The following is a 107,279-nucleotide window of genomic DNA, read 5'->3' as shown; positions in this document are numbered from 1 at the left end:
TTGAGGTTGGTGGGTGGATGAATATGTATCTACCCCTGAGTCAGCAGCTGATTTTATTTTCATACGGAAGGCTCTGTTTTTACGCTCGACACATCCAGCAGCGAAAGAGGTGCCTTCTTGTCCCTTGTCTGTTCCCTTTAATTGTCTACATGGTTCCCCTCCTCTCCCACTGCCACCATCAGACTGCTACCTCCCAGTGGGAGAAGTTACATCTGACCTCCATGTCCCTGGTGACTTTACTGGGCCACAGAAGGCATTCAGTGAAGGCTTGTTTGGAGAGTGGATCCAGACCATTCAGGACGCATTTCCAATAACGCTGACCATTGGCATTGTGTGCTTAGTATGTGCCCAACCATATGCAGAGTCACTAGAATAGTAAAGTCACAGAAGGAAAGCACGCAAGGCAGAGCTGTGTCTTCAGCAGATGTTCCGTAGATACAGGATTGCATCTGCTCAGAAGAATACACCCAGAACCTTCAAGCCAGAACAGAAGGTCCCTGAGCCATCAGAAAGCTGTCGCAAGATCACACACTGATGCTCGCACATGCAAGACGTAGAGGAGTGTTCTCCAGGCCCTCACTCAGACTCAATTTCCTGCTAATTCATTCCACAAAATATTTAAAGATCTTCAATGTACCAGATGCTGTCCTAAGGGCTGGGGTTTCCAGCATGATTAAGATACAGTCTGTGCTTAGAAGGAGCTTGACCGAGAGCACAGAGGTGGGTGCCTAACCTGGAGGTCAGCAAAGGCAGGGAAGATCCCCTTTCTCTTCAGTTGCAAGATGTTCAGTTACCGGGTTTCCTGGTCCACAGCAGTCTAGAAGTGGTTACTTAGAAGGTGGGAGCAGAATTAGTCCCAACACTTCATTTGAAATCTACTCCACATTTCCGCAGATGATTTTGAGTAGAGTAACAGCTAGGGCTTTGGGGAGCCCATATCTATGGTCTATGCAAGGCAATCAGTGGACAAGGCAGAGACAACAAACCCATAAAGAGCTCATGAAACAGCTGGAGAGGCCAGGGCCAATTAGCATCGGGGTACATGGCCCATATATCCCAGGCAGGCCCTAGGTACGCAGCAATTAGCCTTAATCATCACAAAAAAATGGTCATTATATTTCGCATTTTTATGCTTCATATTATATGTAGACATATACCTTCTCTCTCTGTCTCTCTGGACATATATGAGAGTTGGGATTTTTTTAAGTTTTGGTACATAATCATCTCCCTAATTATGACTCATCTCCAGACAATTCGAGATAGTTGAAGAGATGAATGACCGCAAAACAGCTAGAGAACAATGCACACAGGAGTTGATTGTGTACTTCTCACAATAAGTGCTATGGGAGTTGAGAGAAGGGAGACATGAGTGTGGGCTCAGGCACCAGAAGGCTATGGAGTGAAAGGGACCCCTGTGGGGACAGCAACTGAGGTCATGCCAGTCTGTGTTTCCATCCTTCCTGCTGCCCAGTGGAGGGGCCCCCGGGAAATGGGAGGAAGGCACAGGTGTTTCTGTTTGTGCTGGAGTTGCGTTTGGACAGGGCTGACTCCCGAAAATGTGGATCTGGATACAATGTCGGAATGTGACCAGCCAGGAGAGCTAGGCAGCCATGGTGCAGAGGACTCTTCTGCCTCTCCCCTTCCTGCCCTAACCAGCTCAGCACCAAGCACATGGGCACTTTAAAAGCACAGGCCATGCTGGGAGACTCACTGTGCTACCCTCAACCCCTTCAGCGGGAGCAGCTCTGTAAAAAGTGCAAGTGTGACCTTCATTTTGCTTTGTGACTTAAAACCCTTCACCGTTATTCAGCTGCAGCTCAGCATGGTGGTTGGACTCAGGAGCCAGATGACCTGGGTTCAAATCGTGGCTGCACTACTCACAAGATATGTGACTTTGGGCAGGTCAGCTGGCCGCTCTGTGCCTCAGTTTCCCCATTTATAAAATGGGGATGATGGTAGTAAGAGTCCTACCCCGCAGGGTTGTTAGGAAGCTCCACGGAGGAAGGCTGGTGAGGAGCTCCCCCACTCCTCTCCTGTCTTCTCTCCTGGCTCCATTTCTTCTCTCTGCTTCAGCCTCTTCTGGGCTTTGCTCTGCTGCCATCTTCCCCTGGCTACCTGCTCATCTCTCAGGTCTTCAAGGAAATGGCACTTTCTCCATGGGGTGTTCTAGGGCTCTGAGCCCCTCTCAGCTAGGTGAGCTCCCCCATCCTGGATTCCCCAAGCAGGTAGTTACTTGATGTTTCTTCCCCTGGTCCACTTGTCCAATAGCTGAAGGTATCTCAGAGAGGGCATGCTACGTCCATGTGATTTGCCTGTGTAGCCCCAGTGCCTAGCAGAGTGCTTGGCAGATACGCTGGGTGCCAAGAAAGCAATGGCCAAATGCACGAATTCAGAAAGGATGGAAGGAGGAGTCATAGGCCAGTGCACAGTGCCCAAAGGACAGAGCTGAGGCTGCTGGTCAGGACAGCTTCAGGCTCTGGCCAGGCTCCAGCACACAGCTGGAGGCACCCGTGACTCTAGCTGGGAGGGGCTGGAAGATCCAGGCAGCCCCTGACCGCCCTCCTTCCCCTTAGTCATGTCCAGTTCTGTAAACAAATTCTCAACTGCACCAGAAGGCCTGACAGTTAAGAGAACCCAGTGAAGAAATCTTCTGCAGGGAGAGAAAAGAACCCTTTTGAATGTGATCAATCATGCTGATTTATTTGGATGATTTCTCTTCTGGATTTCCTTAAACCAGGGAAAACCCAGGTAAGATATTTGGGGCCCTCATTCATCTAGACAAAATACATAAAAGTTTGTTACATCAAAAGTCACCTCTGGAAAAAAAAAGGAGTTTTGCCAACCCACTCAGCTATTAATATGAGATGCTCTCTGCCTAGGGACAGCAATTGCTATAATTGATGCAAACGATCCCAGCCACACTCCCTGATCCTGGTTCTGAAACTCAGAGATGCAGCTGACCAGACTGATGTGGCCAGCCTCACTCTGAAGGATCCTGCAGCAGACAAGTTGCTGGAATGTGTTCAGACGGAATCCAGCTGCTACAACCGTCACACAAACTTCCTGAAATAGAGGACAAAAGGTAGCAACTTGTCGCTTCTTGAGCCAAGAGATTTAGAACATGAGACCAAATGAGAGAGATTAAAATAAAAAATGCAAGAAGTCAGTGAAATGAGGATTTAGCTCACCAGGCCAAAGCAGGCAGTCTTGGGTCTTTGCTGGACAGTTGTAGCTGCCATATAAGCTGTCCCTGCCGGGGCTGGGATCTGGAGGCTGATGCTGAAACCTCGGCCTGGAAATGATGCTGATGAAGCAGGGCTCTGACAGCCCCTGCACTCTCAGAGGTCTGGGCAGCACAGATGAAATTATCACTCCAAGATCCTCAAAGCAACCAGGAAAAAAGCACATCTAGGAACATTAGCTGAATTTTGTAGAACACTAGTAAGCACCTAGTAGATGCTCAGAAAATGCATATTTTCCTTCCCTTTCCTGAATTCCAGGGGCCTTGCTTGGTCTGTGTTAATTACTATATCAGAGTCCTTATTTGCAAGTGAAAGAAACCAACTCTAGTGGATTTGAATATAAGACTATTACTTCTTACTGATTGTGAGGAAGGCTGGTGAAGCAGGCTTATAGAATGAGCAGGCGCTGGGAGGGTGTGCAGCTAGAACCAATGGCCAAAATCACCCTGCAGACCTCTCCCAGGGAGATCCCTGTTGCTTCTGCCACTGAACAAAAGACATCAGACCATGCTGCACTGACTCCGTGGCACCAGGTCCTGGAACCTGGACGCCGACACGGTCCAGGACCCTCTACTCTCATTGAAATCCATGACACTAAGCCTTGCTGCTGCCCCACAAAGGAATTCTCCACAGTCCCTGCTGCTTTGGGTCATTCACTCCAGATTCAAAATCCTGGCTGTGGTGTCTGGCCAGGTCCGAGTCACGTGCCACGCCAAGGTTCAAGATAAGCTAGGGGGAGTAAGTATCTAGAATGTACACCTTTCAAAGTGAAAAGTGGGCTCCACTTCCCACTAAGGTTCATAAAGTGGGGAATTCTTCCAACAAAGGCAGGGGCTTCAGAGGCTGGGCAGCCTGAAAATAGCACATCCCCTGCAGTTATACTTGGGTTTCCAGTCTACGTGGCAGAAAAAAAAAAGCAAAAGCCATGCATGGACAGTGTGCAAAAGCTGGAGCCTGGGAAAAGCCTTAGCCTGGATCTCATCTTTCTCTCTCTGGAAAAGGTTGGGGGAGCTTTGCTGTCATTGATGTCCCTACCTGGAAGGCTTTTCCCTCCCCAGACTTGCCCTCCTCCGTGACCCACAAAGATCTCTCTCGTTGAAGTTGCGATTCTACCTCTAGATTGCATCACACTTTTTAGAAATGAATTACTTCGTTTATGTAGGTCTTGTCAAGCTCCCCCAGGATGAGGACAAAACTCGTATTCATTAAACAGTTCATAAACATTCACTGAGTGTCTCCTAGGCCTTGGGGAGACCTAGGGGACAAAGACATGGCCTGTGCCTTTGAGAAGAAGGTCACATCGGGTGCCAAGTGTGTGGAGGTGTGAAGGCTTTGCAGAGGAGGTGACTTATTTAAATGGGTCTTAAGATGTTCCCAGCCATTGGTAGAGGGAGAGGTGCATCCCAGAGAGAAGGAACAGCATGTACAGGGCAAGGAGTCATGAGAAGGTGTGGCGATTTTGGAACAGATTTGTTGGGATATGGTGTGCATGTGGGCAGCAGGCAAGGAGGTGGGAGGTGAGGTTGCTGCTGAAGATTGGGACCACATGGCTGGGCACGGTGGCTCACGCTTGTAATCCCAGCACTTTGGGAGGCCGAGGTGGGTGGATCACGACGTCAGGAGTTCGAGACCAGCCTGGCCAAGATGGTGAAACCCCATCTCTACTAAAAATACAAGAATTAGCCGGGCGCGGTCATGGGTGCCTGTAATCCCAGCTACTTGGAAGGCTGAGGCAGGAGAATCACTTGAACCCGGGAGGCGGAGGTTGCAGTGAGCTGAGATCGCGCCACTGCACTCCAACCTCGGCGACAGAGCGAGACTCCGTCTCAAACAAAACAAAACAAAAGATTGGGACCACATTCCTTTTACCCCAATCTTTAAAACCTGCTGAGTTTGTTTTTTTTTTTTAACCCATTGAGTTTTACATTTTGTTTTATTTTCTTATTTTTGTAGAGACAGAGGTCTTGCTATGTTGCCCAGGCTGGTCTCAAGCTCCTGGCCTCAAGCGATTCTCCTTCCTCAGCCTCCAAAAGTGCTGGGATTACAGGTGTGAGTCACTGCGCCTGGCCTGAAACCACATTCTTCGGACCCTTGAGTATCTCCCTGAGGAAAAGACATTGTATCCTGAGACCATTAGAAATTATCAGATACTTTTTAAATTGATTTTTTATTGTGATAAATATACATAACATAAAATTTACCATGTAAACCCTTTTTAAGTGTACAGTCCAGTGGCACTAAACACATTCAAAATGCTGTGCAGCCAGCACCACCATCCATCTCCAGAACTCTTTCATCTTGTAAAACTGAAACTGCACCCATTTAACACTAACCCCCGATGCTACCCTCCCCCTAGTTCCTGGCAACCGCCACCATCCTACTTTCTGTCTCTATCATCAATGCTTTGAAGCCCGAGGGGCACCTGATGGGATTTTTAAGAAAAGTCCCCCCAGCTACATTGTAAAGGATAGGTTGGAGGATTTGGGGTAGGAGACGGCTGCAGAGAACTTCAGAGGTGATGATGACAGTGGCAGTGGGGTGGGGGGTGTGTGCAGGAGGGTGGTGAGAGAGATTGCAGAGATATTGATTAGATGCGGAAGTCAAGAGGCATCCAAGGTCACTCCAAGGCAACTTTTTATTTTTATTTTTTTTATGTTTTTGAGACAGAGTCTCACTCTGTTGCCCAGGCTGGAGTGCAGTGGCGTGATCTGGGCTCACTGCCACCTCCGCCTCCTGGGTTCAAGCAATTCTCCTGCCTCAGCCTCCTGAGTAGCTGGGACTACAGGCACGTGCCACCATGCCCAGCAAATTTTTGTATTTTTAGTAGAGACAGGATTTCGACATCTTGGTCAGACTGGTTTTGAACTCCTGGCCTCAAGTGATCTGCCCGCCTTGGCCTCCCAAAATGCTGGGATTACAGATGTGAGCCACTGCACTCAGCCCGAGCCGTCTTTTTCTATTTTATTTTCACGAGGTTAACCCCCACAACCATTCTTGTGTGAGACAGAGAGGCGATTATGATCGTTCAGGAGTTTTACATAATCCTCTGATCCTATCAATTCATAAATATTTCAAAATTACAGCCTATTTAAATGGGGAAGGACATCCTCCCATATCATTCCCGTAAGCTGTGTGAGAGGACTTTAGGGCAAATTTGACCACTGCATGCTCTCATCCATTTTATAAAAGAGAAATCACTTACAAAAGTAGTTTATGGTCATGAAATGAGCAATGACAATTCAGAACAGATCCTGTGCTAAGAAAAATTATCTGAAGCTCGCATTCAAGACAGCTGACTAAACACGGGATCCGAAGTGATCAGAAGACCTGGGTTCCAGTCCCGTCGGCCACGAACTCGGTGACCCTGGGAGAGCGGCTTAACTTCTTTGCATCTCTGTTTCCTCTTTAGCACAGCGGTTGCTGTGAGGATTAAATGAGATGCTTTGTGTAAAGCCCTGCGCAGCGTGTGACCCACAGTGAGTGCTCAGTTCATAGTGGTTGCTGCTGTCTGTTACGATAACACTGATCATCATCATTATCTCCAAAGACTCATTCAGCCCTGACGCCCTGCACTTTGCAGTTGTTCTTTTTTTTTTTTTTTTTTTTTGAGATGGAGTCTCACTCTGTCCCCCAGGCTGGAGTGCAGTGGTGCAATCTCCGCTCACTGCAAGCTCCGCCTCCTGGGTTCATGCCATTCTCCTTCCTCAGGCTCCTGAGTAGCTGGGACTACAGGCAACTGCCACCATGCCCAGCTAATTTTTCGTATTTTTAGTAGAGACGGCTTTTCACTGTGTTAGCCAGGATGGTCTCAATCTCCTGACCTTGTGATCCACCTGCCTCTGCCTCCCAAAGTGTTGGGATTGCAGGCGTGAGCCACTGTGCCCAGCCTGGCCTGCGGTTGTTCTTGAGAGGGAGATGGAACTGTCCATTCCTGGTTGTTCTGAAGAGAGTGTCCCACCCTCCCTGCGGGGCCTCCCCTGTCCCTGTAGACTCAGCCTCAGCTTTTCTGGAGTGTGACATTTCCGCCAGCCTCATTCTCTTCCTTTCTCACTTCTCCCAACTTACTCTGGTCCCAAATCACCCTGCCTAGTCTTCCTTAGCAGCTGTGCGGTTTCCTTTTCTACCCCCGTCATGCCCAAATCTCCTCTGAATCTGGGCGCACCGGAGGTAGAGAAGGGGTGAGACCCTCTTCTCTCTCCTCTCTCAGGCCATAGACCTATCCCTGAAGCTCCTCTGCCCCCCCTCTGAGCCTCAGAGCCTTCCTTGCCACTCGGAGCTCCCCTTTGGGTGCCCTCTTGAAAGCTGTGTTCTGGGTACAGAATCTTGTCTACAGCCTCAGATAATGGGACTTTCCCTGTGGGAGGCCAGGCTGAGGGACACCACTGAGTTCTGAGGGGGCTGCTGGGCTGTCATTAGGTGCAGGGCTGACATCTGTATTTGAAACACAGAGTGGGCCAATGTGAAGTCTGTTGATTGAGAAGAGACACAGGTGCTAGAGTGAAGGTGCATGGATTGGAGGCATCTTGGAAACCCACACAATAGGAAACGGCTCTAGCCCGGACTGTTCCCACAGGGCTAGGCTCTCCCTACCCAAGAGAGAACCCATGTGTGTTTCTTCTTCGCAGTGTGTAGTTTAAAATCATTGGCTTTGTAGGCAACAATCCACAGGGCTGGGCACATACCCAATTGACTGATTGGTAAGAGAGTCAAATATTTGTTGATGGAGAAAGCTTCAAGGTGCGTTTAGAAATTGCTCATGAAGATAAACATCTATTTGGAAGTTACTTTGGTTGTGAGGCTTGAGATTTTATATCACCGTATATTTTTAGGGTCCTTTACATTTTTCAGTGTTGTTGAAAAGCAATTTATTGTTCACCATGTGCCATGGTAGTTCCCCAACTTGAAGGCAGAGACTGTGTTTCTCCCAGCACCTAACAGAGTGTTGAATGCATAGTAGATATTCAACAAATATTAATTTCAAGCATCTTTTGTAGCACAAATTATTCATTCTAGATCATTAACCTCAGAAATTCCAACTTAGTCACCTGCCAGGCCTAATTCCTCGTTTCAAGTAAGTGAGACACCGCTTGGGGCTGCCTGCCATCAGTGCATGCTGTATGTGTGTGTCTGCCTGGATTCCAGTGTGGCCAACTGATGATGATTGAAAAGTGAGTATCCAGCAGGCCTTGCAGGGACCAATGTCTCATCAGAGACCCTGTTCACACATGCTCTTCACTTGGTGACTGGTTTTACAGGTTTCTGATGACAGCAAATATTTGTCTGTATTTCCTGGTGCGGAATTCTAGGCTCCTGACAGCTTTTGTGAAAAAGCATAGGCAGGAAAACCATTGTGTACTCCAGAGTTCTTCGAAAGTGAGTTCATCGCTGGCCAGAGTTTCAAGTACAGAGTCATTCTCTTGGTTATCGCAGAAGTAACTGCGCTATAGTAACTGACCAACAAAAGTGCCTTCCAGTTCAAAGTCTTGTTTAGTCTCACTTTGAGCCCTCCGTCACTTGGGTTAGGGGCCTCCCTGTCATTGCTGGAAGGAACTTCAGGAAGCTTCTCTTCCAGGTCTTTACCTAAGGGCCGATGTGGACGGTGTATGCCCTGGACAGGTGTGTGGGTTGTGAACATACTGAAATAGGTGCTCCCATGAGTAAAGAGCTGCTGTCCTCAAGCATCGTGCATGCCCTCCTGTCGCTCCCATTCTTTCCTGGAACCCTATAAACTCTCCACACCCTGATCTAGCAATGAGAGGGTCAATGCCTGGCCCAGCCCTGGGGGTGGTGGGTGGGGGCCTCCAGCTCTGCTGCTGCTGGGACTCTGCCACGTTGGGTGGGAGGTGAGGTATTTTGACTGTCACTCCTGGCAGTGGGGTTCAGACTCAGTGCACTGGAGAGCTGCATTGATGGGTTCCCAGAGAGAAAAGCTGTGTGAGGATGTGCCTGCTTCAGGAGAGTGAAGTGCTGTTGGGGCTAATCCTGAGGAGGCTGAGAAACTCAACACATGGCACGTGAGTGGCGTTTGTGGCTCTACCTACAGAGAGCCTAGAGGTTCTGGGAGACATAAGTAGAAGGAGAGGCAGATGATGTCACTCCCGCATATGCACCCCTTCCATGGCTTTTCACCTGCCCAGGATAATTAAACCCCTTGGCGTGGCATCAGGCCCCCAGTCCTGGTCCTTGCCCGCCGCTCCACTTTCTCTGGCAGTCCCCCTGTTCACCAGCCCCTCTTCTGCCCTCCTCCCTCCCTGCATCATGCTCTTCCCTCTACCTGGAATATCCCACTCTTTGTTACTGACAAGGGTCTACTCATCCTTTAAGACCAAGGTTCTCGGCCGGGCACGGTGGCTCATGCCTGTAATCCCAGCACTTTGGGAGGCCGAGGCGGGCGGATCATGAGGTCAGGAGATCGAGATCATTCTGGCTAACACAGTGAAACCCCGTCTCTACTAAAATTACAAAAAATTAGCCAGGCATGGTGGTGGGCGCCTGTAGTCCCAGCTACTTGGGAGGCTGAGGCAGGAGAATGCCGTGAACCTGGGAGGCGGAGCTTGCAGTGAGCTGAGATGGCGCCACTGCACTCCAGCCTGGGCGACAGAGCGAGACTCCATCTCAAAAAAAAACAACAAAAAAAACCAAGGTTCTCCTCTTCTAAATTTTCTCCGACTCTTTTCCAAACAGCCCTGACCCTAGGGCCACCACTGCCCACCACTGTGCTTTTGCAAGGTTCAGGAGACACCCAGAGAAGAGGCGCGGCAGAGGCAGCCCACCAAGGGTGCAGGCTGTTCTTCAAGCTCCCTCCCCTGTTCAGCAAGGGCCAGGACAGGGCACCATCTGCACAGTATCTGCCCTCGCCCTGCCCCTTGCTCTCTCATTGCATGCTGGCACCTGGTGGACCTCAGCATTGCATTTCCTGCCCTCCCTTGCAACCATGCGTTTCCTTCTGTGCTTCCTCCCACTAGCCCATGAGCTCTCCCAAGGCAGGGGCTGTGACGTTGGTTTCTGTATCCCAAGTAGCTGTGATAAGTAATGTGGATCCCATGGTAAGCTGCCCACAGATGTTTTTTTTAAAGGAGAAAGAGAGCTAGAGGGGAGGAGAGGGAAGGGTGGAGGAGAACTCCCTATAATCTGTCTACTCCTCCGGCTCTCCTGGTCCTCTGGGGCAGTGCTGCTTTAATGGATAATGGCAGCAATGGAGGAAGAAGAGGAAGGGAGGGCTTGGTGTGTCCTGGCTGTAAAGAGGGCTCCTCACCAGGCTCTCGCCAGCGCCCAGCCCCCGTAGAGCCAGCCTCGTGTTTAGTTGCAGGGAGAACGTATCTCTGGGGAGTGTTTGGGGAAGGGATCTCCCGGATATAGGAAAGTCTGGATTCTTCAGGGGACCAAAGCCCCCCCAGATAGGATGTCCGGCACATCCTCGGGCCTTCTCAGAGGAATAAGGTGCTGTGAGGCATGTTAGAACCATACCCATCTTCCTGAGCATGGTCCCAGGCTGGGGCCACAATGAGGAACAAGGAGTCCCTGCCCTTGGGGAGTCCCAGTTCAGTGGGGATAAAAATCAATTACAGTACAATTCTGTACACACAGGGAAAAAAGTCTCCACAGTGCTGAGGCAGCCCCAGAGAAGAAGAGATCAATGCTGTTTGGGAATGGAAACTCACTCATAATGTGCAGGAAGGGAGGTCAGGAGTAAATGACACCTACCTTGGGTTTTAAAGAATGAATAAGGGTTAGGCAAGCCAGTGCAGGATGGAAGGGAATTTGAGGCAGGAGAAACGGCATATGCAAAGACATGAAAAGCAGTATGCGCAGGAAGATACAAACAGGGAGATAATGCTGGAAGCTTCAAGTACCAGGCAGGGAAAGTGAGAGATGGGGCAGAGGAGGTGGGTGGGAGTGACAACACAAAAAATGGTAAATGGAGCCCAGAGGGATCTAGAATTTACCTGTTACCTTCATTCAATTTACAATCACTTATTAAGCTCCTTCTATATGCGAGATATTTTTCTTCGAATTCTCCCAGCAATCCTTATTCCCCCTTGTCACTAAGGAATGGGCACACCTTGGACACCACATGTCATCTGGACCCACTTTATAGAAGGGGAAACTGCAGCTCAGACTAGGTAAATGTGGTATCTGAGAGCTCCCAGTTGGTTAATGGCAGAACCAAGACTTGAATCCAGATCTCTCAATTTCCCAGTCCTGGCTCTGGTTCCAGACCCTTGCACTATGTGGTAAAGCAGGCCCTTAAGAACTGAAACCATTTCTTATTTATTGAGACCTGAAGTGGTTTGTGAAATGATACTCAGGTCAAAGGAATCCAGGATCTCTTTTGTAGCTCTGAAAATCAAAGAGACTCATGATTTGGTAAAGAGACTTCCATCACATGTGCATAAGCAGAATTCTCTGCTTGAAAAAAAAGATGGGTTTGGGGGCTTGTAAGCACCTCCCTTTATGTTCCCGTGGTTGCCCACTTCTGAGGCTGGCTTGTCAGTTGCTCAATAGTGGTTCCAGTTTGCAAACGGTTCACCTTCAGGGTATTGATCCCTCTCTAGTTCTCTCATTGATGTCCCTGTCATTGAGTGAGCTGTTTCAGCAGTACTCCTGTTCTTTTTCAAAGTCACCCTCAGATGCCATTGATTCCATCAGCATTCTTTGCAAGCTGCGGCCTTATTGGTTTGCAAGGACAGCAAATATTGGGAGTTTGGAAACAGCATGCTCCTGGCTTTCCCGGGGAGGGCTGGGCCCTGCAACCAGGTGGGCTTTGCTGAGACAGGAATGAGTGGCAGAAAATGACTGATTGTCTCTGGGTTACAGCCTCAACCGCCAGGGATCCTTTGGCTTTTTGGGTGCAAGTCCTCCCTGCAGGACATATAGACTGCATCTTTCTGCCTCCCTACCCGACCCCGTACCCGCTGAGTGCCATCTTCATAACCGGGAGGCTGAGCTGGAAGTCAGCAGGCAACCCCTCTGGCCAGGCAGTGCAGGATGCGATGTTCCAAACCACACCCAGATCTGCACCCTGAGGCCCCTCATTGTGTGGGGTATTGGGCAATGCCCAGGTCTGGTGTCAGACAGGCAAGGTTCACACCTCAACGCTGCCATTTCTAGTTTTGTGACCTTGGGAAGGTTACCCGCTTTTCCTGAGCCTTTATTATTAAAAATTTATTATGAAATTTCATTTCAAAATGCACTAACGTGGTAGCCACTAAGCACACGTGGCTATTGAATGCTTGAAATGTGATGAATCTGTATTGAGATGTGCCGCGAGTATAACACACTTGGATTTCCTCCCTCCCCAGGTGCAACAGTGACCCGTGACGCAGTAGGGAGGGCTGTTTTCCATGCCCAGTGAGGCCTGCTCAGCTCCCATGAGGCCTTTATGGATGGCCTGCCTCCCAGCTGGTACCTGGTCCCGTCACAGTCCCAGGACTCTAGACCTCGAGGCAGCCAGGTGGGTGCTACAGATGGTGACCTCTCAGTGGCACAGCCTGGCACTGCAGCAGAATGCAGGGTTGGGGGCGGGGTGAAGAATGGAGTCTGGATTGTGCCAAAACAGGAGTTTCTATGTCTGGTCCTGCCACTGACTGCACCTGCATTGCTGCGTGACCTTGACAGCTACTCCTTCCACACCTGAACGTCCTCATCTGGAAACTGGACTTGCCTCCTAGGGTTCCTGCAAATATAAAATGAGCTAATGCCTTTGAGGGGTTTGGTATTGTCCTGGCACTTGGCAAACACATGATAAATATTAGCAATCACTTGCGAGGGGGTGTGGGGTTCGGGGGAGCTTTGCCCCTCCTCCCCCTCTCCAGGGCTGAGCAGCAGTGAAGAGCTTTCTGCATAAGAGAGAGCAAGAGAGATAAATAAACCCACATCTTCCTCTGAAAGAGGCTCCTGCTGGCTGGCTGCTCACCTGACCAAGTCTCCCTCCCAGCCTGTCTTCACTCTTTGGTCCACCCTCAAGGGAACCAGGTCACACAGCCTCAGCACTTCCTGCATGCCAGTCTCTAGCTGGTGACTTCCACTGGCTGAACCCCATAAGAAACTAGAGGGCGGCCGGGTGCCGTGGTTCATTCCTGTAATCCCAGCGCTTTGGGAGGCCAAGAGTTCAAGTCCAGCCTGGGCAACATGGTGAAACTCTGTCTCTACAAAAAATACAAAAATTAGCAGGGTGTGGTGGTGCTGAGCTTGGCAGGTGGAGGTTGCAGTGAGCTGAGATGGTGCCACTGCACTCCAGCCTGGGCAACAGAGTGAGACTCCGTCTCAAAAAAAAAAGGAAAAGAAAAAGAAAAAAGAAAAAAAAAGAAAAAGAAACCAAGGCCAGGCATGGTGGCTCACGCCTGTAATCCCAGCACTTTGGGAGGCCCAGGTGGGTGGATCATCTGAGGTCAGGAGTTCGAGACCAGCCTGGCCAACATGGTGAAACCCCATCTCTACTAAAAATACAAAAAGTAACTGGGCATGGTGGTGCACACCTGTAGTCCCAATTACTCGGGAAGCTGAGGCAGGTGAATCACTTGAACCTGGGAGATGGAGGTTGCAGTGAGCTGAGATCACACCACTGCGCTCCAGCCCAGGAGAGAGAGTGAGACTCCATCTCAAAAAAAAAAAAAGAAAGAAACTAGAGGGCAAGGGATGCATTGATGTAGCTGGTATGCCCCAGCCTCTCTGGGCATAGTGCAGGGTGAAGAAGGGTGGGGACAGCACTGGAGGGGCATAGCACCTGTCCTCTGATCCAGATGACAGAGAAAGAAGTCACAGTCTAGGGGTCAGAAAACCTGAGCCCTACCCCCAGGGTTTCCCCTGACTGATTGCTTGAATGTGGGCAAGCCCCTGGTCTGCTCTGAGCCTTCGTTTACCCATCTAGAAAATGACAAAGTTGGAGCAGTGACATCCAAGTTCCCTCCAAACCTAACACACTATCTTTTACTGACACTGCTGCAGATAAAGTAACAAGGCAAAACTATGTTTGCCATTAGCTCTCAGGGAAATGCAAATGAAACCTACAATGAGACACCACTTCACACCCACTAGGATGCATCAAAAGACAGCTGCATATCAAAAAGACAGATCATAATGTGTTGATGAGGATGTGGAGGCACTGGAGCCCTTGTGTGCCGCTGGTGGGAATGTTAACTGGGGCAGACACTTAACAGTGGCTGGAAAATTGTCTAGCAGTTCCTCAAAAGGCTAAACAGAGTTACCACATGACCCTGCCATTCCACCGCTGCATATATTTCCAAGAGAAATGAAAGCATATGTACACACAAAAACTTGCACACAAATGCTCATAGCAGCATCCATAATGCATTCCAGATAAACAAGATCGACAGGATGGAATGCTATTAGACAACAAAGGAAATAAAATACAACATGCATAAACCTTGAAGACATTATGCTACACGAAAAAAGTCAGTGGGCAAAGGGCTAATATCCAGAATCTACAAATAAACAAATTTACAAGAAAAAAATCAAACAACCCCATCAAAAAGTGGGCAAAGGATATAGGCAGACACTTCTCAAAAGAAGACATTTATGCAGCCAACAGACACATGAAAAAATGCTCATCATTACTGGCCATCAGAGAGGTGCAAGTCAAAACCACAATGAGATACCATCTCACACCAGTTAGAATGGCAAACATTAAAAAGTCAGGAAACAACAGGTGCTGGAGAGGATGTGGAGAAATAGGAACACTTTTACACTGTTGGTGGGACTGTAAACTAGTTCAACCATTGTGGAAGACAGTGTGGCGATTCCTCAAGGATCTAGAACTAGAAATACCATTTGACCCAGCCATCCCATTACTGGGCATATACCCAGAGGATTATAAATCATGCTGCTATAAAGACACATACACTTGTATGTTTATTGCGGCACTATTCACAATAGCAAAGACTTGGAACCAAACCAAATGTCCATCAATGATAGACTGGATTAAGAAAAAATGTGTCACATATACACCATGGAACACTATGCAGCCATAAAAAGGGGTGAGTTCATGTTCTTTGTAGGGACATGGATGAAGCTGGAAATCATCATCCTGACCAAACTGTCGCAAGGACAGAAAACCAAACACCGCATGTTCTCACTCATAGGTGGGAATTGAACAATGAGAACATTTGGACATGGTGGGGAACATCACACACTGGGGCCTGTTGTGGGGTTGGGGGAGCGGGGAGGGATAGTATTAGGAGATATACCTAATGTAAATAACGAGTTAATGGGTGCAGCACACCAACATGGCACGTGTATATATATGTAACAAACCTGCACATTGTGCACATGTACCCTAGAACTTAAAGTATAATCAAAAAAAAAAAAAAAGAAAAAAGTCAGTGGGAAAAGGCCACACATTGTATGTGTGACCTGCCTACTTCCCTCTCCCTGATGCTTCCTCTCTGGTTAGTTCCTCTCTTTGGGTTCTGGTCATTATTTTTTTCCCTTTGTCCCTCAGGACTAGGGGTGGTAACTGCTCCTTCTGTTTCTTACCCCAGGGAACTGCATCCATTACTGATTGCCATAAACATTTTCCTCCACTTCGTGAATAGTTCTTGATTAAACTTTCCTCCTGTTTCCCAACTTGTGCATCTGTATCTTGATGCAGTGCCTTACTCTCCACCCATCCATCCATCCATCCATCCACCCATCCATTCATTCATCCTTCCATCATCCATCCACCCATCCACCTATTCATCCATCCACTCATCCATCTATCCATCCATCCATCCATCCATCCACCCACCCATCCACCTATTCATCCATCCACTCATCCATCTATCCATCCATCTATCCAACCTCCCACCATGCATACCCCCATCCATCCATCTGCCCAATCACCCATCCACCTATTCATCCATTCACTCATCGACCTATCTATCCATCCATCCATCCATCCTTCCACCCTCCATCTAGTGCCCCATCCATCCATGCACCCATCCATTCACTCTTTCATTCAGGAGCACAGTGCAGAGTTCATTCTGGATGCTCAGTATATTCAGCAAACACTGAGTCCGTACTGCTCAGCAGGTGGCCAGTGCTAGGCCCTATGCCAGGAATATAGGTAATTAAACACAGCCTCTGTTCTCCAGAAGTTGGTGATACAGTCTAGGGATAAAAATAAAATATACATATCTCGTGTCCTGTCTAGTGAGCCAAAAAAAAAAGAAGGAAAAGAAAAGAAAAGAAAAGAAAAAGCCTTAGCAATTACTTAGCAAGATTAGCAATTACTTAGCAAGATTTGGAGACTTAGAGGGTACATTATGGGTTCTATTATTTTTAAGTTTTGAAGCAGTTTGGGAGCGTATGATGCTTCACCCTCCACAGGCTCCAAAAACCACCAAGAACTGAGCCTGCTATGAGCTGTCACTAGGTAGGGGCCTAGCCTACTATTCTTGTATATCTGGGGCCCAGCACATAGTAGGTGCTCTGGGAAGTCAGCAGAATTTAATGAACTCTGACTTGAAGACAAGGCTCTACAAAAACAGAGATGTAGGGAACAGTCTGTATTCAAAATGTTATAGTAACAAGCAGTCAGCCAAACTGCATGGTGGAAAGACTGCTCCGCCTCTCTCTCTTCTCCATCTCTATGGTGACTGTTAACGGAACTGGTCAAGGTCGAACATGGTCAACCAAGCAGCAATATCCCAGGGACTCCGGCAGCTGCAGCTTAGGTTTATACCACTGCTTGGAGGTCTTCTGTATTTCAGATTATGAATATTTGTGCATTATATGAGAGTCTTTTTTGTTATTGCACAAATATGATAAAGTCATTAAATACATTTTTAAGAAAGAAAAATAAACCATCCCTTTGCCATTGGCCTGATTGAATGTTTGCATTTCCCTTCCGGCCTCTGTCTATTTCCATATGCATTTCATCCTCCTCCGTGGTAACCACAGTGAACCTATAATTTTGTATTCTGCTTATAATGCCTTTTTAAAAAAGCATTGTTTTTTCATGGAGATTCCGTGCTTGGAGCCAATCTTTGTTGGCCCATCAGTTTTCCTCTTAGGAGCACGTGGTGGAAAAGACAATGGGAGATGCTTTCATTGCTTCTATTGGGTGTCTGTGAACTGCTTTGTTTCTACAGACTAAGGAGTTAGCGTAAGAACAGAACAGAACAGACTTTTCATACAGATTATTCGTATTGTTATCTCAATGGGGTGTTTTATTTGTATGGGAGGAAACCTCCCATATAAATCAAGTGGACACAGCATGGATGTTAGCCTGAACAACCAGGATTTTTATTCTGAGATAGTCACTAGCTGTGTGACCTTGGGCCGCTAACCTAAATCTCTGGTCGTCAGTTTCTATCTCTGAAAGTAAGAACAACATCTATGTACTAGGACTGGGGAGAGGAGAGAATGATGTGAGATAGAGATTGCGTTGTGTGTGTGTGACTCTATAGAACTATAGTTCTCTGAATGATACTGAGATTAACCTTGGGCAAGCCTCTCTGATCCTTTGCTTATATATACGTGAAATGAGAAGATAAAGGTCCCAGTGAGACTGAATGAGATCATGAGTACGAAAGTGTCCTATTAGTGAAAATGCACCTGGTCATCATTCCACTACATCTTCCTGTCTGTTTTCTCTTGGCCCTAGAAAGTGCTGTGGAAGCTTGGGGGTGAGTTCTGAAGTGCGTACACAACTGGAACCAGAGCAGCCACTGACTGCCTTGGGCCAGCAGCTTCTGGAGCCCAAACTTGGACCTCTGCATCCCTCCTGGGGCCCCAGCTCTAAGTACTGGGGTACGGTGCTGAATGGGGCGGGGAGGCTGTCAGCTTTCCTAGCTGCCTCTGTGTGCTGTGCTCTCTCCAGGGCCCAGTTCTCCAGGAGCAGGAGCAGGTATGCTGAGGACTCCATGAGAGCCAGCCTTCTGAATAGCAGCAAGTTTGTGGGGGCATCTGGGGACAGGGTCTGGGGCAGCCCAGTCCAGCCCAGGCAGGGGAGACGGCAACAGCAGCAACTCTGCTAGAAGTGACATGCAGATGTTGGCTGAAAGCCATCTACCCTCCCTCCTTCCTTTTCTTTCATCTTCCCTTTCTTTCCCGCTCTCCCTCCTGTCTTCTCTACTCCACTTTTCTCCTTTCTTCCACAGTGCTATGGCTGCCTACGTGATGCCAAGCACCATGCAGTATTAGCAGCCACAGGCTGCTTACCCGGAAAACTGGACTTCTGTGCTCACAGGCTTTAAGAGAGATGGGGACAGCCTGGACTGCATGCAGAGGGAGCCACTAGGGCTGCTGGGGAGGTTCGAGACACGTCACAGGGGTTACCTGAAGGACTGGGGCTATAGCTTGGAGGAGACTCTGAAAACTGTTATCAGATATTCGAAGAACTGTCCATTGAAAGAAGAACAAAAAAAATTTTTTCCCAGCCAGGCATGGTGGCTCACAACTGTAATCACAGAACTTTGGGAGGCTGAGGCGGGCAGATCAACTTGAGGCCAGGAGTTCGAGACCAGGCTGGCCAACATGGCGAAACCCCATCTCTACTGAAAATACAACAAATCAGCTGGGTGGGGTGGTGTGTGCCTGTAGTCCCAGCTTGGGAGGCTGAGGCCCAAGAATTGCTTGAGCCAGAGAGGTGGAGGTTGCAGTGAGCTGACAGCATGCCACTGCACTCCAGCCTGGGTGACAGAGCCAGACCCTGTCTCAAAAAAAAAATTTTTTTTTCTTTTTTTCTGTGAAACCCAAAAGGAACAATTAGGTAGAGAGTTTCAGCTCTGTATCTGAGTGTCCTTTCATAATCTGAATTGTCCCAGGGTGGAAGAGGCTTCCCTGGAAGGTGAGTTCCTTGTCACCAAAGACCCTCAAGGACAGCAGGGACCACTCGGTGGCCAGAATGCTGGAGAGGGGAACTCAAACTTTTGCTGCAGTGGGAGTGCGTCAGACTCGATGACTGTCAGACTCTGGTCTTCCTTCGATCTTTGAGCTGAGAGTGGAAGAAGATGAAGTGTGACTCAGCTATTCAACCACGCCACAACCCCAGGCATCTTTAGTTTTTGTTCTGATTTTTATCTTCAGTAGCTGACTGACTGGGCATGAGTAATTCCAACTCCCCGGGCCGGATGCACTTCACAGGCATGTTTCAGAATAAAATAGAACCTATGGCTCAAGCCCACCTTGACTGTGGTCACCAAAGATGCTTACCCTGACCCTGGGGTAAGAAATGAGCCCTTGGAGGGTCCTGGGTGTGCCCAGCCCCCACTGATGTGACTGGCAGCCACCACCACACTCTGCAGCCCCAGGCAGCGAAGCCTCCCCCTCCAAAGTTCTAGAGGGTTTTAAAAAATGTTTAAAGACATTTACAGCAAAACAAAATCAATTATCAAGTTTTGAGTCACCTCTCTTGCAAATAGAAACTTTTCTGTAAGAACTGCTTCTACTAGGCTGGGTGTGGTGGCTCATGCCTGTAATCCCAGCACTTTAGGAGGCTGAGGTGGGCAGATCATGAAGTCAGGAGTTCAAGACCAGCCTGGCCAACATAGTGAAATCCTGTGTCTGCTAAAAATATAAAAAATTAGCTGGTCGTGGTGGCGTGCGCTTATAGTCCCATCTACTCTGGAGGCTGAGGCAGGAGAATCGCTTGAACCCGGAGGCGGAGGTTGCAGTGGGCCGAGATTGCACCATTGCACTCCAGCCTGGGCGACAGTGTGAGACTCTGTCTCCAAAAAAAAAAAAAAAAAAAAAAAAAACAAAGAACAAGAAACAAAAGAACCGCTTCTACTGGGAAAGAAAACCAGAGAGAAAACCATTTATAGATTATCTCAGATTTACAAGTGAGAACCACAGGCCTGACCCCAGTTCACCTATGTCAGGGCTAAGTCTACACAGTCAACAGCCTCAGGATGCAGGGATGAGTCAGTGTGAAACAAAGACTCATCCCCCATCTAACAGAGCCCTTTCCCTGCTGTGCTCAGCCTGCACGGAATCTGCTTCTAGACAACCCAGACAGCCAGAAGCCAATGCATCTGACTGAGAGGAGTGGATAATAACTTCCCTTTTTAAAAACTTCCTTATTGGCTGCGCACAGTGGCTCACGCCTGTAATCCCAGCACTTCAGGAGGTCGAGATCGGCGGATAGACTTGAGGTTGGGAGTTTGAGACCATCCTGGCCAACATGGCGAAACCCCATCTCTGCTAAAAATACAAAAATTAGCTGAGTGTGGTGGTGCACGCCTGTAGTCCCAGCTACTTGGGGGTGCTGAGGCACGAAAATCACTTGAGCCTGGGAGGCAGAGGTTGCAGTGAGCCTAGAAGACAGAGCAAGACTCCATCTCAAAACAAAAACCAAATAAACAAAACACTTTTCTTATTGAGGGGTAGCACATCTGCCACCAAGCATGCTTCTGATGGTCCCTCTAGAAGTCTCTTCCCCGGTATCTGGATTTGAGTGGGGTGACAAAAAGGCAGAACATGACTGGAGCCTATCCTATGGCTTCTGTCCCCTAAGTCCCCAGAGCTCCTCTGGTGTCTGTCCTCTCTGAAGCTTGGTTCTTCAGCTTTTCCATTAGGACTGTGAGTTCTCTCACATCCGGAGGTCGCTTCTGTTGTTTACAATCAAAGAACCTTGACAAAGAGAAAGTGCCTACTTGGTCTCCTTAGCTCCAGGGCCAGTGTGTGGCCTGACACACAGTCAAGTTCAAAAATGTTTAACTAAGTTGAACTGTGATGACTCCCCCCCCTTTCAGTCTGGGGATCAAAGACAGAGTTGCCTGGGTGTCCTTGATGGAAGAAGCTCTTCCTGATCACTTTGGCTCGAACGGCACTTGCAGGAGAACCTGCTCAGTGCCCTTGGCCCCAGGCCAGGGGTACCACATGACTCTGTGCAAAGCTTTGCAGAAACTAATGGGACCCTAACCCCATCTTGAGAGCTTGCTTCCTCCTTCCTGTTAGGCATGAGCCCGATGCCAAGGCCCTGTGGAATTCTGACCTAACTTTCCCACTTCCAGCCTTCCCAAAACAAAGTTTCTACTTCTCTCCTGCCTCTCTGTTCAACCCCTAACCACCCAATTCTGCTTCTTCTAGGAGTTCTCAAAACACTAATAACAGTATTTATGTGTATTAGCTGACTGAACGTACAGGAATGTTAAGAATCAGAAATCAAATTGGATTTTATAAAAATGAGGGTTTAGAAGGAAGGTTTTAATACAGGCGATTAAGCTGTAGGCTCCAGAATGGGGGAAGGTGTGAAGCCCCACACCTTTTCTCTCTTCTCCAGTGCAGGCTCCATCCAGCACTCACTGTCAATGTTACTCCCATGGAAGTTGGTTAATCACTGCTGCGAGGTGGCCTCCAGGGGTGGTGTGGTATTGTTTCTTAACTGCACGCAAGGCTTGAGGACTTAACTCCTCTTTGTCCCTCCACCTTCTGCTCACAGAGGGTAGAGATTGTCTCACTCATCTTTGAACACGCAAAAAAGCTACTCAGTAAACGAGCAGTGGATAGATGATGCCTCCTGGAGCATCATATTATTGCTTTCCTTTTTTTCCCCAAATGTAACCTTGTTTATAGACATTTCTCATAAAAGTAGAGAAAATTGCATACTACCATATTATACCTACCACCCAGCTTCAACAATGATCATCATTTTGCTATTTTTATTTCTTCTACACTCGCACCAACATTTTTTTTTTTTTGCTAGAGTCTTTTAAAGCAAATCTCAGTCATCATGTAATTTCATCCATCAAGATTTCAGTATAGATTTCTAATAGGAAAGGACTTAAAAAAACAAACTCAACTACATGCCATTCTCAGACCTAACAGAATATATTTCTTTTTCTTTTTTGAGGGGGGTGGGCGGGGGGAAATGGCGTCTTGCTCTGTCGCCTAGGCTGGAGCATCACAGCTCGCTGCAACCTCGACCTCCTGGGCTTAAGCAATCCTCCCACCTCAGTCTTCTGAGTAGCTGGGACCACAGGCACATGCCACCACGCCCAGCTAATTTTTAAATTTTTTGTAGAGACAGGGTCTCCCTACGTTGCCCAAGCTGTTCTCAAACTCCTGGGCTCCAGTGATCTTCCCATCTTGGCCTCTCAAAGTGCTGAGATTACAGGCGTGAGCCACTGCGCCCAGCCAATAAATTTCTTAATATTATCCCACATGTAGGCCACATTCCGTTTTCCTCAGTTGTCTCAAAACAGTCTTTTTACAGTTGGTTTGTTCAAATTAGGATCCTTAAAAGAGTGCGTTGGATGGGTATGTTTCTTATGTCTGTTCCCCTTCTTTTTTTTGTTTTTGTTTTTTTAAATGCCATTTAATTGTGGAAGAAACCAGGCCATGAGTCCTGCAGACATTTTCCACAGTTGTTTGGATTTGGCTGACGGCATCCCCACGGTGACATTGAGCACACTCCTCCATCCCGGGGTAGCAGAGGTTTGCATGCCACACTGCCTGGGCATGCCTGGTTTCAGCATTGCTTACATTCTGGAAACTGTGGCCCCACGTTAAGCACTGCAGCTGTTATTCTGCTTCACTGACTCATGGTTTTCTCCTGAACATCGTGTGTGTTCGTCGGGAGAGGGAGGTAATGGGGGAAGGACTAACGCTCCTGGGACAACCATTAACCAATGAAATGGCTGGGCACAGCAGCTCATGCCTGTAATCCCAGCACTTTAGGAGGCCGAGGTGGGAGGATCACTTGAACTCAAGAGTTCCAGACCAGCCTGGGCAACATCATAAGACCTTGCCTTTACAAAAAAAAATTAAAAGTTAGCTGGGCATGGTGGCATGCGCCGGTAGTCCCAGCTACTCAGGAGGCTGAGGCAGGAGGATCCTTTGAGCCCAGGAAGTTGAGGCTGCAATGAGCGGTGATTGCACCACTGCATTCCAGCCTGGGCCACAGAGTGAGACTCTGTCTCAAAACAAAACAAAGAACAAAAAAAAAAACAAAAAGAAAAATCCAATGGGGCTGAGCATGGTGGCTCACACCTGTAATCCTAGCACTTTGAAAGGCCAAGGTGGGTAGATCACTTGAGGCCAGGAGTTTGAGACCAGCCTGGCCAACATGGTGAAACCCTGTCTCTACTAAAAATACAAAATTTAGCCAGGCGTGGTGGCACATCCTTGTAATCCCAGCTACTTGGGAGGCTGAGGCAGGAGAATCGTTTGAACCCAGGAGGTGGAGGTTGCAATGAGCAGAGATGGTGCCACTGCACTCCAGCCTGGGCAACAGAGTGAGACTCCATCTCAAAAACACACACACACACACAAAAACAAAAAACCCAATGGTACCTACATTCTCCAACTTCCCCATCCTCTGGTCGGATAACTCTGAGGTACATTCTGCATGGTTCTTCAGAGGATCCCCAGCAAGACTGAGCCTCTATTACCCACAATAGTAACCATCCTTTGTGGGCCTTTATTATTATTATTATTTATTACCATACATTATACTTAATCTTCATCATTCATGTATTAAAACAGGGTGCCCACCCTTTGTCAGTAACACACACTCATTGTCTTTTCTTCTGGGTTTTCACCCTCCCACACTCCTTCCTGAAACCATCTCCCAAATAAATGACCTGCTCCCAAATCCTGGTCCCAGGCTCTTCTCTCGATGGAACCCAAGCTAAGACACCTTCCTGTGTCTAATAAATCATGCTTAGCTCCAGAGCTCAGCTGGATGCAGCTTCCTCGCTTTCTCGTTTTGGCACGTTGGCATCTCCCGCACTGCTGTGTGCTTCCCACTGTGTTGCGTCTGCCCGGCGGGAGCTCGCTATTCCGTCAGTGGCAGTGGATCTGTGGGAGGGGCCTCTACTCGTCTTCTGTGATTTCAGCCTTATAATGCTAGGGGTCTGCCTCACACTGTCAGGGGCCTACCTCTCACGTTTCTTTGTCACCTGTTCGGGGCTGCTCCCTGCATTTATGTCTGAACCTTTCCAAAGCTGGTTGAATTCCCGCCTGCAGGTAGCGCGAGGGTCGTTACAGCAGCAGGAGGCGGGGGTCTGGCTGCCCTCATACCAAACTCGAGAAGCAGCAGTTTTGTTCCCTTTACCTCACCAGGGTCTCAATGTGTGAGTCATTTCAACTGAGGGTGTTAGGTTTTCAAGTCCACAGGATGGAATACTTAGTGTCACAAAAATAGAAGCTCATCAAAGGTGTGCTTTGCTGGACTGGGTGGCTGCTCACCAATTCATGGGAGGCTTAGCACATCGTAATGGAAAAGCAGAGAGGGCATGTAAGCCGGGTGAGTGTGTGTGAGAGTGAGTGTGTGAGTGTATGAGTGTGTGCATGTGAATGTGTCTCCAAGACTTCTTTCCCCCTCAACTGGCAGAAATCACTGCTTGTTCTATATGCCTACTCCTTCTAATTTCTCCATCTGAGAAGCCTCCCCCATTCTGTATTCCCTCTCCCTATCCCCAGTTAGTTTCCTGCCATCCTGCAATGCCTGAAATCGAGCCTGTTGAAGTGGGAGGTAGCCTGATAAGTGAAGATAGCTCAGAATTTCGAATTAGAAGACTCGATGATTTACTGTGTGACCCTGGATCATTCACTGAGCCACTCTGGGCCCTGTTTTTCTTATCTTTTAGTTGAACATAATACATATAGATAAGTTATAATGCTTCGACTTGACAAATCAAAAGACAGCATGCATAATGAAAAAAGAATATTGTATGTAGTAAAGCTTTGTATGAATGAGAGAGAGTACTTTTCTGCCTCAGTGGAAATAGATTTTCAGTTCTCTCTTGGACAGGCTTTGATAGGAATAGAAAATGAGGATTGAACTAGTCTGTTTCTGTTGTCTCTGCAAACAACAGAAACAGAAACAGACTCAGGCTAGTTGACGTAGAAAAGAGATTTATTGACAGTATATTGGGTAGCCCTTAGACTTGCCAGAGGGCTGCAGAGACAGGCGTGGGAAATAAACAGGAGCTGAGAACTGGGCAATGACCACAGCCTTGGCCAGGGCCACAACACGAAGGGACACGGCTGTGACCACTTCGGAACACAGGACAGTGGGGCTTGCTGTTCTGCTGCTGCAGCCCTCTGGAACCATCCGTGGCTCCATGGTTGCCATTCCTTTCTGGCCTGCCTGGAAGGGGCTGGGACTGTGGGCCTCTAGGGTTTCCCCCCAGAGACAAGGCCTCACTCTGTTGCCCAGGCTGGAGTGCAGTGGCACAAACATGGCTTACTGCAGCCTCGACCTCCTGGCCTCAAGCGATCCTCCTGCCTTGGCCTCCCGAGTAGTTAGGACTACAGGTACGCACGACTGCACTTGGATACTTTTTTATTTTTATTTTTTATAGAGACAGGGTCTCACTATGTTGCCCAGGCTGGTCTTGAACTCCTGAATTTAAGTGATCCTCCTGCCTCGGCCTCCCAAAGTGCTGGGATTGCCAAGTGTGAGCCAGTGTGCCCACCTGGGATTTCCACTTCTGTGTAGGAAATGGGCTGAGGGAGGAGAGACCTTATTAATAGGTGGAGGCAGCAGTGGGATGAGGCAGGAAACCTTGGAGGCTGACCAAGGCCAAGATGAATACTGATGCTGTCATGCTATTGATTATTGACCTTGGACATGATGTCCTGACAGGTCTGTTGAGGTTCCATTATGATAGAGCACCATGGTGGCCACGGTGGTAGGTGGGACAGAGCTTCTGCTTTGAACTTAGAAAACACATGGTGTAAATCATGATATGACATATGAGGAAATAGATTGTAGCCATTATTCATCTTTTTTTTGAGACAGAGTCTCGCTCTGTTGCCCAGGCTGGAGTGCAGTGGTGTGATCTCGGCTCATTGCAAACTCTACCTCCCAGTTTCAAGTGATTCTCCTGTCTCAGCCTCCTGAGTGGCTGGGATTACAGGCGCGTGCCATCATGCCCGGCTAATTTTTGTATTTTTAGTAGAGACAGGGTTTTACATGTTGGCCAGGCTGGTCTCAAACTCCTGACCTCAAGTGATCTGCCCATCTTGGCCTCCCAAAGTGCTGGCATTACAGATGTGAGCCACCGTGCCCGGCCCCATTATTAATCATTTTTATGAAAATGTGGGAAAATGCTTTAGACATATCATTAATGAAAACAAAAGGGGAATACCATACTGTCTATACACTTGATTACAAGGTTGTAAAACAAGTGTGGATGTGGAAGGTAATGTGCAAAACAGGAAAAGGCTGTTTTGAGTTAGAATATTGGGATTATGGGTGATTTTGATTTTTAAACTTTTTTTTTTCCTTTAAGGTTGCTATCACGTACCCTTCACATTGAAAATAAATGCAGTAAGCTTTTCAATGTACATATGTGAAGGCAACATAAGAACTGTTTTGGATGATGTTAACAATACTGAAAACTTCAGTAGTATCCCCTTACTATACGAAGAATTGGTTATCAGGTTCCAATGACGGAGGAGCAAATGCAAGACAGTCAGGAGAAGGTGCTGGCAGTGTGGTCACCCACCTCTCTTTCCTTTCAGAAAAGCTGGTTGCTAAGACTCCAGCAAGCAGCCTGTCTCTCATCAGTTCAATCCACTGCAATGTTTCTTTGCAACTAAAAATGACTCCCCTACCGCTGGCTCTCTCAGTTCTCAGAACATGAGTTTCTGACCACATTTGTGTGACTTGTCCTCAGTCTCAGAGGAGAAAGTAATAGAGACGGTCTTGCCTGCTCCTCTGTCTACTGGACTCTTGATTCTAAGCTCTTCCTGTCTTGTATCCTATTAGCCAACAAACTCAGCTTCCACTAGGATATACACAAGAGCTGCACACTGCATGATGATATGGGTTGTGAAGTGTTGATCCATCCCCAGTTTATGGGCTTGTTTCTTTGAGAGCTGAGGCATGAGATAGGGAGAGATAGGGACGTTACCCCTCAAGATGGAGAGCCGTTTATTGCAGAGTGCTAATTAGTGCTGGACGTTTGCCACCTGTAACCCTGCTTCATCTAAGAGGGAGAGACAGATGTTCTTATTAACAGTGGCTTTAGCAGAAACGAGACATGCACAGGTTCACCACATTCTGTAAGATTATTGGGTTTTCTAGGTACAATTTGAGGGCATAGCCAAATGTTGGCCCAGTTTTCTGACCCCATAGCTTCCTGTCTCTTCTACCTAGTTCATACTTTGGTAGAGCAAAATGTAACTCACTGCCACTCTGATGTGCAGAGGAAAGTGAGTGCAATTTAAAAATTTTCCATCTTTAACATGGTCTGTTCTCCTGAGGTCCACCCACCCCAACCCACTGATTAGTGGAAAAAATTAATTCTATATTCAATCTTGTTTAAACATGGTTCGATCTGTTCACTGAATTGGCCTCTTTAGGAAACTGTCTTGCATTTGGATACAGATACTCAGTCTCTAAGGCTGCCTGTCCTTCACCTCTTCTGGCTTCAAGATGGTGTCTGGTGGTATCAGAGAAGGGTTTACATTTGCTTACAGCAACAGCAAACACTTGTAGTCCTCGATGATGGTGTCCACTCTCACTCTGTTCCCTGGGTGATGAGTTTGACCCACCTGAATTCCTCTTGCCCCACTGACGTCTGAGGCTGGAGTGCCTTGTGACCTGGTCTTCCCTTACGTGATTAGGGAAGCCCCTGAGTGTCTGCCCTGTCCTGCCCCTGCCTTCCTGCCCAGCTGCCCTCCCCAGCTTCTGCCATGAGCCACCTCATCCTGCCATGGCAGGCAGACTGGATATGATCATATGATCATCTGTCCTTGACGTCAACCTTGAACTTATTTAATGCTCCTTTTCCCTGTACCAGTGCAAGCCTTGACAGGGATACGGGGGGTCCCACACCTGCCTGCTTTGTCTCCTCACTCTCTTTTTTCTCTCTCCTCCAGCTACCAAGCCAGAAAAAATGTGGGCTTTTCATTTACTTCTCCTACATCATATCTTCCTTCATTCTGCTTCCAGCTAAGCTTTAATGATGAAGTGGGATCTCTCCTATGCACTGCAGGGAACTCTGTGGGCTGAGTCCTCCAAGCCCACATGCTGACACGCCGAAGGAAGAAAGAAACTTGGGGGATCCTTTCTTTAGATAACAGTCTGGCTTGCAAAATGTGTTTTTGCTGCTTAATGCTATTTTTGAATATAGCAGCACAATATTACCTTTTTACCCTTCTCTTGGAGTTCCATTTATGACAAATTCGGATCCCCCTCCACAGACAGATAGATGCTAGGGTGAACTAGGGCAAGAGTTTTTGTTTTTGTGGAAACTCTATTTATAATTCTATTCTGGGAATCTTTTACTTGGCATTTGATCTGCCTAAAACCACACTCTTCTTCCACTGCCAGCTTAGTTTTCCTAAAATCATACTTTGATCGTGTCACTCCCGCCCAAAAGCCTTCCATGGCTCCCCGTTGCCATTGCATGAGCTCCTTTGGCTCTAACCCTCTCCGCCTTTACCTCCCCAGATTCTCCTTCATAGCTTTCTCCTTAGCAGGCCTGTCCCCTCTTTCTTCTTGCCTTCTTCCAAGTCTTTGCTCACCTAAATATACCACCTCCCTCTTCTTTCTGCCTATTCAAATTCCAGCATCCTCCAAAACCTGTACCAATCCTACCCGTTCCATGAAGTTCTTTGGATCAGCTGAGTAAAGGCTCTCCCGTCTGCTGTTCCACAGCACTTATTGGACACGTAGCCCAGCCTGCTTTGTTGAGTTGGCACAATGGAGGTCCTGCCTTGGAGGTGGCCCATTGGTGACTGGGAGACATGTCCGGAGACATGTCCAGAGACCAAGAGTCAAGCTAGTTAGGCAGTGCATGATAGATAAAATCAACTTCAAAGGCAAAATGTCTTCCAGAAAAGGAGCAGGCGGAGAAGGACTTACAGACTTAATTAACGAATCAGTACCCCTAATAGATTAAATAAGAAAATGTGGGCCAGGCGCGGTGGTTCACGCCTGTAATCCCAGCACTTTGGGAGGCCAAGGCAGGTGGATCACAAGGTCAGGAGTTCGAGACCAGCCTGGCCAATATGGTAAAATCCCATCTCTACTAAAAAATACAAATATTAGCTGGGCATGGTGGCACATGCCTGTAGTCCCAGCTACTTGGGAGGCTGAGGCAGGAGAATTGCTTGAACCTGGGAGGCGGAGGTTGCAGTGAGCCGAGATCACACCACTGCACTCCGGCCTGGGCGATAGAGTGAGACGTCATCTCAAAAAAAAAAAAAAAAGAAAGAAAGAAAGAAAGGAAAAAGAAAATGTGCCAGTGGAAGTGAAGGGTTAACCGGACTGCAGAGCCATGTCCAGGCAGCATGTCCCTGGCCCTGACCAGGTGATATGACCCCATGGTCCCCAGGGTAACCTGTCCCTGCAGGGGGAAGTGAGTGGCTGTGGCAGTCGTTGTGGATGACACCAGCTCAGTCTCTGGCTCCTGCCTTTCACTGACATTTGTCTTCCATGTGGACACCCCTAGGGGTGTTGACTGGTTGATCTAAACATTCCAGTATGCGAGTCCTCTTTCGGCCTACAGCTCACACGTTAGTGACCAGCTAGTCCAGCAGTCTCAGGAGCTCAGCTGTGTGAGTCAATGTCAAGGGCTTACCTTGGATCAGAGCCTGGGATGCAATGGCCACGTCAATATCCTGTCTCCAGGGGGCTCTGTGTGAACTAAGGTCATCTTCCCTGGGGGTATCTCTGCAGCATAGGGAAGCATCCCCTCTGTTTTCCTAACAGACTCTAGGTGGGACAGGGCGGGCGATACTTCCACTATTGGTTTGTACCTTCATAGCGAGTAGCCCCATCCCTTGCATTCAGTTATAGACATACAATAAGTATTTGTTGAAGTGGACCTGGAAACTGCTCCCCAAGAAAAAAGACGTTGGAGAAATTCTTAACAAGAACAACTTATGGACCTTTGGTCCAGAGGTGAGACCTGCAAAGAAAAAGGGTGAAAATTGGAAAGAATGCAGGTGTGTGTCCTCATGGGTATGTCCCAGGGAAAGTGGAAATTACTGAAGAAGCTGGGGGGACTCCAACAATATTCCCTGGGCACTGTGCCCAGAAGGGGCACAAAGATGAGTAGCATATGGTCTTGAGCTGGGGACTTTAATAGCTCACAGGCTACTTGAGACAAAGAAATATAGAAATACATTCTCCAGGCTGAGGACTGGTCTCCTCAGTGTATGGACAGGCCATGTCATGTTGTCTACATATCTCAGGTGGGCTGATGACAAGTCCTCGTAGATTAAGGACTGCCCCCTCAGGGTGAGGACAGGTTCCTTCGGGCTGGGAGGTAGGGGACATATCTCTTCTCTCCTACTCGGTCTCCCAGCCTCTTGCACTCAGACAGGCTGTCTCCTCCAGCTGGGGCCTGGCTTTGCTTCTAGTGGACACTGATGGCCTTGTATCTAGAGAAGGTTTCCTCTTTAAGACAATGCACTATTAAGCCAGGGGCAGTGGCTCGTGCCTGTAATCCTAGCACTTTGGGAGGCCAAGGCAGGTGGACCACCTGAGGTCAGGAGTTCGAGACCAGCCTAGCCAACATGGTGAAACCCCCGTCTCTACTAAAAATACAAAAATTAGCTGGGCATGGTGGGGCATGCTTGTAATCCCAGCTACACTGGAGGCTGAGGCAGGAGAATCGCTGGAACCCGGGAGGTGGAGGTTGCAGTGAGCTGAGATGGTACCACTGCACTCCAGCCTGGACGACAGAGCGAGACATCGTCTCAAAACAAACAAACAAACAAACAAAATGCTATTAGAAAAACACAATTCACAAAACCTAAAATATAGAGGGATTAAGCATTTGTACAACAAGGTATATTTAAATCTAAATAGACTATCTGCAGGGTTCCTGTCAGATTTTCAATTTATAAAAATGTTACTTACATACAACTTTTCAGGAACCATTTCATTGATAGAAACAGCTCACCTGATGAACCTCCAAATGTTCACTGTGGGGTCTGGGTGTGTGGAGGAGTCTCCCACAGGGGAGATTTGACCAAGGGTCTTCAGTTTCTTGCTGGGACCACATGGGCTGGTGCAGAGAGGATATCCCAGTTGATCGCAATAGGAAACGGCAGCACTACAAAACCCTAGTGAGGCAGAAAAGGAATGGGGACGGTTCCTAACCCTAACTGTCCCAAAGAAGGGACAATTTGATAAGGGAACACAGGAAGAAATCATAGGTCAGGGAGGGTCTCCCACTTAATTCCAGAATGTATCTTCCCTGCTTAAAGCCAAAGAGGTCTATAAAAATATCTTCCAACGTCTGCAGATGTAACAGACATTCATAGAGGAAGATTTTCAGACTTGTTCCCATGGGTAGAGAGTGCCTGGAGAAAGACACCACCATTTCGGCTTCATGTGAACCCTGCAGGAACAAATGGACACAGGAACATCCAGAGTGACAGGACAGTGGGTTGAGTCTGTGCTGTTGACATGGGACTCTGCAGACAGAGAGAATGAGACCTCTCTGCGCTCACTGTTGTTGACACCAACAAATGGCTGTAATATCACAGAGCTTGTGAGGCTGAAAATAACTCAAGCACAAAGAGAATGATGAGAAAAGTTCATCTGGACCAGAACCAGGGAAGACTATGCCAGACATGCTCAGTTAGGGATTGAAGTAGCACCTAGCGGGTGAAATTGGCTTTGAACTCCAGACTCCCTCCGGAGTGTTTTTTGTTGTTGTTGTTGTTTGTTTGTTGTTGTTGTTGTTTTTTAGACAGAGTCTTCCTCTGTCACCCAGGCTGGAGAATGCAGTGGAATGATCTCGGCTCACTGCAACCTCTGCCTCCCGGGTTCCAGTGATTCTCCTGCCTCAGCCTCCCGAGTAGCTGTGATTACAGGCACCCGCCACCGTGCCCGGCTAATTTTTGTATTTTTAATAAAGACGGGGTTTCGCCAAGTTGGCCAAGCTGGTCTCGAACTCCTGACCTCAGGTGATCCGCCGTTCTTGGCCTCCCAAAGTGCTGGGTGGAGTGGTATTTTTATATCTGGAGTGATATTTTTATTTTACATGTATGTTTATATCCAGAAAGATCTTTTCATTTTCTATGTATGTTTCTGAGCCTGGGTGCCTCTGAACAGTTCATTCTGTAGCCTGGGTTCCATTTTCTGCAAGTGAACTCTGGGATCCAACTGCAGTTGTCCAAAATGCAAGAACTTCTGAAGGAGTGTTCAGGCAAAGACATGTCCTGGCTCTACTTTGCTTTCTAGAGAGGAGCCTGGAAGGGTGGACTCTGTTGGAAAGGGCCATGCCTTGTCCCTGCTCATGATTGCCCTGCATTCTCTTTTCTTGGGCTAGTGCCAGCCTGAGTAGGAGAATTGGGTTTGCTGCCTGGCAGACTCCTGGTTAGGGGCTGTTGGCGCAGAACTTGACACCTGGGTGGAGACACTGAAGTAGCACCCAGGCCCAGCTGCATCCAGTCATGGTGACTTAAGCTCCAGGGCTGGATAGCTACCTGGAGCCAGTTCTTGATTTTGAACGTATAGATAGGAGACTGCAATCAGCAGATTTGCAATCTTCTGCCTGCTTGCTTTGACTCCCTAAGGTTTCATTTACTCTTGAATCTAAAAGATGTTTACTTAAAAAGTAAAGAGGTTCATGCAGCTGAGTAAATACTGGCAGAACATTTCACAAAATCTTCTGAAAGCCCAGACAGATCGTCAAGATGAAGGCTCCTGTGTAACAGAAACACCCGCCAGGCCCATTCATTCACTCTTGAGGAAAAAGTGAATGATATGTATTTTGAGCACCGACTTAGGCTTCTGAGGCCCCTCTGCCTCAACTGCCGGGACTTGTTGGCTTCTGCCGCCCCCATCTTTGTCTGGCCCCCGCCCAACCTCGCTCTGACCCCCAGCTGAACTTCTACTCCTGGACTTCAGATTTCTGCCTCTTTCTGAGAATATGTCTCCAAGTCTTCTTGTCAGCATACTGAAATAGAAGTTTTCATTTCTCATTATGACAGATTTAAGGCACTGTGAGTCTTGAATTAGAATTACTGCCTTGATACTCTTTAATCCTTCATAATACCCTTCTGGGCAGCTGTAGCCCTGGGGCGGAGCCATTAGTTATTTTCTGGATGTGACACAAAGTAGCTGATGGATTTCTCACAGCCCCTGTCTTTTTTTTTTTTTTTTTTTTGAGACGGAGTCTTGCTCTGTCACCCAGGCTGCAGTGCAGTGGGCATCTCGGCTCACTGCAAGCTCAGCCTCCCGTGTTCATGCCATTCTCCTGCCTCAGCCTCCCGAGTAGCTGGGACTATAGGCGCCCGCCACCATGCCCGGCTAATTTTTTTTTTTTTTTTGTATTTTTAGTAGAGACGGGGTTTCACCGTGTTAGGAAGGATGGTCTTGATCTCATGACCTCGTGATCCGCCTGCCTTGGCCTCCCAAAATACTGGGATTACAGGCGTGAGCCACTGTGCCTGGCCTGTCATTTTTTTTAAGCCACTTTAGTAGCCAGTGAATAGTAAGCATCACTATGATTTTTTTAAATTTATTTATTTTTTATTTTTATTTTTTTTGAGAAAACGGAGTCTCGCTCTGTCTCCCAGGCTGGCGTGCAGTGGCGCAATCTCAGCTCACTGCAACCTCCACCTCCCAGGTTCAAGAGATTCTCCTGCCTCAGCCTCCAAGTAGCTGGGATTACAGGCTTACGCCACCATGCCCAGCTAATTTTTGTATTTTTAGTAGAGACAGGGTTTTACCATGTTGGCCAGGCTGGTCTTGAACTCCTGACCTCAAGTGATCTGCCTGCCTCGACCTCCCAAAATACTGGGATTACAGGCATGAGCCACCAGGCCCGGCCTTCACTATGAATTTTTGCTTTGTAACAGTTCGATTTAAGTGCAACTTTCCTAAAATGCGTTGATTTTATAAAGTGACACCAACACATTGCATATCAACCCCCTAAATACACAAAAGGCCTTCCTTGTAAAGGGCAGATGAGAGAGGCTTGGGGTGGCCTACAAATTCCCTGGTGCGTAACCAGGTGGTTGCCGCTCAGCAGCATTTGCAAAACAAACCCATTCTCTATGTTTCCCTTTCCTGGATTGTTTTGGGGGGGCCATATTTCTATTTGCGTGTCAGGCCACCTCAGTGCTCCCTGCACTATTTATCATTTTCTCAATACATTCTTTATCTTAAAGGAAAACTTCCTATCAATACTATATATGTTACCCATATTTAGTCTGATACATTTTAAAATAAATAGTAGAATAAAAACATTCATTTGTGTATCACCTAAAATCTTTTCACATACTCCTAATATTATGCATACCTCAGTTGGATAAAGATCTATGTGATCGCTCCAGTGATAGAAGTTTGTACAAGGTGTAGGCCGGGCGCAGTGGCTCACACCTGTAATCCCAGCACTTTGGGAGGCCGAGGCGGGTGGATCATTTGAGGCCAGGAGTTTGAGACCAGCCTGGCCAACATGGTGAAACCCCATCTCTACTAAAAATACAAAAATTAGCTGGGTGTGGTGGTGCAAACCTGTAATCCCAGCTACTTGGGAGGCTGAGGCAGAAGAATTGCTTGAACCTGGGAGGCAGAGCTTGCAGTGAGCCAAGTGTGCCACTGCACTCCAGCCTGGGAGACAGAGCAAGACTGTCTCAAAAAGAAAAAACAGTTTATACAATATGTAGATTTAGTAAACAGGAAGGCGAAAAATGATTATTACGCAGAGTCTATTCCTGGACTACCTTGTTTTAAGAATATCGTAGCCCCGGCCGGGTGTGATGGTTCACACCTGTAATTCCAGCACTTTGAGAGACTGAAGTGGGAGGATTGCTTGAGTCCAAGAGTTTGAGACAAGCCTGGGCAACATAACAAGATCCTGTCTTTAAAAAAAAAAATTAGCTAGGCATGGTGGCAGGCACCTGTGGTCCCAGCTACTTGAGAAGCTGAGGTGGGAGGATCCCTTGAACCCGGGAGGTCAAGGCTGCAGTGAGCTGTGATTGCACTACGGCACTCCAGCTTGGGAGACAGAGCGAGACAGGTCTCAAAAAAAAAAAATTGTAACCCTACCCCATATCAATTCCATATTAAGTATACATATTGTTATAGAGAGACTTTATTTTTTAGAGCAGTTTAGACTCACAGCAAAATTGAGCTGAAGGTACAGAGAGTTCCCATATACCTGTTCCTGCAAAGACCATCAACATTCTGCACCAAAGAGGTTGTTACAATTGATGAACTAATATTGACACCCTATTATCACTCACAGTCCATAGCTTACATTAGGGTATGTGTTTTGGCAGCTGTATAATGACAGTATCCACCATTATGACATCATACAGAATAGTTTCACTGTCCTAAAAATCCTCCTTGCTCCGTCTATTCATCCCTTTCTTCCCTCAAAGCCCTGGCAACCACTGATCTTTTTACTGTCTCCATAGTTTTGCCTTTTCCAGAATGTCATATAGTTGGAATTGTACCGTAAGTAGCCTTTTCAGCTTGGATTCATTCACTTAGTAATATGCATTTAATTTTCCTCCATGCAGCTTGATAGCTCTTTTTTTTAAAGCACTGAATAATATTCCATTGTGTGGATATACCACAGTTTATCCATTCACCTATTAAAGGACATCTGGGATGTTTCCAAGTTTTGGCAACTATGAATAAAGCTGCTCCAAACATTGTTTTATTATTATTTTTGAGACGGAGGGAGTCTCACTCTGTCGCCCAGGCTGGAGTGCAGTGGCATGATCTCGGCTCATTGCAACTTCCATCTCCTAGGTTCAAGTGACTCTCCTGCCTCAGCCTCCCGAGTAGCTGGGATTACAGGCATATGCCACCATGCTCAGCTAATTTTTTGTATTTTTAGTAGAGACGGGGTTTCACCATGTTGGCCAGGCTGGTCTCGAACTCCTGGCCTCAAACAATCCGCCCGCCTCAGCCTGCCAAAGTGCTGGGATTACATGCATGAGCGACGTGCCCAGCCTGCTCTAAACATTCTTGTGCAAGTTTTTGGGTGGACATAAGTTTTCAATTGTTTGGGTAACTACCAAGTAGCGTGACCATATGTTTCGTTTTGTAAAAAAAACCCAAACTGTTTTCCAAAGTGGCTGTACCATTTTGCACTCCCATGTTCCTGTTACTCTATATCCCCATCAGCATTTGGTGTTGCCAGTGTTTTGGATTTGGGCCATGCTAATAGGTGTGTAGTGGTATCTCGTTGTTTTAATTTGTAATTCCCTAAGGATGTATGATGTTGAGCATCTTCTCATACACTTATTTTTTCACCTGTACATCTTTGGTGAGGGGTCTGTATAAGTGTTTTTTTTTTGAGATGGAGTCTTGCTCTATTGTCCAGGCTGGAGTGCAATGGTGCCGTCTCAACTCACTGCAACCTCCACCTCCTGGGTTCAAGCAATTCTCCTGCCTCAGCCTCCTGAGTAGCTGGGACTACAGGCACCCACCACCACGCCTGGCCAATTTTTGTATTTTTAGTAGAGACAGGGTTTCACCATTTTGGCCAGGCTGGTCTCGAACTCCTGACCTCAAGTGATCCACCTGCCTCAGCCTCCCAAAGTGCTGGGATTACAGGCATCAGCCACTGTGCCCAGCCTGTTTGAGTCTTTTTCCCATTATTTAGTTGGGTTGTTCATTTTCTTACTGTTGAGTTTTAAGAGTTCTTTGTATATTTTAGATAATGGTTTTTAATCAGAAGTGCCTTATGCAGACATTTTCTCCCAGCCTATGGCTTGTCTTCTCTTTCTCCTGACAGTCTTTCTTTTGAAGAGCAGACCAGGTGTGGTGGCTCACGCCTGTAATCCCAGCAATTTGGGAGGCTGAGGTGGGTAGATCATTTGAGGTTAGGAGTTCAAGACCAGTCTGGCCAACACGGTGAAACCTCGTCTCTACTAAAAATATGAAAATTAGCCAGACATAGTGGCTCATGCCTATAGTTCCAGCTACTTGAGGGGCTGAGCCAGGAGAATTGCTTGAACCCAGAAGGCGGAGGTTGCAGTCAGCTGAGATTGCACCACTGCAGTCCAGCCTGGGTGACAGAACGAGACCCTGTCTCAAAAAAAAAAAAAGAGAGAGCCACATTAAGTATTTAATTTGGGGTTTTATTAAGAATATTTAGGCTGGGTGTGGTGGCTTACACCTGTAATCCCAGCACTTTGAAAGGGCTCAGGTGGGAGGATCCCTTGAGGCCAGGAGTTTGAGACTGGCCTGGGCAACATAGTGAGACCCATCTCTACCAAAAAAAAAAGAGAGAGAGAGAAATTAGCCAGGTGTGGTGGTGCACACCTGTAGTTGTAACTGCTCGGGAGGTGGTAACTACTCAGGAGTGTGAGGCTACAGTGAGCTATGATCATGCCATTGCACTCCAGCATAGGCAACAGAACTCCAAAAAAAAAAAAAAAAAAACCCAGAAAGCTGAGGTCCAGGGAACAGCAGTCATGCCATGTCATTGTTGCCATCACCATGATCACCATCATTGTCAACCATTTATCTAACACCTACCCAGTGTGTGTGCTGAGGCTGGAGAGAAGGATAAGAGGTGGTCCTGCCCTTGGGGCTTGCAGTCGGCTGGGATGATAAGTCCTACAGAAATTTAGTGGCCGAGCTGCCACTAGAGCTCAGGTCTCTCTCTGGACTCCCAGACCAGGGCTTATCCTGTTATATTGTGGCCTCTTTTATTCTATCGCCACAGTCACACGGGGGTGAGTGTCCTTAGGTGAGATGCTAATTTAGACTATAGATAGATCCTAACACATAAAAAGATTATGTTTTGGATAAGAATGGTGATTCTGGCTCAATGCCCAGTACAGGCGTTGGGATGTTATCTGAACTGGGTGCCAGACAAAATGAGATATTAAGAATGCCTGGAGAAGGATCTGATAGGACCTGGCTTGGATCAGGTGTCCACCTCTGGGCCAGTCATCTGTGACCAGGGGCAGAGTCATGGCCTGTTGTGGGGTGGGTGGAGGGGGGAGGGATAGCATTTGGAGATATACCTAATGTTAAATGAAGAGTTACTGGGTGCAGCACACCAACATGGCACATGTATACATATGTAACTAACCTGCACGTTGTGCACATGTACCCTAAAACTTAAAGTATAATAAAATAAATAAATAAATAAATAAAACAAGTTGGGAAGCTCCTGCTAAAATCAAAGGGTTAGAGTCAGAGGAGGAGCGGTTCCCCCAAGAAGGCATGCTTCCCAGAAGGGAGGAGGTGTCAGGCAGACCAAGCAGTAAGTGCCCTCTATAATCACAGAAGCTCATTCAAGAAGATGTTAAAGATATTTAAAAAGGAGAGAGGCTCTGTCCTCCTGGGGTCAAGGATGTTATAGTACCCACTCACTTAGAATGGAAAGTGAAGGGGAAGAAGTTTGCAAAGAACCAAGGGCAAGAAAGCAAAAGACAACCCGCTGTGTGGGAGGTAGTTGAATTTGTGTGGACGCTAAACAGGTACAAATAAGGGAACAGGGAGTGGGAAATGAAGTTTTGGGAGGGAAAAGTTAGGAAGGGGCTAAACCCTGGAGAACTGGATGCCAGAACTGATGCTTTAAATTGTAGACTTTGGGATTGGGTTGCGGGATCAAATAAAGAATGCTCAGTTAAATTCAAATTTCAGAAACACAATGGATATTTGCATGAACATACTTATGCTAAAAGAGTATTCATTGTGTATCTGAAATTCAAATTTAACTGGGCATTTTTTTTCTTAAACCCGTTAATCCTATTTGAGGAGCCAGTGAAGGGTTTTGAGCCAATGCTTGCCTGAGGCCATTGACTCGATCCAAACTCCAGAACCTCTTACCTCCAAAATCTTGGGCAGTGAAACTGATGCCCATTACAGTGAATCAGGCTTTGCCAGCTACTTGGTTCCTTTTGAATTCTCCCAGAAAGACTGAATCCCCAGCATGGAGTGTTAAGTATAGTCTTAATGTCTCAATGCTTTCGGCTCTGGCACATCTATCCTTTGTCACCGTGGTAACTCAATCTGAGCCACAGAATTCAATTAACCAAATGCCCCATTTCCTTGAGGATGACTAAGTAGTCAAACTCCCCAGGCTTGCTGACATCATCCTTGATCTATTCCTTCAGTGAGCTTGGTTATAAACACAGACGGAAATTAAGAAACAAGAATCACAGATTTGCAAACGTGTTGCTGTCTCTTCTGTCCCCATCCTTACTCTATGGCGGGGAGGTCGCAGGGCGGGGCCTTGGGAAGCCGCACAGCTCTGGCTTCCCGGATAGCTGTGAGAAGCAGCACAGTGCGTCTTCACAGCCAGGACCCCGGGGGGATTGTTATAGCACACCCAGGAGCGCACTCCCTCAGCAATTTTCACTTAACAACAGAGAGGAGTCTGTCGGGAAAACATGCACCCTCTACAAAGGAGTGATTCAGATGACCTGGTCTCAGCTTCCAGCTCCTCTGCTCTCCAGCCGTTCACACACTCCCCATCACAGGAAGATTTGTTAAAAGCCAACCAAGAAAGAGAGAGAATTTGAGATCCTGCACAAACAATCCTAGAAGGTGCCAGAAGCTGCCAGAAGCTTCTTCTCTTCCAAGAAGCCACCACTTTGACTGCAGCCACAAATGACTGCCCACTCCTGCAGGAAGACAGGAGGACCCCAGAGCCCTATGTGCTCTGCCCCTGTCTACAGACCTGCCTCTCACCGCATGCCCACAGTCACCACATGTCAGCCATGGCAAACTACCTGGGGACCCCCAAGCGCCCTGCTTGTGGGGCTCTGCACCCTGGTGCCAGTTCTTCTTTTAGCCTGGGGTCCTCCACCTGCCCTCTGCCTCAATGGCTCAGTAGAGCCTTCAGAGCTCACATATCAGCTCCTCCAAAAAGTGGTGCTGGACCCTGCCTCCTGTCCCTGAAAACCGAGCTTGCACTGTCACATTTAACACGTTGTGCCCGACCTATTCTTCTACACTTCTGTCCTCGTGACGTGGGGTCGGCTGGAGGCCAGTGAATGTGAATTTTATCTTTGTACTTGCAGGGCACAACACGGCACTAGGTATGGATTAGATGCTCAGTAACAATTTTAAACTGGTTTAAAAGTAATTCCAACATTGCAGAAGGGTCTAAAGCAAAAAATGAATAAAAGTTTCCTGCCACTTCTCAATCTCATTCTTCAGAGGCATCCACATGCACGAGGAAAGCAGTCTTCTAGATATTGACTACGCCTGAATGACCATACTACATGTGCACTCAGGCACCGAGCACGTAAGCACATGCACAGGACCATATAAGCCACGCTGTCCCATGCTTGCCCTTTTCACTTTAGCAATGTATCTTTTTTTTTTTTTTAAGAGGCAGAGTCTTGCTTTATCACTCAGGCTGAAGTGCAGTGGTGCAATCATAGCTCACTATAGCCTTGAGCTCCTGGCTTTGAGTGATCCTCCCACCTCAGCCTCCTGAGTAGTTGGGATTATAGGTGAGCCACCATGCCTGTCCAGCAATTGAGCTTTATTTTATTTTTTTGAGATGGAGTCTCCCTCTGTTGCCCAGGCTAGAGTGCAGAGGTACAGTGCAACCTCTGCTTCCTGGGTTCAAGTGATTCTCCTGCCTCAGCCTCCTGAGTAGCTGGGATTACAGTTGCCCACCACCATGCCTGTCTAATTTTTTGTATTTTTAGTAGAGATGGGGTTTAACCATGTTGGCCAGGCTGGTCTTGAACTCCTGACCTTAAGTGATCCTCCTGCTTTGGCCTCCCAAAGTGCTGGGATTACAAGTGTGAGCCACCATGCCTGGCCTGGCCAGCAATATAGCTTTTAAAACTTTCCATGGCAACATGTATAGATCTACATTAATCTATCGATGCATAATATACCATAATAGAAGTCTAGAAAAGTCTATTTAAACAATCTCACATTTTAAATTGCTTTTTTTCTATTTTAGACAGTGCTGTATCCGCATCCCCTCTCTCTCTCTCTCTTTTTTTCTTTTTTTTTTGGAGACAGGGTCTCACTCTGTTGCCCAGATTGGAGTGCAGTGGCTCTATCTCAGCTCACTGCAACCTTCACCTCCCGGGTTCAAACAATTCTCCTGCCTCAGCCTCCTGAGTAGCTGGGATTGATTACAGCTGCCTGCCATCACGCCTAGCTAATTTTTGTATTTTTAGTAGAGACAGGGTTTCACCATGTTGGCCAGGCTGGTCTCAAACTCCTGCCCTCAGGTGATCCACCCACCTCAGCCTCCCAAAGTGCTGGGATTACAGGCGTGAGCCACTGCACCTGGCTGTTATAATCTCTTTTTATATGCACCTATTTGCTTTTGTATATGGGTATAGGACAAATTTCTAGAAATGAAATTGGTAGGACATAGAAAGGGCATTTAGAATTTGTCAAAGGTCTCCGAAAAGGTGGCAACAAATCAAACTCCAAGCACAGGGCAGGAGTCTTTTTCCAGAAACTCTTGCCAACACAATGTAGTCACCTTTGTAATTTTTACTAGTCTGAAGAATACAATTCACTCTTCTGACTGGCACTAATTTGAGAAAAGTTGTATTTTTAAAATGTTATCATTGGTCATTTGTATTTCTTTTTCAGTGAACTACTTAGTTACAATATCCTTTGCTCATTGTCCTATTTGGTATTTTTTGCTTTCATATTGATTTGCCTAGGTCCTTTAGATTTTAATGAAATTAGCCTGTATAAAATCACTTCCCCCCCCAGTTTGTTGTATATTATTTCTTCTTATTTCTTATTTATTTATTTTTGCCTCATAAAAGTTTTAAATTTAAATTTAGTAGTCACATTTAACAATCTTGTCCTGGCTTCTGAGCAGATATGCTCATTAAAAGATACAAGTAAATAAAAGAATAAACAAATTCCTATAGCTCTCATTAATTGTACCATATTTTAGAATATGCACAGTCATATTATTATTATTATTATTTTATGTTAGGTAATATTGCTTCCTCACTGAAATTGAAAGCAGGAGTTGTGATTTGGACTTCTCAGTAGGCTGATATTCTACTAAGTTCTTGAGTTCTGCCAAGCACCACCTGTATTAGTTCGTTCTCATGCTGTTGTAAGGAATGCCCAAGACTAGGTAATTTGTAAAGGAAAGAGGTTTAATTGACTCACAGTTTCACATGGCTGGGAAGGCCTCAGGAAATTTACAATCACGAGGAAAGGGGAAGCAAACACGTCCTCCTTTACATGGCGGCAGGAGAGAAAAGTGCAGAGCAAAAGCGAGAAAAGCCCCCTATAAAACCCTGAGATCTTATGAAAACTCATTCACTGTCACGAGGACAGCACGGGGGGACTGCCCCATGATCTAATTACCTGCCCCAATATGTGGAGATTACAATTCGGATTACAATTCAAGATGAGATTTCGGTGGGGATACAGAGTCAGACCATATTACACCCATGCCTCAAAGCCCAGCTCCCATGTCTCAGGCCCACGCAGACGTAAGACACCCTGAAAACCAAGCCCATCCCAGTGCCTGCTTCCAGGCCTTCCTCCATCTATGGCCTGAAAGTCTGTGTTTCCCCCAAAATTCATATGTTGAAATCTAACTGCTGAAATGATGGTACTTGGAGGTGGGGCCTTTAGTAGGTGATTACATCATGAGACCACACCCTCACGATGTGATTAGTGCCCTTAGAGAAGAGACCCCAGAGAGCTGCCTTGCCCCTTCCACCATGTGAGAACACAATGAGAAGATAGCTGTCTATGAACCAGGAAGTGGGTCCTCTCCAGGCACTGAGTCTACCAGCACCTTAATCTTGGACTTCCCAGGTTCTAGAACTGTGAGGACAAAATTTCTGTTGTTTACAAGCCTATGATATTTTGTTATAGCAGCTGGAACAGACTAAGACACTGCACATGACGGGAGGCACAGCCCAGCCCAGTCCATAGGACCCATCAGATCCGAGGCTGAAAGAGTCCTAAAAGTTCTGCCCAACACCCTGGCTGTAGCATGTGGTGGGACTGCAACCTCGTGGGGGTCCTTCATCCATTCCTTCAGGCCCTGGACTGAGTGCATGGAACTTGGGGAAGAGGGGCAGCATTCCTGCCTTCAGGCTGAGAGAACATGTGGGTGCCTGCACAGGTCTGTCCAGCCCTGCCTGCCACAAGCCCACGATAGGCTGCCTGCCGAGTTCTCTTGCTTGGGTCACAGGACCCTGCCTCATTTCCTGGGCCTGGGCCTGGGCTCTTTCCTGCTGACCTGCCTCATGCTCTGGTACACTCCAGCTCTCCCCTTTCCACCTCCACAGGTGCTATAATTCTGTGTCTGAACCACACACTTGTTCCTGGAGCCCCAGTACCTGCCACTCTTCTTGCTGGCCTCCCGCAAAGTGGCATGTCAGTGACAGTACCCCAGTGGGACCCTTCTGTCTTAGTCTATCTGCTGTATTATCTGCTATAATACAAGGCCATTAACTGGGTGGCTTATACACAACAGAAATTCATTTCTCACAGATCTGGGGTCTGGGAAGTCCAAGGTCAAGGTAGATTTGGTGTTTGGTGAGGACCTGCTTTCTGATTCATAGACGTGTCCTCACATGGTAGAAAGGGGAAGGCACCTCTCTGGGGCCTCTTTTATAAGGGCATTAATCTCATTCTTGAGGGTTCTGCCCTCATGACCTAATCATCTCCCATAGGCCCCTCCACCTAATGCCATCACATTGGAGATTAGGTTTTGTAGGCGCTGAAGCAACTCCATCTTGGATGCTAGTCTGCCATGTTGACTTCTGATCAATTCCAGTTCCAGGAATGCCTCTAAGATTTCTGCTTTATCTACTGTTTACTGTAAATCCTCCACACAGGCAAACTCTTTCTGAAGCACATATATCCTTTCTTTATGGTACATAAGCCCTGGGTCTGGGAGATGATAATGACTTGGAGATCCACCATCTTGCCCAAGACACGCCTTCCGTTCCTAAGCCTCTATTAGATGTTTCTTTCTGAGAAACTGGATTTTGTCAGCCTCTTTCTTTGGCCTCTGAGCTCCCCTTGCCTTTAGGGGTAGGTTTGCATAGATCTGCCTGCCACAGAACAGTTTTCAACATATGGATTTTTGGGGGGACACAGGCGTTCAGTCCATAGCATCTTCCCCTACATTTTGCCTGATTAACACTTATTCTTAGGATCATACTCCCACTGAATGAGTGCTATGTGCTAGACTCTGCTTGATCCCCTGCACATTATTTCCTTTACTGTTCACCAACAATATTTTGCGAGTTGTGTTATATCCCCTTTTACAAACCAGGAAGCCAAGAGTCAGGGAGAGGAAGCCAGTTGCCTGAGATCTCCTAATCTTGAAGGAGCAGGGCCAGCAGTTCAACCCTCTCTCCCTGAGGCTCCTGCAGGCCTCAGCTCCATCTGCTGCACTGTAATTCCTTCCAGCCACAGGCCTGCCCCCAAGACCTTTCTCCCACAGACAGTAGTTCAGGCCCAGCCCTTCCCAGCCCACCCTCAGCCACCACAGCCATCCTGAGGTAGAAGTTACTTCAGGCCAGGCATGGTGGCTCACACCTGTAATCCCAGCACTTTGGGAGGCCAAGGTGGGAGGATCACTTGAGCCCAGAAGTTTGAGACCAGCCTGGGCAACACAGTGAGAACCCGTCTTTACAAAAAGTTTTGTAAAAAATTAGCTGGGCGTGGTGGCACACGCCCATGGTCCCAGCTACGCAGGAGGCTGAGGTGTGAGGAATGCTTTAGCCTGCAATGTCACAGCTACAGTGAGCCGTGATTGCACCACTGTGCTCTAACCTGGGTGACAGAGCAAGCTGTCTCAAAAAAAAAACAAAAACGCAGTTATTTCACCTCCTTTATTGCAGATTGCTACAAATATAAACAAAAAGAAGTAAAAGCATTCCCTTCTTCTTCTGCTCCCACCTAGGGAGAAAACTGGGCTGTTTGGTAAAAGCCTTGGCAGCAGAACATGTGCATTTGCCTGATCTCTTCGAGGCTCCCCACGCCACACTCCTCAGAGACCGGTTCAGTGCCCACACTCCCTCCCCAGTCCCTCCCCAGGAAACAAATGTGGTGATGGCTTCCTCCTCTGCCTGCCATGGGCCCAGGCCTGAAGGAAGGAGCCATTAAGCTGAGAGAATGGGCTCTTTCCTCTCTGTTTCATTTTTAAAAATTGTTGAGTCATTGAATGAAACAACATATGAATACATTATTCTAGTAGATGGATACAGACATATAAAGTAAAAACTTGAGGCCGGGCACGGTGGCTCACGACTGTAATCCCAGCACTCTGGGAGGCCAAGGTGGGAGGATCACCTGAGGTCAGGAGTTTGAGACCAGCCTCACCAACATGGTAAAACCCAGCCCCTACTAAAAATACAAAAATTAGCCAGGTGTGGTGGCACAGGCGTGGTGCCTGTAATCCCAGCTACTCAGGAGGCTGAGGAGGAGAATCGCTTGAACCTGGGAGGTGGAGGTTCCAGTGAACCGAGATCGCGCCATTGCACTCCAGCCTGGGCGACAGCAAGATTCTGTCTCAAAAAAACCCAAAAAACAAAACAACAAAACCTTGAAGCTCCCCAAAAGAAATTACTAACAGTATGTTATACATCACACACATACACATACACAAACACAAATGTGATGTCATAGTACATAAAATACTATTGTCCCATTACTTGCTTGTTTAAATTTTTACTTTTACATATTAAATTTGACTTAGAAAAAGTTCCACGTGAGGATATACAGCTCCACTTCCTTGTTTCTAAGGGTTATGAAATATCTTATAGTAAGATTTATTTGTCTATTTATTATTGTTTTGAGACAGGGTCTCACTCTGTCACCCAGGCTGGAGTGCAGTGGCGTGATCACGACTCACTGTAGTCTCAACGTCCCAGGTTCTAGCAATCCTCCCACCTAGCCTCTCAAGTAGCTAGGCACACAGGCACGTGCCACCACGCCTGGCTAATTTTTAAATTTTTTTGTAGAGACAGAGCCTCATTATATTACCTAGGCTGATCACAAACTCCTGGGCTCAAGTGATCCCCCCGCCTCAGCCTCCCAAAGTGCTGGGATTACAGGTGTGAGCCACTGCACCCGGCCTAGTAGGGTTTTAAAATCTTAGCTGGACTGGCTTTCAAATGGTGGTCCTTGAACCCCTAGCGGAATCCAAAACCCTTCAAGGAGTCCTGAAGGTCAAAATTATCTCTATAATATAATAATACTGAGCTGTCCTGCCCTGTTCACCGAGGTGGCCTTTGCACTGATAGTACAAAAGCGATGGTGTGTAAACTGCTGGAACCTCGGCATGGATCGGGGCAGAGGCCCCAGGCTGCTCTAGCAGTCACTGTGTTCCTCATCACCTGGCAAACACAGACTCAAAAAAAGAACAGAAAGAATGTCCTTGGTGAAGCTGTAGAAATTACTAATTTTATAAAATCTCAACCTTTGAGTACATGTCCTTTTAATATTCTGCACGAGGAACTGGGAAGTGATCACATGCGACATTTGAAGAAAAGCACTTGCGTCACGCAGGTGCAGGCTGAACTAGCTGCATTTTGCAGGGAGTGTCGTTTTTACTTGCAAAGGACAACTGACAAACAAGTGCTGCTTATTCCCACTTAGATGTTTGACAAACATTTCCACAAAATCAACCGAGGAGCCTGTTGCTTCAAGGAAAACAACTGACAGTATTTGTTGGCAAAAAAACCAAATTGAGTTTTCAACTGAAAAATTAGAATTTAGAAAATTTGTATCTGCCACCTTCAGCTGAGCCTCCCAGTACTTAAACAACGATGAGCCATGGGTAAAGATGAATGAGTGTGGTTTTTGTTTTTTATTTTTTTTGAGATGGAGTCTCACTCTTGTTGCCCAGGCTGGAGTGCAGTGGCGTGATCTCAGCTCACTGGAACCTCCGCCTCCCGGGTCTAAGCGATTCTCCTGCCTCAGCCTCTCAAGTAGCTGGGATTATAGGTGCGTGCCACCACAGCTGGCCAATTTTTTATATTTTTGGTAGAGATGGGGTTTCACCATGTTGGCCAGGCTGATCTCGAACTCCTGACCTCAAGTGATCCACTCGCCTCGGCCTCCCAAAGTGCTGGGATGACAGGCGTGAGCCACAGTGCCTGGCCTGTTTTTTAATATTGTATGATGAAACATATCAACATTTGGACGCTCTATATCACTCAGTGAACCAATACTTTGCAAATAACAAATGCATTATGTTACAAAATCATGCATGGATAAGAGATGCATTGAAAGTAGCAGATAAAATAATGGATTTTAATGTAACCGAGCATAAAAAGTTCATTGATGGAACTCAGATTCTCCACTGCAATTACCTCTAAGAAACTACCCTTTTTTTTTTTTTTTTTTTTTTGAGACGGAGTCTTGCTTTGTGCAGTGGCACGATCTCGGCTCACTGCAACCTCCGCCTCCTGGATTGAATCTATCCTCCTGTCTCAGCCTCCCGAGTAGCTAGGACTACAGGCGCCCGCCACCACACCCAGTTATTTTTGTATTTGTCATAGAGGTGGGGTTTCACTACATTGGTCAGGCTGGTCTCAAACTCCTGACCTCAGGTGATCTGCCCGCCTCAGCCTCCCAAAGTGCTGGGATGACAGGCATGAGCCACCGTGCCCGGCCTAGCTATTCTTTAAATTCTGCGAACAAACCAAAATATCACAATGGATTGAATTTAAAAGCAGGTACAGGTTTTCCAACTGTAAAACAGTGCCACTCTTCTCAGGAAATATATTTTTGTTTTGAAAAATACAATTATATTTCAGAAGGTATATTAATGCGTAGTGGATAATCATTATTTTCTTCTTCGGCTTTTTTTTCTCTCACCCAGGCTGGAGTGCAGTGGCATGATTGCCGCTAACTGCAGCCTCCACCTCTTGGGCTCAAATGATCCTCCCACTCCAGCCTCCCCAAGTAGCTGGGACAACAGGTGGGTACCACTATGCCTGGCTAATTTTTGTATTTTTTGTAGAGATGGGGTTTCACCATGTTTTCCAGTCTGGTCTCAAACTCCTGAGATCAGGTGATCTGCCTGCCTCACCCTCCCAAAGTGCTGGGATTACAGGCATGAGCCACCATGCTTGGCATTATTTTCAATTCATTAATAAACATACGTTTTAAAACTTCTATCTATTTTAATTTCCAGTATGGTAAATATTGATAGATACAACCTGCATAATTAAAAGCTCTTTGGATTTTTTGATACTTTTTAAGAATGTAAAGATGTCCTGAGACCAAAAAATTGAAAACAATTGCTGCAGATAATGCATTGTCAGACCTGGAGGCTGGTCGTAACACTTGACCCTGCTTTAGCCAGAACAGGTAGCTTAAGAGTCATTCAGGGACCAGATATCTCTGACAATTATCTATGTCCCTGTCTCTGGCAGACCCTCCTCTACCCAACAAACACACACACTCCTACTCTTTTGTGTTCTAGGAAATCAGGTAAATAGATTTGTTAAAATTAAGTGTAAATTTGAATCAATAGACTTGAAACAAGGAAAAAAGAGAGTAAAGTGCTTAAATTTTATAACACCTATTTAGGAAACTCGGAAGCACTGTTTAACAAACTTAGAGATTCCCAATTTTTCTGGGAAAATGTCCTTTATTGCTTTCCCACGCAGAGTAGTGGTCCATGAAGCAGTAAGACCAACAGCATCTGTAGCTTGTTAAGGATGCAAATTCATGATTTCTTACCCCAGGCTAAGTCAGGATACACATTTTAAGAAGATACTGGCCGGGCGCAGTGGCTCACACCTGTAATCCTAACATTTTGGGAGGCCGAGGCGGGTGGATCACTTGAAGCCATGAGTTCAAGACCAGCCTAGCCAACATGGTGAAACTCCATCTCTACTAAAAACAAACAAACAAACAAACAAACAAACAAAATGAGCTGGGCGTGGTGTCACATGCCTGTAATCCCAGCTACTCCGGAGGCTGAGGGAAGAGAATTGCTTGAACCTGAGAGGCGCAGGTTACGGTGAGTGGAGATGGCGCCACTGCGCTCCAGCCTGGGCTACAGAGTGAGACTGTCTCAAAAAAAAAAAAAAAAAAAAAAAAATCCCAATGTAATGTTTATGCACATTAAAGTTTGTGAAGCACTGCTCTAATATGAGGATTTTATAATCTAGAGTCTAAAATTCAAAAACACTTCTAATTTCCAGGATGGTTGACAGGCTATTTGGAACAATCTTCCTACTGAAAGAAACTAAAAAATATGAGTAAGACGTGTCTTGATGAAAGCATTAAAGAAATATTAAGACACCAAGAAACCACCACATCAAAAATGAAGGGAACATTTGTTCAGAGAAGTAAGCCTGAATTAGAATGTTCCTGCCCTGAGGTCCTTTGCTAAAACCAGAAAATTAGAACCTAAGATTCTCAGGATGAGAAATATAGAATTAAAATCTGTAAATGGAAAAACCCCTTTGTTAGTAGTGGAGAGTCTTGACTACGAGTTGTCCAGGTTCTTGGCATTTTGAACAAAAAATTAGACAAAACGCACAAACAAAGCAATGAAAGAATGAAGCAACAAAAGCACAGATGTATTGAAACAAAAGTACGCCCCACAGACCGAGAACACTCCAACAAGCAGCGCTCAAGAGTTGGGGGTTATGGACGTTTCTGGGGTTTAAATACCCTCTAGAGGTTTCCCATTGGTTACTTGGTTTACACCCTATGTAAATGAAGTAGTGGCCCACAACCAGTCTGATTGGTTGTGGAAGCGACCAATCAGAAGCTGAAATGAAGTTACAAAGTTATACCCCTATGCAAATTAAGACTAGGCCCACGACCAGTCTCATTGGTCGCAGGAAGGGACCAATCAGAAGTATTTTCATTTTTCATCTGTGAGGCAGAAAAAGGGGAGAGGGGTTACAAAAAGGAGTTTTTCGTTTTGATTCAGTTCTGGGAAATCAGTGAGAACCCGCCTTAGGTTCCCTGCCTCCAGACCGTATTCTCCTGCCTCACCTGGGTCAGAAACTCTCAAGCCTTGAACCTGGTGCCTAGAAGGAACAAATATATATCCTCTTTGGGGAGGCGTCTTTATCAATGGGTGGCAAATTATTCCTTTTGAATACAATGAGCAGACCTGTCATAGACAATTAGGCTCTCACAGAAAATAGGCAAGAACCAGAGTATTAGAGGCTATAGTGACTAACAAAATCTAATGCAGGCTTGAAGATTCTTTAGGCAATAGGAATCTTTCAGAAGTCACATAGAAAATTTGAGAAAGAACCTCACAGAACTTGTAGAAATAATAAAATGCAATAATTGAAATAAAAACCAAAAGGACGGATTTCATAGCAGTTTGTACATAGCAGAAGAGATATTAGTGAATTGTAAAATAGGTTAGAAAAACGTTTCCGGAGTGCAGCATGGAAAGACAAAAAGATGGAAGATTCCAGTGACAAGGCAAGAGATATAGAGCGAAAAAGCCCAATATAGGCTGAAAGCCTAGAAAGAGAAGGGAAAGACAATGTGGCAGAGGTGATATTTGAGGAGATCATGGCTGAGAATTTTGTGGAACTAATAAAAGGCATCGATCCGCAAATTAAAGAATCACAGTGAATCCTAAACTGGATAAATAAAATGAAATCTACACTGCAATACGTCACCGTGAAACTTCAGAAAAACCACCAGAAAGTGATAAGCTAGGAAGTAGCTAGAGAGAAAAATGCACACGAGCCAGAGGGACTGAGAGCTGACTTCTCAAAGCAACTCTAGAAGCCCAAGATAACAATTCAACAGGCTGGCAATAATTGCTAACTTAGACTCCCACACTCAACACAAACGTCTTTCAGAAATAAAGACAGTTTCATACAAGGACAGTTGAGAGAGTTTGTCACACAAAGACTTAAATTCTAAAGGATGTACTTCAGTTAGAAAAAGGATAATTCCAGTTGGAAAGTCTGTGGTACAAAAAGAAATGAGGAACAAAGAAACTGGTGAATGTGTGAATAAATCTAAATGAACACAGACTACACTAGGCAATGATCATAATGTCCTGAAGGGCTTAAAAATAGAATTAAAATACATGAAAACAGTTGCAGATAAGTTGAGGGAGGAATAAATGCAGTTAAATGGAGAGAGGAGAGCTAAAATATTGATTAATGTTAGACTTGGTTAAGCTAAGAATGCATGTTGCAATTTCAACAGTAAACTCTGAATAAATGGAAACAGTGTATGTAACTTTCAAATGAATAAAAGGGAAAAGTAGAATGCTAAAAAATAATCAATCTAAGAGAAGGCTAGATATGAGAGAAAAAGAAACATAAAATAGGCAGGACAACTAGAAAGTATAAAGATAGAGAGCCAGGTGGCCAGGTGCGGTAGCATACACCTATAGTATGTACTACTTAATGGCTGAGGCACGAGGATCCCTTGAGCCCAAGAGTTCCAGGCTATAGCATGTGCCATGATTGTGCGTGTGAATAGCAACTGCACTCCGGCCTGGGCAATATAGCCAGACTCCATTTCTTTAAAAAAAAAAAAAAAAAGGCAGATTAAAAAACACTTTTTATTACAGGAAATTAAGTACCACAAAAATAGGCCAGGCATGGTACCTCACACCAGTAATCCGGACATCTTGGAAGGTTGAGGTGGGAGGATTGCTGAAGCCCAGGAGTTTGAGACTAGCCTGGGCAACGTTGTAAAACCTTGTCTCTGAAAAAAAAATTAAATTAAATCAAAATTAGCCAGGTATGGTGGTATAGGCCTGTAGTCTAGCTACTTTGGAGCCTGAGGCAGGAGGATTGCTTGATCCCAGCAGCTCGAGGTTGCCATGAGCTATGACCGTAACACTGCATTTCAACGTGGGCAACAGATTGAGAACCTGTCTCTAAATAAATAAAAATAAAATATACAGAGTAGTATAATGAACCTTATGCATCCATTATCCTAATACTTAACAGTCTAGTTTCATTATCTTTCACACTTTTTCCTAAAGTATTTTAAAACAAATCTCAGACATCATGTTATTTTATTCATAAACATTGTAGAGTGTATTTTTATTAAAGACTTTAAAATTATAATACTAAAATACCATTATCACAAAAATGGTATATTTAAATAGAAATATATCAGAAATTATGTAAAATGTAAATAGATTAGATAATCTTGTCTTTTTTTGTTTGTTTGGTTTTTTTGAGATAGAGTCTTGCTCTGTCACTTAGGCTGGGGTGCGATGGCATGATCTCGGCTCTCTGCAAGCCCCACCTCCTGGGTTCAAATGATTCTTCTGCCTCAGCCTCCTGAGTAGCTGGGATTACAAGCATGCACAACCAAGCCAGCTAAGTTTTGTATTTTTAGTGGAGACGGGGTTTCCATGTTGACCGGGCTGGTCTCAAACTCCTGATCTCAAGTGATCTGCCCGCTTTGGCCTCCCAAAGTGCTGGGATTACAGGCACGATCCACTGTGCCCGGCCTAGATAATCTTTTTACAAAAGACAAAAATCGTGAGACTATTTGTTTTTTTTAAACCTACTCTATGCTATTTACATCTTAAATAAAAGGATTCAGGAAGGTTGCAAGTACATAATGGAAAAAGATATGTAAATATTAACCAGAATAAAATATGTGCAGATAATGAAAGAAAAAGATGTTTTACATACATGATAGAGAAAAGGTGGGCAAAGTTCTAACGCCAACAGCTTCTACTTCCCAGGGGTTGGATCCACATTCTTTTTTTTTTTTTTTTCATTTTATTTTTATTTTTAGAGACAGGGTCTATGGCAGGAGGACTGCAGTGGTATGATCATAGCTCACTGCACCCTTGAACTCCTGGGCTCAAGTGATGCTCCTCAGTAGCTAGGACTACAGGCATGAACCACCACTGAGTTTTTTCGATTTTTTGTAGAGGGCATCTCGTCAAATTGCCCAGGCTAGTCTTGAACTGGCCTCAAGCGATCCTCCCGCCTTGGCCTCTCAAAACACTGGGATTGCAGGCATGAGAGGCTGCATCTAGCGAGCTAGGAGTAAACCTTAGCTCTGCTCACAAATGAAGAACAAGGGCTTAGGAAGCTGACTGGCTGGCCAGAGATGCTGCTGATGAGGGACAGAGGCCCCAACACTCAGAGGAGTACCCCTTCCACTTGCCGCGAGGCCTTCCTAGGCCTGAGAAGGGGAAGGTAGGGGGGTTTCTGGGAAGGAGATGGAGGCTCAAAATTTTGTTAACAAGATGGACTTCTTCGTCCCTGTTATAGATAGAGCTTGGGGGTCATTAAAAGCGAGGGCAAGGCTGGGCACGGTGGCTCACGCCTGTAATCCCAGCACTTTGGGAGGCCAAGGTGGGTGGATCACTTGAGGTCGGGAGTTCGAGACCAGCCTGAACAACATGGAGAAACCCCGTCTCTACTAAACATACAAAATTAGCCAGGTGTGGTGGCGCATGCCTGTAATCCCAGCTCCTCAGGAGGCTGAGGCAGGAGAATTGCTTGAACCTGGGAGGCTGAGGCAGGAGAATTGCTTGAACCCGGGAGGCTGAGGCTATGGTTGTGGTGAGCCAAGATCACGCCATTACACTCCAGTCTGGGCAACAAGAGTGAAACTCCGTCTCCAAAAAAACAAAAAACAAAAGCGAGGGCAAGAGTGGGGAAGCACTGGCTCCAGTGTTCCTTAACAAACGACAACTGGAGAGGGACAGAAAGAATAAATGCTGTGTGCCCCCTTGGTGTTCATGCTCCTTGAGCTCTTGTTGGTGAGGTCTTTCCTGGTGGAGGGCAGTGAGGAGGCAGTGTGAGAAGGGGGTGCTCAGGCCTTGGCCCCAGGCAGGAAGAGTGCAGCTTAGTTCCTTTGGCTCCTTTGTGGACCCTGTGGCCCTGACACCCCAGGACCCCAGGCAGGTCCTGAGGCAACCTCGGAATATTTTGTTTCAGGTGCTTCCTGCAAATCAGCCTCAATCTGATTTCACTCGCGCAGCCTAACAACAGAAAGGGATTATAGGAAGGAAATGCGGCCCCTGGGGGATTCAGAATCTGTGACTCATCCAAACCAGTCCAGATCCATCTGAGAGGAAACCAGTGTAGCTTCACAGCGAGTCCTAGCAGATTCCTCCCCAGTTGTGCCAGCCTCCTCATGCTGGCCAGAAGGAGCTGGGATGCAGGATCCTGAGTTGAAATTCAGCCTCGTGGACACAAACAACATTAGGTTACACACATACCAACACACACACACCCACGTACACATCCCCACTTGGGCCTAGTCAAATAAATATACAGACCTTTTAGTTTCACTCCCCTCCTCAACCAAGACTTGAGTTTTAGCTACACACAGACACACACACACACAAAACCACTTGCATACACAGACATACCGTGCTATTCCAATAAGCTTCCCTTCCTGGGTTGGTGGTGGGGACCAGCTAGTGATGGCGGGAGTGGAAGTAGCAGAGCCTGGGGCTCCCCCTAGCCTAGCAGAGTGATGAGAAGCAGGACCCGTCGAGGAAAAGAGCCACCCACACACTGCAGCCAGCAGCCTCGCTCTTCCCGGTGGGGAGGCACATGGAACCCATCATGCCTATTTTTTCCTAAAAAAGGTTTCTCTTCAGATCGTATAAATCTTTTGCCTCTTACTAAAAAGCCAAGTGCAGTGAGATCGCTCTCACATGAAAGCTGTCATGAGTCCAGTTTACTCTGTGTGTCCTTAATTTGACGCCTGAGGGCAGTCGGTGCTGTGGAAAGCACAGGCTTTGGAGCTAAACCCACCAGACTTCTGACCTGGATTTGATGCTCGATTTGGTGCTCTCCACCCTCTGAGCCTCAGTCTCATCACCTGTAAAATGGGGATAGAATAGCAACCTCATTCATAAAGGATGGTTCCTGGAACACAGTAGTTGCTCAATAAATATTGATTTTATGTCTTCCCAAATTTCTGGCCTTCAAATGACATCTGCTTGCCTGGGTCTTTAGAGACGAGAATGGAGTCCTGAGACCAGCAGAGACCTCACCTTTGACAGTTCAGGAATTGAATCTTGTCACCCATCTCCCTCCCTCCCACCATTGCCTCACCTGGCTTGGCCACCATCTTCACAGTCCCTCTCTCTAGCCCCTCTTCCAGATTAAACTCTGTGGTTCAGTGTGAAAGGGCCAAGGGGCAGGGAGACAGTTTGAGGAGCAAGCCCAGGCCTGGCTGCCACTGGGAGGGACAAATGAAGGCTCCCCACAGCCAGACCTGACCCACGAGGGAGGGTGGGACACAGACTCTGGTGGTGTGCCCCCAGAGGTCACGTGAAGCTCTCAGGAGGCAGTGAACAAACAGTCCCTCCAATTTTTCTTCTTCTTCTTTTTTTTTTTTTTTGAGATGGAGTCTGGCTCTGTTGCCCAGGCTGGAGTGCAGTGGTGTGATCTTAGCTCACTGCAACCTCTGCCTCTTGGGCTCAAGCAATTCTGTCTCAGCCTCCCAAGTAGCTGGGACTACAGGTGCTCACCACTACACCCCGCTAATTTTTGTATTTTTAGTAGAGATGGGGTTTTACCATGTTGGCCAGACTAGTCTCGAACTCCTGACCTCAGGTGATCTGCCTGCCTTGGCCTCCCAAAGTGCTGGGATTACAGGCATGAGCACTGTGCCCGGCCTCAGTTTCTTTTGACTCACTGGGACACCTGACTTCGGGATCCAAGTGCAACACAGACTTGAACACACAGGCACATCGGGAGCACCAGGATGGTCAGGAACTTCGCATGACCAAGGAGACTGCTGGATTAATGAAATTGTGCCATCTTTTGAAAGGGCCTCAAGGAGAGTTCAGTCCTGAGTTAGCCTTGGCATTAAAAATAAAACTGTACTTCTGTTCAGACTCATCCATTGCAGTGAGAATGATCTGGGTGGGCTTTGAATATCAAACGCCTCCAAGGGGAATGGCTTAGAGGGTGAGCAATCTGTGATCTCATGTGACAAGCAGTCCAGAGCCATGGACTCCAGTTCTTTTCTTCTTTCTTCTCTGCTGTCCTTAGCCCTCAGGTTGAGGCCCTTCCTGGCAAAGCTGCCCTAGGCCCAGATGTCACATCTGCATGACAACGTCCGGGGACCATTTGCCCCAGCAGATTCCCTTTCATTTCTGATTGGCCGGCAAGTGGCTGAGGATCGTCTTACTTGCACCCTCGTGCTGGGCGCTGACCATCTCCCGAAGCACTTGGCCAGGGGGAGAGGATGCTGGACACAATCATGTTCTCCTGGGGGGAGGAGGGAGGGAATGGCTGCTGGAATGGTTCCACCGGGGACTCCTACAGCAGCTTGTCAGATCTCCTTCCTCCCAATTCCCTGAAGTTGGTGGAACAGGAAGAGGACGAGAAGTCATGTTTGTATGTTGTCCCCTTGGAATCTCTCAAAAATCCGCAATATCCCGATTTGAGAAATGAGCATCACAGAGAAAGCAAAGCGGTAGTTGGGAGCTGCCAAGCTTGTGAGCAACGAGACAGAATCCACGCCCAGGGCTTTCTAACGGCGGGGCCACGCCCTCCACACTCCACCTCGGCCCTCTGCCCTGCGATGGTGCAGAGACAGGGTGTGGTCAAGGGGCCTAGGGTGAGGGTCCTGCCAGTACTTTACAGGAAACTCCCCCTCTTTTAGCCTCATTTGTCAAAGAAAGGGCTTAGACACTAAAATCTTTTAAGTTTCCTTCTAGCTCAATCTCTCTTTGATTTAATACTTTCTAAAAGAGATTTGGGGCCCCAGAAAAAAAGAAAGCAAGAAAGCAACTGGCACTTCTGTGGTTGACTCAGCACAGAGGCCTGGACAGGCATCAGGAGGCTGGGCTCCTCCTATTTTGGGCCTCGTGAGTTCATCCTGAGGCCTGTGCCAGTCCCTGCGGTTTCTCATCTCTCCATCCTGGTCTGTATGGCAAAATGGCTAAAAATACCGGGCTCCCCGTGGGCCCGCCACCCGGCTAACACCCTCCCTTGAATCAGCTCATTTTTTAGTCTTGGGTATGCTGCAGATGAGAGTCTAGGACAAGCCACCTTCGGAAGCTCTGACTCCCAGGAACCCCGCTTGGGTTGGTCCTTGTGCTCTGGTGGAAGAAGCTTGGGCGCTGTCCACTTCCTAGGCAGGGAACTTGGCATGTCTGAGCCTCAGTTTCCAGGTCTCCTCATCCCACAAATACACCTACAGATTGTGTGAGTGACAAGATTAATCCTGCTGAGGGCTTGATCCGCGTCGATTCATGCTTACCCTGGACCCCTCGTCAGCTGGGTCCCTGCAGGAGAATTTTCTCCCAAGGAAAACCTGGGCCTGTCATCACTCAGGCCTGCACATTGACCCAGTTTATCGCAGGCTTTCCTAAATTGCTTTCTGAAACAGTCACGAAGGTGAATCGTTGTGTGCAGCCACTGCAGGGACAAAGGCTGGCACGCTGGTCATCCCATTTCAGGTCCGTGTGTCCCATTTCACTGCACTGTCCTGTGCCAGCGCTGCCCAAGTCTTCGAGTGCTCCGTGGCCTCCCACCCCTGCCTCTCCGTGGGCGGCTTCTGTGAGGCCTCCGAGAAGCAGGAATGAAAGGTGACGTGAAAGGAAGCCGGGCTTGCTGTGGTCAGGTGAGGGCCAGCACAGTGAGTTTGAGAACATCTCACCTCCACAAGCAGGAGCCCTACAACCTTGGGACATTGTTTCATCTTCTGGACTCTCAATATTGGCTTTGAAAAAAATAAAAACACCCCTTTATCTTGTCTGAAGAAAGTAATATGAAAAAAAAATCCATCTCCTTTACATGGAAGATGTGAGGACCAGAGGAAAAAGACACACATACCAATTTTATTTTATTATTTTTTCTTTTGAGACGGAGTCTTACTCTGTTGCGCAGGCTGGAGTGCAATGGCACGATCTCAGCTCACTGCAACCTCCACCTCCCGGGTTCAAGCGATTCTCCTGCCTCAGCCTCTTGAATAGCTGGGACTACAGGTGCCTGGCACCACGCTCGGTTAATTTTGTTTGTAATTTGAGTAGAGACGGGGTTTCACCATGTTGGCCAGGCTGGTCTTGAACTCCTGACCTCAGGTGATCCACCTGCCTTAGCCTCCCAAAGTGCTGGGATTACAGCTGTGAGCCACCGTGCCCGGCCACACATACCAAATTTGAGAGCTCAGTGTTTTGTCCATGACATGCATTTGCCAATGTTCAGAGCACCCAGTGGGTGCCAAGCCGGTGCTCGGGGCTGGGGTGGGCAGGGTGGGGGGAATTGCACTTCGCCGGACTGCGTGGTGCCCCCTTCCCCGGAAAGAGAGACTGGAACCGTGCAGTTTCCATCACTGAGACAGAACCTACATGTCCTGTGCTGAGTGGCCTCGTATGCTCAGCGTGGTCAGGGGCTGACGCTGCGGGGCCAGGCTCAGGGGCTTGATTCTCACTGGTCTTGGGCCTCCGCGCTGTTGGCTGCCACTAGAAAGCTTGTATGCCAGAGACTCCGGCTCTGAAGTTGGACTCCAGTCAATCTGCCCGTGCCCCTCGGGTTCCCTAAGAGCTTTCCATGTAGGAATGCAACTGTTCTCACGGAGCAAAGACAGAAGTGAGGGCCACCACCCTCTTTTCTCCTTTTCCTTTGTGTTTTATGCACATATATTAAAGAGAATAGCTCTAGAAGGTGTCTTGTAGAAACACAACAGCAGTTCCTGCCCCTGCTCCCTATTTCCCTCCTTGAAGTAGCCTCTTTCACTTTGCTTACTGATTTTTTTGTTGTTTGGTTTTTTTTAAGACGGGGTCTCGCTTTGAACACGGCTCACTGCAGCCTCGACCTTCCAGACTCAAGCGACCCTCCTGCCTCAGTCCCCCAAGCAGCCGGGACCACTGGCATGCACGACCACTCCCAGCTAATTTATTTTTGTATTTTTAGTAGAGATGGTGGTCTTGCCATGTTGCCCAGGCTGGTCTTGAACTCCTGAGCTCAAGAGATCCGTCCACCTCGGCCTCCCAAAGTGTTTTTAGCTGATTATCGGGATGCCTGTCTATCTCTAGAAGACAGGCTTGCATAATTACTTTTTTTTTTTTTTTTTTTTAGACGGAGTCTCGCTCTTATCACCCAGGCTGGAGTTTAATGGCGCAATCTTGGCTCACTGCAACCTCTGCCTCCTGGATTCAAACGATTCTCCTGCCTCAACGTTCAAGTAGCTGGGATTACAGGCGCCCACCACCACGCCCGGCTAATTTTTTTTGTATTTTTAGTAGAGATGGGGTTTCACCATGTTGGCCAGGCTGGTCTCAAACTCCTGACCTCAGGTGACCCACCCACCTCCACCTCCCAAAGTGTTGGGATATGAGCCACCCGCCTGGCTGCATAATCACTTTTTAATTTTTCAGTGTGGACCCCATCACTGACTTCTCATTCTGGAAGGTGGAAATTAAGCTCATTTTCCACCCTCTGCTACCCCTACACATGTGAATCCTTCAGTCAGGCCGAACGCCTGTTGTCTCTAAGGGATGGTACCACACCGTGTCCAGGAGGCCAAAGAAGAGACCCGGATCCAGTGAACGAAATGTAGGGTTTATTGAGGGCTTACCTACAGGACAGTTCAGGAGTGGCAGCTGGACAGAACTGCTGTTTGTAAAAAGCGTGCAGTTTATGTAGCATTTTCACTTAGCAACCTCTACCTAGCAACCTTCATTTAACCCAAAACAAAGGGCTTCTCGATTCCTCGTACAACCTGTGTTCAAAGGAACGGACCAGGGGTTCAGATGCCATTTATAGATAAGGAGGGAATTTTCAGGTTGGCCACTCCCAGATTCCTTAGCTCAGAATGCAGAACACACACAGCGTCATTCTCAGGGTGCGCTTGAGTTATTGCTGTCAGGTGCATCTGCTATACACCTTCCTACACTCTTTCATCCCTATGGAATTATGATATAATTTTGGTTAGATTCATAGCCACCATATGTCATTAAGCCATGGAAATACTTTAGATCAGTTAAAAAATATAGGAAATATCATGACTAGTTTTCCTTCTCTACTCAAATTTTTGTTATCCTTGAAGTTAATAATTGTCTTTTTATGGTTTAATTTTCTGTGTGCTTATCACCAATTCAACTCCAAACTTTTCACCAGTTGTCTCAAGGTCCTCTCGAGACATTCCAATGTACCAGGCACTGCTAGGTTCATCTTCCTGAAATGGTCAGTCTCTCCAGGCACTTTCCTACCTGCGCCCTGTGTCCAGAGTGCACCTGTCATCCCAGCATCTGTCTGTGCCTCATCTAGGGACCACCCTCAGCTGCCTTTCCATGCAGGGGTGCTTGTTTTCTGTGCCCAGTGACTCTTTCTTGGGTTACCCCTCCTTTTAAAGGGGGGCATTCTCTAGAGGTTTCCCGAGAACGGAGTCATTGCAGGTAAGCCTTTTGGGTCCTTGTGTGTCTGAACGTGTCCTATTCTAACCTCTCCCTGATGAATAGGTTAGCTATTTGTAGCATTCTAGATCATAAACCAGTATCCCTCGAATTCCAAAGTCATTGCTCTCCTATCTTTTAGTTTCCAGGGTTGCTATAGGATATCAAGCCCATTCTGGGCTGGGTGTGGTAGCCTGTAATCCCATTAGTTTGGGAGGTCAGGGCCGGTGGATCACTTGAGGTGAGGAGTTCAAGACCAGTCTGGGCAACATGGCGATACCCCATCACTACTAAAAATACAAAAATTAGCTGGGCGTGGTGATGCACACCTATAATCCCAGCTACTCTGGGAAGCTGAGGCATGAGAATCACTTGAACCCGGGAGGTGGAGGTTGCAGGGAGCTGAGATCGCACCTCTGTACTCCAGCCTGGATGACAGAGCGAGACTCTGTTTCAAAAAACAGGAAAAGAAAAAGAAATGAAGCCCATTCTACTTCCTAGCTTTTGGAAAGTGACCTGTTCCCGTCTCTGGAAGCTTGCAGGATCTTCTGTTTGTCCACAGTATTCTGGAATGTCCCAGAGATGAGCTCTGGTGTGGGTCTGAATGCCTAATGAGGAAAGGTGCACTCTGTGGCTCAGTTCTCTAGAGAAGACATTTCCAGTCTCTTCACGGAGGCAAAGACCCAGCTTCAGACCTCAGGTCTGCTATGGGGGCAGTGGTCTGAGCATTCAGCATTCATGTATTCGCTTAAACCTGCCATCTGTGGTGAGAGTGTATGTCCTCAACTGTGCCTGCATCCCCCAATCCCAAGAACCACTTTTACTCTTCTCCTGAGCATAGACCTCCAATCTTCTCCTGGGGAGGGAAAGGGCAGGTGCTCATGAGTGAAGAGGGGACCTTGGGACTCAACTACTTTTCTGGCTCCTTTGAGTCAATCCTCCTTATTTTAGTAACCCGTTTACTTGAGTGCCAGAGGTTCTTGATACTGTTGATTTCTTGAGAATTCCAAGGTGTGCATCTAGTTGGTTCTCAATTTTCTCTAGTGTGGGTTTGAGATTTTGCTTTCTGGGGTCTGCTAAGTCTGTTGCCATTCTTCCATCTGCTTGCAAACATCGTGGTCTGCTCTCCTGTTATTTGTGTGTGTGCACGTATGTGTGTGCATGTGTGTGGTTGGATGTATGTCTGTGCGTGTGTGTGTGTGTGTGAGTGTGAGTGAATCTGTTTACTATCATTCTGGTGGACTTTTGGGAGGGAGTGAAATGAGATGTTCTGTCTGCCACCTTCCCCAGCAGCCTGGTTTCAATATTATGAACAAAGTCCAAAGGCCTCAGAGCACAGAGTTCACGCCATGAACCACCCAGTGGTTTTTCCATCACAGAGAGATGGTGAGCGCCTTTTCAGGCTGGGGGAAAGAGTTTAGAGAGAGTCTGAAAAGGAAGTAAGTGGGTTGCTATTGTGAGTCCCTGAGAGAAGGGTCAGAAGGCTGGCGAGGGTGAGGGTGGGAGCAGCACAGACCCCAGGTAGGTTGAGCAGGTGCTCTGCACGCTGTCTGGGACTCTGGGAGGAGAGGGCTGTGCAGGGCCTCTGTGCTGTCATGGAGCAGGATGGCAGGGAGACAGGGTGGCATGGTAGGAACAGCAAGATAAGGGCCTGAGAGATCCCTGCTTGCCGAGCGTTCCACAGCTGAGTGTTCCAGAAGACCGAGGGAGGGGACACCAAGAGGAGAAACTAGAAAACCAAGCAGAGTGAGCCCCACCTTAGGCTGAGGCCAGTGAGGGCAGAGGCCAGTGCCGGCATCAACAGGTGGGGACATACACTCTCCAGGGCACCAGATGACCCTCAGGAGAAGAGAAAGGGGACCCAGAGTCATGAAGCCATAAAGTTGTCAGAGCTGGGGGACCTGTAAGAAACATCCAGTATCCCAATTTTTATTTATTTATTTATTTATTTATTTATTTATTGAGATGGAATTTCACTCTTGTTGCCCAGGCTGGAGTTCAGTGGCACAATCTCGGCTCACCGCAACCTCTGCCTCCCAGGTTCAAGCGATTCTACTGTCTCAGCCTCCCAAGTAGCTGGTATCACCCGCCACCACGCCTAGCTAATTTCTGTATTTTTAGTAGAGAAGGGGTTTCACCATGTTGGCCAGGCCGGTCTCGAACTCCTGACCTCAGGTGATCCACCCACCTTGGCCTCCCAAAGTGCTGGGATTACAACAGGCATGAGCCACTGCGCCCGGCCCCAGTGTCCCCATTTTAAAGAGGGGATTCGGGGGTTCAGAGAGGGAAAGAGACTTGTCCCAGGCTACTTAGTCAGTGCAAGACACTGTTCTTTTTGCGATGTCTCTGAAGAGGTTGATAGAGTAATGGTTTACTCATCCAGGAATCCTATCCTTGGACTGACCCGGTTCTGTCTGTCCTGCTCTGTTTGTCTAGATCTTCATCAGAGTTATTTAGCTAAAGCTTATTTTCACCAGTTGCCCCAAGCATACATCAGTATGGTCACGTGACTATACAAGGAGCTATTCTATATGGACCTTAGGGGAGGGGCAGGCGTTCACCAACTGGAGGAGAAAGGACACCTGCAGCAGAAGGTGTTCAAAGGTGTGCACAGAAGTGAGGAGATAATGAACAGTATGTTTGGGGAACATAACTACCTTGGAGCCGGGATCTCACATTGTTCAGCATCCCGAGTGACACCCTGAGTGGCCTGGGGCAGAACCGTGTGTTCTCGAGCTGTATGCATCATCATGGGCCCACCTGGGGGGACTTCTGATCTACACTTCTGCAGAGAACGTTCCCTACAGCCACGGACCAAGGCATCTGAAGAAGGCACATGCCTATTTGTGACTGGTTCCACAGTGACTCATCAGGTCTTAAGTTTTTTTTAAAAAGGCTGACTGAGGAGGTTTCCAGACCTGCACTTTTCCAGATGGTTCTGTGGGCTTTGGCCTGAGGTTGGGCTGAACCCTGCTGGAACATGGGCGATTGGAAAGGTTCACCGAAGAGTGAGAACAACTCCAAACCTTCTTCTACCCACCCCTCCAACATGAAAAAGTAAAAAGACTAGGAGAGGAAATGGAAACTCTAGCACTTCTCTTTTGGTGAAACCTTATGAAAATAAGTCAATTTCTTGCCTTTGTGCTTCCTTTGGAAAGACTTTTTAGCCTTTGGAGTCTGATGAAGCTAGGTATGAGTTTGGCCCCACTGCTGTCTGGCTAAGAGATCTTGGACAACTTACTTTTGTGAGCCTCAATTGTTGGGAGAATTGAGACAATGTAGGTGAAGTGCCTTCTGGGTCTATACTTGAGGTAGGATAGGGTTTAATATCAGTGTTCCTCTTCGTATTCCACTAAGGTAGCTTTTTAGCTTTCTTTGACAAGTCAGTTCTCTAGTTCTCCGTTTTCTCACTTGTAATTAGGACATTGGATTGGACATTCTCTAAGTTCCTCTCAGCGCCAGTATGCTATGACATTTTTTCTAAAATAAGGTTTGTGGACCACTTAGAACAGAATAACTTTAAGTGTGTTTTAAAAACACAGATTCCTGGGTTCCTCTCCAGACCTGCTGAAACTTGCACTTTCCTTGTGCTTCCTCATGCTTGGCAATCTCTGTTCTGTTTTACATCTTATCTACCTTGCCCGTCTTTATAACTCAATCTAAAATCTCAATGCTGGGCTAATGGTAGGGCCTCAATATGTCCTTGATTACTACAACTCGCTGCCTAGACTGGGAACTACCTTTGCTGCCATCTTGGTTTCTTCGAGGGTCAGTCCTCTTGTCTTCAATATGTGTAGTGATTCCCCCAAAATAGAAGACAGCTCAGGTCAGAGAAAAAGCCTGGGCATCTATGAGGATGAGTGGGAAATAGGGAGTCTGGAAAAGGAGAGTTTTGGATCATGGACCCTCAGAGGCTCCTTCCCAGTCTGGAATCCTGAGACTCTAGTTTCCACTGAGGGAACTGATTCCACTGTGCTAGTTCACATCACCTCCTCTGTTTGTCAACTCCCAGCTTCCATTTCCAGTTTATTCCTTTCTCTTCATTACTACCTATGTGACAGACTGGTGCTGTGAGATTAGTGTGTTTCATGCGCATCCATTCTTTGTTACATCTTGAGATCTACTCTTATTCGTGCTCACATAACCCTAGTCTATCCCCCGAACTACTGTCTAGAATCCCTCTGCAGGACCATTTCACAATTTATTTATGCCTTCTCCTATTGATGGTTATGTACATGGTTTCCAGTTCTTCCCTATTACAGACAACACTGTGATCACCCCCTCATACCTGTTGCCTTGTGTACTCAGGTACAAGCATTTATCTAAACACCTAGAAGGAGCCTTGCTGGGTTACACTTGCAGTTTCCCTAGATACTGCTGAATTGCCTCCAAAATGATGGTGTCAATTTACACTCCCATCCATTGTATATGGGAAGACCCATTTCCCTCAACCTTTCCAACACTTGATGTTTAGACTTTGTTTTCCCAATCTGATGGGTGACCGTGGTATCTTGTTGTAATTTGCCTGTTTCTGATTCCTAATTCTGTTGAGTAAACCCATTTGGGTTTCTTCTACTGTAAATTTCCTATTCATATATTTTGCCCATTTATCCGTTCCTTGTTATTTTATGGGAGTTCTTTAAACATCCTTGATACCAATCCTTTATCTATCATGTTTTGCATATATTTTCCTCCAATCAATACTTATGTTTTAATTTTGTCTATGGTGTCTTTTATCAGTGACTTTTGAACAGGGGAGTTACACAGCGTTGAATTTTGAAAGACCTCTCTCTTAAACCAGAAGTGTATTGATAGAGCATATATAGATCCACAGAGCAATAAAACAGAATCAAGTCCGAGAAAAGACCTGTGCATATATGGGAACTGAGTTTATGATAGAATGGCATCATACATCAGAGAGGAAAGGACATACTATTTGATAAATGGTATTGAAGCAATTAGCTATTTATGTGAAGTTTTAAATTCTGATGTGGTCAAATTTGATAATTTTTTTAGCCTATAATTTTTGCTTCTGGTGTCTGATTTAAGTATATTTTGTCTATGCCAATGTCATAAATATTGTCTTCAATGGATGTAGTGATTCCCCCAAAATAGAAGACAGCTCAGGTCAGAGAAAAAGCCTTGTAGTGAAACTACAAGTCTATGCTTGATTTAAATTTTCTTCTAATTATTTTACAGTATTTTTGTCACATTTAGGTCTTGAATTTATATTTTGGATATGGTGTGAGGGAGGGATATAATTATACATTATTTCATATAGATAACTAATTGCTTCAATACCATTTATTGAATAGTATGTCCTTTCCTCTCTGATGTATGACGCCATTCTGTCATAAACCCAGTTCCTATATATGCATGCGTCTTTTCCTGAACTCGATTCTGTTTTACTGCTCTGTAGGTCTATATATGCACGATCAATACACTTCTGGTTTAAGAGAGTGGTCTTTCTAAATTCAATCCTGTGTAACTCCTCTGTTAAAAAGTTATCAAAGTGTTCAGTCAAATGGCCCTTTATCATCTAATCCCTGCCTATTTTTGGCCATCTTCTCTCTCCTATCTTTCCCCAAGTCCCTGTGGCACTATCAAAATCATTTACCCTAGGCTTTATCTCAGTTGATCTACTTGCTGTCCTTCCAACCCATGCTGAGGTTTTGCCTTCCTGCCTTTGTACACATTGTTCTCTCTGCCTGGAATGCCTTTCCTACTCATTTCTTGTCTGACGAAGTTTAACCGAAATGCTTTTTCAACACCTTTCCCAACCCCCCAGTTGGGGTTCTCCTAGGTGCTCTCCAGCACTTTGCTCATCTCTACCATGGCTCTCCAGATGTTCTACTCACCTAATTTAGGACTCTAGTCAGGCTCCTCCACCCGATAGGCTAGGAGAGCTTCCCAAGGGCAGGAGTGCATCTAATTCATTTCCATGTCTGCCCTCCCCTAGTCACCCACCCCGGTTGACCTAGCTTGTGTCTGGCATGGAGCCAGACAATAATAGCTGCATTCACTGAATACTGACCATCTGCCATCTACTCTCCTATTTCATACTTATGGCAACCTTTGAATGTGGTAGAATAATTCCCACTCTTCAGATGAGAACATTGAGGCTCAGAGCGGCGATGTAGCCTGCAAGGGCACATAACTGGAAGCATCAAAGCTGAGATCCAGACCCCAGTCTTTCTGACTTTAGAGCCCATGCTCTCCCACTACAGTCTACACTGGCGCTCAGTAAACATTTACTGAGTGAAAGAATAAATACGTGCAGAACCCAGCCAACAGAGAGCATCCCCGGAGGTGGGGCCAGGGCCCCAGGCACTCAGAGGAGGCAGGCCTCTGGCAGTAGCTAAGCAGATTCCCATCTCAGATGCAGCCCTGCCCACCCTTCTGTGCCCCCCCACCCCCCGGGTTGGTGTTTGTGGGACAGTTTCCACTGTGTTGCCTGGGAAACGAGGCATCCTGCCACCACCACTCCCCACCTCCGGGCTGCCAACACCTACCACGCCCGGCTTGGGGGTTTTGGCTGGTTTCCCTCGTGTCCTAGTCAGCTTGAGAAACCCTCGGATGCACTCGCCACTTTTACAGTGTGGCTTTGCTCATCCGGGTGGGAGGTGCTGCCTGGGGTGAGCTCATCACCTCTGGTTCCTCAGTGCCACCCACTGATGTCTCTTGGCACTGAGTTCTTACAACTTGTTCCAGGGGATATTTGGTGGTTGATGGTCACCACCCCTGTGTCATGGTCCCTGAGCATCCCCCGCCACCCCACTGCTCCCTATTTTGGCAGTTACTGTCACCCTCTAGGGATGCAGGGATGCAGTTTACCTATCTAGAGTGTGGTGATCAGGTGGGGAAGTACAAATGGCAGTTGACAGCTAGAGAGGTAGAAACCCTCCCCCTTGGCTCCGCTCACCCTGGACTCTGGGAGACCTCAGCTGCCCAGCAGTGAAGCCTGGGGCAGCAGAGGGGCCAGACCTGGGAGCCCAGAAGCCTGGATCTGAGTCTGACTCACTGCTAGCCTTTGACCTTTGGAGGCTTGGGCAAGCTGAGGAACTTCTCTGGTCTTAATCTCTACCCCCTGCTGGAGCAGGTGAGGTCAATGAGTGGGGGCATGTAACTTCCTCTTGGTAAGCCCTGGGTTCCTGGAGACAGGAGAGGGAGGGTGGTTTTCCAGGGGCATTTGTTGACATTTCTAGAGAAAATCTGAGGCTTCGACAGAATCAGACCTCAGAAATGTGGGCCTGCCTTGCTGTTGTTGGGGATGGTGGCTGGAAAGTGGGGAGGGAGATGAGACCCCAGATTTCTCTGGCTGTGGCCTGGGCAAGGCCCCCTACTCCCTGCCCGTGCTCCCTGTCTGTCCAGTAGCAGGCTCATGTGTGACTCTCTAGGGTACATGGCTATGTATATTCCTAAATCAAATTAAATCCCATTCCCGGCTGGGTGCAGTGGTTCACGCCTGTAATCCCAGCACTTTGGGAGGCCAAGGCAGGTGGATCACGAGGTCAGGAGATCGAGACTGTCCTGGCTAACACTGTGAAACCCTGTCTCTACTAAAAATACAAAAAAAAGCCGGGCGTAGTGGTGGGCGCCTGGAGTCCCAGCTACTCAGGAGGCTGAGGCAGGAGAATGGCGTGAACCCTGGAGGTGGAGCTTGCAGTGAGCCGAGATCACACCAATGCACTCCAGCCTGGGCGACAGAGCGAGACTCCGTCTCAAAAACCAAAAAAAAAAAAAAAAAAAAAAAAAAAATCAGATTCCTGCCCCCCACATCCTGCCATCTGGGGGACTTGCAGTATCAGTTATTCCTTGGTTCTTCCCTTCCCTATACCCCCTGTAATGTGCAAAATCCAAGCTGGTTCCTGCTAAGACACCCACTGCCCCAGCTCCAACCTCAGGCCCTGAGGAGGACTTGCTGCTTCTGAGCCTGTAGCCTGGGGCCTGGGGGTGATTGATGACCAGAGACCCTGGACCCTGAGCCCAGCCTCCCCGCCTCAGCGTCATTGTCGTCAGGCAGGTTGAGGACCTGCCAGTCATATGGCCTGACTGGTTCTTCACCTGCTCCCTAGGCGCCTGAAGCCCCCTCCCCTCCAGAAGACATAGCACATGGGCTCCCCAGCTCATTCAGGCTGTTAAGGAAACAAAGGTCAGGGAGGAGCGAGGCTGTAATGCAACCTTCTGTGGCATAGGACAGAGCCTGGCTCTTCTGATGGGGGCAGCACGTAGGGATACAGCAAGGGAGAAAACCGCTTTTTCTACTTCCTTACATCTAGAGCCTCTTTCCATGAGGACACCCCATAGCCATGGGATGCAGAGAGCAACAGTTCACTTCCTCCACTTTTTAGCTGAATGAGTTCACCAGCCTCAGCTTCACCAGATGTCAAACGGGGATGATGGTCAGGCCAACAGGCTAACTCGGTGGGGTGCTGATATGGTTTAGCTGTGTCCCCACCCAAATCTCATCTGGAATTGTAGCTCACATAATTCCCATATGTCGTGGGAAATACCCAATGGAAGGTGATTGAATCAGGGGGGCGAGTCTTTCCTGTGCTGTTCTCGTGATAGTGAATAAATCTCACAAGATCTGGTGGTTTTATAAAGAGCAGTTCCTCTGCACATGCGTCTTGCCTGCCGCAATGTAAAGCATGCCTTTGCTTCTCCTTTGCCTTCTGCCATGAGTGTGAGGCCTGCCCAGCCATGTGGAACTGTGAGTCCATTAAATCTCTTTCCTTAATAAATTACCCAGTCTCGGGTATGTCTTTATTAGCAGTGTGAGAACAGACTAATACAGGTGCTATTTGGCATTTTGAGTGGGATAATTTTAAAATTGTGCATCTTACCCATTTCAAAATATTTAGCATGGGTACTAAATATCAGTAACACCCCCAGTCACTATGACACCAAAACTAAAAAATTAAATGCCCTCACATAGCTCCAAATGCCTCCTAAGGTAAGGGCAGTACCATCCCCAGGTAAGAATCGCTTTAAAAAAAATTTATATTGGCCGGGTGCGGTGGCTCACGCCTCTAATCCCAGCAATTCAGGAGGCCGAGGTGGGCGGATCACAAGGTCTAGAGATCGAGACCTCGTCTCTACTAAAAATACAAAAATTAGCTGGGTGTGGTGGCGGGCACCTGTAATCCCAGTTACTCAGGAGGCTGAGGCAGGAGAATCACTTGAACCTGGGAGGTGGAGTTTGCAGTGAGCCAAGATTGCACCACTGCACTCCAGCCTGGCCGACAGAGTGAGACTCTGTCTCAGAAAAATAAATAAAACAAAATAAAATAAAGTAAGAAGACGGTTTCTTAAAGCAAATATACAATTCAAATAAATTGATTGAGCACCTGTGCCAGGCCCTGGGCCTTGCCCTGAGGAATCAAAATGAATAAAACATAGGCCCTGCCCTCAAGGGGCCCCCAGCAAGAGACATGTCCCTAACAAACATCAGGGCCTGTGATGGGTCTAAGGGACACGTGGGAAAGGGTGAGATTGTGCAGGAAGGGAGGAGGAATCCAAGCTGGGTGGTCAGAGGCCCACAGGCAGTTCAAGGGGATTTACACGCAAGGACACAGAGGGTGTGTTCTAGAGGCGAGGTTCTGCAGGAGGGTGAAGGGCAAGGAGGATTTGGGTCTGGAGGGCCAGTGGGGGCCAGAGCCCCGACAGCTTGAGGTCAGCAAAGGCTTGACTGTGAGGTCCTAGGGAGCCACGCAGAGTGTAAGCCAAGCTGGTGGGCGAGCTTTGCATTTCAGGACTGTTGCACTGGGGCAGTGTGAGGCTAACTGAGGGGGCTGGGCAAAGGCTGGTCATTCGTCTTCTGCCCCCACTACACCTTGAAGCCCCAAAAGGTAAGACAGTGCCTTTCTTGTTTCCTCAACATGGAAAGGTCATGTTGGTCATGACCTTCCAAGGTTGTGACCAGTCACTCAGTAGGTGATGGATCAGTGCTTCCTGTCCTGAATGCATGCATGATGGAGGAATGACTTTTACATTTAGGCCAACATTTTCCAGAATGTATTCCCAAACCAAAAGAAGAATAGCTGATCCATTTCCCAAAGGAGGATAAACATACCAGGCATTCACTCACTGCCATCTGGGCTAGGCCTCACAAGCATGATCTCTTCCAGTTTAATGCATACAGCAGCCCACCTAGCCCCACTAGACAACTGCAAAAACTGAGGCTCTGAGAATTTAATGTCTTGCCAGAGACATTAAAGGTCATGGTAAAGACAAAATTCAAAAACAGATGCTGTTATATCAAGTCAAATGCTTTTTCTAACACCGTGTACACACGCACAGAAATAAGCTCATGATCAGTCAGGGAAAACATTCTGCACCGTGTGTGTGTGTGTGCGTGTGTATTTGCAGTCGCCTCTCAGGTTTTCCATGGAACTGTTGTGTAAATGGAGGTGGCTGGCTCAGGAGCAGCCCTGCAGGATTCACAGGGGTGAAGTGTCAGCACAGGCAAAACCAAACACATCCAGAGAAATCCGAACCAGCTCTGTTTGCAAAGAACAGAGGCTGCTCAGCTGAGGCAAGAACACCACTGTTGTCTGCACTGGCTTTCATCTGGAATGTCTTTAAATAAAATGATTTGCACTCGGCCAGGCGCAGTGGCTCATGCCTGTAATCCCAGCACTTTCGGAGGCTGAGGCGGGTGGATCACCTGAGGTCAGGAGTTTGAGACCAGCCTGACCAACAAGGTGAAACCCCGTCTCTACTAAAATACAAAATTAGCCGGGTGTGGTGGCAGGCGCCTGTAGTCCCAGTTACTCGGGAGGATGAGACAGGAGAATTGCTTGAACCCGGGAGGCGGAGGTTGCAGTGAGCTGAGATCACACCACTGCACTCCAGCCTGGGCAATGGAGCAAGATTCTGTCTCAAAAAAAAAAGAGTTGTACTCTAAACACGAGCATTTCCAATTAATCTCCTTTTTAAGCAGAAGATGTTATCTCCAGGGGGCAATAAATCAAAGTCCAAATGAAAGGGGTCACTCTGGCCACCCGGAGGGCTGTCATGATGGGGTGTCATGACGGGGAGGCTGCAGGCTCAGGACGTGGCAGTGCCCCCACCCCCGTCAGTGCTGCCTTCTGTGGCAGGAACGAGCCTTTGTCTGCAGGCCTGGGGAGCTCGAAGACAGATGTGTAACCCTGTTGGCTGTACCTTCAGCATGTGTCTAGGATTCAATCTCATCTCCACCTCCATGCTGCTCCCTCTAGCTTCCTCCCTGGGATCACCACCTCCTAACTCTGCCCTCCCCTCTGCCTTCCAGACTATTCCCATCATAGACACAGTGACCCTTTTAAAGCTCAGACTCTGTAATAACGGCTGCCCATCTCACTCACAGAGAAGGAACAGGACCAGGAGGGCCTAGTGATGGAAGGACCAACACATGGTTGGATGACAGACCCTGAAGGGCCCTTGTGGAGGGGCTCCATGGGAGTTGGCTGTGAAACCACCCAGGCTGAGGCTCCCCTGTGGGCTTGAGTCATGCCCGGCCAAAGCTTGCAAACTGGAGGCTGTGTCGCATTTTCTGTTTTCCCCATGCCTGACATCCAGTGGGCACTAATAAATGTTTAACGAGTAAATTAGTGCATACAAGAGACAAAAGTCTTGCTCTATGGTTGCAGTATTTGATGTTTTTTCTTTAGGCAAAAAGGACATTAAAAACCATTTGAGACGGAGTCTTGCTCTGTCACCCAGGCTGGAGTGCAATGGTGCAATCACGGCTCACTGCAACGTCTGCTTCCTGGGTTCAAGTGATTCTGCTGCCTCAGCCTCCTGAGTAGCTGGGACTACAGGCATGTGCTACCATGCCCAGCTAATTTTTGTATTTTTAGTCGAGACAGGGTTTCTCCATGTTGGCCAGGCTGGTCTCAAACTCCTGGCCTCAAGTGATTCGCCTGCCTCGGCCTCCCAAAGTTCTGGGATTACAGGAGTGAGCCACAGCGCCTGGCCCACGCTTCTTTTAATGCCCCTTATTAGTCAGCAGTTTTGGAAAGAGAAACCACTTCCCACAAACTTGTGACCCTCCCACAGGGCCTGAGGCAGGAGGCAGCCCCTGGGAGGCTGGGATGCTGCTGGGACCCACGGAGCCACGGTGCCTGGTGCCTGCTGAAGCTGAGAGACCCTGTGTGGCTCCTCCTGCCCCCTCCCCTGGCCTTGAGTTTTCCATTTCCAGTTCTGTTTTATACATCTTGCTGCCTGGGCCCTTTCTGGCAAGTCATTTCAGAAAGAGGGAGGGGACTTGTTTTTGAGAGTTACCGATACTCCCAGAGGGCCGAGGGAAGACACTGAGGCAAGTTGAGTGCCATGGGACCGTTTCTAATGCACAGCTCTGCTCACACCTGTCCACTGCCTGAGAGCCTTCAATATACAGTAATGACAATGACATCACCACTGACAACAATAATAACAGCAGTCAATGATTGAGAGCTTCGTGTGTGCTTGGCATAGAAATAAACTCACAGATATGATCTCAAACGCCCACACTGTGAGTTAGAAATTACTACCCCCACTTTATAGCTGAGGAAATAGGAGGCTTAAAAATGAAGCAGCCTGGCCCAGGTTCCTCAGTGCAGGGGCCGTGAGCGAGGCCTCTCAGAACTCTGACTATGGGAGCGTCAGTGACCAGCAGCCCTGCTGCTGCCCTTGGAAGCCCATTTCCATGAGGCTATGCTTCCCCTGGGCTACTCCTAGTCCATGGCTGGGCCTGGCAGGGACACGGAGGAAAGGTGGGAGATGCAGGCTTGCTGTGTTGGAAGACTTTGGCTGGAGGATCCCTGGCTGTCTTGCTGAGCTCAGAACTGCATTGCTCTGTGACACCCTTGCACACAACCTTCCTTCCTTCCCTCTTTCCTTCACCCAGGGCCAGGCCCGCATCGTGGGCTGATGGCTCTCCCAGGCTCCCCCAACCCCTGCTGCATTCTTCCTCACTGGCCTTGCCCTGATCACATCTCTCAAGTGGCCAATGCCATCTGGGTGTCTGCATTTTGGAAGATCAGAAACAACCCACACAGAAAAACAGTGGTGAAAGGACTGCTAGCTGAATCCCAGCGTCTGTTCGCTGCTTCTTCCACAGTGAAGGAATTTTACCCAGTCTCCTGGAATGAAGACTACGTTTCCCAGGCTCCCTTGCAGCTAGCTGCAGCGTCACTGCTAGGCCTGGTCCATAAGATCTGAATGCAAGTGAACCCTGCAACTCCTGGATTGCAAGCCCTCAGAGGGACGTGGTGGCGGTGCTCCTTCATGGACTCCGTGAGGAGGTGACACCTTGTGGGTGGCAGAGCAATAAGACAGAAGGAGGCTGGGTCCCTGCTGGCTTTGCAGTGCAGAGGCGCCGTGCCTTCTTAGACTTCTATGTGGGAGGGAAAGTCTTGCGTCTTGTTTAAATTGCTGGTACTCTGAACATCTGTTACACTTACACAGCCAAACCCAATATCTCAACTGATTCAGATTTGAATTTTGGTTTAGTTGACAAAGCACTGGATTGTACAGGGCCTCAAAAGCCACATCATTAGTAGAAGGCAGGTTAATTGCATAACCAGTCCAATTTGGCTCAACTTTATCAGTAACAAAATGATGAGTTGTTTTTCTGTTGAAACAGCCCCAGGTTGCAAGGCAGGTAACCTGAGCATGCCCAGATGAACTAAGTGTGCCTGACTCATGACCCCAGAGCCGGCTGGAATGGAAAAAGTTAACCACAGGTGGAAACTAAGTACTAGGATCCAGGAATGGGGACCAAATGAGGAAGCCAGGCATGCCCTCTTTTGTTGCTGCACAGACTTCAGAGTCAAGAACCTTTTTTTTTTTTTTTTTTTGAGACAGAGTCTCGCTTTGTTGCCGAAGTGCTGGAGTGCAGTGGGTCAAGCTTAGCTCACTTCAGCCTCCGCCTCCTGGGTTCAAGCGATCCTCCTGCCTCAGCCTCCCAAGTAGCTGGGATTACAGGCACCCGCCAGCAGGCCTGGATAATTTTTGTATTTTTAGTAGAGACTGGGTTTCACCATGTTGGCCAGGCTGGTTTCAAACTCCGGACCTCAAGTGATCCGCCCGCCTCAGCCTCCCAAAGTGCTGAGATTACAGGCGTGAGCCACTGCACCTGGCCAAGAGCCAAGGACCTGTCACGGCCTCTTTGCATGAACCTATCAGATCATGCTTCTTTGCACCTTCCTCTCTCTTTCACTGTTACTCTCTGCCTATAAATCCCACCCCCAGACCCCAGCTCAGGGAGACAGATTTGGGTGTTGCCTCCTGTCTCCTTGCAAGCCAGCTCACAATAAAGCTTTTGCTTTTCTCAAAAGCCAGTGCCATAATATTGGCCTCTGTGTGCTTCAGGCAGCAAGCCCATTGCTGGGTAACAGTAGCCCAGGGTGGAGGGAGAACGAGCGGGAGGCAGGGGAGCACAGTGGCCACGAGCACGGTGAACCGTTCTAGTGTGGCGCTTGGCACAGAGGCAGCCCTCAGGAAAGGCAGGTGTTACCCTTACGGCTATTACGATTGTGATTATGGAAGCCAGTCACGCAGTGGGGTAGCAAGATTAGGATTAGCCCTGAGTGTGGAGCAATGTCTGCCACGGTCTGAAAGTGAGGCAAGAGCCTGACCTAGGGCTGAGAAATAATTTGAATCAGTTGTGGAGCAGCAAGTTGATTAGATAGCAGGGGAAAAAAATCAACCCCAAGGCAGCAGAGATGCTTTTCTAGGCCCACAGGGGAAGACTTCCGGCCTGCGAGGTAGACACCATCCTGCTCATGCCTTGAAGGCCCAGGGAAAACGGGAATCGGCCACCATGTTGGGTGGTTTGGGCCACTGCATCAGCACCCCTGAGCCCTGGCACCGCCCGCTATGCCTGCAGAAGCAGGGGGATTTCTCAGCCAGAGTGATGCATTTTGGATGCCAGTACCATGGGAGGACGCCAGTGGTCAGCTCTTTCCTTCCCTTGTCCTATGTGTGCCTTGAGGTCGGCAGCTAAGTCACATCTGACCTGCCCCCCATGCAGGAGTGACTGGGAGGACAGGATAAAAGCAGCTCCCCAGCCTGGCACCTGGGGCGCTTCACAACCTGCAGCCCCCAGTCTAGCTCCTGCTTCACCCCCAGCCGGATGCTCGTCCCACCATCACACCAAGCCTCACTACTGTAACTATGCTTTTGCCTGGGCCATTCCCTTGAGCCTTTCCCTCTTCTCCCTCTGGCCAGCTCCTATTCATTCTGCAATGCTCAGTCCAACATCACTGCTGGGAAGCTCAGCTTTCTTGATTGCTCCCTCCTCTCCTGGGACCCTGCTCATATGTGTCTTTTGCTAGACAGAAGGCTCCTGAGGAGCCAGGATTCTCACCCTTTTTTTTTTTCTCCATCCCCATCAGGCCACAAAATGCATGGCACAGGGAAGGGTTTGATAACTTTTTGATGGATGAACAAAGAAGATTCAAGCCACTTGTCAACAAGCCCAAAGTGATTGAAAGTGGAAGCATTTACCCACACACTCAGGCAGAAAATGACAGGAAATCATCCAGAGACACTTGTGACAGAGATGAGAACTGTCACTGTTGAGAGGTGCTGCGGAGATGGGTGTCCACGGATGACTGTTCGGAGGCCGACTTCGGGGATGTGGCCCCATTAGCTCAAGAGTGGGTGACTCCCTACCACACTGATGGCGTTGGCCAGGACAGGACAAGCCTACAGCAGTGACACAGTGTCACTGATCCCTGACGCCCACGTGGGTGTTTTACTTTAGCTAATGCTGCAGAGATAATGCAGACAGAGAAATGAGGCCCCAGCGCTGAGCAGCCCAATCACCTGGTTGTAAGCAGCGAGTGTTTCTGGCTCTGCTCCTGGGCCCCAAACCACTGTGGGCTCACGAAGAATCTTTCAGAGTTGGAGTCAGAATGTCAGGGTTTGAGTGTAGTCTCCACCCCTTAATGACCTTGCATTGATAATTCTATTCCCTGAGCCTCATTTTACCCATCTATAAAATGTGGAGAAATAGTTTATTTCCTGGTTACTTCACTAAGATGTTGTATCAAAAAAGAATATATGCAATAAAATGCTTTCCTAAGTAAAAAAAGATTTCCTAAGTCAAACACAGATTTTATTTTATATTTTTAGTTAAGGTTTGCAAAATTAGATGTCAGATTAGGAAATCCGGACTACCGTGCGTGATCAGCAAAGTTACGACTTCAAAAGAAAACATACTTGGTGGAAAAACCTTACATGTGAGGCAGACATGATGAGATCTAACAACCGGTGGGCATTGGTGGAGTGAGATCTGTCTTACCTTGTGTTTATCTTTTGAAATCTAGGTAATCTTGGCCAGGAGCTATGTCTCATGTCAATAATCGCAGCAGTTTGGGAGGCTGAGGCGGGAAGATCACTTGAACCCAGGAGTTCGAGACCAGCCTGAGCAACACAGTGAGACCTCATCTCTACAAAAAATTAAAATAAAATAAAATAAAATCTAGATAATCTGACCTGGTGACTTAAGAACACACACACACACAACACACACTACACACAACACACAGACACACACACACACACTCACACACACACACAGCCTGGCCAGTCTTTGGCTCCTAGTATAAGTCTCAACACGGGGCTTTGTGATTCCACATGAGCTATTTCAAATTCTACCTTTACCAAACACAGTAGGTAAAATCCTAGTTTCAGGCATAGCTTCTTGGACAGAGAGAGGTATTATTATTATTACCACTAAAAATAAAAGTAGGAGAATATTTGCCTCACATATAATAGCTAATGGGTTTGTATACTTAATATAAAAGAACACTTATTAAAAAATAAATCAGGAAAAATATTCCAACAGAAAAAATGGACAACAGACCCAAGATAAGAAGTGTAAATATAGGCCAGGCATGGTGTCTCACACCTGTAATCCCAGCACTTTGGGAGGCCAAGGTGGGCAGATCACCTGAGGTCAGGAGTTCAAGGCCAGCCTGGCCAACATGGTGAAACCCCATCTTTACTAAAAAAATACAAAAATTAACCAGGTGTGGTGGCGTATTCCTAATCCCAGCTAGTTGGAAGGATGAGGCTGGAGAATCGCTTGAACCCGGGAAGTGGAGGTTGCCGTAAGCCGAGATCACGCCACTGCCCTCCATCTTGGGTGACAGAGTGAGAGTCCATCTCAAAAAAAAAAAAGTGTAAACATACAATAAGCATTCCTACAGAAACTTAACCTCATTAATGATTAAAAATTCACGTTAAAATAATAGGAAAATGCAATGTTTTGGCTATGAAATCAAGAAGACTGTAAATATGGCAATATAGGGCCGGGCATGGTGGCTCACACCTATGATCCCAGCACTTTGGGAGGCCAAAGTCGGTGGATCCTCTGAGCTCAGGAGTTTGAGACCAGCATGGGCAACATAGCGAGACCCCCCACTCCGAATCTCTACAAAAATTAAAAATTAGCTGGGCATGGTGGTGCACGCCTGTGGTCCCAGCTACTTGGGAGGCTGAGGCAGGAGGATCATTGAGCCCAGGAATTTGAGGCTGCAGTGAGCCATGATTGTGTCACTGCACTCCAGCCTGGGCAAGAGAGTGAGACCTTATCTCTAAAAAAGAAAATACGGCAATATATATCAAAAGTCACAAAAGCACATTTGCCACAGAAGTTTTATTTCTAAGAAAAATGTATGAAATTAGAAAATGCTCAAAGCTTTAGCTACAAGATTGTTCACTCCTAATAGCTCTGTCTGTAATAGTGAATAATTGAACATAACCGACAGAATTATAGGGCAAAAAAACCAAGGCACCTTTTGAGGGATTACTTAAGATCACCACAGTGCTATTAGAGAGTGCACGTGCACGCACACACACACGTCTAGCAGGATGTTCACAAATATGTTAAGTGGGCAGCTGGGTGGTAAGATTATGGGTGGTAAGACTTTTATGGCTTTTTTCCCCCTTATCTTTATTTTGTACTTTATCTGCAGTGAGCATGTTAAGCATATGTCATGGGAAAGTCTATAAAGGTTCTCATGGGTGAGCGCTTCCCAGTACTGGGGCCTCCGCCACGCTCTCTTCTTCAGTCCTCACTGGAAGCAGGGAGAGCTCGGGTGATGGGAAAGGGGCCCGCGGCTGGCCAGGGGAGCTGGGTGTGAATCAGATGTGCCAGGTTCCAAAGCCCAAGCTCTCAGCACTTGATGTGGGCCAGTAAGTGGCTGATGGGAAGTGGTGTACGCTTGGTACAGGGTGTTCTCTCTGGTTCCCTAGAGAACCAGAACTTCCAGGTATGTCTCTTCCAGGGCTGGAGCGCTTCTGAGTAGGGGCCTTCCACACTCTCTGGAGTGCTGTTTAAACCGGGCTCATTAGGACTCATCGGACACAGTTTGGCTGTCGAGAGCTCTGCAACGTCCTGCCCATCCTCCTAGCTGCTCCAGGGCCTCTGGAAGCCATGGTTTGGTCCATGTGAATTTGAGGGGTTGCAGCTCTGACTGGAAGAGCAGGAATTCAGGGCCTTGAGCCTGCCCTGCCTGCGTTCCTTACTGGCTGAGGGACTTTGGGAAAATCAGGTTGCCTTGTTGAGTCTGTTTCTCCAACCTCCAGATCGGGAGAGTGTTTCCTGTCCCACCTCCTCCAGGGTTGCTTGAGGAATGTACTAGGAGTGTGATAAGCAGCAGTACTTGTGGGAAGGGTGGATGTGAAAGGGCTCGCACACTTAACTTCTAGGGCTGGTATGCAAGTTTCCTGTTCTCCTTGAACAAGCGTCCTTGACTGCAAAGCCAGTGATGTATCTATCTTGCCCACCCTTTCCAGATATGCACTCTTATGGAGAGAGAATGGGGAACGGCTTACATGTGGGGGTTTTTAGGGGGGCCAATGATAGGTATCCAAATACTTCAGTGTGATATCCTTGGCACAGAACAGGAGAATTTGGTATGGACGAGTTGGCAATCGAACTTCTGAATCATCATTTGTATGTGTGTACAGGTGTCCATAGGATGACCGCATGGCTATTTGGTGATGCTCTCCAGCCCAGGCAAGGAGATGAGGGAGACAGCCATGGTTGTGGGAAGATTTCTGTTTGTTACAAACACGGGCAATGTTTGATGATATCCTGTCCTGCGTGCCCCAGCACTGGGTTTAAACCAATTTTATTTGGTCACCTACAGTGTTGCAGCATGAAGAAAGAACACAGGCTCTGCCCCTTACCAGGCGCAGGGCTTTGAGTTATTTAATGCCTTGGAGACTCAGTTGCTTTCCCTGCATCCCAGTGGAAGCAAGTCCATGCTCTGCCCATCCCAGCAGGTGGGTGAGACCGTTGTTGGTAGCAGCATCTGGCCCTGCCTCAGTCAGAGCAGGCCCTCGACAGGGCTGTGGATTCGATGGCCCTTGACTTGAAACTCTGGCCTGGCTCAGAGCCTTTCTGGATTTGAGGGAAATGCATGTTGGATTTGGGGTGCACAGCCCAGGAGACACGGTTTCCTTTAGCACCTTGGGTTTCTGACAGGCTCTGAGGGCACTGAGTTCTGGAATGAGGGCTGCATGAACCAGAGGCCCCCGAGATGTGGAATGTTGGCAGAGCACAGAAGTCACAGCTGATTCGTTATGCATTGACTAAGTCTCTGTCACCAGTGTTTTGGGACAAGTATCTTGTGCCAGGTGCTGGTAAGTCTTCACTCTACAGCCCTTACTGGCTGTGGGAGGAGGCACAGAGGTCACCTCTGTAAGCCTTAGTTTCCTTATAAAAATGGAAATGCGTGCACTTTGGAAAGCTGAGGTGGGAGGATCGCTTGAACCCAGGAGTTTGAGACCAGCCTGGGTAACATAGTGAAACGCTGTCTCTATACATAAGAAGAAAAAAGAAGAAAAAATTAGCTGGGCATGGTGGCATGCGCCTGTAGTCCCAGCTACTCGGGAGGCTGAGGTAGGAGGATCCCTTGAGCCCCCCAGGAGGTCAAGGCTGCAGCGAGCCATGATCATGCCACTGCACTCTAGCCTGGGTGATGAAACTAGACTCTGTCTCTAAAAAAAATAAGTGGGAGGGGGGATGCCATGACCAGCTCTGGTCTTATCTACCTTGCAGGGCCTTATGAGGGAGAGAGTGGCTGTCTCGGGCAAGAGAACCTCAGGCAAGACTAGGGCTCTCCTATTTTTTGGGCTCCTGTCTTGGAGTAATTTATTCCATGGCCTCAGTGGCTCATCTGTAAAATGGGGTAATAATACTGTAGTGACAACGGGGTTGCTAGGAGGAGTCCTGAGATAATGTTTGCAAAGTGTCTGCCCCAGCCCAGACCCTCAATCCCATACAACCCTCTGCACCACCGTCCAAGGGGGCATCCTCCTCCCACCAGCTTTGTTGAGGACTGTGGGAGGCATTCTAACCTGAAGATGTGTTTTCAGCTAAATCTGCCCTTCTGAGAGAGAGAGTGTTGCTTTGGCAGGATGGTTCCATTCAGCACTCACAGTGGACAAGGCCCTGGATGCTAGTTTCTGTGTGGACACACAGATGGATAAACCAACCTTGTGCAGCACGCAGTTTAAAGAGGAAGATGGACTGGGCGTGGTGGCTCACAGCTGTAATCCCGGCAGTTTGGGAGGTGGGGGCAGGTGGATCACCTGAGGTCAGGAGTTCCAGACCAGTCTGCCCAACATGGCGAAACCCTGTCTCTACTAAAAATAGAAACAAATTAGCCAGGTGCGGTGGCGGGTGCCCGTAGTCCCGGCTACTCAGAAGGCCGAGGCAGGAGAATTGCTTGAACCCAGGAGGTGAAGGTTGCAGTGAGCAGAGATCACATCATTGCACTCCAGCCTGGGTGACAGAGCAAGACTCTGTCTCAATTAAAATAAAATAAAATAAAATAAAAGAGGGAGATGGACAGACACATAGGACAGAATGACCAAAGGCCCACACAAAAGGTACACAGCAGAGACGAAGGGGTTTAAGTGGCTGGGAGAGGGGGACTCAGGGGTTGGATGCTGGGGTCCAGGGAGGCCTTTGATGAATGGAGAAGGTGGGAAAGTTATTTCCCAGAAAAATACAGGAAGGTGAAAGGGTCCGCACCCCTCCCCAGCTCCTCTGGGGAGACTGTCTGGAATGGAGGTGGGTGGCAGTAGGTGGCCCTGGGAAGCAATGTGGGGTCAGGGTCTTGAAGGGACTTGGATGCCACACTGAGGAACTTAGGATTGATTATGATGGAGGAAAACCACGCTGGTGGTTTTGCCAAGCAGAATCCCAAGGGACTCATTGCCCCCACCAGGGTTCTCTGAGGCCCCAGCTGCAGAGGGCAAGGTGTAGCCTGAAGGCTTCTATATTAGTCCATTTTCACGCTGCTGATAAAGACATACTTCAGACTGGGAAGAAAGAGAGGTTCAATTGGACTTAAAGTTCCACATGGCTGGGGGGGCCTCAGAATCATGGCAGGAGGTGAAAGGCACTTCTCACATGGCGGCGGCAAGAGAAAATGAAAAGATGCAAAAGGAGAAATCCCTGATAAGGAAAGCCATCAGATCTCGTGAGACTTATTCACTTCCATGAGAACAGTATGGGGGAAACTGCCATCATGATTCAAATTATCTCCCACCAGGTCCCTCCCACAACACCTGGGAATTATGGAAGCTACAATTCAAGATGAGTTTTGTGTGGGGACACAGTCAAACCATATTAGCTTTCCACAGCAGAGGTCAGAGGGAGGGGAAGAGGGAAGCGAGGCCTTCCAATTCATCTCTGGCCCTGGACCACTCCTGGGGGCGACCTTGGGGTCAGGGAACTCCAGCCTTCCTACTCGAGGGGTTTCTAACTTAGGAATCTCACAGCAGCCAAGGAAGAAGGGCTGAGCCCACATCTGTGTGGTTATCCAGGCAGATGCTGCTGTTGGCCCTGTGGACTTGAAAGAGGAAGAATTCTCTCAGAAAAAGTTTTTCCTGATGTTTTTGGAGAATAGGAGCCATTTCTCAATAACTAGAGACTTCCTCAGCAAAATCTCCATAGGCCCCCAGACATTTTCTCTCATACACTGTCATCCTTCAGAGAGCTAGAGAGGTTTATTATTATTATTATTATTTGAGATGGAGTTTCACTCTGATTTTGCCCAGGCTGGAATGCAATGGTGCGATCTCAGCTCACCACAACCTTCGCCTCCTGGATTTAAGCGATTCTCCTGCCTCAGCCTTCTGAGTAGCTGGGATTACAGGCATGCGCCACCACATCCAGCTAATTTTGTATTTTTAGTAGAGACGGGGTTTCACCATGTTGGTCAGGCTGGTCTTGAACTCCCGACCTAAGATGATCCGCCCGCCTTGGCCTCCCAAAGTGCTGGAATTACAGGTGTGAGCCATCACACCTGCTCGAGATTTATTATTATTTTTAATCAGTGAGATATGGGAGAGGGAGCTGATCATCCCATTTCATGGATAAGGCACACCAAAGCTTAGAAAAGCTGGATGCCCTGCCCACCCCAGTCACAGCTGCTGCACGGTAGACCCTGTGTTCTCATTCTGCCCTCTAAGCTAGTGATGTTTTCACAGCCTGCCTGCGCTTACGGTAATATTTTTAACGAAGGGCTTTAAGTCCTGAGTGTAATCATGGCTTTTCCACTTACTGGTTGTGTGACCTTGATTGTGTCATTAATAGGGAGGCCAGATCAAATACACAGGATGTTTAGTTAAATTTGAATTTCAGGCCAGCCGCGGTAGCTCACGCCTGTAATACCAGCACTTTGGGAGGCTGAGGTGGGTGGATCACCTGAGGACAGGAGTTCGAGACCAGTCTGGGCAACATGGCAAAACCCCGTCTCTACTAAAAATGCAAAAAATTAGCTGGGCGTGGTGGCGGGCGCCTGTAATCCCAGCTACTCAGGAGGCTGAGGCAGGAGAATAACTTGATCCAGGAGGTGGAGATTGCAGTGAGCTGAGATCACGACACTGCACTCCCGCCTGGGTGACAGAACGAGACTCTGCCTAAAACAAACAAAGAAACAAAAATCTGAATTTCAGATAAACAATAAATAGTTTTTTAGTATAAGAACGTTGCATGCAATATTTGCTAACTCTGGCAACTGCAGTTATTCTTGTCTGTAAAATGGAGCGGTTGTGAAAAGTAAATGGGATCATGCGTTGAAAAGAACTTGCCACAAAGCAGCACCGGATGAAAGTTAAAAAAATTCAAAATGAGGCCGGGCGCAGTGGCTCATCCCTGTGATTCCAGCACTTTGGGAGGGCGAGGCGGGTGGGTCACCTGAGGTCAGGAGTTCAAGAACAGCCTGGCCAACATGGTGGAACCTCATCTCTTCTAAAAATACAAAAAATTAGCCGGGCGTGGTGGCGGACACCTGTAATTCCAGCTACTCAGGAGGCTGAGGCAGGAGAATCGCTTGAACCCGGGAGGCGGAGGCTGCAGTGAGCTGAGATAATGCCATTACACTCCAGCCTGGGTGACAAGAGCGAAACTCCTTCTCCAAAATAATAATAATAATAATAATAATAATAATAATAATATAAAATGAAAAACAAGCCCCAGTAGAAGGCCATATAAATTATCTCAGGTCTCTTCCCTTTCCTCACCTTAAAACCCATCACAACTAGGGGTCCATAAATTTTTTCTGGAAAGCTCCAGACAGGAAATCTTTTAGGTTTTGTGGCCCATGCAGTCTCTGCTGTGGTGGCACAAAAGTAGTCAGAGACGATATGTGATCAATGGATGTGGCTGTGTTCCAATAAAACTTTATTTACAAAAGCAGGTGGGGGTAGGATTCAGCCTGGAGCATTTGCCACTGCCTGCTCTCCTTGGGGCAACTGGGTACTCAGCAAGTGATTCGATCTTACGTCTTCACCTTCCTTCTGTATTTGCTCATGGTTCGCTAATGGCCAAGCACAGGTGTTTTGTTCTTGTTTGTCAGAAAGCCACACACACAGCCTTGATGACCACAGGCCAGGGGCCTGGCTTCCCTGGGAGCTTGCAGCTCCCTGGCTCACCACACCCAAAGTATATGGACAAGTCCTTGTGTTACCCTAAAGCTGCCACAGACATGAGGGCGGCCCACCCCAGCGGGCTGGGTTTCTAGGCAGACATGGCTCCACGCTCCATTGGCCAGGGATTGCCATAGCAACCTGGGTTGCAGCTGCCTCCCCCTGCTCAGCACTGAGGAGGTGTGCTCCCTTGCAAATGAAGTCCCTAGGGAAAAAAAAGAACCAATGTCTCCAATCTTTGAAGGAGTCATTAGGTCTGGAAGCACCTAGTTCCTTTCAAATCCTTCCATGGCCATTTCGAAGTTACTGTCCTTATAAGGTGGGGATGTGGAAAGATTTGAAAGAAATAAAACAAGACCAATAATAATGATGATAAAAGAAACATCCAAATGGTCTGTTGCGTATGTTCAGGATTTGCCTGTCCATGATCTCAATTTATCTTCACCATCTGGAACGTTTTGTCTAAGTCATTAGACTGCCTGACACCTACTGCGTGTCGGGAGTCATTCTAGGTCCCAGGGATTCAATGATGAAGCAGACAGACATTGTCTCTGCTCTCACGGACTTTATAGTTTATGCAGGGTTTGCCAGGAAGCCAAGGAAAGATAAAATAAAATATTACAAACTGCAAGAAGCGCAGAGAAGGGGAGGCACAGGGCGTGGAGCGCTAAACAAAAATTATGGAAGGCCATTGACTTGAACTAAGCTCCTGTACGAGGACTCAACAGGCCAGACTAAACATCAAAGTGGAGTCACCCAGGCTAAAGTCCCGCATCACCAAACTGAAACTAAGTTGTTATCTGACCTCTCAAGAAATCAGCAGAGAGGTGACAGCCAACTTCCCAAACAGGCTAGTTTCAATCTTCCACTGACATGATCATAAAGTTCCCTCTATTTTAATCCTTACACATAAAAAGGTAGCCTGGCTGAAGTTAACAAATAATTTCCTATTGTTCTGTCTCCCTGTCCCCATCTTACAAGGACAGTGACTTTGAAATGACCAATCCACTTTTTGTCCTCTGTGTCTGCTTTCTTCAGCCCTTTCTGTCTATAAAGCCAACCTCCACTCAGCACATTAGAACACGTACTCTGTTTCATGGAATCCTGTGTTGCTTGATTCTAGAATCACAAATAAAGCCAATTGAGATCTTTCACTAAATTCATTGTAATTTTGTCTTTTGACAAGAGTGAGAGATTAATGTGTATGTGGGGTAAACCTACCTGGGTAGTAGTATGGTAAGGACTGGCCTCTCAAAGGAGGTAGTATTTAAACTAAGGGGCCAAAAGGTAGCAGATGAAGTCAGAAGCAAGGGCCAAACCTCAGAGCACCTTCTGGTCATGGTGAGTGTGTCTGTCAGTGTCCAGGGAGTCAGAAACCATTAGGAGCTTCGGAGGAGTTTAACATGGGGAGTTGGTTACAAAGGCATCAGAAGGGTTAGAAGGACAAAATGAGGCCAGGTGCAGTGGCTCATGCCTGTAATCCCAGTGCTTTGGGAAGCTGAGGCAGGTGGATCACCTGAGGTCAGGAGTTTGAGACCAGCCTGACCAACATGGTGAAACCCTGTCTCTACTAAAAATACAAAAATTAGCCGGGCGTGATGGTGCATGCCTGTAATCCCAGCTATGTGGGAGGCTGAGGCAGGAGAATCACTTGAACCTGGGAGACAGAGGTTGCAGTGAGCCGAGATCGCACCACTGTACTCTAGCCCAGGTGACAAGGGCAAAAACTCCATCTCAAAAATTAAAAAAAAGAAAAGAAAAGGAAGGACAAAATGGAAATGAGTGGGGCAAGGACTGGAGGAGCAAAAGGGAGAAAGGAACTGTTACCCAGAGGTAAGTAAGAGGCTGATGCCCCTGGGCCCATGAGCCCACATGCTTCCATCCTCATTACACAATCGAGCAACTTGAGGCTCAACTTTTCAATAAAATGAAGGGCCTTGTTTTTATTATATACAGCCAAAAAAAAAAAAAGCTTTAGAAAAATGTAACTAAGTGGATGAAATAATGAATAAATGCTAAAAATAAATAATCACAAGAGCCCCTACAACTCATTAAGAAAAACACTAACAACCAATAGGAAATTGGGTACTGGTTATTAACAAATGGTTCTCCCCAAAGGGAACATAGGTGGCTTTGAAATATATGATAAGATGCTCACTTCACTGACTGTAAGAGGAATGGAAAATAAAAATCCAGGGGTGTATTAGGGTTCTCCCGAGAAACAGGACCTAGAGGATATACAGTCATACGTTGCGTACCAGTATTTCAGTCAACCACGGACTGCATATACGACGGTGCTCCCATAAAATCATAGTGCTTCCATAAAATTACTGTATTGTTACTGTACCTTTTCTATGTTTAGATGTGTTTAGATACACAAATACCATTCATGGTGTTCCAATTGCTACAGTATTCAGTACAATAACATGCTATACAGGTTTGTAGCCTAGGAGAAACAGGCTCTACCATACAGCCTGGGTGTGTAGTAGGCTATGCCCTATAGGCAAGTGTAAGTGTACTCTGACATTCGCCAAACAACAAAATCGCTGAAGGACCCATTTCTCAGACTGTATCCCTGTTAAATGACATACGACTGGGTGGATAGATAGATAGATGGGAAGGGATTTGTTAGGGGAATTGCCTCACAGTTATGGAGGCTGAGAAGTCCCATGACAGGCTGTCTGCAAGCTGGAGACCCTGGGATGCTGGCAGCATGGCTCAGTGCAAGTCCAAAGCCTCAGAACCAGAGAAGCTCTCAGTCTTGGGGTGACGGCCCGGGAACCTGGCTGGAGGAGCCGGGACGTAGAGGGTACTACTGATGTGTGGCACTGTGTACCTGGCTTCCTTCATTGACTTTTTAATCCACTCCCACTTCTATCTGAAAAAATAGGTGAACTAGAAATCACCTTTAAGTAGTCCTAGTCAAATGCCCAACTACGTTGTAAAACTTTGAAAGTGAAAACTTTTTGGTATAAAAATTAAATGAGATAAAGTATGAACATGAACATTTGCTTAGCTTAGAACCTGACATGTGGCAATCATTCGATAAATGGCAGTTGTTAGTACAATACTCACCTGTGATTAATGGAAATTTATGTAACAGAAAATTCTGAACTTAATAAACTAATAAGTCTATTTTGTTCCCCACTTAGAACCCAGGGTCTAGCAGAGGTGTGATGTATAGAAGATGCTTCATCTGTATTTGTTGAATGAATGAACCCCACTGTCGTCTCCATTCCCATTATCAAAACCTAACCTTGCCATTACCAGTGACAGCAACCACCACTGAAATCAAATTCCAGCCGACTTCCCAACCACTGAACCCTTGAGTTGCCCAGCAGCCCTGCATGTCCCTAATGCCCTTCAGCTCCCCTAGGTGACTTGGCCTTGGCCCCCTCGCATGTCTTCACGCTCTCCCGCATCTGCACCTGAGGCTCTCCTTCCTCCAGAGGGGCTGTCCATGCTCCTTCCCAAGGCACAGATTCGTACCAGCCCCCAGTCCCTCCCCTCCCCACTGCATCCTGCATTTCCCCCACTGAGTGGATTCTTCCCATTTGCATGTACATGTGCTGTTATGTTTTTTTGATCTGCACTCAGAGACCCCAGCCCAGCCCCTTCCCTGAACGCCAGGCTCATGTTTCCAACAGTGTCCTCAAGAGCCCGACCTGGGCGTCTAACAGGCATTTCAAACTCACCATGTCTAGAGCTGCACCACTGAGCTCACCCTGACAAGGTCCTTCCTGCACTAAGCTCAGGCCAAAAGCCTAGAGTCACCTTGAGTCACCTTAACCCCTCACCTCTTGAACCCCCTCCCCTTCATTTCCTGCAGGCACACTGGCAACCTTGCCCTTCCTGGAGCACGCGGATGTCCAGACCTCTGCCTGGCTGCCCCCTCACTGCCTCCACCCAAACCCCAGCCTTTCAGGGCAGCCTTGCCCAGGCACCTCCCAAGTGGAACCTGTGCGTGCCTACGCCCCAGCTGTTCCACTCCCACATCTGCACTCGGTAGGAACACCCTTGCATGTTCACCAAGAGACACGTCCAAGAATGCGTCCAGCGGTACTGCTCATGATACATTTTGAAACCATTTCTGACTTACCTTTGAGTTACTCCAGCACTTCTAAACCTCACGCACAGCCCCACAGGGAACTAAGGCCTTGTCGAGCGAAAGACCTGCCCTGCCTCACTGCCTTTCCACTTTGCCTTCTCCAGAGCCGGGTGGACTTTCTCATTTGCCCGGGGAAGCAGTGCGGCCAGGAGTCGAGGGCCAAGCTCTGAATCCAGCCTGCTGGAGTTTGAATCCAGCTCTTTCTCTTGCTGTGTGGCCTTGGCCAAGCTGTTTAACTTCTCCGTGCTCGCTTCCTCATCTGTAACATGGGGATAATAATACCACTCGCCTCCCAGGACTGCTTATGAGGATTAGCTGAGTTCACACCTGTAACTGTTTGGAATGGCGTCTGCAGCAAGGCAGGGCTCGGTAACGGTCACTCATTATTTCTGTAGCATGGTCTGCTGGCTTAGTGCAGGCAAACGGGTCTGGGTCAAAGTGCAAGGCTTCCACGTGGAGTCACACAGCTGCATCCAAGTGGCTCAACCTCTCTGAGCCTCAGTTTCTTTATCTGTAGAGCAGTTAGTGGTACGTGACTCTCAGTGTTCTCAGGAGGCGTGCCCTGTGTTACTAATGCTTGACAAGTTCCTGCTGCGTTTTCCGATGCCTAGATCCTCACTCCCCTTCACTCACGCCACTGTCCTCATCTGGAAAGCCAGCTCCCTATGCCCAGGTATGGCCATCCCTGCAATCCCTTTCCAATGGATTACAGAATGCCACACTTGGAAGAGACGTTAGACCTGGACTATCTAGTCTAGGCCGCTCATTTTACAGATGGGGAAACCGAGGCATATAGTGGCGAGTGATAGTCCAGAGTCACACACCTTACGGTTCTGCTCACTTTATGCCTCCTTCTCTGTGACAACTTAGACATGTTCGGCCCCTTGAATGACCTGCTGTCCCCACTTGCCTGGGACCAGGACTTTCCTGTTAACGCTAGGATGGGATGTTCACTCTGGCCACCTCCAGAAGAAACATGTGCTTGGAAATGTCAAATGCTGAAAACACGTAATGGGCTTTAAGAACAATGTTTAAGAATCACTGGGTCATGGGTGTACACATATGCCCAAGCTCATCAAATTGTACACTTTAAATGTGTGCAGTTTATTTGATATCAATTATATCTCTATAAAGCTGTAAATGAAAGAAAAGAAGAAAGAAGGGGGGAGGGATAGCAGTGGGAGATATACCTAATGCTAGATGACGAGTTAGTGGGTGCAGCGCACCAGCATGGCACATGTATACATATGTAACTAACCTGCACATTGTGCACATGTACCCTAAAACTTAAAGTATAATAATAAATAAATAAATAAATAAATAAAAAAGAAGAAAGAGATCCATCCATCAATCAATTGGCCCTGAGAGATAGCAGTTGGTCATAAAATTGCAGTGGTGAGTATTAGTTGAACATGTGTTATGTGCCAAGCACTTTACATGCATTGCCTCCTCCTCATGGTGGCTGGAAATCTCTCTTTGTTGTGTCAAGAGGGAAACTGGGGCCCAGAAAAGTGAGTGAGTTGTCCAAAGGCCCAAGTCAGTCCTCCAGCAACATTTTCTTTATCTTCTATGTATCTCATATTTGTACTCAGAGATCCTCATTTCCTCATCAGGAAATGCAGACAAGGCCAGGCACGGTGGCTCACACCTATAATCCCAGCACTTTGGAAGGCCAAGGCAGATTGGCCGAGGAGTTTAAGACCGGCCTGGACAACATGGAGAAACCCCATCTCTACTAAAAATACAAAAAATTAGCCAGGTGTGGTGGCACAGCCTGTAGTCCCAGCTACTCGGGAGGCTGAGATGGGAGGATCCCTTGAGCTTGGGAGGTGGAGGTTGAAGGGAACTGAGATCGTGCCACTGCACTCCAGCCTGGGCGACAGAGCCAGACCTTGTCTCAAAAAAAAAGAAAAAAGAAAAAGAAAAAAAGAAAGGCAGGTGAACACAAGGAAGTTTATGGCTTAAACTGCTTTATTACGCAACAGCCCATGCCAGAGACCCAGGAAGTGTCCTCCCAGACTCAAGGAAAGGAGCAACTGGAGTTCTTTGCTCAAGCCTGTCTTAGAAGCCACAGAGTATGGAGTCTACCAAATCTCCCAGGCTTGGCTTCCCAAGGGAAACTGAGCTGGGGCCTCGTGGAGCTCAGTTCTGGAGAATCTTCCTAGTAGCGGGTGTCTGGGTCTCTGGATCACAAAGCTGCAAGACTGAGATTCACCTAATTTAAAATCAGAAAGAGACCCTAGTGTCCCCACTCCCCATTAGCAGATGGGATAAGCTAATGCCCAGAAAGGGGGCATGACTTTCCAAGGTCACATAGCAAGACAGCGGAATGACCTGTGCTCTGACCATAGGTTCCCCCGAGCAGCACTGAAGGGGATGCCTGCAAGGCAGAGACTTTGGAGAACATTCAGTCTTGGGGTTCCCTAAGCTGGCTGCAGAATCACCTGAGAATCTTTGAAGAGATACCCACATCTGGACCCCACCCCAGACCAGATAAATCAAAATCTCTGGGGGTGAGACCTGACATGGACATCCTTCTAAAGTTCCTCAAGTAATTCTAACGTGCAGCTGGCGCTGAGAACCACTGTTCTAGACAAACTAAGCATGAGCCCCAAAGATGGGAAATGCCAGGCTGTAGTGACAGCTCTGAAGACCAGAGAGGAGCTCACCCCTGGTCTTCAACCCCACCTTCAGGAATTTTTTTTTTTTTTTTTTGAGACGGAGTCTCATTCTATCACCCAGGCTGGAGTGCAGTGGCATGGTATCGGCTCACTGCAACCTCTGCCTCCCGGGTTCAAGTTATTCTCCTGTCTCAGCCTCCTAAGTAGCTGGGATTACAGGTGCCCACCACCACGCCCGGCTGATTTTTGTATTTTTAGTAGAGACTGGGTTTCACCATGTTGGCCAGGCTGGTCTCGAACTCCTGACCTCAGGTGATCCACCCACCTCAGCCTCCCAAAGTGCTGGGATTACAGGCGTGAGCCACTGCGTCCAGCCCAGGGCTCTTTCTAATCCAATACACTGCTGCCCTCTAAAAACAGTCTGATGTTTGATCCCCATCAGAGCAGCGCCAAATCTGGCCGGGGGGGACGTTGTGCTCAGATGTGTTTGGAGCAGAGAGCCCCAGTGAGGAAGGCAGACTCCAGGTCAAGTGCCGAGCAAGTTGAGAATTCTAGTGTCACCATAGCTGAGTTCACTAATTTCCAGACTTGGAGAGATTTAGCCACCCCACTCTCCCCTAAGTCATTCTGTCCGCCCTCCCAGTGTCAAGGCCTCTACTGTCTCTATCATTACAGCAGGCCTGCGGTGTCTATTGCTAGTGCTAATTAACAAATGAGCCGAATGAGGCCTCAGGGAGGTTAAGCAACTTGTCCATGGTCACAGGCCAATAAACAGGCCTTGGCCAGTAATTTGAACCCATGTTCAGCATAAAACCAAAGAACACGTTCTTGCTCCGGTCTTTTGCCAACTCCGTTTGGGTCCTTCCTGCATAGGCTCAGATTAGCCATTTGGTCATCATCCACCCTGGTGTCCTAGCCCCAGGTGCTCCTTTCCTTGAGTCTGGGAGGACACTGCCTGGGTCTCCGGCAATGGGCTGTTTCCTCCTGCCCTTCCTTGCCCAGAAACCACTGGCCGGATTATGGACCAGGGACACACACACGTCTGTCAGGGTCTGAGACTGAACCTGAGATTTGAGACCCGTTAAGAACCAGCTCTGGCTCCAAAAATCTGCCTCTTGATCTCTGCAAAGAGCTGGTATAGCTGGAAGAGAAACAAATTAGAGCCGAGATTCTGTGAGGCTTATGTTGAAGCAAAGCCTGCCATGTGAAGCCTGGGCTTTCTTTTTCATCTTCATTTAAAAGGAGGGTGTTTATGCAAATTTGTCATGAAGGTTTAGCAATCTTGGCTTGTCCTGGAGCCAAGCTCTGCTTCCTAATTGGATCGGGGATAATTGTTAATGCTTACAACCAATGTTCCTCTTAAAATTGCATGTTTTGTAAGAGTGGCTCCTGAAAACATATAATTCTGATGTTGTAAAACCACTGCATCAATGCAGAGTTTTGAAAACATGGAAAAGTTCACCAGAAAACTGAGGGGGCTGTTATTCCTGGTTGTGACAGTCTTGGATGTCACTGGTTGTGATACTCTCTGGATATCATGGAGAAGGAGACACAGGCACTTGTGGGTTGATGTCTCAATCATACAGGAAGATTGGTGATTCTGGGATGGGACACAAAGAAGAAAGAGAATCAGATTAGGAGGCCTGGTCATGCTGTGCCCCAGGCTGCTGAACAGTCTGAGGCAAATCTTTTGCAGCCTCAGTTTCCTCGCCTAAGAAATGAAAGGGTTGGGCTAGATGCCCCCAAGTAACTTTGAGTCACTGAGAAACTTCACTTCTCTGGGCTTCACTTTTCCCACATGGCAGTCGAAGGTATTGAACTGGGTGACTCAGAAACAGCCTGGCCCTAAAATTCCATCACCTCTGAAATGTTCTGCTGTTGAATGATTCCCAGTCTGCAAGAGGTGTTGCTGGGCATCCCCCTTCATTGTCTTCTTCCCTTCTTCCCGGCAAAGTTAGTGTAATATTTCCTTGATTGCATGTGGCTTGATCTTTCCAGTGCTGGCAATACAGGTGGATTTAAGGAAATTTCATTTTCTCCTTTCAGAGTCGATCACAGTTTAGCCTTTTTTATCCCTTATAAATGTATCGGTGGATGATGGGGGAGAATGAAAGGTGCAGAGCAGGCTTAGAGCCACGTTCTTCCTTCTTTGCCTTGCAAAGAAATGAACCTCTGAGGCTCCTTGCAGGGTGGACAGTCTGCCAGAAGCTTCCTCTCTGCGACTTTGATGCTTGCGAGTCTTGAGTCCAGGGCTGGGGAATGGCCAGGGGTGCTGCTGTAGGACCTCTCCGTACATTGTCTTCTGTGAGCCTAAGAAGGCTCCTGGACAAGGCATGCCTCTCCTGTAGACTCTATGGCTGTTAGGGACCCTTGCAGTGGCCCCTTCACACTACATGGCTCCATCAGCTGCAACTCACAGGAGGACAGGGGTGGCCCCCTGCTCCCAGCTCCCCTTACAGTTCCCGGTGTATCCACTCTCACACTTCAACGTTAGAGTGGTTCTCTCGGGGGGCTCCGGGCCCTCAGGAAACCAAGGCTTTTTAATTTGGGCTCCGTCCCCTATTTTTGTTCCAGCGGAGGATTGGCTAATCCTACCGCCATTCCAGTCCTGTGGCACCTTGGATCTGCTAATGGAACCAGCTTGCGTGACAATCTCGGTTCTGGTCTGACCACGGCCATTTAAACAAGGCTGGACCTCCATGCACTGCCTGCCACGGAATCACTCACGGCCAGCAGTGCGCACTCTTGATGCAGGTACAGGGCCACTCTCTGATACTCCTGACACGTTGCTTCTGAGCGGCTCCTTCTTTGATCCCCTTCCTCTCCAATCCTCCACTTACAACCCTGGCTCCCAAGATCTGCTTCTGTTTTGCCTGGACGGTAACCTATTCTGACCCCCTCTTGGTTTTCATGGAGGCAGCCTTCTGTTAGGTACTTGGCTCTGAGAGTCTTCCTTATGTGAGTGTCCCTGAAACTCCAGAGAAGTCTCCTCCTACTGCCCTGGGGCTCCCAGGGCCCCCCAAGGCCATGCCCTGGCTGGAGAAGAGCACAGAGATCAGGCTGCGCAGCCACCTGGATATCTGTTCAGGAGAAGCTTGTCCAGCCAGCATCCACCCCCGGGCATACACTCTTGCTCGTGAATCTTAGGATTAGTGGCTTTTACCTCAGACCCTTCCAACCTGATTTGGAAACCTTCCCTTCCCTTCCCTTCCCTTCCCTTCCCTTCCCTTCCCTTCCCTTCCCTTCCCTCCCCTCCCCTCCCCTCCCCTTCCCTCCCCTCCCCTCCCCTCCCCTCCCCTCCCCTCCCCTCCTCTCCCCTTTCCTTCCCTTCCCTTCCTTTTTTTCAGAGTCTCACTCTGTCTCCCAGGCTGGAGTGCAGCGGTGCGATCTCGGCTCACTGCAATTGCCTCCCAGGTTCAAGCAATTCTCCTGCCTCAGCCTCCCAGGTAGCTGGGACTACAGCACACACCACCATGCCCGGCTAATTTTTGTATTTTTAGTAGAGACGGGGTTTCACCATGTTGACCAGGGTGATCTCGAACTCCTGAGCTCAGGTGATCCTCCCTCCTCAGCCTCTCAAAGTGCCGGGATTACAGGTGTGAGCCACCGTGCCCAGCTGAAACCATTTATTTCTAAAGGCAAACATGAGAGTCTAGATGCCAGAATGCACACAAATCCTAGATCAAATTGGGGGAAAACCCTTGAAAAAGCAGGGCCAAATTGGCAGAAAGGTGGAAAACGTCACTGGAGGCCAGAAAGTCAAGAAAACAGAAATTCAGAGAGAAAAGTGGTCACTGAGGCTGGGGTTTGCCTGGGCAGATACTGGGTCACATAGGAGGGATACCAGAGACTGATTCGAGGTGGAAGGTCACATTGGAGACCCACCCCCAGCATAAAGCCACCACCAGCACTTCCAAGAAAGGTGTTTGGGACTCTTGCCTGTCTGTGCCTGGACTCTGGCTTTAGGGGAAAAAAAGAAAAATTGCTGAAAATTTGTAGCATAAGCCCCAAATCTCACTCAGGTTTAGGGCCAGAATTCTAGCAACCTACTGCCACTTTTTTTTCTTCCTTCTAGCTGCCTTTTTTTTTTTTTTTTTTGAGACAGAGTCTCGCTCTGTCACCCAGGCTGGAGTGCAGTGGCGCGATCTCTGCTCACTGCAAGCTCTGCTTCCCAGGTTCACGCCATTCTCCTGCCTCAGCCTCCTGAGTAGCTGGGACTACAGGTGCCCGCCACCACGCCCGGCTAATTGTTTGTATTTTTAGTGGAGACGGGGTTTCATCATGTTAGCCAGGATGGTCTCGATCTCCTGACATCGTGATCTGCCCACCTTGGCCTCCCAAAGTGCTGGGATTACAGGCATGAGCCACTGCGCCCGGCCCCAGCTGCCTTTTAAACAAAATTCCTGTTGCTGCTTTAAGTGAATGTTTGGCTTTGGGTTTTTCAGGCCCCACAGATAGCATGAGTTCCAACGCCTGGCAGAAGCAAACAAGAATCCTATCTGAGGGAAAAGCACTTAAAGCCAGGCCTCAGTGGATTTCCATAGATAAAGTTCTAAGGAATATGAGCTGTCAACTAAAAATCCCAAGACACATGCCAAACAAGTAAGCAGAAAAGTCAGTTACAGAACCAGACCCTTAAGACTGCACATATTGGAAATACCAGACATGGAATACAAAACAAGTAGCGCTGAGTGTTTTTTGTTTGTTTGTTTGTTTGTTTGTTTGTTTTGAGAGAGAGAGAGGGTCTTGCTCTGTCACTCAGGCTGGAGTGCAGTGATGTGATCTCGGCTCATTGCAACCTCTGTGTCGTGGGTCAAGTGATCCTCCTACCTCAGCCTCCCAAGTAGCTGGGACTACAGGTGCACACCACCATGCCTGGCTAATTTTTGTATTTTTGTAGAGGCAGGTTTTTGCCATGTCTCCAAGGCTGGTCTCGAACTCCTGGATTTAAGCAGTCTGCTCACCTTGGCTTCCCAAAGTGCTAGGATTACAGGCATGAGCCACTGTGCCTGGTCCGTTTTGTTTTGAATTTATTTTTATTTATTTATTTTTAAAATTTTGATCTTTTATTCAGCTCATACCTATGGTTGATATGTTTAAAGAAATAAAAATAAATAAATAATTACCAAAAAATGTTAAAAATAACCAAATAGAACTTCTAGAAATAAAAACATAAGAATTGAAGTTAGAAACTCAACAGAAATCAGCAGTTAGATTCAGGTAACGAGAAAATTTATGAACAGGAGAATAGATCTGAGCTCTATAGAGTAGCACTAGAGATATAATGTAGCCCAGAGGAGAAAAATGAAAGGAAAAGGTATGAAAAGGAAAGTAAGATTTGAGTGATGGAGCTGGCAGGTCTAATACACATTTAATAGGAGTTCCAGGAAAGAATAGAGGGAAGGCAAGAGAAGCAAATAAACAATGGGCTGAGAACTTTTCCAGGAGTAATGAAAGACACAAATCCTTAGATCCAATAATGAAGATAAATAAAAATAAATACACTCTTGGACCTATCATCGCAAAGTTTCAGGATGTCAAAGGCAAGATCTTCAAAGCAAGCAGATTACCTTCGAAGAAGTAATGATTAGATGGAGAGCTGACATGTCAGTAGCAACAGTGGAAGCCAGAAGACAACAAAATACATCTTAAAGTGCAGAGAGAAAATAACTGCCAGCCTAGAAATTATGCCCAGTGAACCTAGCTTTTGAGAAAGAAGGAAAATAATTACATTTCAGTGAATAAAGGAAATAGTTCATTATGGTTCTCATTAAAAGGACTTCTAAACTAGGCACATACTTCAAGAGAGGGAAAATGATCCCAGAAAGAAGATCTGAGATACTAGCAGAAGTGAAAAACAAGGAAAATGATAAACTTTTGGGTAAATATAAACAAATATTGACTAAAAATCATAATTATAATACCAGGCAGGGCATGGTGGCTCATGCCTGTAATCCCAGCACTTTGGGAGCCAAGGTGGGTGGATCACTTGAGCCCAGGAGTTTGAGACCAGCCTGGGCAACATGGCAAAATCCCGTCTCTACAAAACATACAAAAATTAGCTAGGCATGGTGTTGCACACCTGTAGCGCCAGCTACTCAAGAGGCTGAGATGGAAGGATTGCGTGAGTCTGAGGTTGCAGTGAGCAATGATTGCGCCACTGCATTCCAACCTGGGAGACAGACTGAGACCCTGTCTCAAAATAATAATAATAATTATTATTATTTTCCAATGTGTGAAGTTTTAAAAACTAAAAACATAGGCCTAATATACTGCTCAGCAATAGTATTTAGGCTGAATAAGAAAATTCTAACAATTCTGAGGTTATTTTGTTGTTTGGGAAGATGATAAAAATGTTGAATAATTTCATTTCATTTCATTAATTAATTTATTATTATTTTTTGAGATGGAGTCTTGTGCTGTCTCCCAGGCTGGAGTGCAGTGGCATGATCTCAGCTCACTGCAACCTCCGCTTCCCGGGTTCAAGCGATCCTCCTACCTCAGCCTCTGGAGTAGCTGGGATTACAGGTGTGCACCACCACACCCGGCTGATTTTTGTATTTTTGGGAGAGATGGGGTTTTGCCATGTTACTGAGGCTGGTCTGGAACTCCTGACCCCAGGTGATCCACTCACCTCGGCCCCCCAAAGTGCTGGGATTACAGGCATGAGCCTAGCCGATTATTTTTAGATTCTATTTCAGAAATTATGCATATCAGAATATCTAGATAAGTACCAAAAGGGTAGTAATTGGTGTGTAAACTTCCAAACCAGAAGGGGAAAAAATGGAATAAGAAAATCAATCAGTACAATACAAAAGAAGGTAAGAAAGGGGGAAAAAACCCAACAGAATAATTGGGATGATTAGAAAGCACAAAATAAGATGGTAGGAATGATTCAAATATGTCAATTATTTCCCAATAAATGTAAACAGACTAAATTATCTGGATAAAAGACAAAGATCATTGGAATGGCTGAAAAAATGGTGGTTAGAAGAGATTTATTAATAACATAAGAACAGAGAAAAGTCAAAAGTAAAAGGATGTTTAAAGATGTAAGTAAAATATTAACCGAAAGAAGTGATAAGAATATTTATTTAAAAATGAGAAAACAGACAATATGAACTTTATCACTATTTCTATTTTGGATTTCATGGAGTCTTAGTATAATAAAAATATTAAAATAAAACATGTAAACACTAGAAAGAAAAAAATTGCCATTATTCACAAATTACATAATTGTCTTCAAAGAAAATTCAAAATAAACTACAAACCTACTCACATGGTAAAAATTTAAATAAGTATTGAGTGAAAATTAACTTCCCTCTTATCCTGGTCACCAGCTCTCCTTCCCAGCAGCAACTACTGTTACTGATTTTCTAGAGTACCCTTTCAAATATATTCTATCTATCTTCAGACTTAATGATTTTACTCCAAGACCCCCTGTGTGATTCTTTTACAATCACACCCCCAGCAGCATTCTCAAAGGGCTTGTCTCCCATATTGTGTGTCTGGGGGTGCTGCATTCAATGTGTTGGCAGTTTCACTGAGCACCCACTATGTACCAGGTACTGTGCTGGGGACTAAAAGATGAAGAAAACATTATCCTTCCCTGAAGGTTCTCAGGATCTAGTGAGGACAGAGACAGGGAACCAACTAAGCCTCATATGGCAGATCAAATGATAGATGTCAGATGTCATAATGGAGGTAGAGAGAGGTAAAGAAAGCCTGGGGAAGCCCAGACGAAACAGGAATGGACTTGGCATCAAAATAGGACTACAGAGGAGGAACTTGAAGAACAAGTAGGGTTTTCAGATGTAAAGGAATTGGGGAGAAGCATTGTAAGCTAAGGGAATAACACGATGAAGTGCAGAGACACAGAAGGGCTTAGCGTGTTTGCCAAAGTGGGGAAGTGGTCTGATGGGGCTTTGTGGTTTGGGGCAGGGTGATGCTGGAATGGAGAGGCCAAAACAAGCCAGATGGTAAAGAACCTCAAATGTTAGGCCAAGGGTTTATGACTCAGGCACAGGCAAGGGGGAGAGAAGAGAGGGGTGATGTGAGCAGGTCCATGTTTCCAGAAGCTCACTCTGCTTTGTTTAGGGGACCCATGTCCCTGTCCATTCCCTCTTCCTAGGCCTCCCCTCCACCAAGGCGGTCTTTGTTTTCTGGGTGCACTGGGAAGAAGTGTGGGATGGATTTGCTCTAATACTGAACAGTTCTCTGCAATTTCAGAAATACCTATCATCAAGCTTGAGGGGCAAAACTGCAGAAGTAGTTTAGGGGAAGAAGCCTGACCCCTATATAGGGGATGTTGTATCATAATTTTATCCCACATGACTGTCATATTTCAAGGCCTGGGGCAAATGGCACCTCTTCCAAGAAACTACAATGTCACTATTATCTTTTCTGGAGAAACTTTCTTTAACTTCCTTATGCTCATCTAGCACGTCCCCTACTGACTCTGTTGGAACACCTGCTGGGCCTGCCCTTGTATGAATTTAGTTGGATTATATGAATCCATTAAGCAACGCAGAGGTCCACCCATGCCAGGACCTGCACCAACTCTGAGGATGTAGAAATGAAAACATTGAGTCCTTGTCTTCAAGGAAGGAAGCTCACCCCAGAGATCACCTGGAGATCTTTATCTGCATAGTAAGACATTTGTTCCTGTGCAGCTCTGCCTCTCACCTTCCTGTAACTTGTCCCATCTAGCTCTGAAAGAGAATCAATTACTAACCATTGTCTGAGCATTGGGCCTAGTCATTTCCCCACTCCCCTCTCTGTTATGAAGAGGGCATTAAGCCTCAACCATCTGGTCCCTCTTCGAGTTCATGTTTTGTAAACACTCTTGCACATGTGTGCACATAATACCTTTGTTATGATTTTCTCTTTTTAACATGTTTTTTGTTGTAGGGGTGTTGGCTGTGACCCTTTATGATGGGGAGAAAGGGGATCACCCCTTTCTGTCCCTACATTTTCAAGGTTTATGTACATTCTAGCATGTGTCAGAATTCCATGCCTTTTTATGGCTGAATAATATTCCATTGTGTGAATATGCCACGTTTCGTGTATCCATTCATCTGTTGAAGGACATTCGGGTTGTTTTGCTATGGTCAATAATGCTGCTATGAACGTGAGTGTACAAGTACCTGTGTGGGTCCCTGATTTTCATTCTTTTGGGTAGATACTTGGGAGTGGAATTGCTGGGTCACATAGCAGTTACTCTGTTGAACTGTGTGAGGAGATTCCTCCCTCTCAGCAGCTCTTAGGCTCACCTTCCTTTCTGTGTCTACTGCTGCCTTCTGCCTTCAGAAGCCCCCTCCTTCTTTCTGCACCTGGGCTAAGACAGCAGCTTCCTATTCGGTGTCTGTTTCCCACACCCACCTCTAGAGCTCATCCCAAAGAGTGATGGTGCTGTGGACCAAATTGTCTCCCAAATGCATGCATTGAAGATCCTACCCAGGACTGACTGTATTTGGAGATAGGGCCTTTATGGAGGTAACTAATGTTAATGGCGGTTATAAGTGTGACCTCAGTTACCTAATCCAATAGGACTGGTTTGGAAATAGATTTCTGTTGCCTAAGCTCCCAGCCTGTGGTGTTGTGTTATGGCAGCCTGAGCAGATGAATGCAGATGGTGAGCAGCTCTTCCCCTGAGCCACACCGCCGAGGCTGCCCTGCTCAGAAACCTTTGGTGTTGCTGCCCTGTAAGACGGAATCCTAACGCTTCATCATTTGAGGCTGGCCCATTCTCAGCCTTGCCTGCACTTCCGGGATGGTCTCTCCTTGCTCTTCCATCCCCAGGCTCTTCTTCAGCTGAGCCAGTGTATTGGCTCTTTCTGGAATAGGTGTTGTGCATTTGGCCTCTGTCCAAATGTCCCCCAACTCCCCCTAATGCCCTACTCACCCTAGTACCCCCCACTTCCTCTAGTACCCCCTACTCCCTCTAGTGCCCTACTCCCTCTAGTACTCCTCACTCCCCCAGTAACCCCCACTCCCCCAGTATCCTTCACTTCCTCTAGTACCCCTGACTCCCCCAGTATCCCCCACTCCCCCAGTGCTCTACTCCCTCTAGTCCTCCCGCTCCCTCTAGTACCCCCACTCCCCCTAGTGCCCCCCACTCCTAGTACCCCCCACTCTTCCTAGTACCCCCACTCCTCCTAGTACCCCCCTCCTCCTAGTACCCCTACTCCTCCTAGTACCCCCACTCCCCTTAGTGCCCCCTATTCCCCCAGTGCCCCCCACTCCCCTTAGTGCCCCCTACTCCCCCAGTGCCCCTCACTCCTCCTAGTACCCCCCACTCCCTCTAGTACCCCCACTCCTCCTAGTAACCCCCACTCCTTCTAGTGCCCCCTACTCCCCCTAGTACATCCCACTCCCCCTAGTACCCCCAACTCCTCCTAGTACCCCCACTCCCCCAGTGCCCGCCACTCCTCCTAGTACCCCCATTCCCTCTAGTACCCCTGACTCCCCCTAGTACCTCCCACTCCCCCTAGTGCCCCCCACTTCCTCTAGTACTCCCCACTCCTCCTAGTGCCCCCCACTCCCACTCGCCCAGTCCCCACCAGGCACTTTGGAATGCCTTCTCCTGCTTTCTGCTTATTCCCCTCCTGCAGAAGCTCCCCTTGGGGATGGGGTGCAGGAGTCCAGTGATGTCCACTCGAGAAGCTCCTTGGGACATTTGCATTAGTACTATCTCTGTGCACATACAGTGGCGCACACAGTTGTTCAGCCCAGAAACTTGTGAATGCACAGCTACTACTGACCAAGCACCTATTCCATGAGGACTTTAAGAGGATACTTTGAGATATAAATAACAGAAAAAGTCAAAATGGCTTGCAATAGTCATAGCTGACACTTACATGACACTTACCATGTGCCAGACGTGATTTGAATACTTTCTGCACATTAACCCCTTAAATCCTCACAATGATCTCATAAACCAGATACGGTTATTATCACCATCCCCATTTCACAGATGAGGAAACTGAGAAAAGAGAGAAAATAAACAAGCCAAAAGTCCTCAGTGGTAGTGGTGGTGGATTGGGCAGTCAAGCTCTAGAGCCTTTGCCCCTGACCCCCACCATCCCGTGTCTCTGACCTTGGGACAGCGTTCTCTCACTTAATGAGATGTCTCAAGGTGGGGACATCCCAAGGGAAATTAATTCAACCGCTCAAGGCTGTCACCAAGGACTTGGCTTCTTTTCATCTCGACACTCTGCCATTGTTAGCCTCTTGGCTTTTATGTTGGGTATTATCCCTTTATGTCACAATATGGCTGCAGCAGTTCTAAGTATCGTGTTCTCACCCAACCACACCCAAAGGTCAGAAAGAGAGAAAGCCCCTTCTTTATAGCTCTTTTTTTAAGAATAAGGGAAACTCCCCAAATTCATCCAGAGACTTCCTCTCGTGTCTTGTTAGTCAGAATGAAGTTACATGCCCGTTCATAAACTAATCACCGGGTCACCGTGACTGGCTTAGACCAATCAAGACACTGTGCTAGGCTCTGAGGGAGTCCTGCTTCTCCTGAAGCATGTAGCTGCCAGAAACCCTGAATAAAACAGGCCTCTGGCTTGCTGGTGAGGGAGAGGAACTGGAAGGGTTGCGGGCCCGTCACACACCATCGCTATTTCTGGCTCCCACATCAGCCTTGTGAGATCAGGGCTTTTATCGTTTTACGAATAAGGAAACCAAGACTCAGAGACAATGAGGAGCTTGGCCAAGGTCAGCGGCTGGTGAGTGACAGAGTCCGCATGCTCAGCCCATCCCTAGGAGTCTGGCAAGGCTGGAAATTGGTCTTTCTTTTCCCATCCTAGATGGATTGCATTGGAAAGATTCACGCTCCTGTCAGCTGGCTCTTGCTGTCCCTTCCTGACAGCTGCGACTCTGAGAACAGTTTAATTTCAGAAACCCTCACACGGTGGCTCCTCTCCCTGCCAGGCATCAGGAGGCCCCAGAGGAGCAGAGGAGGCAAGACTCGCTCTCCAGACTCCCTTCTGGGGAGACTGCGGTCAGGGAGCCCAGGCTGACCCTCGTGTTCTCATGCCTCGGTCCTGTTGATAAGAGGGAAGTCTGTGCTGGGTTCCTATCCACAAAGCCTTTGCGGGGAATGGGTCCCACACGCCGCTTCTGCAGACCCAGCTCATCCTGTTTCCGGTTTCTATTTTGTTTTTTCTTTCTTTCTTTTTTTTTTTTTTTGATACGGAGTCTCGCTCTGTCGTGATCCGCCCGCCTCGGCCTCCCAAAGTGCTGGGATTACAGGCGTGCGCTACCGCGCCTGTTTCTGGTTTCCAATTCTCTTAGGATGTCAGTGCCTTTGATCCTCTGAGCCCCCGGAAGGGCTCAGCCCTCTCACATCTGCCTTCCTCCTAGAGGGGTGGCGCCTGCCCTTCCGCCAGGGCAAGGGAGGGGAGTGACTTGGCGCCCAAGTCCCGTTTCCCGTCCCCTCTCCCTTGCCTGTGCTCAGAGCCAGGGACTCTGCTATTTGTAGGCCCTGCGGGCTCTGTCTGGGGTCTTTCCCCAGGTGAGGGTGTGCGTCCGGGAAGGAGAGGCAGCCTGGAGTTCCTTCTGGATGCCGGCCAGGCCTGCGCTATTTGCCTGGAGAGGCCATCGGCATCACTGAGAAGGTCCCTGGAACTCGCTGCTCAGACACATATGTGGCAGCCAGTCAGGAGCTACGTTCTTCTTTGCTGGAAACAAGCAAGGATAGACTGTGATTTTCCTCTCCCTCTGTTGTGTATTTTTCACTCCTGTCTCTCCATCAACCCACTCACCCATCCATCCATTCATCCACTCATCCATCCACCCATCCATCCACTCATCCATCCACCCATCCATCCATCCATCTACCCATCCACCCACCCATCCATCCACCCATCCATCCATCCTACCATCCATCCATTCATCCATCCACCCACCCACCCACCCATCCACCCACCCATCCATCCACCCATCCATCCAACCATCTATCCATCCATCCATCCACCCATCCACCCACCCATCCACCCATCCATTCACCCATCCACCCATCCACCCATCCATCCACCCACCCACCCATCCATCCATCCACCCACCCATCCATCCACCCACCCACCCACCCATCCACCCATCCACCCATCCATCCATCCACCCACCCACCCATCCATCCATCCACCCATCCATCCATCCATCCGTCCATCCATCCACCCATCCACCCACCCATCCACCCATCCACCCATCCACCCACCCACCCATCCACCCATCCACCCATCTATCCATCCACCCACCTGTCACATAGCGTGGCAAATACAACAACGACTCACATGTGGTTCCTGCCCCTACACCCTCAACACTCATACCCTAGTGGGGACTCCTCCAACCAACGACTGCAGAGGGTTTTAGCTCCCTGATGGGCATTTGTATTTGAAGTTGGGGGGTGGGGGGCTGCACAAATGTGCACAACTTAGTAGAGGTCCTTCTGGCATTGTGCCAAAGTGAAGCTGAGGAGGAGTTAAATTTTTATGTTTTTTTGGTTGTTCAGCCTCTGTAGAGAGTCTCCAAAATTCTCGATGCCAATTATATTTCAAGTTGTCATGGCAAGCTATAGGGAAAAGTTTTCAATTAGCAATAATCATGTCTCAGGCAAACCTCATTGGCTATGGTACCACCACTGCAGAAATCTGAGGAGTTATTTTTAAGCAAGGGCGCTGCCTTCCCAGCATGTCTTAAATTTCTCCAGGGTGAGTCAGATCACCCCTGTTCTTGGGGACCTCTTACACCAGCTACTGGTCGCCAGGTCTAGGGGAGGTTAGTGACCTCAGCCCTGGAAGGGGAGCTTCAAAGTCACTGGTGAGCCTCAAAAGAGGCTGGCAGGGCTGCCTGCCCAGACCCATCTGCTACAGTTATAATGGGGAGTGTCCTTGGGTAATGAACTGCTATGCAGAGCTCCTGATTAAGGACTAATTAATTATTAATGCACTGTGTCATAATTTTGCCTGGCCCTTTCTATGCCAAAGAGTTGTATCCCGCAATTCCATTTGTGACCCTGCATTTTCTGATTTGTGGCTGTGGTGGCCCCTTTTCAAGCTCACCTGTCTCTGCAGTGGCCAGATGGATCACTGAGGGTACATGCACCACGAGGTCATTGTCCACTGGTAGTAGGTGGCATGGATGACGACTCATGGGTGTAACGTTTGAACAACAACAGATACACCGGCTGGAGTCAGCCACACTTGGAATTCTGGCTGTAATGCTACTGTGGTTTGGATATTTGTCTCCCGAGTTGAAATTTGATCCCCGATATTGGAGGTGGGGGCCTATGAGAGGTGTTTGGGTCATGGGGACAAATCCCTCATGAAGGTCTTGGTACTGTCCTTGTCCTTGTTATAATGAGTAGGTTCTTGGTCTATTAGTTCCCTCAAAAGCTGGTTGTTTAAAGAGCCTGGAACCTCCCCCTCCTCTCTCTGGCTTTCCCTCTCCCCATGTGATTCTTACACATACCGGCTTCCCTTTGCCTTCTGCCATGAGTGGAAGCAGCCTGAAGCCCTCACCAGAGGCAGATGCTGGCACCATGCTTGTTGTACAGTCTGCAGAACCATGAGCCAAAGAAACCTCTTTTCTTTATAAGTTACCCAGGCTCAGGTATATCCTTTATGGCAATGCAAATGGACTAAGGCAAATGTACTCACCTTGGTGTTACCTCAATCATGTTACTTAAGCCTTTGAGCCCTTCTCATCCATACAGGAAGGAGAAGAGTAGCACCTGCCTCACGTGTTTAACCAGAAAGAGGACCTCAGGCTCCAGTGATGGATCGGGACATGTCTTGTCCTGAGGTTTCCTTTGCTGTACTTCACTTGGGGCCATCTCAGGAACCAGTGTAAGGTCACTGGAGATGCCACTTGGAGGAGGCACTCAGCTGTGCCTCTGGCCTGCACCTGTGCTTGGTTTATGGGTGGGGTCAGTTGTTGGGACTATTTTAGTTACAGGTTCCAGAAATCCATCTTCAAACTGCAAAGGGGAATTCTTGTAAGGATTTGGGGGTGTCTCCCAGAATCTGAGGGTAAGAACTGAGCCGGCTTTCAGGAGCAATGGGAACTCATGGTTCAGCTCCACCCGAGTCTCATCCTGGCTTCTCTTTGTGAATCTGCATTTTTCTTTTCCTGGAGATGAGATTTTCCTCCTTCTTTGTCCATGTGGCATGACATGTAGTCACCACTGCCCCCAAAATTTAGCTTCTCGTAATCCCAACGCTTTGGGAGGCTGAGGCAGGTGGATAACCTGACTTCAGAAGTTCAAGACCAACCTGGCCAACATGGTGAAACGCTGTCTCTACTAAAAATACAAAAAATTAGCCGGGCATGGAGGCAGGCACCTGTAGTCCCAGCTACTTGGGAGGCTGAGGCAGGGGAATCACTTGAACCCAGGAAGTGGAGGTTGCAGTGAGCCGAGATCTCACCACTGCACTCCAGCCTGGGTGACAAGCGCGAAACTCTGTCTCAAAAAAAAAAAAATGCAGCTTCTCCATTCAAGTTATTAGTTAAGACTGAACTGACATGTCTTGGTCCTAAGTTCCAGATGTCCAGCTGGGGCCAGGGGTCTGCAGCCACAGGTGGGGTCTGAGAGAGCCGGCAGCTTTGCTGGCAACATGTGAACAGTGAGAAAGCCAGGACAGCGTCCTCAATGAGGCCAAGTGGTGCTGGGACGAGCGGGGTCCCAGGAAGAAGGGCTGTGGAAACTGCTCTACCGCCCCTGCCTGGGGCTGCTCACTGAGAGGACACACTTTCTTGAGTGACATCATTCCTCCATGATGGCTTCCAAGAGGCTGAGTGAGCATGCACTTAGGGCACCAGCAAGGCCAGCAACAACAGTGAAAACATTTTTTTTCTGACAAAGATTGTTTGGGTTTTTTTGAGACGGAGTTCTGTCACCCAGACTGGAGTTCATTTGCTAGATCCCAGCTCACTGCATCCTCTGCCTCCTGGGTTCAAGGGATTGTCCTGTCTCAGCCTCCCAAGTAGCTGGGACTACAGGTGCGCACCACCACGCCCAGCTAATTTTTGTATTTTTAGTAGAGACAGGGTTTTGCCATGTTGCCCCAGCTAGTCTCAAACTCCTGGCCTCAAGTGATCCTCCTGCCTTGGCCTCCCAAATGCTGCAATTACAGGCATGAGCCACCACACCTGACCAAAAATTGTTTTTAAAAATCAAATTCATCATAGGAAAAAAATTAGAAGCCTTCTGGACTTTTCTTACACTTCTTATAAAGTTGTTGACTGTTTTTAT

At 47.6% G+C, this 107,279-nt stretch overlaps 1 long non-coding RNA gene and 1 other non-coding gene across 3 annotated transcripts; one reads left to right on the top strand and one right to left on the bottom strand.

Moving 5' to 3' along the window:
• Positions 1–2,571: 2,571 nt before the first annotated feature.
• LOC134807946 (uncharacterized) lies at positions 2,572–76,830 on the top strand. Of its 2 annotated transcripts, XR_010149628.1 has the most exons (5): positions 2,572–2,748; positions 2,880–3,082; positions 5,196–5,289; positions 12,545–12,696; positions 75,730–76,830. It is a non-coding gene; the product is annotated as an uncharacterized LOC134807946 (long non-coding RNA). The 2 variants fall into 2 exon arrangements; XR_010149629.1 differs by lacking the exon at positions 12,545–12,696.
• Positions 76,831–104,537: 27,707 nt separating this feature from the next.
• Positions 104,538–104,678, bottom strand: LOC112208312 (U4 spliceosomal RNA). The gene has a single exon (XR_002942714.2). It is a non-coding gene; the product is annotated as a U4 spliceosomal RNA (small nuclear RNA).
• Between the last annotated feature and the right edge of the window lie 2,601 nt (positions 104,679–107,279).

The sequence above is a fragment of the Pan troglodytes genome, chromosome 12 (genome assembly GCF_028858775.2).
Source record: "Pan troglodytes isolate AG18354 chromosome 12, NHGRI_mPanTro3-v2.0_pri, whole genome shotgun sequence".
Lineage (NCBI taxonomy): Eukaryota > Metazoa > Chordata > Mammalia > Primates > Hominidae > Pan > Pan troglodytes.
Note: the sequence above shows the minus strand (reverse complement) of the source record. Positions and strands in the feature narration are given on the sequence as shown.